General features: G+C 34.8%; 4 protein-coding genes and 1 long non-coding RNA gene across 8 annotated transcripts; 2 read left to right on the top strand and 3 right to left on the bottom strand.

The window, feature by feature from the left end:
- Nucleotides 1-230: 230 nt before the first annotated feature.
- Nucleotides 231-7,573, bottom strand: LOC128224068 (protein jagged-1b-like). The gene is made up of 11 exons (XM_052933706.1): nt 7,437-7,573; nt 6,719-6,944; nt 5,990-6,083; nt 4,982-5,155; nt 4,436-4,549; nt 4,083-4,196; nt 3,505-3,681; nt 2,721-2,834; nt 1,833-2,078; nt 1,137-1,328; nt 231-654 (listed from the first exon to the last, which is right to left on the bottom strand). The coding sequence occupies exons 2-11, from the start codon at nt 6,761-6,763 to the stop codon at nt 461-463; spliced, it is 1,464 nt and encodes a 487-aa protein (XP_052789666.1). The 5' UTR covers nt 6,764-6,944; nt 7,437-7,573; the 3' UTR covers nt 231-460.
- A 102-nt stretch (nt 7,574-7,675) lies between these two features.
- On the top strand, nt 7,676-30,550 carry LOC128224067 (uncharacterized). Its single transcript, XM_052933705.1, has 25 exons — nt 7,676-7,894; nt 11,403-11,640; nt 13,389-13,490; nt 14,185-14,338; nt 14,681-14,820; nt 15,106-15,300; nt 15,680-15,865; nt 16,653-16,913; nt 17,271-17,489; nt 18,938-19,132; nt 20,409-21,131; nt 21,972-22,133; nt 23,286-23,461; nt 23,748-23,932; nt 24,150-24,331; nt 24,571-24,741; nt 25,310-25,540; nt 25,726-25,896; nt 26,151-26,348; nt 26,700-26,975; nt 27,158-27,352; nt 27,924-28,079; nt 28,664-28,759; nt 29,049-29,139; nt 29,697-30,550. Exons 1-25 carry the CDS (start codon nt 7,814-7,816, stop codon nt 29,893-29,895), a joined length of 4,983 nt encoding a protein of 1,660 aa, XP_052789665.1. The 5' UTR covers nt 7,676-7,813; the 3' UTR covers nt 29,896-30,550.
- Nucleotides 30,551-33,879: 3,329 nt separating this feature from the next.
- Nucleotides 33,880-63,497, bottom strand: LOC128223103 (uncharacterized). 3 transcript variants are annotated; one of them, XM_052932358.1, is made up of 3 exons: nt 63,383-63,497; nt 37,754-37,874; nt 33,880-37,500 (listed from the first exon to the last, which is right to left on the bottom strand). In XM_052932358.1, the coding sequence occupies exons 2-3, from the start codon at nt 37,862-37,864 to the stop codon at nt 35,563-35,565; spliced, it is 2,049 nt and encodes a 682-aa protein (XP_052788318.1). In that variant the 5' UTR covers nt 37,865-37,874; nt 63,383-63,497; the 3' UTR covers nt 33,880-35,562. The 3 variants fall into 3 exon arrangements, with proteins under 3 accessions (XP_052788318.1, XP_052788317.1, XP_052788319.1); XM_052932357.1 differs by lacking the exon at nt 63,383-63,497 and adding an exon at nt 60,674-60,745; XM_052932359.1 differs by lacking the exon at nt 63,383-63,497 and adding an exon at nt 51,729-51,766.
- Nucleotides 63,498-91,328: 27,831 nt separating this feature from the next.
- Nucleotides 91,329-108,575, bottom strand: LOC128223627 (sushi, von Willebrand factor type A, EGF and pentraxin domain-containing protein 1-like). The gene is made up of 15 exons (XM_052932901.1): nt 108,479-108,575; nt 107,001-107,186; nt 106,040-106,288; nt 105,730-105,948; nt 105,324-105,518; nt 104,655-105,134; nt 104,320-104,481; nt 97,739-97,914; nt 95,800-95,920; nt 94,493-94,723; nt 94,154-94,324; nt 93,581-93,778; nt 92,818-93,099; nt 91,843-92,037; nt 91,329-91,531 (listed from the first exon to the last, which is right to left on the bottom strand). The coding sequence occupies exons 1-15, from the start codon at nt 108,573-108,575 to the stop codon at nt 91,329-91,331; spliced, it is 3,165 nt and encodes a 1,054-aa protein (XP_052788861.1).
- Nucleotides 108,576-121,150: 12,575 nt separating this feature from the next.
- LOC128223756 (uncharacterized) lies at nt 121,151-122,888 on the top strand. 2 transcript variants are annotated; one of them, XR_008259348.1, is made up of 3 exons: nt 121,151-121,173; nt 122,397-122,473; nt 122,807-122,888. It is a non-coding gene; the product is annotated as an uncharacterized LOC128223756 (long non-coding RNA). The 2 variants fall into 2 exon arrangements; XR_008259347.1 differs by having other exon boundaries at nt 121,151-121,166.
- Nucleotides 122,889-144,179: the final 21,291 nt, after the last annotated feature.

The raw sequence follows: 144,179 nt of genomic DNA on the forward strand, positions 1-144,179 counted from the left end.
ATCCAGGGGCAACTGTTGGAATCTGCATTTTGCTTTCAAGTCTCTGAGTAAAATATTTACCAATGGTTAAACGGTAGTAAATCAGTATCTGATGTAATTAACTGATCTTATATCTTTAAGATCTTATATCTTTAAGATCAGCTAACACAATAGAATGTTCGGATTTGAATAATACCTTAACGTGTTATCGATACCTTTTCTTTTAAGATGAAAAAGCAAAACAATTAAACAATGAAATTTATTATCTTATAAAGGTATTCTTTCAAAAACATATTCAAATATAACAGGCAAAATTACAAGTACATATTTATCCCAAAGCTTGTTTCAAACTGTAAATGAAAGTCACCTGTAATTAAACGATCAATTTCAAATGCATAATAACCTTTCAAATAAATGAAACGTTTGATTTATTTTAAATGTTGAACTCAAAATATAACAAACACAAAGTTAATAAAATCCATTAACATAAAACATTCACTTGGTTGACATCGTTACAGGCTTGGTACAATTGGCAAAACTCTGATAGATCCGGGTGTGACGTCATTTCCGATATAAATATTTGTCTTAGTTTGGTTGTGTTATGGCATTCATCGAACGAAAAGTCTGTATAGGACGGATGAAACGCCAGTATGTCGCCCTCTTTCTCCATATTCACTAAAATAGACAATGCACAATATATATGATACTTTTGTTTGGAATGGTTATATAATTAAACTGTTATTTTTTGCAGTAATTCAGTGGACACTACAGAACAAATGTTTATCGTTAAGCTTGTGTTAAGTCAATCAGGTCCGATTTGTCGAAAAAAAGGCAAAAGTATCTTTATTTTTTTGGCCAAATTCAAATTGGTGTTTTCACTGTGAAATATCATTTTCGTTTACTGAAAATCTCTATAAACCGCCAGAAAGCATATAATAAATACACATATAAATGTATAAATTTTTATGTATAACGATATGTAAATATTTGTTACATGTGTTAGTTGTAACGATGTTTGTCTCTCATCAATCAACTGTCTGCTTTGTCATCGTGAGGATTTGAGGCCACTGCGCTGCCCCTGCAGTTTCTTTTGTTTTACAGGTCTTTTCTTCAATTATAAGTAAATTAAATCCTTTGAAAGTAAGTGAAATCCTTACGCGAGCAATCCGGAGCTTGGCTGGACCAGTTCCCCGATGCACCGCAGATAAGCCAATTGCCGTATCGATTTGGTGGATGTATTGTGAAATTGCTCCTACATCCAACCAGACAGAACGTTCCATACGCGTTGTCCCATCCATTGCAAAGAAGTGCTCCATTCTCAGGTTGCTTCAACGGTTCACATGGCGTTGCTTTGAAACATAAAATCCGTCTGCTAAAGGATTAAAACTTACCTAGAATCGCATGAAGGGACTGGTCATTAAAAGACTAGCCAGATCACCAAGGTTCTTACATATTTTATTTGCTATGGCATGTTCAATTGTACTGAACAATAGCTCTAGAGTGTGCATAAAGTCAGTTAAATAGCACCATTAGACTAGTATAATAATCAATACATTCGGAACTACTCGGCCATTTTTCATCTAAAACAACATCGGCTGTATGCCGGCACATCTGTAGCGCTAGTTCGTTAAAAAATGAAATAATAGTATGAATTGATTGTAGTGTTTTAACGTGTATTTGAAAACATAAGAATAAATTGATTGCTTAGTTAAACTAAAGATTTCTAACATTGTAAACTGTCCATATACATCCGAGCTTGTTTTCGATGGAAAATTGACGGGTGTTCCGAGTGGTAACTTCAGTCAGTGATGCTCATGGAACGCAAAGAAGTTGTTGTATACAATGTAACTTACGTCGAACCGAAATGTTAAATGTACATTCTGTGCACAATCCATTTTTGATTTTCGTTGCTGCATACGTTATGGTAAAGTCTCCCCAGGGAAAAACGGATTGTGGACTTTCATAGTTGCTGGAAAGTCTTAACTCTGAATTCATAGGATCGCTAAACACTGGCTCGGCCCAGACAACAAGTTTTGTCTTTTCAGTGGCGTTCACTATCAAATTGGCGGAACAATTTTCCAAAATTGGTGGTTGGACATCTGAAACAAGGATAAGCAAAAAAAAAAGATTAACATAATCGCAATATTTGGCGCGCAATATAAACGTTAATGTGTATATTATTTCAAGTAATTTCTACAGTTTTTATTGAATCAAACATTTCATTTATTTTTCATTACAGGCACTAATTGTTAAAGTACTTTTAATGACGTCAATACCATCCGATATAATTAATCATAATCTTTTATTTCTTCTCGAGCTTCCGCATTATAAATAAATAAAAAGCACATTTTCAAAGTAAGTTTTACCTTTTTTATTGAATCAAAACATTTCATTTTTTTCAATACATGCACTAATTATGTTCGTTCTTAGAAGTCATTAATAACCGATTTAATTGATCATATTCATCAATTTATTTTGAGCTTCCGTAATATGAATAATATTCAGTACAGTTTCAAAGTAGGATTAAGATTTTTTTTATTGAATCAACACATTTTATTTTCATCTTTACAGGCATTAGTTATAGTATATTTAATGACGTCATTAATAACCGATATAATTGATCATTATCTTTAATTTCTTCTTGAAGTTCCGATATATGACTGAATTGGAAAACCCATCAATTCCAAAAAATGGAACAAAGCTGAAAAAGGAAGACATAATTTCTTCATGGAATATTTTACCTTCTTCACAAGTCTTTCCGTCCCACCCGCTAGAGCAATGACATTCAAAGTCCTCGACCTTATTCACGCAACTTCCTTCATTATGACATGGTGAACTTTTGCAACTGGCAACGACTATTAAAACGGAAACATATTAATTTTAATTGGGAAATTTGACGCGCTATTTGTCAATTTAACCCACTCATTTGTAAAGTTTAATCTTATGAATATGTAAAACATCATTGCAGATAATGATTAATTGTGTTATCGACGAAGTACTGTTAGTTGAAACCTATTTTAAAACCCATTAGTTAATTTTCCAATTGCTTTATAAAATTCTTATTTCTACTTTTGTTATTCGAAACACGAAGAAAGCATCGCGCGCGATATCTCTCTGTAAAAGCAATCTGCTATGTAATAGTAACATGACATGAAGTAATATTTTAATGATTGTGAGTGGGCGAGTGTAGTTTACGAGCCCTTATTAATCACTAAATATTACTTCAGGTCATCTAACTGTCTAAGAATACAACCTCATTAGCTGACACATTGTCGACGAAAAATCTGACGTATGGATTGTGTATCGGATGAGTTGCAGTAGTCGGACCTTGAAACACCCGCGAAAGTTCGAATTCTTAATGATTAAGCCTAGTACTTCATGATTGCCTATCTGTAATTTCATTGGCTAAAAAGGTTTTAGGTTGTATTCTTGTTATTTTTTTCAACCAGACTTAAACCTTAAGAGAAAGGTTATCCTTAAATGCAATTTTACTAATTGGCTGAACGAATTTAAAAAAAAAGTAACATTGGCATGTCGGTTTTGTTCCACTCCATACTCCACTAGCCATGCATGTTCGGACTCGGTCCCCAGATGTCATGTTGAAGTCTTCGTTGCAGACATAGGTGGCAACACCATTGAGTGTCGTACCAGTGTACCACACTGTCCCATCGGTAACTCCTTGTGGACGACCGCATTCGACAGCTGTAAACACAAATACTTTAGTCAATCAGATAAAAATTCGAATAAACATCCCAAATAATGTGTGCTATGAAATGCGCACTTGTACGGAGTAGGCGCGAAAATTAATTAACATTATAGTTTCCAATTGAATGAGACCGTTCGTTGAAATAATGGTAAGTGTAACGCTGTCAATTTCTCCAAACACAGGCTTTAGTAATAATCTATTATTTAAATATATTAATCCAATATGGACTAGTATTCAATATTGGTCTTAATTGGATCTAAGAAAGATGTAGCTAATCGGATTATTTGTTATAAATAACTGACCAATATAGTGAATAAAGTCAATGATATATGACCATAAGAGAGTAACGTTAGTTGAATATTGAATACCAGCCATGATCTCGAAACAAATCACTTACGAATGTCGCAATCTTGCCCGCTCCACCCGGGCAGACAGATACAAGTATACATGTCAGCTCCATCCTCGCATTCTTCATAATTGACGCATGGATTGCGTGCACAAACATGCGCGACTGAAAAAAGTGCAGGTCGGGCAAATAAGCCTTATCTTTTCTGTAGAATTTTGTTTCGCTCAAGCACTATTCATATTGTCTCTATATATGTGCTTCGAATTTCGTTTCTTTTAAAACGATAAGTGGCATTTAAATGGGATCAAATAAAAAACAATACTTTATTTCATATATTGTTACTAGCTTTATATTTCACTAAGAAACACAATTGGTCTATTATGTTTGATGAAAAGATCTAATACCGTTTTCACACCGCGATCCTTTCCATATTTCCGGACAGTCGCACGTGTAACTTTCCGGGATATTTGAACACCGGCCCCCATTTAAGCACGGACTACTGTCACAAGATTTCATATCTAAAATGAAAGTTTATCTCTTTAACAGAAAGTTGACAATCGATGGGTTCAGGTATAGAAAGTCAACACACGAGTAGAACGAGCAATACTTTACACCAATATGTTCGGCACGATCTGAACTTAGGATATATAGTCGAACCCTGTTGGCTCGAATTCGCTTGACTCGATTTCCTCATTGGCTCGAACTGGAGGTAAAGGACCGATTTCTATCTACTGAGTGTAAGCATTTCCCGAGGCTCGGGGATTTTTCGCCTGTTCGAACTGGGGTTGACTTTTTTTAACTGGTTGCATTAGAAACCAACTCTTGGTGCGGACTGAGAAATCCCCAATGACGGCCACGACATAAAACAAATTATAAAAAGGTGATATTGTGGTAAATCAGTCTGAGATCATTTCTAAATGGGTATATTGTAAGAAACAGTATTTTCTTACATGCGCAAACAGGTTCCACGCCGCTCCATTGAGAGTTTGATTGACAGGTTCTCTTTAAGTTCCCTGACATATGCTGATGAGTCGAGTAGCAAGTGTATGTAGCGACACCACCTTGATTCGTCGTTGTCGTCGTAACCGACGAACCAACAACAGTTCCGGGAGGCCCGCAGTTGGCTAGGTTAGAGTATATTTTTGGTGTTAATATTTTAAGCGTGTTGTTTTACTTAGAATGGGAAAAAAGAAAATAGAACAACAATCCAGTGCATTAAATTTTCATTTTCGTAATATGCAAACAATATTTCTTTACATTGAAATAAAATATAAAAGGGACTGTACACCAAATTAGCACCCAAAACATTTTTTTCTGTAACGAATCTCAGGACAATTATTTAATAAAATGTTTTACTCGTTGATATCATAGTTGTAAAAAAGAAAACCAAAATCAAAAAAATAAAATGTCGAAGACCGGGTTCGAACCGGTGTCGCCAAAATTGCAGTCCAGCGTTGTATTCACTGACCTACGAAGTCTTACTTAATACATGTGATATTAATTTAATAGCTATAGACCTAACTCGGTTATATCACGTGATACCATCGACTATCCATTCACGCATAAGGAATGAATTCTACTAGGTAGACATACCCAGTAATTTTTTTCTAATGGAAAAATACGAAAACACTGCGGAAAAATAAATTAATGTGGTATTTCAGTGATAAAGTTTCAATGCATTGTACACATAAATACCAAAATTATGTCAGTTTTCGACAATTTTCTTTTTATTTCGCTATTTCATCATACGGAGTACAGTCCCCTAACCCTAACCCTAACCCCATACGAGGTATCCCAATATCATATTGGTCTATAGTTCCATATGATAAGTAGGTTATATTATGTTAACAATTTTTTTCTTTCGCTATCTTTAGGTAGTTATGTCTTAATGATGTAGCACACTTTTTTTAAACCAATCATGCTTTCTGAAAACTGCCCAAGGTTCGAATAGTACATACGTGTGGGAGGTGTATATCTGCTCCTTCTTCTTCTTCTGCCAAAAAAAACGTTTTTTCCTGTAAACCTTCTTATCCTTGTATTCAGGGACAAAACCTATGAAAAATAAAAATAGTTCTTGCGTTTGTTATATAAAGCTGCACTCTCACAGATTGACCATTTTAACAACTTTTCTATTTTTTTGTCTTGGAAAGAGCAAATTTTTGCGTAAATATCTGCACATCAATAATATAAGATCGCTGACAAAAAATCAGATCGAAGATTTTCATAGATGCGTTCGAAAAATAATGTTCTATGGCATAAACCGTTACTAACGGTTAAAGAAAAACAGATAAAAAAATAAGTTTTGAACTTAATTATAAATATCTGCGATCTAATTTTTTGTCAGCAGTCTTATATAACTAGTTTCCATGGATTTTCGCAAAAATTGGCTCGTTCCAAGACAAAAAAATAAAAAAAAGTTGTAAAAACATTCAATCTGTGAGAGTGCAGCTTTAAGCGTTACAGAAAGAGTATGCTTCAAACAATATCGTAAAGAAACGGCGATTGCCAAGTGGGGCTAACATAATCACAAGAGATGGTCAGGCTGGCGTCATCATAAGGCGTGTCGTGTCGTACATTTTAAATGATAACAATGGTAAATAAGAAATCTTAGGAAAGGTCGATCGAAAAATACAAAGTGAATACAAAACAATTTCAATACAGCTTTTTAAGTGCGTTGTGATACTTACATTCCTCGTGTGTGTATGTTTGCAGCCCATCTTTCCAAACACCATTGACACACTCTAGAATTCGCAAGATGTTGCAGCGTTTTACTGCGCAGATTGTCTGATGCGGCAGTTCATTTGTGAGATGTTCTTTTGAGGACAAAAGCTGCCCATTGCTATAGCATGTATCCACATGTTCGTTATTTTGTTGAAATAACGTCACACCGCAGCCTTGGTCAGCAAAGGTTAACTGGTGAAATAATTTTACGTATGTATACTGTTGTCTGTCAATTGTTGACGTATCGCAAGCGTATTTCAAAGTTTTAACATTCTAGTAGTATACATGTAATACAACGCCTTAAAAAATAATAGCTCAAGATACATGCATTTCACTTCTTTGAAGAAGAAGAAGAAGAAGAAGAAGAAGAAGAAGAAGAAGAAGAAGAAGAAGAAGAAGAAGAAGAAGAAGAAGAAGAAGAAGAAGAACTACCACTACCACTACCACTACCACTACCACCACCACCACCACCACCACCACCACCACTACTTCTACTTCTACTTCTACTGCTACTGCTACAACTACTACCACTACCACTACCACTACCACTACCACTACTACTACTACTACTACTACTACTAAATTATTTTAATAAAAATAATAATCGTTAAAAAATGTGTTCATTAATTTTTATTCAAACAACACTTTGTTCATTTATATTTGATAATATATTAAAACGCTTACCCTTAAAATGTATCCTGTTAGAAAAAAACAAAGAAAATGCATTTCGGTAGCATTCAAGACACCCAAGCTTGAGTCGAGATATTTCGCCGTCTGTCTTAAATAGGAAGTAAACTGCAACGTCTTTCCAAATTAGAGATCATGGAAAAGAAACTGAATTGATATTATTAATTTTCTTCCTGTGTAAAGCACATCCTGACAACAAAATATTAGGTGAATTTAGCATGCTGTTCCAAAATTATGTGAGTTCATTGGATTAGAATTTTGAACACGTAGTGGAAAAATGCTGGAATCTTATTGGCCTAGAATTTTAAATAGTGCCTAAATTTCGTATAAAAGAAGCGCTAAATTGATCAAAGCAAGTACAACATTTTACAAAGATGTTTAAGCGGGCAGTTTTATTGATATTAAGTTTTCCTTTGGTTTTAGCATTCCACTCATCGGAAAAGGAAGCACTCAAGGTAATTCATAACTTATTTAATATATTTATTTATTAAAAGAAATGCAACGTTGATACGCGGATAATTGTTGTTGTATGTCTTTTGTTCTTGATGTTAAAACAATGAACAATCAACAAAATAATAATAATAATAATCCTTACTTAAGTTATTATAAATATAGTAAAGAATTTCAGCGTTATGTTTTTAGTGTTATTGTTGACGAAGCATTGTTGTTGAAGATGTTTTTAATGTTTTTGTATTGTTCTTTAAACTTTAACAGCGTTATAACAACACTTTAATATATTAATCAGAACCCAAAACGTTACTCAACAACCAATATACATCGTTCACTTCTATTTGCTGAAAAGTATTAAATGACACCACGCATATCACGTAATGATGACCACTGCCACCATGCATATCACGTGATAATGGCAACTGCCACCACGCATATCACGTGATAATGACCACTGTCATCACGCATAACACGTGATAACGACCACTGCCACCACGCATATCACGTGATGATGATCACTGCCACCACACATAACACGCGATAATGGCCACTGCCACCACGCATTACACGCGATAATGGCAACTGCCACCACGCAAAACACGTGATAATGACCACTGTCACCACGCATAACACGCGATAATGACCACTGCCACCACGTATATCATGTGAGAATTGGCCACTGCCACCACGCATAACACGCGATAATGACCACTGCAACCACGCTTAACACGTGATAACGACCATTGCCACCACGCATATCACGTGATGATGATCACTCCCACCACACATAACACGCGATAATGGCCACTGCCACCACGCATAACACGCGATAATGGCAACTTCCACCACGCATAACACGTGATAATGGCCACTGCCACCACGCATAACACGCGATAATGGCCACTTCCACCACGTATATCACGTGATAATGACCACTGTCACCACGCATAACACGTGATAATGACCACTGTCACCACGCATAACACGCGATAATGGCCACTGCCACCACGCATAACACGTGATAATGGCCACTCCCACCACGCATATCACGCGATAATGGCCACTGCCACCACGCATAACACGCGATTATGGCAACTTCCACCACGTATATCACGTGATAATGACCACTGCCACCACGCATAACACGTGATAATGAACACTGCCACCACGCATAACACGTAATAATGACCACTATCACCACGCATATCAAGTGATGATGACCACTGCAACCACGTATATCACGTGATAATGACCACTGCCACCACGTATATCACGTGATGATGATCACTGCCACCACGCATAACACGCGATAATGACCACTGCCACCTCGCATCTCACGTGATAATGACCACTGCCACCACGCATAAAACGTGATAATGACCACTGCCACCACGCATAACACGCGATGATGATCACTGCCACCACGCATAACACACGATAATGGCCACTGCCACCACGTATATCACGTGATAATGTCCACTGCCACCACGCATAACACGTGATAATGACCACTGCCTCCACGCATATCACGTGATTATGACCACTGCCACCTCGCATAACACGCGATAATGGCAACTGCCACCACGTATATCACGTGATAATGACCACTGCCACCACGCATAACACGTGATAATGACCACTGCCACCACGCATAACACGTGATAATGGCCACTGCCACCACGCATATCACGTGATGATGATCACTGCCACCACGCATAACACACGATGATGACCACTGCCACCACGCATATCACGTGATGATGACCACTGCCACCACGCATATCAAGTGATGATGACCACTGCCACCACGCATATCACGCGATAATGACCACTGTCACCACGCATATCACGTGATGATGACCACTGCAACCACGCATATTACGCGATAATGACCACTGTCGCTACGCATATCACGCGATCATGACCACTGCCAACACGCATATCACTTGATGATGACCACTGCCACCAAACATATCACATGATGATAACCACTGCCAACACGCATATCACGTGATGATGACCACTGCCTGCATGCATATCACGCGATGATGACCACTGTCACCACGCATATCACGCGATGATGACCATTTTCACCACGCATATCACGTGATGATGACCACTGTCACCACGCATATCACGTGATGATGACCACTGTCACCACGCATATCACGCGATCATGACCACTGTCACCACGCATATCACGCGATGATGACCACTGTCGCTACGCATATCACGCGATTATGACCACTGCCAGCACGCATATCACGTGATGATGACCACTGCCACCACACATAACACGTGATGATGATCACAGCCACCAAGCATATCACGCGATGATGACCACTACCACCACGTATATCACGTGATCGATATCACTGTGACCACGTATATCACGTGATAATGTCCACTGCCACCACGCATAACACGTGATAATGACCACTGCCTCCACGCATATCACGTGATTATGACCACTGCCACCTCGCATAACACGCGATAATGGCAACTGCCACCACGTATATCACGTGATAATGACCACTGCCACCACGCATAACACGTGATAATGACCACTGCCACCACGCATAACACGTGATAATGGCCACTGCCACCACGCATATCACGTGATGATGATCACTGCCACCACGCATAACACACGATGATGACCACTGCCACCACGCATATCACGTGATGATGACCACTGCCACCACGCATATCAAGTGATGATGACCACTGCCACCACGCATATCACGCGATAATGACCACTGTCACCACGCATATCACGTGATGATGACCACTGCAACCACGCATATTACGCGATAATGACCACTGTCGCTACGCATATCACGCGATCATGACCACTTCCAACACGCATATCACTTGATGATGACCACTGCCACCAAACATATCACATGATGATAACCACTGCCAACACGCATATCACGTGATGATGACCACTGCCTGCATGCATATCACGCGATGATGACCACTGTCACCACGCATATCACGCGATGATGACCATTTTCACCACGCATATCACGTGATGATGACCACTGTCACCACGCATATCACGTGATGATGACCACTGTCACCACGCATATCACGCGATCATGACCACTGTCACCACGCATATCACGCGATGATGACCACTGTCGCTACGCATATCACGCGATCATGACCACTACCAGCACGCATATCACGTGATGATGACCACTGCCACCACACATAACACGTGATGATGATCACAGCCACCAAGCATATCACGCGATGATGACCACTACCACCACGTATATCACGTGATCGATATCACTGTGACCACGCATATCACTTGATGATGATCACTGCCACCACTCATATCATGCAATTATGATCAAAGTCACATAACGTTCAAAAACTTCAAAAGTTCTGTAATTTGAATTAAATTTGATTAAAAGTTAAAGTTAAAAAGTTAATGGACGTTTAGCAACATATAGATAACCATAGGAGGTTGACTTCTTTCACCAAGCCTCCATTTTGCAGGTATTCGCAAAGCAACCAAAGCTTCTATATAATGGTGTGTGTGAGACAAAATCGTTGATAGACAACGTGGACCTGACAGAGAATGACACGGCTACCATCTCCTGTGAAACAAGTCGAGGAACATCTGTACACCAAGGGGACATATGTTTGGTTAAAGTACTCCGAAATGCGGAAGAAAAGGTGCTGAACTACCGTTGCCTCAATGGACACTGGTATCGAAACAAGTCGAATAAAAATGGTACAACCTTTATTTCTGTCTCAAAAGATATCAGTGATTGGTAATTCCTATGATTCTTTTCTTACATTAAGTAATTAGTTAATACATATGTAAGCCATCTTTTCTAAAACAGCAGCTGCACTAAAGCAAATATTAAGTGGAAACCGGAAAAGTAAACCGTATTACACAGTGCGTTTTGATTCCGTATCACTCACAAATGTTTTTAGAAATTTGCAGTCTTATTTATATGCTTTTGTAAAGAAAAAATATCTTTCCTTTCTTTAAATATTTTAAAGGTATGAAAACAGAAATACTATGTTAGTCGGATAAGGTGTGGCTAAGCGGTGGGATTGTATTACTTCTCGTTGCTTGCGTAACCATCGGTCCCGTGCGATATGGACATGAGGCAAGCAACTCGAAGTGTTACATGCCAACAGATCAACCGACTTATAAACTGTACCTTACGTTACAGTTCCTTACGTTACAGTTACAGTGTTCTGGGATAGTATTCAATATTCAACTTAAGTTAACTTTATGGTCCATTTATTACCAGTCATCCGATTAGCTACATCGTTGTTAGATCCAATTGAGACCAATTTTGAATACGAGCCCTGTATACAGCACTGGAAATAATGATTTGATCGACTTACGATATTACTCCAGTCAGATAATTGAATGTGAGTGTGTATTTCATGAACAAATTAACATCTTCCTCAATTAAGTCGGTTAAAGATTGGGAATATATATTATACACCACATATACTTTAAGGTACTTTTATTGAGAAGAATCATACCAAATAAAGTTTTGAAATAAACGATGCATATCAACTCCGAGTGTGCAAATGTTAGAGAAATCTTGTACAAAATTTGTCAAGATATTCAAGATATTAAAAAGTCTACATGTGTAAGCTTATGCATGTATATGTGTTCCTGACAGCTGTATTAAACCTGTTTTCTGTAATTTACTGTTTTTTACAATACAATCTTTGCTCAGTTTTTAACAAAGAGACTCGCTTATTATGTGTGTGAACGGATGGAATGTTTTGGTCGTTCAATTGAACCAAGATAAGCCTCCGAAATATGACTCTTAGATTTTCTAGCACAAGCTCTACTCTTTAACTATCAGTAAGGCCCGTGAATTCTGAGTTCCACTACACCTAAACTATAAATCTTAAAAATAAACATCAAATTTCCTGGGCTTAAATGTCTTAATTTTCGATTTTCTTTAAAACAACCTTGCCATTGGCTGTAATATGGAGCTGTGGCTCGTTACGATATTGCAGTATAATATGTCATATGTTAGTTTGAATTTGAATTGGTACCGTCTCTAAAATTTCTTTATTAACTACAACCTATTAATATCATTGTATGTTGACAGTACTATTATCACTTTTGAATTATGTCATTTGTATATGCACATTTGCATATTGCAACAATCCATACTGTTGTAATTAACATTCTGTATATGTATATATATTTTGCTCTCCAGCTTGGAGGAATAAAAGATCCTATCTATACAAAGAACGTACGAAATGAGAATTGTATAACATATATTCTCTTCATAAAACAATGATGAGTTTAAGGCTTGATGGTTCGTTATTGACAAACATATTTCAATGAAATGCATTTTGTTGTCAAAGAGGAAAATCTGACACATTAATGAACACTTATACTGTCATATATATATATTTGTCTCAATCTAAACACGCAAGAAAACGAAGCTATATGCAAGTTTAGAGTAACTGCTATAAAACGAAATATTTCTTTAGCACTTGGAAGTCGTCGAAAGAAACGTTTCTTTGGATGGATCAAAAAAACAGTAAAAAAAGTGGCTACCATAGTGTATTGCAGCCTGGCTAGATGTGTTAAAGGTAAGGGCAACACTAAGGAAAAATAGGGGACGGGAGAGTAGGGGGAGGTGGGTAAGCCCCAGTTAAAATACCGTTTAACCGATGTTTGCGGCGACTCACAATTGCTGCACATCCTTAGCTTTATCTCATTTATTTTACAAAGATTGTGAAACAGTCGTTGGCAAGATGTTGACCGAGAGTGTGGTCTAGTGTTGTTGGGGGAAACCGGTGTTCTGGAGAAAACCAACTTGTCCGGCTTGTACAAACCAAACTCACATGTGCCAAGGCCGCGAAGCGGACCAGGGTCGCATTGGTGAGAAGCGAGTGCGCTAACCACTGCGCTTACCGGCCAGCCTAAGCAAACCTAGCCAAGTTAATACTGATGTGTGTATGTGTGTGTGTGTGTGTGTGTGTGTGCGTGCGTGCGTGCGTGCGTGTGCGCGTGCGTGCGTGCGTGCGTGCGCGTGCGTGCGTGCGTGCGTGTGTGTGTGTGCACGCGCGCGCAGTTCCAAAGGGGTATCAATAGCTTTTGAGCTCATTAAAAAGAAAATATCTTTCTTATTTAACATTTCAAATATTTCCATAACTTGCACTTATCTTTATAGAGAAAATGATTTCTAAAAGTATCAGCACCTAAAAGAAAATACATCTATGCACTTTATACATACTAACATAATAATGTTTCCTTAAAATTGATAGCTTTCTCTCTAAACAGAGAGAGTGAATGTTGTAAACGCGAAAGCCCCACCAAAATACACGAGCTGTCCTACTTTGAACATTCAATTACTGTATATGGCACAGCCGGGGGAAAGGGGAGCACGTGTTCAGTGGGTCGAACCGTCCTTTACCGGAGAAGCCAGCCCGACAAGGTTTGTTAGTGCGGTGTATCATAGGAATAATTAAAACGAGTAAACAAGTATATTGATTCATTTAAATTTAAAAATACTCATTTTATATAGCAGAATCTTCATTCGATCTATTCGGGGAAATATAATGTGGTGACCTGTACAGCATCTGAACAATTAATATTTGAAAACATGCTTCAATATGTCAATTACACAACAGCAATGAAGGCAAGTCTTTCAAAATTTGAAATATTCTTCCACATTAGATCAACATAAATATCTAAACATATACCATAGGAATAATCACACCTCGGATAACTATCAAACATTTACATTGTTACTATAATATGAACTACTCATCAACAGCTCGCAAACCTGCTGTGGACCATATACAAATGGGGACATGTTTCCGGGCTCTATCGACGGAATCAGGCACTACATCACGTACACGGCAAAAGATAACTACGGCAGAACAGATTCATGCTCATTTACCTTTATAGTCTTCTGTAGGTCTATCACTAAAGTGTTCATTTAACCGCATTATTATTTGTTTTTGTAATTTTGCAAGATATAATAATTAAATAAATTAATATATTGCAAATTACATATTGTTTAGTTTAAGTTATGTATTGTTTACACTTTTAAAGATATTTTGGACTTTAATAATCGTTTGATACTCACGATCAATAAGTTTTATCTAAAATAAATTGGAAGAAATTTGTCTTATGAACTAAGCTACTAAAGGTTGCTACGCTTAAACACTTTCCTGAAATTAGGGCCTTACCTTTAAGACTTATCCTGCTCCGAACCGTACGTTGACGACTACACCAAGAAGACTACATGCTCCGATGGAAACAACGAAGGAAGCGTTTGCCAGTTTAGATGTGTTGATGGGTATAAATTCGCTTCCAATGGACCTTTTACATCATCATGCGCACGAGCATCAGATTCCGGTGCTAGCTGGTCACCTTTTCCAACATGCGAAAGTATGATCAGTTCGACTTTTTATTTTTGACATTTGATTTAAAACATCTTTTTGTTGTACTGCTTAGGCATGGCAACCATTCAGAAACCGACTGTTTGTCATGGCAACCATTCAGAAACCGACTGTTTGTCATGCGAGTTAAAACATCCTATTGTGAGACAAGTAAAGCGTTTCATTACATTTGCTAATCATATGTATTTTGTCAAACAATCCTCCATAAAAGGGTCCCTTAGTAAATACGTCATACTATTGTGTATTATTATGTGTAGCTTAACAAAGCTCAGCGATTTGGATTAGTACTATCTAAGACATTTTCATGACTATGTTAGGTATGCCATTTGAATTACTTATCAATCAATTTTTTTGTGATCGATTTACAGAGATAAGTTGTCCGTCACCGTTCAAACCGGTCAACGGTAACGTTTCATGCACGAGCCCACAGTACTTGTACGATGAAACGTGTGTATTTTCCTGTAACGATGGATACAAATTACAAGGATCTCCAATTATGATCTGCATGGAAAATGAACAGTGGTCAAAGTCAGCGACTGAAATCAGCTGTGAAGGTATTTAAATATTGAAATAAATTGTTATACTCAATTAAATGCATAACACACATGAATCGAGCATAGGCGTACTGGACCGCCGTAGAAGCACTGTAGTGCACGTCCCTTACCACACAGGATTTACCGTTCTTACTTTGTATGCAGGCAACCTTGTATAGTCTTTCGGGATCTGTAAATTCAGTCGAACTACAGGGACCGCCAAAAATACCTCGATCCTCAAAAAATTCGAGCTAAGCATGATTGTTTACCCTATTTAGAAAGAAATCGGTCCTTTACATATAGTTCGAGCTAACCAGTAATTCGAACCAAAAAAAGTTCGAGCCAACGGGGTTCGACAGTATTTCATTTTATGCCTTTTGAAAACAGAAGATTGTTTAAGACATTCTTTCCATTGCAGTCAATGATTTATGCGCTGCTCTTACTACTATTTAGATGTTTATTATGCACCAGTCAATTGTAACCATGGCCCCAACAGATCCGGAGAATAGTGAGGACTTCGACTTTCGGTCTAGCCAATCACAGTAAAAAATCCCGTCCTTCGGGGACAAACTGTTGGTAAAATCCCCGCCAAATGCCGCCGCGTCCCGGGATACCAACGCGGAAACAAAACAACCGCATTCACTCGGCACCGCGGGGCCACCTGGAATGTAAAAACACGGCCCATCCCCCCCCCCCCTATCCCCGCTTCAGCACCGGACAAGGGGGGGGGGCGTGGTTGCGATTGACTGGTGCATTATGATTCCGAAAAAGTGCTCAAAACATAATTCACCAATTTACCTCATTGCAGACAACGATCCGCCGGTGATAACTTGTCTGCCGCATGTATTTTATGCAGACACAGGAACTCTTTCTACTCATGTGTATTGGGAAGAACCGACAGTAACGGACAACGTCGATATTGATATCGTCGCAACTAAACTCAGTACTGATATCAACCAAGGAGATTTGTTAAGCCAGGGGACGTATGAAGTTAGTTACCGTGCAACCGATAGTACTGGAAACACATATTCGGCAATATCTGAATGCAGTGTTATTCTTGAAGTCAAAGGTGAAGATTTGTGTCTGTTACCATATTGTTTATTGAATATAAATAGCTATCGTATGTATTAACAATATTTTCTTGTTCAAAAGTAAACATGTCCTCCTTTCTATTTTGTACAATTCGTCTTCGTTTTATTTGATATCTATTTATCTTATATACTTTATATATATGAAGTGTGTTGTTTGTGAAGTTGTTTGCTGTTGTTGCATGTATCTGGTTTATGATTGTTTGTTTCTGTGTTGTACGTCTTTGGCGTTGACCCTGTGCCACTAAACGGGGTCCATGGTTCAACCATCGACTACTGTTCTTGTTTCTGTAGTTTTTCATACCTGTATAAATCCCATTCAATCCCATTTATTTCAGTGATTCGTTGCGATGGCAGCCCGGTAGATGCTCTGTCCGATTCGAGCTTCCTGAGATACAACTGTTCGGACGAGTCTTACTATGATGGCGTTCAGTGTGATATCGGGTGCGAGTTGAACCTTGACCTGAATGGATCGTCCGTAATGACGTGTGGAAGGAAAGCCGATGAAACTGTTGGTGTGTGGGCATGGGAATCGGACACTGAGCCACACTGTATAGGTAAGCATAACGTTTTAAACGAGTAATGTAATGTAACAAATTGAACAGCAAACGAATTTATAAAATAAAACAGAATCACAACGCACTCATTTGCAAGTTCGATTCCGGTGTTATTACGTACTTTGATTATTTTCTCTATATGGGTGGTTGCAATTGTTCTTCTTTCATTACTGAAGTGTGTATACCACGTCAAAAATAACGTAAAATCCTACATTTTCCTTCGATGATGACTTAAAAACAAGGATAACTTTTCTTTTTCTTCACCTTTTTGAATGAAACAAAAGGCAGTTTAAAGACCACCGCCTTCTTTTCATAACTAGAGTTTGATTAGTGATTTGTTCCCTCGAACACTTTGACAAACCTGTTTCAAAAATTATGTATTGGCAGTGCTCCATCAGGTGGTGGTTTTGTGAAAAGGATTGTCGAAGTGTTTGAGGGAACTAAGAAACGAAACTCTCAATCAAACTCTAGTAAAAAACCGAAGGCGAGGGTTTGTATGTTGCGTGGCTTGCGCCTTGTTTCAATTGAAATGTGAATAAATAGTTAAGTTTAATATGATTTAATATCTTTGTTCAAGTCGTCATTTGAAGCAAAACATTGCCTACCGACGTAGCATTTATGACGTAATTTATCATGTGGTATACGCACACTGTGTTCAAACACTGTTCTGCTTAACAACTCAACAAACGTATACACTTACAGAGCACTGGTGCCAAATTTTCATTAAGATTGCATGGAAGGATTTTATGTCAAATTTGTCTGGAATAGAGATGTTTTTTATGAACTTTTCTTTGGTGGGGATGCACATTACAATCATTTTGTAAAAGTTTTATCAACTCAATGTTTTGATAAACTTTTAGTAACATATCTGTAGATTTATTCGAATAACTTATAAAATAGTGTCAGTCCATGACGTAATAGTTTCGGTTCTCCCAAATTATTATTTTGTTAACTAATATAATATGTGTTAGTGTTGATCTAAATTGGTTCTTTTGATAGCTTATATAATAGGTTGATGGCATTCATATAAGTCGTCATGAATAATAATAAACCATGCAATCTTTTGAAACCCAGGAATGGTAAGTGTGGCACGAAGTATTGTAAACATTTCAGCTAATTTACAAAGCAGCATGTATTGATAATCCCTTTAAGATGACATCGTCTGTGCCATTTTTCTCACAATAAGGAACAAAATAAAAGTGAACTTTCATCATTTCGAGGCCAGAATAATTACATTCTGTAGCATTGAAAACGTAAAATTGGATAATTGCCACTGCTACTTTTGGTTTCATTAGCTTAAACCACATAAATCTTGTACAGAGTGGTGCTAATGAAGATCAGCGTAAGCCTAATTTATTTTATTACGATATAACTGCAATGCCATGTCAAACATTTCGGACATCTACCAGTTTAATCATATTCATTAAACTGCTGTTGTTCGTTCTCAGTTGTTGAGTGTCCTCCACTCTTTCCACCGGCGAATGGAGCAATAACGGTCGATTCTATAAACGCCAGACCATTGAACGTGATGACATGTGAAGCAGGATTAGCAGTGCCCAACGTGGGCAATGCATTTACCGGTCGATTATCATGTCAGGACAGCGGCGAGTGGTTCCCCTTGGACCAGTTTCCGGATTGTGTTGGTAAGTAGAACTTTTAACCCGATGATGATGATGATTATTAGATATACAGTAGCTAACTACAGAAACAAGTCTTTTAGACACATTCACTCTCAACAGTGGTGTTGAATAGTATACGGTTCCAAGACAATTAAATATTTACATCCGTACTTGATTTTCTGAACGATAAAAATTGAGTTCATTTTGCATGAACCGGTCGACCTTTCGTGACCTTTGTAGGTGGAGTTTGGCAAGAAAGCAACACACTGATTGGGCGCTGGTGAATCACTTTATTGCTAAATATAGCAGGGCACATGTTCTGTGACATTATTTTCTAAAAATATCTTTGGAAAATGCTTGATTTTGCATTTAATAACAAAAGAACACGCATTGAACAAATAATAAAAACAAATTAAAATTGACGCGGTTTTTACTACGGTTCGTCTGCAACAACTGTCAACACAAACATGGCTGATGATTCTGAGTTCGGTGATTTCTTTCTAGGACAAATGTATGATCCTTTATCGGATTCAGACAATGAATATCTTTCTACGATATAATTAGGCGATATCTTCGTCTACATTTAAATACATGCAATGATTGGAGACTGTCAAAGTGTCATGTATTTTCGCGAGTTCAAACAAACGTCTTAATATTGACAATTCGTGAAAACTAGCACATCACAACACTTCATTATCTTTGCAAAAAATAAAAGACAACAGAAAAAAAAATGAAATCATGGCGTTATAATTACCTTGAACTGGAAGTTATCCATTAAATCACCATGACCATATGTTTATGCCCACTCACATGGATCATGCATATGCAAAACAGGAGATAAAATGTATCGGAAGTTCTCTTGATTAAAATGAACATATTACAGCAAAAATCATTATTACCTCCACATATTTTACAGAAACTTCCAAATGATTAAAAATATCTTTGATTATTTCTTTCTTTCCGCAAATTACTTATTACTTTAATAAAACTAGGAGCGCACAAGAAAACTCCCAAATAAACAACCGCATGCATATTTATTGGCAAGATATTTGAGGTCACCGCTAAAAAACTGCCACCGACCGCTACGTTTAACTGTTGAATACCATTCGAAAGGTATAACAATGTTAAGGATTAAAAAACAGCCAACCTATGTAAAAACGAGTTACATGGATCTTTATTTATATATAATACTGTGTCTATTTATCTTCTTTTGGGGTTAATAAATGTCAAAGTTAAGAAAAAAAGGTATCGAAAATCGCAAAATAAGATATCTACGAGTATATATTTTTCTTCGTTGTAGAACCTGGTTTCTTTACGATAGCATTACCTGCAGAACTGTACTACGATGGTGACTGCAATGATGATGTTACAAAAGAAATGATCAAAGCCACAGTCCTCGCCTATCTCGGATCCATTCAAGCAGATATTGACAATTCAATATGTCCTGGCGAGAGCTGCACCGTAGACAACCTTGAAGTTATTTGTGGTGCAACACGGAAACGCAAGGAGATACGGAAACGCAAGGAGATACGGAAACGCAGGAAAAGCTATCATCTGCGTAGAAAACGACAGTCTAGTTATGCGTTAGTACGTCGTAACATAGGTGCTATATTTAATACCTCCAACAGAAATGCACAGGAGGCTTTTGCCGATCTATTTCCAAAGCTGATCGCGATCGGAGCTGGTGCAACACGGAAACGCAAGGAGATACGGAAACGCAAGGAGATACGGAAACGCAGGAAAAGCTATCATCTGCGTAGAAAACGACAGTCTAGTTATGCGTTAGTACGTTGGAACATAGGTGCTATATTTAATACCTCCAACAGAAATGCACAGGAGGCTTTTGCCGATTTATTTCCAAAGCTGATCGCGATCGGAGAAAGAATTGCATCCGATGTGGCAAATGGTAGCGTTAATGTATCCGGATTTTCACTGTCTGACGACGCGTTTGTTGTGGATAGTTCATCTAGTTCAGCTAAAAAGATTTGCCCAGAAGGAACTATTCTTGATGGCTTTATCTGTAGTAAGTATATATATGCGATTTCATATTGTCCACAGTATATCTATAGTTGGTAAACCTAACTTTAATTTTTATTATGATTATATTTAGTGTGGGAACAGTGTCTGTTTGGTGGCATCTTTTTGTAAGCACCCATGATAGGTGCAAGTCTGGCAAACCGCTAAACACAAGGCTAAGTCCAGATCGACCAGAAAATAAATAACTGCAGTGTAACGGGTCGATGTAACTTAACCGAAACAAAACATTTAACAAGCGCCATTCAATATAATTTACATTTAACCAAAAAAACAACAAAGTCACACACCATGTCACCAATATCATATGATCATAACGAAAGAGAGATAAACCTTAGCAATTGTGCAACGCATAGTTCATTGCGGGCAATAACACATTGACTCACACAAATACAACGGCACATTAATATACTGCTTAAAGATACACTTTACTCCCAAATAAGATTTACAACAATTATAAATATTGTTTTTACATTCATTTAAGGATGAATAAATGTCGAAAACAATGGTTCTTATGAAGGATACCGTGTTTAATTTAAAAGAAATGTCGATAAAACACGGTATTTCTACCTTAGGAAACTATAGTAGATCACATTAAATCTTTAAGCATTCACCAATCATTTAATATTTTTGCGCTTTCTACTATTAAAAACACAGTTACAATCTTTTTTTTGTAATTAATATTTTCCATAAATGCATTTTTAGTAAGTAGTAGAGGTTTATCAGTAAAAAAAATATATGTTTGTTATACATGAGCATGTATTGATTTTGAATAAGAGTGTCACTTTAAGACAGCTTTTAAGAAAACGATTGATTTTGTTTATTTTAGAGCCCTGTCCAACCGGAACTTTCCACAATGCAACCTCACAATATTGTGAACCATGCCCGATCGGACAATACATCGGGGAACCCGGTAGAGCTCAATGTGAGCAATGTCCTGTAGATCATAGTACGATGAAGACAGGTTCAAAGTCCATTTCCAACTGTACAAGTAAGTGAACATACAATTTGTCCTTTAAGTAATTTAATAAAACCTAAATGAAAGGTAGTCCGAAAAGCTTAATCATGGTGAATCATGTTCTTATGTTACTTTGTTTGGGATAAGGGTTTGGCAAAACGATATCTTTCACTCTTGTGTTACAAAGGTTGTCATCTTTCACCATAAGCTTTTGGTTAGAATAAGACCTTTTCATACTCTCATTTAAAGTTAAACACACGAAATATGATTACCATTTTTTATCACTTTAATGATGTGATTTGTTTGCTAGATAAAAGAGTATAATTTTAAACTATGATAATATAACACGTAATTTGACGACGGCATTATAGAAAATACATTGAGAATACATGGATGGTATTTCCGGAAGAAGTTAAAAACAGTATAAATATAAAACATTACGTTGACAATACATAACACAGAAAATAGCTAAGGCATCATTACTAGGTCTTACATTGTCCAAAAACATCTACAGAGATACATTCAAAATCAACTCTATGTATTTTTCTTTAAAATGGTTTCACTACACACAACAACGTATGTAGGGCGGATAGAGTTTTCCAATAAGAGCCACGTGTACACACGATAGTAAGTCTGAAGCATTCAGATTATTGACAAACATGGCGTCAACATGTTCATAAGTGGTCATTTTGAGTGTGTACATATGTATTGCGTTATGTCTGAAGTTAAATACTATCATTGACCCTTTGGTAACTGCTTTCTCGATATGTTAAACCAGTTTAAAAACAACAAAAAACAATGCCATATATAATAACATTGAGTACTTCTTCGTAATAAAAATGAATAAAAAAGGATGGACCATCAGATTATTTTTAAATCATAATACCTAAGACATAATTACAACAAAGTATAGTGTCCTAATCATATTGAAACCACACCGTTTCTTTTTTTACATAGTTTTTCTACAAACATGTAAAACAACATAATATTGACAACATGATGTGGTTATTTCGAAGCCCACTAAATGAATATGCCACTCAATCATGTCCATTTCAATAAGGACTGTGCAAACCATTTCTTTTATCAGGATTAACGATGTTTGTTTTGGAATATTATTCAACTGTATTAAGAAACAGGCTAACGTCTAACATCTTTAATATTTGCCAAGCACAACTCTGTTTTCAGGACTATGCAATCCTGGTTTTGTATCTGGAACAACGATGGTACCTTGTAAAGCATGCCCGCAGGGTACATTTCAGCCGTACAAAGGGCAGACAACTTGCCATAAATGTCCGCCCGGACTAACGACACCTAGTGGAAACAGCACATCCCAGGCAATGTGTCAGCCCTTTGATACACAGGTATATATATATCCAATACAATGCTTTAATTCAAAGCCGGAAAAATGGATTTTATAATGTAATTTATATGGAACTTCGAAAAGGAACGTCATAGTTTCATGCAAACATGCTATTAGCATTGGACTTTGTAAAATCATTATGATGTATTCTGGTTCATGCTCTTTAACAAAAACTGCTAATATATCTTTTTATTTCGTTCTTGGACTTTTATTCCTAATAAATATATCTAACATTAATGCACATGAACTATGAAGTGTGTTAACTCTTTCTTTTTATCATTGAACAGTTTACATCATTTCCAAGAAGACAAGTTTCACAGTGGTCGTCACAAACACAGATGTCAGTCCTGTCATTGTCCTTCTGGGCGAAACTTGTGCACGGATTTAGCCCAGATGCTTCCATTATAATATCGGACGGGGATACTGATATTATCACGGTTAATATTCAGCAAAGTGTGACCGCACATGCGCAGTAAGTATTATCTACCTTTGGTGTGTTGTAGTACGCACTGTTTTCGACTAGTTGCCCTTGCACATGAATTTGAATAAGGCAATTATAAACATAGCCCAACAGCAAAATATTTAAAAAGGTCAGAATTCTGTGTAATTTAATTAGAATTTTAATTTGTACTATAAGCAAGACCAAATTAAACCAACAGAGCTCTATTTCAATGGCATCATCTTTTCAGGTCAAGTGAAATAGACATCTCATCAATGTTGTCAAGTCAGAACTGGACACACTTTATAGTTGAATTCGATTTCTCTTCCTACGAGGTCAGAGCATATGTGAACAATGTCAACGTTATTAAAACAACAGTTTTAGCAGCCGCATCGTTGAGTGACGCACAAATATATCTGGAATCTTCCGGCAGTATGTTTTTATCACAATTTGAAATGGTTTGTAATGTAAAGGTAACTTTTATCCCCCGATTGTAAACCGACCTACACGGTTTAGAATTAAGGTTTATATGTTTTTTGTTTAAAAAATGATTAAAACAGAACATTTCTGATATTAGTGAATAATTTCCTTTATCTTAGTCATTTTACTCTGTGACAGAACACTCTTTTATTGTTTCCACTTTTATTTGTAACGTAATTGTTTTAATTCAGAACTTCAACTTGCGGGTATGAAACTATTAAGCAGAACCATATCAGAGGATGAAAGAGAGGAACTGAGTAGATCATGCTATGTTACCTTTGGGGATGAACTCTTTACTTTGGACACAATAGTGGGAAACCTGTTAGATGGCCTAATTGTTTTATTACCATCCACGTGTGACCGTAAGTTTCGCCCGGTTGCCATATTAATTTCAATTATTGATTAAAAACTTGCACATGCATATATCATCACCATATTCAAAGCTATATGCAACTATATTTATTATTATTATTATTATTATTATTATTATTATTATTATTATTATTATTTATGGCAAAATTCACGTAGCATTTTACATAACTTGGGATATTTAATGGCTTTCGTACAGTTTTAAACCAAATGTCATGTAATTGGATTATAAGACTTTACACCAACATTTCAACCTATTCATTTACATGTTAAAACTAAACTTTGCTAACGTTTTTTTGATTAAATAATTACGAATACAAATGAGTTGTATTACACAAACTACTCCAGAAATTGTCATTAAGATGATTTCAAAATCACAACAATCTCAATTTTGGCGAAAAAAGAATAGTACACTATACCGGTTAGTGCAAGTACATGGTTGTTTGTATAAACTTACTTAACGTAACTTTGCACACAACTAGCGAAAATCAACTAAACACTGAACACACTGGATTTTAACCGTCTGTGAAAAGTCAAGCTTATTCATGGCGCTTATTTTAGCTGTCGACGAGTGCAGCTCTTCACCATGTGGAAACCACATATGTATCAATGGAATCGGTGAATTTGAATGTATTTGCAACGACGATTGGTCAGGAGACACGTGTGAGATTCCGCCGGACTTTTGTCTTCAGAATGAGTGCGGTGAACATAGCATTTGTGTAAGCACAAACAGCACGTACCAATGCAACTGTACTGACAAATTCTCGGGCACAAGCTGCGTCATACCGCCAGGTAAGCATATAATCATTGTTGTTGTTTTCACTGCTCTAAATAATTGAAACATTCACTGAATTCTAAACAATCATGCCAAAAATGAAACCATTCAAAGTATTGTGAAAAGCAATTGCATTAATTTAGTTTAGCCGAATTCGTGTACGTATTAATAAGAAATATAAAATTCATATGTGTCTTCAAAGGTGATGGAGCTTGGTCACCGTGGAGTGACTGGTCAAGCTGTGGCGCCACATGTGGTGGTAGTACCAAACATAGAGCACGTAAGTGTGTGTACCCTGAAGATGGATTGCAGGGGCAAGTGTGTACCGGACCATCCAATGAAACTGTTGAGTGTAACACCCAGGAATGTCCAGGTGAATAAATTTAAAGCCCTCATACACACACAAAAAAGAAGAAGAAAGAAGAAACAAATACAAACAAAAATTGCAATAGACAACAATTAATGAACTATAAAAACCTTTTGACATTACCATATTTTTTATGTATTACAGTATTTATTGTTCTGCTTAATTAATTATAAAAATAATCATTTATAAATTTATTTATTTACATATTCACTTTTTAAATCACGCAATAAATGAACGCGTTGATTAATTTAATGTTTCAGATTGCCCGTCACTAAAACGTGGACGGGGAACCAGGAAGCACTGCGAGACAGATCAAGATACAGGAGACACACACTGCAATCTTACCTGTATTGTTGGGGAGGCGTGGCCATCCGGACAAAGACCGTATGAATCATACTCTTGCGGAAGGACAACAGGCTACATTTGGAAACCATTTGATGTACTTCCTGATTGTGAAGGTCAATATTTACCAACTTTTCCAGATCTTTTTTTCTAAGACAAGCGATTTTAAAATATTCTGTTTGAGAACCATTCTGGGTCATATTTTTTTTATCTATACGCCTATTTCCTTCAATGACAGATTGTTTAAAGCCGTACACAATCTTGTTGATTGTTAACGTCTAAACACTAGAGAAAACGCCACGTCTTTTCACTTCGGCTTGTATTGTTTCAAAACAAATGATGGGTTATTCTATATTCTTTATTCTAAGTGATTAGTTTTATATCAATAAAGACAAGGCATCTAAAAAAGAACCGTTAAACTTTCAACAAGTGTATCAAGCTATTGACAGTTTAATTACATCTTTCAGGATATACTTCACCAACGGATTTGGGATTTACCTTCGAAGCCAATTTCAACAGTGATTTACCCACCACTGGAAAAGAAACAGTCGAAACAAACATTAAAACAGAAGCAAACCAAGTCAACTGTATTCAAACAAGTAAATGTCAGATGACTGTCGACTGGGACCAGAACACCAGGCGGAAAAGAGCATCAACTGGAACAACAATAAGGCTTTTGATTTCAATCACTTTTGCAGGATTAGAGGACCTGAATATTGCACAATATCTAACTGATGGAACTGGTACGTAACAAAAACGGTGTTTAAATTCTGAAAATTGAAATATTGATTCAATGTTTTTATCTTTCGCGTAAAGTGTAAAACACGTTGATGAAATTTTAGTTTATAAAATAATATAAAAACATATTACGCAAAAGGCTAAAAAGTCAGATGTTTGGATATTGACTGATACATATCATTTCCAGTAAGCGCTGATCTTGACGAACTCCAGTCTGCATTCTCTGATCTACATCAACTACATGAAGTATTCCAAAACAACATAGCCAACATCTTTGCTGTCGATATAGATGGAACAGTTTATACCCTGGATGATAGTTCTGTTCTTTCCTACTTGTCAGTAACTTGCTCAACTGGGTATGCTGGAACAGACGGCATGTGTGGTTAGTTGTTTTACTAGCTTTTATTACTGCATCTGTTTTAATTTGTCCAACAGCAAACTCACTCCAGCCGAGAAGCCGTGACTCAATTCCATTTTATGCTGTTAATTATTTTTATTTTGGAATCTTGACTCAAGTTTTTAATCAAAATACTTTATGACAGAATGCACTTTCAAAAGGTGTCATAAAATATCAAATTTCCAATAGTGTTATGTGGTATAGTGAGTCTGAGATTGACATTTGACTTTTAGTTTCGCGATATTGTGAGATTTTCGCATTAATAAAAAAACACAATTATATAGAATCAAGAAGTACATTTGTAATATCATAATCTGAATGACAAATCACCATTGTCCTAGCGTCGTCCAATATTCGTTTTAAAACACTGTTTTTTAACTTTAAACTGGCAGCGCTAAAGGGACGTCATTACTTCTTGAATGCATGTGATTGGTCAATTTGTTGTTTCCGTTAATTATTATCCAAATAGTCCTATTTAGAAATTGAAAATGTACAATTATTGTCATGCTTGAATATGCATATTTATCCAACCGTCATCTTCTCAAACCACACACAGTCCAATGTCCCGAAGGCACTTACGAATCCCAGTCAGTGTGTCGCAGCTGTGACCTTGGGACGTATCAGTCACAGAAAGGTCAAACAAATTGCGCTACGTGTCCAGATGGATTCACAACCGCAACAGACCGATCTACTGATGCGTCAGATTGTTCAGGTAATTCATTTTAAGGTGCCCTCAGGTTCTACCCAATCAATCAAGGATATTCATGAAATGAATAATTTGTGTATTTACAATACACTTGGTAAAAGGTTCAAGTTTTATTATATACACATCATAAATACACACGCACTTCATATCGCAAAGAAAAGTAGTCCGTATTCCACTAAAGAGCAATACGGACATATTGTACTCTTCTGTTGTAACAAGTATCTTTGTGCGATATTAAGATGTCGATTAAACCAAAAACGTGCGTCATTAAAATGACATTAATTATGAAATGAGGTGTCTTTTAAGTGATTTCTAAACCAGTAATTATGTAATAACAGGGTTTTAAGTACTGCCTTTTGATACAAATAGTCGTATTACCCTGTAAAAGGGTTTATGTTTAAACTTTTAGCTACTGGGCTTGTTTCTGTAGTTTTTCATATAAATATTATTAGACTCTCCTGGCGTTTTGCAGGTTTGCAAAAAATCACTCGAGTCGAATGCAACTTCCCTTATGTAAGCGCAGTAATAATAACCCTATTGTAGTCATTAGTTAACACATTTAGCAGAACAATGTGTTGTACCTATTACAGTAACGGTGGACAAGTCAACGGATGATGAGGACGGCAAAGACGAGGATGAGGAAGGGGACCACACCATTATTCCAAGCCACCCCGGGTCTATCCAACGTACGTCTATCTTTGATTTTTTAATGGTTAGATTTATTTTTATGTGTATAATCAATTTGGTGCTAACTTAGAGTTTCACGAGTTGTATACAAAAGTACCTTATAGTGAAAGTCGAGCTGCTTTTGTGAAAGAAATCGATGTAATTTATTTACATGTATCAATAGACTTTTGTCAGAAAGTAGTAATATATTCAAATGATGGCAATAACCCGAACGTACATTCTATAACGGAATATATATTTGATATTGATTTTGGAGATAACAACCCTATGTTTCAATTTCCATCATAGGAGGCGTGATAGTAGCAATTGCATTGAGCTGCGTCGCCCTGGTGTTTGCAGTTGCTGCTGTTAGCTGCATTGTTTACAAAAAGAATGCGAGGTAATTGCATACTCTTTCCCCCGTCCTCTCCCCCCTCTCTCTTTCTCTGTGCTATGTGTCAAACATAATGTCAAGTCGTTCGATGATTACATGTTGTTTGCCTCATTTTTTGATACATTAATGTAACTGTTACACAGGTACTTCCTTACATATTTAATCCTTTAGGTATAACGATATAAAGGGTTATTTAAGAACAGTTTTTTGCAAGCACCGTTTCCATACTCCACTAGCAAATTATACTCGTTTTGACAAACTAGTTTAAAGGTGTGTTTTTTTATACGATTTGCTTGATAATTTAATTCATAAAGTATAATCATACAGGGATTTTTGTAACTTAAACGAAACGAGCGATGCATAGACAACCTAACAAGCGTCCTCTCAATTATATCGAAATTATTTTGTTTTGTGCATACATCAATTGTTTTTCCTAGCATGCATTATTACCTCAGAACATCCTGTATTATAGATTATGCTTTAACTTTGTGTATCCTTACAAGGTTATTTTGAAGCAAACACAAAAGGACATATAAATGGTATTTTTACATATTCAATTACAGGCGGAAGCACAGAACGGACCAACACGGAAGTATGGCTAGTTTAAGCCAGGTCAGACCAGACTCAGACACTCCATATGTCGTGGATGTCAGTAAGAAAGGATATGAAAGAGCGCGATCCGATGTATCTGGAATTTCTTTGGTGGATTTAGATCTTCCGCCTCCTTACGACTGTGTATCACCAAAGAAAGTCCATTGGTGAAGAGTATCAGGGGGAGGAGAAATGGATGTTTTCATATTTTGCGAGATTTCTTGCTTTTTTAACAGGCAATCATAGCAGTTTTTATTTATTTGGGAAAAAAAGTTCTTGAAAGTGTCATTCTTATTCAAAATCAATACATACGCATGTAAAACAAACATATATTTGAGTGATAAACCTTTAACTCCTTACTAAATGATGCATTTATTCTGCACCTTTCTTTCAAATTAAACATGGTATCGTTCATAAGAACCACTGTTTTATACATTTATTCAGCCTTTTTGGTATATTAAAACAATTGTCTTATTTGAAGTTAATCTTATTTCGGAGTAAGAGTGCATCTTTAATTGAAGTATGAATATTGTTATACTTGTAATAATACATAATAAATCGGTTGAAAAATGTTTCCATCGTTAATGTGAATGCATCAACCATAACAGTGGACTAATGTTGCTCATGGTGATCATGGACGGCAAGAGTTCACATTGCTTGTATTGATGAATAATGTTGAAATTGCTTTATGTTAATCACATCACATATTAATATTTAATAGGTCAAACAAGTACTATACACAAACATCATGTAAATGCATTATATATGTATATCAGTTGTAAATATGTTTTGCTCTTAATTCATAATTGGATGAAATAAATATATACATATATGGGTTGATAATTGTTCCATAATTCCTCATGGATAGCATTTGTGACGTCTGCGAAAAGTAGTTTTGCAGATTGTAAAAGTGGGTTATTTGCAGCAATCAGTGCTTTTTTTGTTTTGTTTTCAAAAATTAGCTGTAATTCAAAGCAAACTTATTGTTCATGTTTCATTTGATTGCTGATGATGATGTCTATCTTTAATACATTTAAACAACAAGCAGAAGTTATAAACCACAAAATCGCAAGTCCAACCGATATTTTGGCGTAAGAGGTGGTACAGTTTAGGCGCACAACTTTGGAAGTGATGGCCCTTCCCTTGCGCTGAACTATGTTTATGGATCAGAGGGGTTGAGTTTTATGTCATTACAATTTCGGCAATCTTAAGCTTGAAATGGTGCATTTTGATGTATTTGGTTTATGCTATACTCCGCTTTTGACATAAGAAACTTTACATGGACGATTTTAAAGGCTACCACCCCCATTTAAATCGCAATTCAACGCAGTCATATCTAATACAAATGTATGTCTGTTTTGCGTCAGAAATGTTTCAATTCTCGTCCAGTAAAAGTGTCAGTTTTCAAATATGTTCAGTTTTTAATAGCGAGTAATATTTTAATGAAAAGTGAAGTTCAAAACCTGTCAAAGAGAACGTGTATTGGGCTGTCTCGTTGGTAATGGGAAAACAAATATATATTTTTATCTTTCTCATAATATGGTTTAGAGCAGCGTCCCTTTCCATAACGAAATGACAATTACCTTACCTTAGAATTTTTCACTGAGAGTAGTACACGAAAATATGGATAGATAAAAACTATCTGTCCTACTTTTGCCATATTTGTCCAGTTTTGATCAGCTGTCTGTGTAAACTGCGGCGCCGATTTTTCATTATCGATATTCTGGTCCCGATGTCATTTTCAAGAGTCTTTTTCGTGTCGTATACTACATTATACTCGACAGGTTCAACTGTTTATTTGCTCAAATGCTTGTATAAAATTTAAATTGTGACAAAACAACTTATCTGTACAGTTAAATCAATTAAAATGTACCCCAAAAAACATAACTTGCCGGTCCGCTTGAGGCTGGGGGCACGGGCCCTCTGTGTCCCCCCGGTAGAACCGCCACTGAATATTTAAGTTATTTCTTAGTATAGTTTAGATAAGAACTAGTTGTATGCTTATGCAAGACTCGAATTTTATGTTGTTAAAATTCATATGTACATTGACCATATATTAGCTCGACTGTTTTACAAAGTAAGACCAATCTGATCATTCTGGCGTCCTTCGTCTTTAATCTTGGCTATAATTAAACAATTGTTTAAGATATTCCGTTAAAAACTAGTATACATGTTAGCGTTCACAATTCTTCAAAGGTTCACATATTTTATTGCAAGTCGTCAATGCAGTATGATCGGAAATATGGGGTTATTGATTTATGTTTTTATCTTCTCGGTTTTTCGAAAACAGAAGTCGCGGTATTGTATCTATAGCGTTGGTGAACCGTTGGCGTCGTACAAAAACTAAAACCTTGACCATAACTAAAAAATCAAACTAATAAGAGTATATATTTTATATGAGTTTAATAATTGTAGAGTTAAACCCTCTTTTGAAATGTCTTGTATGCAAAAATTATTGGCAAAAACTCAAAATCATATGCAATGTATTCAAAATAATGAAACCTGGAAAACATGTTGCCATACAATGCGCTAATATATATCATGGCCAATATCTCTGAGTTTAATTGGCGCTCAATCTGTGGCGTTCTTGTTTATATTATATCCTCAATGATAGCGCAAAGCAGTTTCGTTATCATGGCGGTTTAGAAATGAATAACTATTCTTCGCTCTTTGGCGTCGATGCAGATTTCTTGTAGTCTATGCTAATTGTTTCACCTCATGTACACACGTTATACAACTAAAAACAACAGATAACGCCTGGGGACTTCGCATCAGGTCGTTGTTTAATGTACATATATATATACATTATGCCGATAGGTCAACTTTAAGACATACACTGATTGGATAAACAGTTAAAACAGTTGTGATTTATATTGTTCCATGAGCTTATTTTGAATAATAATTGCAAGTATGGAAGCCTTCCTTTTTAGCATATAACGGACTGAAGTCAGCGGGTGATTCTGACAAGAGGACAACTTATCAGTCTCGCTGAGACCGCAACAGGGGAATAAGACATGGTTGAATTCCAAAGATGTCTTTGGCGTTTGCCCAGAGCCACTAAACCGGGTTTATGTTTAAAGTTTTTGCTACTGAGATTGTTTCTGTAGCTTGTTGCATAAATATTGATGTCTAGAACACGTCACTGCTCGAATAATGGGATTTAGACAGCAGACTTTTTTATTTTGTCTTAAACCACGGGTAGGGTGTGACCGCCAAGGGTAAAACATTGATTGGTACGTTACTATCCTACTATCAGATTGTACACCTATTCGACATTAGGAAATAAAAAAAGTCCAATTATTTCGCTGCAAGTGTAGAAAACGAGAATCTCACTCACTCACATCTTGGGTCGGATAGTGCCGACGCCTTCATGGAAGACTATGTCAACCTGGGATCACTGTATAAAAATTAATGCACGGGTTATGAATGTTAAGGTAAACATGGTAAACATGCTGCCAGTGACACAAGGTACATGTACAGGTACAGGAAGGTCCATAACTCAAGCTTTGATAATTTAACTTGCACTGTTAGGCATTTTGGATCTGTTTTGGGGCAAATGTGTCGCTTAAATCTTTGAATTTGAAATCATGGCCAAATCGGGTGAATTCTGCATGATTACAATCATTATTTCACTGGAAATGGGTGAGAACATCCGACCCGACCGGGATGGTTGGAGTTTCCATAAAAATCGATTTTAGATGTGTATTGAAATTAACTTAGTCGAATAGTCCCTTTTGAACTGCATATGTGTATGTATTGAACTTAAGCCAGCATTGAAAATAAACACGAAGTTGATGATTTTTTTATGTATTGCCCATTGTGAAGTTCATGCAGATTTAAGATATTAATTGAAATAACATCTAAAATCTTTTATTGAGACGCACCCCCCCCCCCCCCCCCCCGCTGTCACCATGTTCTCTTATATGTCAAATTTTCTCGAAACATCTTACGGTATCGAATGAACAATAATGTTGATGACCCCATCGTATTTTCGTTTCAATGGGAAGGTATATAAGAATAAAATTATGCGCAGGAGTGGCCATTTATTAACGAAACTCCGTGTTCAGATCGATACTTTATTGAGAATAAAATTAACAGTTTCTTACAGATTTAAATAAACATTTTCCTAGAAAACTGCATCATTTATTTCTAGCTTATTAATCTAATCTGTAGAATACTATTTTATACAAAGAACACAATTTGCAGATTCGAAAAAAAAAATCATCTGATCTGATCGTTAATAAGACAGACACACCCAGTGTTTATATTATATTAAGCAATTTCGATACAGAAGAAAGCATGAAAACGCAAAATTATACAAAAATACGCTACAAATGTATATGTAAAACATGCAAATGTACAAATACAACATTTAAAACTGATTTAAAATATGATATATTTGTTATAAAATTAGGATTAGAAGTGTTACTCTTGAAATTCTGTAGTACACCTCCATATATTCACTTTTTACAAATTGTTTATTATGTTGCCAAAGCTACAACATTTTACCACATACTGAGCACTTTGATTTCCACCGAATTATTTTGAAATATAATTTGAAAACAACAACATCAACAGCAGCAGCAGCGGAAGCAACAACAACAACAACAACATTAGTCTAATTTGTCGTAAACACATGCAAAGTATAACGTAAAAATGACTTCAATCAGCCTTATTATTTGTATATACAAGAAGAAAGATCACGGAATGCGTTGATCAGAAAAATGTGTTGTATAAATTTGTTCTCACGGCTATCTGATGATTTTCACATGAATGAGATTATTTGTACAATATCCTTAAATACTTTTTTGTCAGAATTTAAACAAATCTTGTATGGCGCATGATTGATTGTTTTATCACAAAGTGATATCGAAAAATATAGAATGTTATAACAAATATTTTATTTTTTTACATATTTTTTCTGACTTGTTATGTACGAGTCGCTTAATATATAGAAGTATTTATCAACTAAATACTACCATAGTAACGTTCACAATATCTATGCTATTCATAAGTAACTGCAGAAAAAGAAAATATCAATTTTGTGCATAAAATTTTAGTGCAATCCTCGTATGCATACCAATGAACACATTATATCACATGTATACTAGTTTAGCAAAACAAACGCCATCTTTCATAACACAAATTGAAACTAAACTTTAATGTCATTTAGTACAATACAACATTAATTAGGCAAAGTAACCATATTTTTGAAAATGTCAAGCACGTAGCTATAAAACAATAGGAATAATGTTTATGTACTTAAAAATACACACATGGAATGAGTAGCATTGAGTTATCTTGAATAGTCTTATTTTGTTTCGAAACATTATACTCAAACATGACCAATGTACAAGTAAATACAAGTTAAATCAATAATGATAACTACTACAAATCAACAATTGACGTCGTATTTGAAATAAATCGTGTTTTACACACGGACATACACATATTACACCAGGAGAATATTTTACGCGGAATACACGGGCAAGCATAGACCATAAGCGATCACGATCATGATAATGTAGTACAATATTTTTGTTTAAACTGATTTTCACACACACACACACACACACACACACACACGCACACACACACACACGCGCGTGCGCACACGCAGACACACACATACACACACACACAATTTGTTTTATCCACTCTGATGACCCTTTTTCTTGGGTTCCTCGTTTTATAAAACAAACAGTGTAATTTATCGTTTGGGTAGTTCACACAAAAATGTCGACATCTCGATAGTAGTAAAACACAGTGTAAGATCTGAACAAACAAAATAGTGGATGCATCAATGCGCTTGTTTCAAGGAAATCATCCGTCTTAATGTCAATCTGTTCTGCTTAGCGAGGTCAGGTACATGTTCATAGCAAGAATGTTCCCGGCTTCGCTGCAGGGAAACTCACCATAACATCTCGGGCACTTTGCATTGGAAAGGGTTCCCGTGTATTCAGTCACCAGGGGACTCCGAGCACAGAGTGGACAGGTGTATGTTTGAACCTGAAGACCCTTTAGCATTGACATGAGTTTCCTAGCAACTTCAGGACCATGGTAACGGTAACTGGCCTTTTCGTTTTCGGTCAGATCAGCCTCAATCCAATACACGTCCATGAATTCAAGACCAAGCACGTCGGCACTTTCGACTCTGAAGAAGCCCATATCTCCCCAGTGATCTCCCCATGAGTTCATCAGGATGAGACAACGGCTATTATAGCTGATCAAGACCACAGCATGGCCGCTGGGAATTTCGGACGGTGACCGATGACGTACATCAATAATTGCTCTTGTTAGAATGCCGGTAGGTTGGCGTTCGTAGAAATCGTCAAAAATGTCCCGTTCTCTATCTGTCAGGCGAAACTTAGCAACGACAATTCGCTTGGCAACAACTGCTTCGAGTGCGCCCTGTGAACTTATTTCATGACATCTGAGCCGGTATCTTGGGCACATAGTCTGTAACACCCTGAAGGTATTTGCACCCATATTACCATGGGCAGTTATCATCTCTTGCCGTAGCGTGGTGAATTCCGGGTAGCCACCTTCTCGGCCGTGGATTCTCTTCGTTGCCATATGGATAGCAGCAGCAGACGCGTTTGCGTAGCAAGTACCGCCAACCTGTTCCTTTGCAGATAAGGCTGTTGTACTTTGGTTGATATAGATGTCCACAGCAATGGTAACAAGTAAGTCTGACAAGTACTCCTGGCAGCAGATAGTATTTTTAGCTACTCTGCAGAAATCTTCGATGTGGTCTGGATGGTTAACATGTACAAACAGCTTGGTTTCGTTTTTCTCTAGTTCAAGGTCCCAGCCATTTTTAAGAAGAATAGCGCGAGGCATGAGGTTACTTGGGACGTGCAAACTGAGCTCGAATAGGAATCTTGCTCCCCCTTCCCAGCTGTTCTCAGTGGAACAAAACAATCGCTTTGGGCTGATGCGCGATCCCCTGTGAATAAAACAGCATACAACGTCCACTTGAAGAGAACGAAGGTTACGGGAAACATCGTAGAGATCTCCACGTTCAGTTGGTTCACCATCTGACAATATAACCAAAACTTTTTTCGAATCGACCTTGTTTTCAAATAAGGTTAACGCCGAATTTAAGGCGCTGAACATCGGGGTTCGTCCATAAATGAATGGTTTGACTTTTTTGAGAATTTCTTTTCTTCTCTTCGATGTAAGTTCTTTTTCCATTGTTGTTGCTCGTAAAATGGAAGCAGCTGCCTGAACGTCGAAGATGGATTTCTTATCAACACCTATCAACATAATCATTTTTATTCCATTTTGCACAGTGTTTTCAATACTGCTGTCTGTAGCCGTTATTCCAACTCCTGTGACTGCTGATGTAGCTACCGTTTGGCTCACATTCAATATGTCGCTGAAAAACCTTCCAACTAAAGGTACATCTTTAATGGTGTCATTGCCCAAATCTCTACAAACCAAAGGCAGACATTCATAGACAAATGTTTTTGCGAAATCACGATCGTTTTTCAAATGACGATATATGTGGTCAGCCTTCTTATATGTAAGGAATGGCTTAACCCTTTCAGGATCAGCCCAACGTCTCACATTTATTGCTCCACTTTGCTCCAGAATTCTATAAATTTGCTCTATCTGGTCACTTGTTGCTGGTGAAGTGTCATCCTGTAGTTCGTTTGTAAGTTGGATTGCGCGTAACATGTCAAAAACACCACTCTGACTTGTCCCACCAACACCAATTGCGAACACATGATTGTCGCTCGAAACGTCATGTTTTATGACATCATCTATGACCTAAAGTGATAAAGTGAGTCTGCATTTAATCTACATTCATAACTTGCAGAAACATAAAGCTTTAAAAAAAGATTTCATGACAATATTCAAACATTCAAACGTTGTCCTGACGAAGCTTAAGTGATTGACTTTAGATAAATACGTAAACATCGATCACATCTATTCATGGCTTTTTATCTCATCTGTACGGTATATTTACTGATGGCGGACGGCTCAGCGAAATAAAGTTGTGATACCAGGAAAATAAAAATACCTGGAAAGTGGATCGTACATATTCCCCTTCCTCTTCTCTACTGCCAACAGCGTTTTCTTCCATGGATCCAGAGACATCGACAATAACACCCGTGAGCGTCTTTGTAGCCATTATATTTTACCTAAAGCATATAAAGCCCGGAATATAAAAAACGGCATAAATCGAAATGTTCTCGATTAGTGTACAAGTACAAAATCAGAATTCGACAAATAATAGTATACAAGAGAACAGCCCACACTGTCAATGATGGTTTCATTTTAACCAAACTGTTATTGTAGCAATAATAGTCAGAATCAGGAGTATCAAAAAGGTGTGTTAGAGAAATTTGCAGTACATTGATGAGACAACGATGGAAAGTATTTATCATTGACCTGCTATCACTCCTATCAGATAATGTGTTTTATCGATTTAGATAATTCGTATGACTGTTCAGATTATCCGAAGAATTACAGCATTGAAAAAACCTTTGAGCTCTAGGCATGTTAATTGTTTTATATCTACCAGTTTCAACACGAAGTTGATGTACATATACAGGTAAATAACTAAAATAAAATCTTAAAATACCTAGTAAAATATCTGAGTAACTTTTATATTCCAAATAGTACTTGACTGTTTTATATTAATCTGATACGGTACTATTTTTATACTGGTCTGAACAAATCTTGTTTAGAAGTATTGTATTATCTATACTTTAAAGATTCAATCGATACATGTACATCAATATTTGAGAACATTATCAAAGACATGGTTCAAACCAAAATCATCTAATATCTGTTGACCATAAACCCAGTTTCGTCAACCTTTAATCCAATTAAACACAGCTTGGGTATAAATTGTTTCAAAATAATATTGTCAGCGCTATAACACTCTTAAACCAATATATTATTATATGTATGTATCTATGCAAAAAAGGGTATTAGTTTTAACACCCAATAATCTTTTATGAAAAAATGATTTCTCTTTATTTCTTGAGATTTGGTAAACGCCTACAAGTTTGCTGGGTAATTTAAAATGGAACCAACAAAAGCGTCAAAAAGTTGACAAATAATCTTGGGTTTGAAATCAAAGTATTGCCATTCAAAACGTACAACAGTCATTGCCTTAAGGGCTTTTCCAATCAAATGTTCCTGGTTCAGACTAATATTACTAGTACAATTAAACACAACAACTAAATAATTAAGATTGTTAACCACTTGTACGTCCTCCCATTAAAGGTCCATCTTTTGTAAGGCAAAACCAAATCTTTGTTATATCAGTATTTACCTTTAATCCCAATGCATTACAAGAACTTGATGAGATATTTAAATGAATTTGAATTTCTTCAGGGGATTTGCCTAACACTCGGTTACTATGACTGGAATTCGTTTGGCCGATATAAATTATAAGTCTGGTCCGGGGAACCGATTGACCCTTTATTTAAGGAACCGACTCTAATTTTGATTTTTGGATATTTGATTTGTTTGGAATAAATAATTAGATGATGTGACAAAAAGCATAAGAGTACATAAAAGCTGACAGTTTTAATCGTTACTTAGTACAAGAAGAATCAATTGTTTATAATAATTACATCACGGTTTAATATCGCAAATAATAGCCCGACATAGTAGACTCCTCCCCCTTCCTTCAAAATCACGATTCAATGTCGGTAATAATAGCCTTACATGGTGGACACCGTCCTCTTCCTTCTACATCACGTTTCAATGTCGCTTGTAAAAGCCCGACATAGTGGATACACTTCCCACTTCAAAGTTCAATGTCGCTAAAATGGCCCAACTTTGTATGGGAAATGTGATAGCAAAGCTTCACTACAACGAGTTGTCTGTCATTCGGGCAAAAAAATACGTCAATTGAGGATGTTTTTAACAAAGTTGTTAGTCAACTTCATCTTCCTAAGAGCACCGCTAAAGTTACGAAAAAAACATAACCCTGCAAGTTGTACTGGAGTTCTTGTTGAAATGAAAATTGATTGTATGACCATCATGTCTGAATTTAAATGTAGATATATTGACTTTTTAATAATAATAATAACATATTTTTATCTCAAACTGTTTCATTTGTCTCTTACTGATACATACTGGTATACACAGGATTCAGTTCTTGTCATATTTAGGAGTTTAAATGCAAAGAAGCATGAATGCTGTTAATTTCTTTAAAAATGTAGTCCTTTAATGCCATATTGTTTGTTATACATTTAGTTTTTGAAAGAAACTATGTGGAAACAAATGCATCCGTTTTCTTTTCCATTGTGAAACTGTTCTTTTTTTATGATTAAACATGTCTTTTTGTTTACTATGTTATTGTCCCATATGACTTCATCATCTCCATCTTTGCCCTGTTGTAGCTTCAGGTCTGTATGCTAGAAATAAATACTAAAATTGGCGGATTAGTTAATCTAGAGTGAATTTATTTGTATCTCGAGGTTAAGGAAATATATAAATTGTAATGTTTCACATTGTATTTAAATAATATCGCTGAATGTTATTTGATGAAAATGATAAATCGGTGTTAGACATTGTTGTGTATATGGAAAAGTGTTTAATCTTTTCAAAAGAGCTATACCATATTGTTTATAAACTGACAGGCTCATCGCTCACTCAGAAAATTTCAAAATTTAAAAAAAAGTATATATGTAGCTTTACACACGCTTAACTAGATTTAAAACGACTCAAAATCGGCCCACATTAAATGTTTCTTTTAAAAGAAAAGACGATGAAATATCTGTATATGTTCAGAATACAACCTAGATTTGGTGCCAATGAAATTGAAGATAAACAATCATTAAGTACTAGGCTTTATCAAGAAGAATTTCAACTTTTGCGAGGGTTTAAATCATCCGATAGACACTCCATGTGTCAGACGTTGCGTTGAAAATGTCTTATCAATTAGGTTGTATTCTTCGTCAATTAGACGACTTGAAGTCTTAATGATTTAGTTGGGCTCGCTCGCTACGCTCAATCCGCAGATTTTTAATTATACTTTACATGTATTAGATATATAGGCTATAGACAAAAGTATTATAAAAAGATATTTTTACCCTTTCCAGATGAATAAACAATTAATAATTCTACACTAGAATAAAAGCATATCTCGAGAATAAACCCCCGCTCCCACTTAACTGCGAATATTCTTCTTCTGCTGTATATTTTTTGCGTTATCTCTTTATTCAGATTTTCAGAAAATCACGTAATCGGTCTTAACATTGACATGCGGTTACTGCGCCATGGTATGTGCTGATATCATGATACTCAAATGTCCTTAAATGCATTGAAAACCCTTAAGATTATTTGAACAAGCAGGGGAATGGCCATGAACTAGATACTACGGATACTGTTTTGATTTAAAAGATTGCCGCTATATACTTCGTTTAGCAAACGTTCCAGCCCATAAAAATGATTTTAGATGATACATTTCAGTAAATAATCCTCTAGTACAAATCCAAGGTAACAATCGCTCTTATTAGCAGTCTGGCAGCGTGAAGTTGGTAGTCTGGCAATCTAGCAGAGTAAATTGGCAGTCTGGCAGCGTGAGGTTGACAGTCTGGTAATCTAGCACCGTAAATTGGCAGTCTGGCAGCGTGAGGTTGGCAGTCTGGCAATCTTGCAGAGTAAATTGGCAGTCTGGCAGCGTGAAGTTGGCAGTCTGGCAATCTAGCAGCGTATATTGGCAGTCTGGCAGCGTGAAGTTGGCAATCTGGCAAACTAGCAGCGTAAATTAGCAGTCTGGCAGCGTGAAGTTGGCAGTCGGGAAATGAAGCGTAAATTAGCAGTCTGGCAGCGTGAAGTTGGCAGTCGGGAAATGTAGCAGCGTAAATTAGCAGTCTGGCAGCGTGAGGTTGGCAGTCGGGAAATGTAGCAGCGTAAATTAGCAGTCTGACAGCGTGAGGTTGGCAGTCGGGAAAGGTAGCAGCGTAAATTAGCAGTCTGGTGCGTGAGGTTGGCATTCTTGCAATCTAGCCGCGTAAATTAGCAGTCTGGCAGCGTGAGTTTATCAGTTTGGCAATCTAGCAGCGTGAGGTTGGCAGTCTGGCAGCGTGAGGTTGGCAGTCTGGCAATCTAGCAGCGTAAATAAGCAGTCTGGCAGCGTGAGGTTGGCAGTCTGGCAATCTAGCAGCGTAAATAAGCAGTCTGGCAGCGTGAGGTTGGCAGTCTGGCAATCTAGCAGCGTAAATAAGCAGTCTGGCAGCGTGAAGTTGGCAGTCTGGCAATCTGGCAGCGTAAATTAGCAGTCTGGCAGCGTGAGGTTGGCAGTCTGGCAATCTTGCAGCGTAAATTAGCAGTCTGGCAGCGTGAGGTTGGCAGTCTGGCAATCTAGCAGCGTAAATTAGCAGCCTGGCAGCGTGAGGTTGGCAGTCTGGCAATCTAGCAGCGTAAATTAGCAGTCTGGCAGCGTGAGGTTGGCAGAGTGGCAATCTAGCAGCGTAAATTAGCAGTCTGGCAGCGTGAGGGTGGCAGAGTGGCAATCTAGCAGCGTAAATTAGCAGTCTGGCAGCGTGAGGTTGGCAGTCTGGCAATCTAGCAGCGTATATTGGCAGTCTGGCAGCGTGAAGTTGGCAATCTGGCAAACTAGCAGCGTAAATTAGCAGTCTGGCAGCGTGAAGTTGGCAGTCTGGCAATCTAGCAGCGTAAATTAGCAGTCTGGCAGCGTAAAGTTGGCAGTCTGGCAATCTTGCAGCGTAAATTAGCAGTCTGGCAGCGTGAGGTTGGCAGACTGGCAATCTAGCAGCGTAAATCAGCAGTCTGGCAGCGTGAGGTTGGCAGTCTGGCAATCTAGCAGCGTAAATTAGCAGTCTGGCAGCGTGAGGTTGGCAGTCTGGCAATCTAGCAGCGTAAATTAGCAGTCTGGCAGCGTGAAGTTGGCAGTCTGTTAATCATGCAGCGTAAATTAACAGTGTGGCAGTCTAATAGCGTTGCAGCCTGGTAGCGGGAACAGAACAGCCTAGAAGCGTGTCAGTCTTGCAAATGGCAGTCTTAAAACGTTTAATTTGCCATTTTAGCCGTATTCTAGTTTTACCTTACCATACAAGCTCTTTAATGTATCTAACGTTTCAATAACTTGTCTTTTAATGAGTTTAAGCAAAAGATGAGATGTGAAATCTTTCGTTTCATCATTTTTGCGCGTTTGTTATAAAATCGCCCTCTTTTTCTATCGCTCTCGAAAGCAGTGTTTTCGGTCATGATGTAGTGAGAGAAGCGCGTCTTCACATGTCTTGGCAATCAGAAAACGCTTTATAAAGCTATTTTAGCCATATTTTTTTTTTCTTACCATTCCCCGTAACAGAGCATTACATGAAAATAGTTCAATCTTTCTAAACGGAAATCCGGATATTCATGTTTTCAAACCCGAAATAAATAAAAATGTGCAACATTAATAATCTATAAGAAAAACACGCCTATGAGTGTCGAATAAGACATTTAAGAATTTATACTTTTTCAAATTTTATACCAGACTTTTCATGTAAACTAAGCCATATCCCTTTAGGTATTATTTTTTAAATTTTACAGCGCCATCAAACTGGAGCAGTCTGGACAAGTCTGAAACACACTATGCCTCTGCCATAACGCCTGGATATATGATCTGTTACGTTTGGATCATTTGTCTTTCACTGGGTTTAAGCAAAGATAAGATATAAAAAAATATATTGTTTTTTCGTAATCTTGCAAACATTAATCTCTATCTCTATCGCTCTCGAAGCCGAAACCGCGCAGTCAGGATATTTTGAAAAGCAAGGGAAATTCCGTGACAGTAAATTATTGATAAAACGTGCCTTAGTGTCAATTTGTTGTAAGAAAAGTATCGAGTATTTACTTGTTTTTGGTTTCATCAATCTCTTTTTGGTTTATCGTGAATTTTGAAGAAAGGAAAGCTTTCAGAAACATGTTTATGCAAAAAGGTGCTTTGATAAATAGTTGTTGATTAACTCGTAGAACTGTTTATATATAAGATTCAGGTTTTATTTTCAGAAAAGCGCATTTGATTGTTTAAAACTTATCAAACTGCGTAATCTATCGTAGGTCAAGGTTACAACGCCCTTGGCGTTTTGTCTGCTTTCAAGCTTATGTCATAAATGTAATACACTTGTTACTATTCATATAAAGGACGACCGGAAAATATATGAGGAAGACTTGTCATCTAGTTTTTAGAGCAATAACATCAAATAATGTTGTTCTACGGTTTTATCCCATGCAATAACGTACAAACAGGAGTATTGAAATATTTTTTTAGAACTTTGTTAACGATAACAATGCTGTTAACGGAATCTATCGACCTCCTAACTCAAACAACACACAGTGGCTTAACATGGAACATTCACTCGACCAAGCATTCAACCAGCATGTTGACAACATACTTGTAGCAGGTGATTTTAACATCAACATTAGCTTGAATTCGTCAAATAAAATGTGTAGATTGATAGACTCCCTAAATTCTGAACAGCTCATTAACTCACCAACTCACTTCACCGAGCACTCTAGTTCACTTATTGACCTCATGTTCATTAAACACACTAATCAAGTTATTTCAAGTTTCGTCGCAGATCCTTTTGTTCCAAATCTTGTCCGGTTTCACTGTCCGACTGTTGCTGTCTTAAAATTCACAAAACCTAAGCAGACTCACTTTCAGCGCCAAATATGGTTATATGACAAAGGCGATTATGTAAAATATAACGATAAACTCAGATCCACCGACTGGTCGTTCATCGAAAACAATCAAAATCTAGATGCTACGGCAGACACAATCGCTAGCTCAATCTTAAAATCAGCCTCTGAGAGTATTCCAAATAAAAACGTAACTATTCGTCCAGGCGACGTTCCTTGGATAAACAAAGAGGTAAAACAACAAATCAGAAAACGTAACAAATTACACCGAAAAGCTAAACTTTCAAATAATGCACTGGCTTGGGAACAATTCAGAAACTATCGCAACGAAACAACAAATATAATTCGAAAAATTAAAAAGGAATACGAACATAAAATAATAAACAAAATTAACTCTGATAACATAACAACTAAAGTATGGTTCAAACTAGCTAAACAACTAACTCAAAAACAAACATCTTCACCAATTCCAACTCTTATTGATGGAACAATTAAGGCAGAGTCCGATGAAGAAAAGGCAGACCTTCTAAACTCATACTTTAGCAAACAATCAACCATAGAACCCCAGCAACATCCCCCTTTTACAGTTGAGAACGTTCCATCCACTTTCCTCTCACAAATATTGTTGACAAGCCAGGACGTTAGAGATGCAATTTCCTGTATTGATCCTAGTAAAGCCAGTGGTCCTGACTCGATTAGTCCTAAACTTATTAAAGAGGGCAAAGACGAACTTGCTGTGCCTCTCTCGAAATATTTTAACAGATTGTTGGCAAACTCTACCTTCCCTTCTCCATGGAAGTTGGCGAACGTCTGCCCCATTTTCAAAAAATCTGATCCATCTAGTCCCTGCAATTATAGACCAATATCACTTCTAAGTTGTATTGGCAAACTCATGGAGCGCTGTATCCACAAACACCTCTACAACTACGTCATCTCGAATAAAATACTTACATCCTTCCAATCTGGTTTCATCAAAGACGATTCTAGCGTCAACCAGTTAGCTTTCTTTTACAACGACGTCAGCAAAGCCTTAGATGAAGGGAAAGAAGTAAGGGCTGTCTTTTGTGACGTTTCAAAGGCGTTCGACCGAGTCTGGCATCATGGCCTTATTCATAAGCTGTCATCCATTGGTATAAGTGGTTCACTTCTCCATTGGTTTTCCTCTTATCTTTCTGACCGCAAACAACGGGTAGTCCTATCCAACTCTGCTTCAGGAATCCTCACTATCAACGCTGGTGTTCCTCAAGGATCTATCCTTGGTCCATTGCTCTTCCTTATTTTCATTAATGACATTGTCAATGACATTAAGGCAAACATACGCTTATTCGCAGATGACACCAGTCTTTACATTATTGTCGAAGATCCCGTATCTTCTGCAGCCGACCTTAACCATGATCTATCTCAAATATCATCTTGGTCGAAGAAATGGCTAGTAACTTTAAATCCATCCAAGACAGAATCTGTTCTCTTTTCTCGTAAACGTCAACAACAAAATCAACCCCCACTTTATCTCGACAATGTACCCATATCTCAAATCAGCACTCATAAACATCTTGGGGTAACCTTCTCTTCAGATGGCAAATGGCAATCCCACATATCTTCAAACGTCAACAAGGCATGGCAGAGAATTGGTATTCTTAGGACGTTAAAGTTTGTAATTTCCCGTGCAGCCTTGGACAAAATGTATGTCACTTTTATTAGACCTTTACTCGAGTATGCCGATGTTGTCTGGGACAATTGTAGTAATGAATTAAAAAATGATATCGAAGCTGTCCAACACGAGGCGGCTAGAATTGTAACCGGTGCTACCAAACTTTGTAGTATTGAGCGGCTTATAGCTGACGTTAACTGGGATACACTTGCGGAAAGGAGACGCAAACATCGCCTCATTCTGTTCTTTAAAATGAAAAATGGTCTTTCTCCAGAGTATCTTACAAATCTAATTCCTCAGCCGAGAGCTCAGCCATATGCCCTACGAAATCGCTCAGAAGTTCCAGTCATCCCTTGTAAAACTCAAGCCTATGCTACTTCATTTCTACCCCTGACTATTCGCCAGTGGAACTCACTTCCTGAAGATATCAGACATGCACCTACTCTCAGCGAGTTTAAATCACAATTTAACACGAAACCAAAGAAATCACAACTCCTGTATAATGTAGGAAACAGACAACACCAAGTTAATCATGCTCGTCTGCGATTAGGATGTAGCTCATTAAATTATGACCTTCACAGAAGAAATATTATTTCTTCTCCCCTTTGTGCTTGTGGCGCCGTTGAAACTGTGTCACATTATCTCACTCAGTGTCCTAGATATCAATTAATGCGTAACCGTTTTATCCATGATTTACCTTGTGCTGCTACTGTAGAAAATCTTCTTTTCGGTAATGATCGCCTTACCCTTGATGCCAATTCAAGCTTGTTTTTAAAAGTCCAGAGATTCATTACAGCATCAAAGCGTTTTGATGCCTAACAGTCGACCCCATTGGTGTATCGATCGCTTTTCATCGGGACAGTGTGTGTGACAGAATATTTTTGCGTTTTTTTTTTCTTTTTGTTTGTTTGTCTTTTTAATAGTTATCTTATTATTCCAAAACATTCAAATTAAATGTAAATAATAGTTTGAACAGTTATTAAACTAATATATTTCGTCAAACTGTTCACTTCACATCATACACTGACTTTTCTATGCAATTCGTTACTGTACACTGCTACATGGAAAGGAATTAATATAAGCAATTACATTGCTTGTTTTCCGATCCATTTCATCCATTTCATCATACTATTGCTGTACTGTTATTTTTGTATATACGAACTGAATAAAATATGTTTAAACTAATGCTGTTAACGTCATCGATGTAAACTTTCAAATCTTTACTGCTCTTGATCTGTTGTATTTCTATCACGATTCGAAACAACGAGTGTGGTGTACTTATTCGAATTTAAATACATGCGCTCATCATTTTCATGTTTAAAAAGTTACGAACTGTGTCCTTTATCACGTTGCTAACTTTAAAACAAAGTTCTGTACAATCGGTCCATTAACGAATAACTTGTTTCACAATCGTTGTAAAATAAAATAGATTAAACCAATTAAGGGAATCGGAATCCATCCCACAAGTAAGCTAGCTCTCTGATAGCTCGTTTAATTTTCCTAAAATCTGATATTTATGAAATATTTTACCACTTTAAGGTTACAAAACTGTTTATCATATCATATTGGAGGGAACTTTTTTTCACACAAACCCTTTCAAATGATACAATAATAGCTAAGGGTCTCGAGGCATCAAAATTTCATATACTTTTTGGTTTGATACATTAAGGGGCAAACGAAAAAAAAACATCAAGAAAAAGTATTCGCGACTATTTGCAGATTGATATCAATGTTTAGAATGGAAATGTTATGAAAATTACAGAAACAAGCTCAGTAGCCAAAAGTTAAACATACGATTATGTAAAAAAGCCATATTAATTTTGAATTTTATTTTTTGCCAGTACATGTATATAGAGGATAATTGTTGATTGCAGTGTCAGATTAAGTTTATTTCACTAGTGTCAGAGAAAAAAAGCTTCACGAGTGGCGAAATATAATTTTTCTATAATTTTCTTTTATATTTATCTTCGGAGCACGTTTAGATTTAACAGGACATGAATACATGACAAAATTACTACGCCGCCATTTATTGGATGGACATTTGAAAAGTCAAAGGTTTTGGTAAAAGAAATGCGGATACTCACTGGATAGAAAATATTTTCTTAGTTTGTTAGAATTTGTTTCATGGCACATGTGAACTCACATCGTATTTATGTTCCAGCAGTTGTTTTCGTCTGTATTTTGTTTTGTATGAAAGGGAATGTTCGAACAATTAACTTCAAAAATCAAGAAAAGGTTTGAAAAAAGTATTTAACATTTTTTTTCTAATACACATTATTTCTTTTATCCACTTTATCTTTAATTAAACTTATGTAACCTTTTCTTTTTCAAAACGGACGTGTTTAGTTTTAATGAAGGGAAAGTAGCTACAATTGGTGCTAAAACTAGTTGGTATTTTCACTCCTTAGTTTGCAGTGTTATTTCCCTGATAAAAGTCCATAATGCACTGAAAAGCATGAAATAAAACCCCTTATTATATCATCGCAAAGTGCGTTGAATTTATTATTATTATTATTTATTTTTTTCTTTTGGAGACATCAATGAAGTCCCCTTTATTTTTCCCGAAAATTTTCCGGTTAAATTTACATGTGCTTCGAATTTACACATTGTTCTTTTTGTCAAGTTCTAGATGTTATTTTCGTTTGTCATGCAAAGAGTCAATTTGAATACGTAGGAAGAATACTAGAATCTACTTCATCCATTAAAATCTACTGAATATCTTTGTGAGTAATGACTTTAATTATAATATGAAATGTATCAACATTTAACAGTTTAACATTGTCATAGAGAATGTACATTGTATTATTAAGACATTGATATTTTTCAAGCTGTAATAAAATATTTACAGAGTATCATAAATATGTAAGCTAAGATCATATTTTGTGGCTTTGCATCATTTTAAGTGTTAAATTTTATTTTAATTCATTTTTTCTCTCTTTCAGGTGAGTCCCAGGGATGTTAATCTTTGATTCTTTTCGCCATTTTAGTTATCAAAAACAAAAGCAATGGTGAAACCATCAAATTTACTTCATGGAGTATTGACACTTGTCGCTGCCTTCAGGTATGGAACGAAAATAAAAAATTGAAGGCGTTGATGTGTGACTCTTACCCTAAATTAAATTGTGAGTATTTAGAAAATCATTTCATTAAAGAAAGAACGTTTACAATCTTTTTAGAATTTATTTTTTTAGCTAATACTTTTATCTTTTTTATGAGTGTACATCAATGAATTGTTTAATCTTTGATATTTCGTACGACTTATTATGCATGTACAATATTCTAATATTCCACCTTATTTTTTTTAACACAGCTTCTTCTGATAGTCCTGTTGCCCCATTAAATTTACATTCATTTCTCTGTTTCCATATTTGCCATTTTGTTTCAAATATAATTGTATTTATAATGCCTATTTTAGATTGTTCAACAGTACAATACAGTCATAGTTTAATTGAATACTGTTTTTATTGTTATATTTGAGTTTCTGATTCACTAAGTTGTTAATTCCAAATTAGTTTAGCAGCTGAACAATCCCAAAAGAAATGAAATAATGTCTCTCTATTCTTGAGACATATATTACATTATCCATATCTTAATACTTTCATAAGAGGTACTTCCATTGAAATTGCCGAGCACCTAAAGATGCATTTGAGCTATAAATATGGTTTCAATTTTTTAAAATTGCTTTGTTTAAACTCGCTTCCCATTTTATTTCGCTTGAGATTTTCTTACTTTGCCGTTGGAGGTTAAATTGTTTAATTATAGTTTTAACTCTAAGTTCACTACCTTTAATGTCCTTGTCTTGGTCGTCAGATTTAACGCACTATATTATGAAATTTCCAAAACAAAAATGGTAAATATGTTTGCGCGCGCACCAGGAAAAAAGAATATTTAAATATAATATTTCTTTTTCCGGAACGCACAAATTTTCATAACGAATCATACCAATCGTATTTCAATGTGTAGAGTGGCCTTTTTAACGGATCATTCGTAAAATCAAGAGTAATTTTGACAAAATAGCGACAGGCATGCGAGGTGTGATAGTGAATCTTTAAACAAAACGAGTTGTCATAAGGGCAAAAGAAAAAAAACCCATATCAATTAAGGACATATTTTAATAAGGTTGTTGGCCAACTTCATTTTCCTACGTACACCGCTTAGTTCACAACAAACAACAACATAACCCTGCAGGTTGTACTGGAGTTCTTGTTGAAATAAAGATGAAAGAATGACTATCATGTCCGTTTTTAAATGTAGATTTTTTATTTTTTAATAATTATGAAATACTTTAATCTCAAATTGTTTCATTTGTCTGTTACTGATACATACAGGTATACACATGATTCAGTTAGTTTTAATTTTTGTCATAAATTTAAAAGTTTTAGTTGATGGCAAATTATCATAAATGCTGTTAATTTCTTTAAAAAGACAATCCTTTCCTTTAATGCCATATTGTTTATTATACATTCAATTTTTGATAGAAAATCTGTGCTTTTTAACAGCAGTGCGTTCAGTCAGGCGAGCGTTTACAAAACGCTCGCAAACGTTTTGTTTTGTATCCCTGTTGCAACGCAGCGCATACACCATAAGCGGGAAACGAAACAGCAAACGTTCGCCGCAAACATCTTTACTGAACGCACTGCTGGTTACAGGTTACACATGCATTCGTTTATTCCATTGTGGAAACGATCTTCTTTGTTAAGAATAAAACATGCCAATTTTGTTTAATATGTTACTGCCACTATTATATCATCATCTGCATCTGTGTCCAATTGTAGCTACAGGTCTTCATGCAAGAAATAAATACTAAATTTTGCGGATAAGTTAATATAAAATGAATTTATTTGTATCTTAAAGTTAACAGTCGGGCTATTATTAGCGACATTTAACGGTGATTAAAGTGAAAACATTCCCTTTTACGCTACCGAAAGGTTCAACGTTTTTGTACTCATTCAGCAATTAATTACTTTACATATAATCAAGCCAAATATATTTAAAAAATATAACTTATGATTATGAAAAAAACAAAACGAAATCACTGACTATTTTTTGAATACAACCTACATTTGTAGCTTATGAAATTGCAGATAGGCAGTTTCTAAGTACTTTACATAATCATAAAGAATATCAATCATCGCGGGTGTTTAAAGCTCCACACTCACAGATATACCATTTTTACATTTTTTTTTTATTTTTTGCCTTGGAAAGAGCAAATTTTTGCGTAAATATCTGTAAACTAATGATATAAGTTGCTGACAAAAAATCAGATCATAGATTTTCATATTTCCGTTCAAAAATTAATGTTTTAGGGCTTTAACCGTTACTTACGGTTTAAGAAAAATGCATAAAATATCAATTTTTGAACTGAAATATAAAAATCTGCGGTCTATGTTTTTGGTCAGCAGTCATATGTAACTGGTTTCCTGGATTTTCGCAAAAATTTGCTCGTTCCAAGACAAAAAATAAATAAAGTTGTCGAAACGTTCAATCCTGCTTTAAAGGTCTCCATCCATCCGATGTCAGATTTGATGTTGAAAAAATTCTTATCCAATGAGTTTATATTTAAAGTCAGTTAGATGACTTAAAGTAAAATATTCATGATAAAGTAGGGCTCGCTCGCTATACTCACTCCGCCGATTCTTAATATTCAAGCTTTTTACTTCATATATCATCTAAATACATTTATTGGAGTAAAAAAGGCTGTAGACAAAAGCAAGACAACATGCATATTTACCATTTCCTGAAGAATAAAAACATATTTATTCATTCCAGTGAAACACCAATACTACATGTTCACCCAAAATAAAAGCAAGTCCCTGGAGTATACCGACATCCCTCCTACCTGCGAATAGTATTCCTCCGCTATATATATGGCGGTATCTTTCTTTTTATATTTTCAGAAAATTCGTATTCGTCATTAAAATTGACATGTGGTTACTGCGAAAATTATTTGCTGACACCATCATATTTGCTGATAACATGAAGCACTATTATCCATTGGAAAACCTTAAGAATATTTGAACAAGGATGGAATTATCATGAACAAGATAAGAGATTTTTATGTTTTATCTAAGGTCAAGGTTACACGTGTGCAGGCATAGTCGAAGTAGTATGGATTGAAGGAAAACAAACACAGGTTGAACTACAAACAGGCATTTATTTAAAATGACATAAATTTTGTTATGTTACAAAGAAGGTATTTTTGAAAAGTTTTCCGAACTTTCTAACTTTTATATTGAATTGTATCATTATTCTATAGGCAGTTTGAAAGTAGAAACTCATTTTTATTAAAGTCAAGTTTGTTGAAATGCATTCTTCTGAAGCTGATAAAAAATTAACGTAGTTTCTGTAGATTTCTTCGATTTTCGGTTGCATCATTAGTTGTTTTGGTTTATCATGAAGAAATTAAAGCTTTCTGAAATATGTAAATGCAAAAAAGTGCATAAACAAATAATTCCTTTAATTAATTCCTAGAACTCTTTATAAAAAACTTTCGGTTTTTAATTTTCAGAAAAGTGCATTCGATTTTTTGAAACTGAGCAATCTGTGTAAAATATCTTAGGTCAAGATTACTTCTCCTTATAGTGCTTCAATGTCGGTCAAAAGCTATTCATAGCTTATGTTAAACTGTTGATGATAGTACCCGACAATAAATAAATATTGACTTGACTTGACTTGACTTCTCCTGTAGCGTTTTGTCTGCGATCTAGCTCATGGCAAAAAAAGAATGCACTTGATATTACTCAGTGCAAGGACGAAGGTTTATGAAGAATGTTTGTTATCAAGTGTTTTTACCAATAACATTAAATTAAGTTTTTTTTTTCTTTTTTACACTAAACCAAATTTAACAACGTAGCAACAAGAAACACTTCAATTTTGGTTGTAACATAAATAAGATTAAACAAATTTAAAGAACCCGACCCAGAAATAAGATATCATTAAGATTACTGTTAAAAGACCTCATACAATGTTATCGTTGACAAGATATTTGTTTAGCTGATTAAGAAATCATATAAATGACCGAAAAAAAGCAGAAGGCAAAAAGTTTGATATTATCTCTTTATTTTAACTGAAATCGGACAAATTTTGCAATCATTGACAGCCAAAACATCTGTTTATAATATCGTATTGGGGGATGGGGGTATTTTTCATTCACACTAAATCCTTTACAATGATACCAAAATAGTATTAGGTCACCAGGCATCAGAACTTCTTTGTGGGCCGGAAACTGAAAAGAACAATACTTCGCGCCCACTACCAGTATATAACAATGTTCTAAACTTATCATCATCATCATCATCATCATCATCATCATCATCATAATAATAATAATAATAATAATAATAATAATAATAATAATATTTATTATTATTATTATTATTATTATTATTATTATTATTATTATCATTCTTCTTCTTCTTATTATTATTATTTATATTATTATCATTATAATTATTATTATTTAGTAGCAGTAGTAGTGGTAGTGGTAGTGGTGGTGGTGGTGGTGGTGGTGGTGGTGGTAGTAGTGGTGATAGTGGTGGTGGTGGTGGTAGTGATGGTGGTGGTGGTAGTGGTGGTAGTGGTGGTGGTGGTGGTGGTGGTGGTGGTAGTGATGGTGGTCTAGGTGGTCGTGGTGGTGGTGGTAGTGATGGTGATGGTGGTAGTAGTGGTGGTGGTGGTGGTGGTGGTGGTGGTGGTGGTGGAAGTGATGGTGGTGGTGGTGGTGGTGGTAGTAGTTGTAGTTGTAGCTGTAGTTGTTGTATTAATAGTTGTAGTTTTAATGATGTTAAAAGTAGGTCGATAGGAATCAGTTATTGCAACCTATCGAAACGATCGTATATTCCACTGAAACGCCAGCACCAAAAGGTTTAACGTGAACAGTCAGTTTGAAATAGAATCGACCTGCACCAGCATTATATGCACCTCTAACGTGTACCAATGTTAAAGGATATTTTCAAATTTGCGATTGGTAAATCAATCATGTTAATTGTTTCAAAACTAATATTATTATTTAACCTTGTTCTGTACAATACGGGGATATTATTTATTCTAATCCTCCATCATGCCATATAATTTAATTATGTAAAATTTTATTAAAGGCTTTTATATAACATCTTGATGTTTTGTTTGCAATCAAATGAGTATTTAAAAGGATTAATGTCACTCTTACGTCAGAGCCTCTGTCGATCACGCGTGGTTTCGATCTTTATCATATTTATGTTTAACATTGGACAGGTGAAACGTACAATATGGAAAATACAAGATTAGAAATATAGACAATACCGATACAGAAATATATTGTACGGTCATGTGTTGAGAATGAGGGTCTTCGATCGGACGTATACATAGGTATAGAATAAAAAAATCAGAATTACTGTTAATCAAACGTTTAAAACAAAGTAGTTACCTGACGAGTGTTCCTACCTTTTTTGTCCGAGCGTTTTAACCATTAGACAATTATAAACAATGAGTGTTATGGTATTGCCAGTTTCCGTAGTGCGCAAACCGCCCCCTCTAACGTTCTAACTTCACTATCACACCAACAATGCAAAAGTGGGATACAACCTTAATTGCTTTATAGCTATGTTTATCTATTTATTTCAATGGATTCGGTTCTAAATACTTTAACAATGTATAAGAAATTATGATTTTTAATTATCGTTACAGGAAACTTAATAAAGCTGTCACTGTTTTATATAAACACCAAAGATCAACATTAATGAACATGTGACTCAATGTATCTACATAAAATATCATGTTAAACCTATGATGCGCTTTAATAAAATAATACGGGAAAGTACTGTAATGAAATGCAATAGCTTATGCGTTATTAGTTTGCCCTGCGACATGTATAGAAAATGCACGAAGTGATTTAGTTAAGTAATATGAAGTAAAATATAGATGATTAAGATTGGGCGGAGTAAGCGTGGCCACGAGTCCCAAGTTTGCCTGAAACTGTTATACACATGTATGTGTATAGTGAACTTCTTTTATCGCAACCACTTTGCATTTTGTAACCAGTGTGTGATAAAATGGACACATGCTATATATTAGAAACTTTTTGTTTCCATCAACTCTTATTGGCATGGATATTTGTACCATCATTAAAATCAATTGACATTGCATCGGTGGGCCAGGTATTTTGTTGATATTGAGCCATAAGTTTTAATTTTGAGCTTGATTTGAGCACTTGTTAACATCCTCAATTCTACGGAGTTTCATCATTTTACATATGGTTTGTCAATGTTTATACATTTTTTGTTCTGACTTATGTGTCAAAGTATATAAAATAGGATTCAGGGTATATCCAATAGATAGATTAAGGCCTAAATCGCTCAACTAACCTCAATCCGTACTGGATGAAAACACCATTTTAGGCATACATCTTGTATTATGTGGCTTGGAAATACCAAAAAATTCTTTTTCGGTTAGTCAGGTTTTAAGACTTTTAAGCTTCAAGCTGATGCAAAGAAGTGCATATGTACCTTTTCTTATTATGTTAATGTGTGTCAAAGCTGAAAAACATTTTTGCTAAGAACACTTATACAGTTCATTAAAAAACGTTTCAGACGTGCAAGTAGATTTAGACAGAGGCCTCGAATACTCGAAACAATCCAAACTTATGCGGCGTTTATATGCCCAACTTTTGCCCATGAGGTATGTTTTGGACGCGTTTATATTGCAATTGAGAAAAAATGATATTTTTAATAAAATGCAACTAGTTTGCAATGGTACATTTAAAATTAAAAACTATTTTACTAGCATATGATACACGTATACGTATTTAATACCAATTTTATTTATTAAGAATTATAATGTTGCAGTTACTTACTTCGGGAAAATAATACAGAAATGTGTGTGCCATTCAAAAATATATTGTTAAACTCTTAGTAAACATGCAACTGTTCTTGGCCTAAGTTTTTATTCTTAAATAAAATAAGACTCAAGTAAGTGTTTCAAGTTGAAAGCGTCAATTTTAAAAGCATACATACGTGTGCACGTGCGACAAAGTAAGACCAAATAGCCAAACAAAATATAATCATTTCAGTCCTTTGTAGAAACATCCAAGAAGAAAGTTTGTTAGAATTAATTAATTTAGTTATGTCACTGGGTGAGAAAAATGTGCAGGCAGATCAGTGCCCGAACCCGGACGCCCACGCTTACTGGGCAATTGCTGACTGAGCTGCCGGGCCGTTAACATATCAAAGACCTGGCCCCAAATTTCGCGAAACTTTGTAAGGTTAATAGGCCTAAGTAGCTTATTTCAATAAGCCAACATAAATACTTGAGTTTGATTTTGATAAAAGTTAATTGGTGCAGTGTTATTATCATAAAGAAAATTCCTGTGTAAATTCTGAAAAATCTAAAAAAGGTAAACGTAACACAAATTAAAGAAAGACAAACATAGTGAGCTTAGCTTCATTCTTTCATAAGAGAATTAAGAAGTTTCGAGAAATTGGGGCCCTGAAAGTTAATGTATAACTATTCTAAATGAAGCTGCATATGTCTATACGAGGAGTGTCCTGAAAGTTTATGTACAACTATCCTAAATGAAGCTGCCTTTGTATATATGAGGGGTGTCCTAAAAGCCCATGTTTAACTATTCCAAATAAAGCTGCATATGTCTATACGACGGGTGTCCGGGAAGTTCATGTACAACTATTCTAAATGAAGCTGCAAATTACTATACGGCGGGTGTCCGGGAAGTTTTTGTGCAACTATTCTAAATGAAGCTACATTTGTCTATACGACGGGTGTCCGGGAAGTTTTTGTGCAACTATTCTAAATGAAGCTACATTTGTCTATACGACGGGTGTCCGGGAAGTTTATGTACAACTTTTCTTAATGAAGCTACAAAGGTCTATACGAGGGGTGTTCATGAAGGTCGTGTACAACTATTCTAAATGAAGCTGCATTTGTCTATACGAGGGGTGTCCGAGAAGTTCGTGTACAACTATCCTAAATGAAGCTGCATTTGTCTATACGACGTGTGTTCTGGGAATTTATGTACAACTATTCTTAATAATGTGCATACGTCTATACGGCGGGTGTCCGAGAAGTTCGTGAACAACTATTCTAAATGAAGCTGCATTTGTCTATACGACGGGTGTCCGGGAAGTTTATGTACAACTATTCTTAATGATGCTACAAATGTCTATACGACGGGTGTCTGGGAAGTTCGTGTACAACTATTCTAAAGAAGCTACAAACGTCTAAACGAGGGGTGTCCAGGAAGTTCGTGTACAACTATTCTAAATGAAGCTGCATTTGTCTATACGACGGGTGTCCGGGAAGTTTATGTACAACTTTTCTTAATGAAGCTACAAAGGTCTATACGAGGGGTGTTCATGAAGGTCGTGTACAACTATTCTAAATGAAGCTGCATTTGTCTATACGAGGGGTGTCCGGGAAGTTCATGTACAACTATTCTAAATGAAGCTGCATTTGTCTATACGACGGGTGTCCGGGAAGTTCGTGTACAACTATTCTAAATGAAGCTGCATTTGTCTACACGAGTGGTGTTTGGGAAGTTCGTGTACAAGTATTCTAAATAAAGCTGCATACATCTATTCGAGGGGTGTCCGGGAAGTTCGTGTACAACTATTATAAATGAAGCTGCATTTGTATATACGAGGGGTGTCCGGAAAGTTCGTGAACAACGATTCTAAATGAAGCTGCATTTGTCTATACGAGGGGTGTCCGGGAAGACCGTTAACAACTAATCTAAATGAAGCTGCAAACATCTATACGAGGGGTGTCCGGGAAGTTCATATACAAGTATTCTAAATGAAGCTGCATACATCTACTCTTGGGGTGTCTCGGAAGTTCATGTACAACTATCTAAATGAAGCTGCATTTGTCTATACGAGAAGTGTGCAGGAAGTTCATGTTAAACTATTCTAAAAAAAAGCTGGGTATGTATATATACGAGGTAAGTCCTGGAAGGTCGTGTACCACTATTCTAAATGTAGTTGCTTATGTCTATTCGAGGGGTGTCCGGGAAGGTCATGTAGAACGCAAAAAATGGACTTAAAATGTTTGTTATTAAACTATTCTAGAACTCCTCCATATTTTCACCATTTTACCATCAGTTGTACTCCGAGTGTTACAATAGCTAGACTTCTTACCACATACGGAACCCTTTAGATTTCATCATTTGAAACAAAATTTAAACAAAAAACGTTTTATTGACACTTGCAAAATTAGTTTGATTTGTTGAAAACAGACGACGTTTGCTAGTAATGAGTAAAAGGATGACTGGTCATCCCAATTATATGTGTAAACAAGAGGAATGTTTACAGACTGGTTATCAAAACAAGTATGTTCACATGATTAGACGTGTAATGTACATGTTGTTTAATAAACGTCAATTCATCATGCACTCGTACCGAACTTTCAGTTTTCGGAGCATTAACAATATTCACCCGATATTTAGGTAATCGAAGTTTGTGCATACACAGTCCGTACAATCCTTGAACGCATACAAATGAATACAATATATGACATTATATATATTGTTTATATTAAACAACACAAATAAAAAAAACAAGGTAGGCCAAAAAAACATTGATAATTACGCCCATGTAACTATTGACGTCGTATTTGAAAATTAGTCGAGTTCTACACATAGACCTAAAATAAAACACCGGGATAACATATTAATGCACCAGTCAATTGTAACCACGGCCCCCCAGGTCCGGGGAATAGATGGGACTTTGACTTTCGGTCCAGCCAACCCCGGCTAAAATCCCCGCCCTGCGGGAACGAACAGATGGTAAAATCCCCGCCAAATGCCCCCGCACCCAAGGGACCCTAGGTAAGGCCCATTCCCCGCTATATTTAAAGCGAAGACAAAACCACCGCATTCACCCGGACCCGGCACTGCGATGCCACCTGAAAGGTAACAACACGGCCCATTTCCCCGGCTATCCCCGGTATACCCCCGGACCTGGGGGGGGCCGTGGTTGCAATTGACTGGTGCATAAGCGTTTGTGATACACGGGCAAGCATACCCAATAAGCGACCAAACGTATGTTAATGAAGCACACTACTTATGTTAGAAATGATTTTTCACACAGCAATCCATTTTTCTTCATCCATTCTGATGACACGTATTATTGGGTTCCTCATTATATAAATTAAACCGTGTAATTTTGTTGTTTGGCGAGGTCAATGTAAATGTTCAAATACTCTAGTATGTTTTTCGCATATTTATCTTCCGTCTTAATGTCAACGTATTCTGCTAAGCGATGTCAGGTACATGTTCATAGCAAGAATGTTTCCGGCTTCATTGCAGCGGAACTCACGATGACATCTCGGGCATTTTGCATTGGAAAGGGTACCCGTGTATTCACGGCAAAAAGCTCGCATCTTTAATGAAGTCCATAATTTTACCTTTTACCCCAATGAATTGCAAGAACTTTTTAAATTATTTAATTGAATTTGAATTTCTTCAGGGGATTTGCCTAACACCCGGTTACTGTCAACTGGAATTTGTACGGCCGACCCTTTAATTAAGGAACCGACTCTAAAAAAATTATGAAAAAAATATACTGGAACAGTTTTAATCGTTACTAAGTACATGAAGAGTCAACTGTTAATCGCCTTCCCCTTCCTCCAACATCACGATTGATGCCCTGGTCATCGGATTTAGTGCACCGATTTTGGAGAATTTCCAAACAAATAATAAAGAATTGGAAAATACGTATGTTCAGTCACCGAGAAAAAATAAGTCGAAATATTTCTTTTCGAAGCTCACCGTTTTTCAGAACAAATCAGGAAACTGTCGTGTTTAGTAATGTAGAGTAGCCTTTTAACAGATTATTCAGAAAAAAGAATCAAGCGTACTATTGACAAAATGGCGACCTGCATGCGAGATATATATATATATATATATATATATATATATATAACATCTTCATCATTTGGTCAGAAAATCTCAAAACAAAAAAAGGATTATTTTTCTTTTTCGATCGCTCGCTCTATTTTATTTCTGAACTGGAAGACCAAGACATCAAGTTGATGTAGCCTTACACACTCTAAACTAGGTTTACAAAGACACAAAATCTCCCCATATTAAATGTTATCACATATCACTAGGATCTCAACGACAAACTGAACGAGAAACACTAACAAAAAAGCATATAATCACAACACACAGGAAAGTAAAAGCGTACACTAAGTCGGGCTATTATTAGCAACATTGAGCTCATCCTCGAGGAGCCACTGAACCGTGATGATAGTGAAAGATTCTCTCATAATGCACCAGTCAATTGTAAACACGCCCCCCCCCCCTCAGGTCCGGGGGTATCCGGGGAAATGGGCCGTGTTTTTACCTACCAGGCGGCCCCGAAGTGCCGGTGAATGCGGTGGTTTTATCTTCGCGCCAATAATAGCGGGGAATGGGCCTTATCTAGGGTCCCTGGGTTGCGGGGGCATTTGACTGGATTTTACCAGCAGTTTGTCCCCAGCAATGAACTACATTATATAAAATTCAATCAAATATATTTGAAAAAGTATAGTTTTTATTAATAAAATGAAATATATATATATATATATATATATATATATATATATATATATATATATATATATATATATATATATATATATATATATATATATATATATATATGTGGAAGACACAAGCTAGACAACAGTAATATTTGTAATATTTACCTTTTACCAGATAAATAAACAATTGTTTATTCAAGTGAAACACCAAAACTACATATTTATCCAGATTAAAAGCATGTCCCCAGAATAAACTCGCCGCTCCCGCTAAAACTGCGAATAGAATTCGTCTGCTGTATATATGGCGGTTTCTCAATTTTCAGAAAATTCCTATTTTTTCTTACGTTTACTGCGCAAATTATTTGTTTAATAATTCACGGAAAACCCGGAAGAATCTTTGAACTAGGAGGTAATGACCATGAACTAAATATTTATGGAAACTGTTTCGATTTAGAACATTGCCGCTATGAATTTCGTTAAGCAAAGGTTCCGGTCAACTACAGCTGATTTTAGATAAATGTATTTTTTGTCGTTTAAGTTTAAGAATTAGACAAAATTTTATTTCCCTTGTGTGTATGCCTCTGATTGCTGTCGCTAGTTTTGTACAGGAAAAGCAGAAGGATTTCGTGCATTTGTAGCGTGTTATCTCCATTCAGCCTTTGGGTACAGCCGTATACAGACGTTACTTTTTATTTCTTAAATTTTAAATTAAAAGACGAGTGGTTTCACCTTTATTGTGTATTTTCACATTATAAATGTAAACTCTTATACTGAAGATGTTTCTTGAAGTAAAAAAAATGTTGGTACCTTTATAAGTTTAGTAGATATTGGTCATTAGTAGTCCTGTAGTTGCTTATGACGAGTGAAAGATTTGAGAATATGATTTGCATTTTAATATATGTAATTTGGCATACTACATTCTCTTCTTTTTGTTGTACAAAGTTATTTTTCATATATGTTCAACATACTGGTATTCATGTTTGTATAACATGTATATATCAAGTTTATTAAACATGTTGTGTCATGTTTGCTTAAGATAAGCTGTTATTCATGCATAATAAATATAGTTAGTTCATTTTATGTGTTTGCAATGTTCATGAACTTGACAGAATACACATGTATGTGATTGTTAATAAATAAATAGCCGGTCTTTTGGCACCAACCAGGCTAATACCAAAAAATATATACTTTTTCGTTTTGTTTTTGGTTTGAGGACATTGGACGGTGGCGGTAAATGGTGCAATGGTTTACACTTATAGTGTTGTGACATTTACCGCAACTGGTTTGTGCTTGGGCTATCAGAGGTGTGGTCCATAAGGGAATATCAGTTAAGGGTCCTCTACCGCGTCTCCGAAGTAACCAAGGCTTGTCCCTATAGGAGTATGTTTTAAGTCATCACGGATCTTTAAAGGGATTCGCTCATGTTTTTGGACCAAAACATATTTTTCCAATAATGCATATGAAAACACTTATTTTATAATTATTTTACTCTTTGATGCCGAAATTGCATAAGAAAATACAATTAAAGCATTTTTCTATTCTGGTTGAAGTGGGGAGCGAATCCACGCCGAAACAGTCGCGAATTCTTTTTAGAAAACTTATGGCCTCACCACTCGGCCACAAGGCCTTACACAAAAGGTGATGTACGAGTATAGTTTAACTTCTATCGAATACATTGAAAACACCATGTGATATTATCCATCAACCAATCACGCAACAATAATTTGTTGAATTTCGATACTAACGGTATGCATAATTGTAATATTCAAAGACAATATTTAAGCAGATGTCATTATTTGTTGTAGGTCTCCAGCTGTCAGTATTTTAGTTTTGACACTCCTAACGATTTGCCAAACTTTTTTTTTCGTTTTCGTTCTCATTAAAAGTGCATTTTACAAAGCATGATCGAGTTCCTTTAAACCTGTATTAGATACTGCCCTATATCGGTTAAATAACGGTTTATATAAATCCGTTGTATCACTAATTAGAAAACTATTTTTGGTCCAAAAACATGAACGAGTCCCTTTAAAGTCTAGTTTAATGAAATGCATCCACCTGAAGCTAATTGCCAATTTGTTGTAAGAAATTTACCTAGTTTCTGTAGATTTCTTCGAATTTTGGTATTTAATTGTATCATTATTTTATTTGGTTTATCATGATATTGGAAAAAAGTAAAGCTTTCAGAAACATGCAAAAAATATGAATTGACAAAGAGTGGCTCCAACTAATTCCTAGAACTATTAATATAGAAGTTTCGTTTTCAATTTTCAGAAAAGTGCATTCGATTCTTTGAAACCGAGCAAACTGCGTAAAATATCTTTGTCAAGGTTAATTCTCCTATAGCGTTTTGTCTGCTATCTAGCTCATGACAAAAATAGAAAGCACTTGTTACTACTCAGTGCAAGGACGTCCTGAAGATGTTGAACGGATAATTGTCATCATGTTTCCACAGCATTTTTTTTAAATATAACAACGCAGTAGAAGCAGCAGTGGAAGTAGCATTAGTAGTAGTAGTAGTAGTAGTAGCAGTAGCAGTAGCAGTAGCAGCAGCAGCAGCAGCAGCAGCACCACCTGCAGCAGCACCACCACCACCAGCAGCAGCAGCAGTAGAAGTGGTAGTAGTAATGGATGAAATTAACCTTTTTTTTACATCGAGCCGATCGTATGTCCAAAAGAAAAGCCAGGCCGAAACGTTGACTGTCAGTTTGAATCAAATCGACTTGCACCAGTATTATATGTTACAGAAGTTGCACCTCTAATAATACCAATATTAAACGGTATATTAAAATTTGCGATTTGTTAGTCAATCGTGTTAGTTGTTTGAATACAAATCAGTATTACTATTAATTCAATGTTTAAAACAAAGTATGTTACCTCTATGAGTACTCCTTCGTTTTCTGTCAGAGCGAACCAACCATAAGAAAAGTTTAAACAAGTAGTTTGATGGTATTGCCAGTTTTTTTACTACGCAAACCGTCCCCTCTAACGTTCCAACTTCACTAACACACCAACAAGGCAAAAGTGGGTTACAACCTCTCAACCGATAAGTTATTTTGAAACAAAATGAATGGCTTTATAGGTAATGTCAATCTGTATATTGCATCGAATTCGGTACTAAATACTTCCATTAGCAATTATGTATTAATTTTATAACCGGAAAGGTAATAAAGGTGTCATATTTTTTTTGTAAAGTCTATTAATTTCAAAGATCAACAGTATTAAATGAGCATACTTAACTCCATGTATTTACATAAATAATGTATGTTTAAGATGAAGTTACATTTTCGTTGATAAATCACTGATGCGCTTCAATAAAATAATAAGGGAGAGTACTGCAATGGAATGCTACAGTTTATGCAACATTAGTTTGCCCTGCGACACTATTTAATGTTTATGTACAGGAAAATACACTTAGATGGCCTGAAGAAAAAATCTTAATGATTAAGAATGGGCGGAGTGAGCGTAGTTGTTTCCAACAACTTACATCGATAAGGATAGTTGTACCAGTATGGGGATCAATTGACATTGCATCTGTGAGCCAGGTATTTTGTTTATATTTTGCAAACAAGTTACAATTTTGAGCTTGAATCGGTCATTGTTTACATCATCCATTCCACGCAGTTTCATCACTTTACACATTATGCAGTTTTAGAAGCTTTTGGTGTTGGGGTGCGTCAGGGTATATTAAATTGGGTTATATGGGTTTTAAAGAGTAAGAATAAGGTCCTAATCGCTTACCTAGCCTCAAACCGATGTGGGTGAAAACAATATCTTATATACATACACTGCAACTTTGAGAGACCAAACAATATTTTCTGGTAAGTCAGGTTTTTAGCCTTTAAGGTTCAAGCTGATTCAAAGTAGTTTACAAGTACCTTTTCTAGTATGTTTAGTACGTGTTTCAGAGCAGAAAACTTTTGCTGAGAACACTAAACCAGTTTATTAACACATGTTGCAGTTATCTCGAGAAAATACAGATGAAATGTGTGTGCCTTTCAAAACTATATTGTAAGACATCGTGGGATAACCCCGATACACTACTGTGTTATGCTTTGTGTATTGCCGGCGATTTGTCTAAAAAATATCGTAATCATAAATAATGAATTAGGCAGTTTCATTGGTTCTGCAAGGAAAAAATGCGGAAACATTTACAGACACTCATATTAACGTTTTCCCGTATGAAAAGTATTCTGGCGAAATCTCGAATTAAATCCGACCCGCAAGATTACTACAAATATAATAACAGCCACTAAGATCACTTGCCTCTGGAGACAGCTTATAATACAGGGCTATTAAATAGTATATAATTGTAACATCCGATTTCATTGGAAGGAGAGTTGTCTCTCAGGAGAGGTCTCCCCTGCCTTATGCAAATTCTTATAAACAAGATTTTGCCAGTCAATCGTCCCACGGGATGTATAAAGGGTAACGGAATAAAGTACATAACCGTGGTTGCCTACGGTGATTGTAAGACTGTCAGAACGTGTTCATGTTTTACGATTTCATTCTAAAAAAGAAGAATCTAATGTGTTTAAAGTTGATAACTTCAAGTATCAGCTAAATTAGGGGTGCGATAACTATTAATTAAATGTATTTTGAAAGTTTAAACTCCATTTTACCACATACTATACCTTGTTTCGGCACATGAGTAATATAACATTGTTCTATTTCTATTGTGCTGAATATATATCACTCCACATGCTAATATTTGCATAAACAATTGCTTAATTGGTAATATTCGAGCAAAATAAACGTTTACTTCTCACTTTGTATTTATAATGAAGATTTATTTGATTACAGCAGTACATGTTCCATCTAAATCTGAAGAGTAGAGCACGCCGTGGTATTTCGTCTTCATTTCGTGAAAAACATTTTTTAAGACGGTCGGTACTTAGTATTTTGAAACTGGAAACTACGTCATCAAGTTATCACTAATTATGACGTCACAATTTTAATGAAAGCATATTTCGTTAAAAGTATAGTGATTTTAAAGTAATTTTTATTGGATATCATCTAAGTATGAATTCACTTATAGACAGAATTAAATCGATCGGATGTATTTGTGATTTTTAATTATTCCGTGTATTACGTTTCTGCAATGCAATTAGTGCTGGAAATTGCAATTCCCTGAGAATAATCTCCAAGAAACCAAAACGACCTTTGAGGAAGGCACAAAGAAAACTATTCGAAGTCAATGTCGGCGAAGACTTTCCAAAATAATTGTTGAGCATTCTTCAAACTGTTCTGAATAAGTTAAACAGATCAGGAATTTTCTACTATTTTACGTTTTCTTCCATTTAATATAAATATCGTTATTAAAATTAATATTAAAGAAAAAGCCCACAAAGATTTTACTTTATACATTTTCTTTTCGAACGATACCACTGCTTAGTGTTCATGCTTATGCCCCCGCCAACAGGCTCACATTTAATCATTTAGTAGATTATTGATATCCAATTGGTAGTTACAATGTGGCAACCATTAAAACGAAGCTCCATACGGGCATTTTATCTTCGCCCGTGGGCAAGATAAGAACTTCTAGCATGGTTAAATCATTGTATCTACTTATCTGAGGTGGGAGAAAGGTTCATTATAGGTAAACCTCGTTTCCGCAAAACACCCTACGCTCGGTCGTATGGAAGGGATTATCCACCAGTTAATGCATGCTGCTTTCTGACATTTCTCTTTTGAAATTGCTAATGCATTCGTTTAAATCGTAAGTGCCTTCATGCAATTGCTTCGTTCGTGTTTGTATGGTCTACCGCATGTGTCTATGTGTACAACTTTCAGTTTCCTTCATTTTATTGCTTAATGTCTACGTCTAACCGATAAATGACAGATGTCAAGTTTTTTTTTACATTTAATTGACTATTGTGTATTAATTAAAATACAAGAGTACAATTAATCTTCTAATATCATTACTTATTATATGAATATAATGTAAAAAGACCATTAAAGGATAACTTAATTATTATACATCAATCAAACATAGCAGTATGCATTTGCAAATAAGCATATAGACGAATGCATCTTGACGAACGCAACTTAACGAATGAAATTAAAAGAGAACCACACAATTTTGGTATCCTGCGACAGCAATATAAAATGGGAACGGAAACCAAATGCTGGTACCCTTTTAATCCACGGGAAAGCACTCTCGCGACTTTTGCTACGGTAGCAGTCAACAGTTTTCTTGCGAGAGCTGTCAAAATTATATCCAGAAGAGGTGATGTATGACATTATCTGACCCTAAAGATTTAATACTGGAAGATGCTATTTTCTGCTGATTGTTTTTTTCCTGGATGTTTTTATTTTTGAAAAAGCTATCATGGGTTTCACTGTCTTAAAGCTGCATAGATTGACCGTTTTGACATTGTTTTTGTCTTGGAATTAGCCAATTCTTGGATATATACCTGGAAAAAAGTGATATAAGACTGCTGACATAAGATCAGATCGCAGATTTTCAATTTTATGTTAGAAAATTATATTTTATGTATAAAAGTGTGATGGTTCTATTGCAAGTTTTCTAATATGACTGATTTGAAGGCATTGCCGCCAAAATCAGCTTAAGTTTGGACAAAAATATTAATAAATGGCATAACTGTCAATATTTGAGAGTGCAGCTTTAACATGACTGTATTTACTTACTATCACGGCCATCAACCTTATTTGATTTTGGTGTTTTTTAATTATTACTAATTACTAATTGTTACAAAACCCCAGTGTGTATAAAGATATTGAGATGTCCAAAATATAATCAAGACTGGCAAAAAATGCACTTTCCATGTCAGAATATAATCGAGTTTTATACTCAAGAGGTGATTTGGTTATTCAGTTTGGAAACTCATAATCTTACCATGACATTGTTTCTATGTTACATGTTGATCTTTTGTTGCTAGGGTTATAAATGGTTGTTTGACAGGGAGGGCAGTCAAAAGTTTGGTGAATATCTTAAGGCGTGGAGAGCTTCAATTTAACTGCAATTAAGAAAGTCACACTTAAAATGTCCAGGCAATATCCTCTGGGGCGGATCCAGAATCTGACTTTAGGGGGCATTACTTATGGGCGCAACTTTTTTTTTTTACTGCGCCCCTCCCTCAGAACCAATTTTTTTCTGGTTTAAGGTGTTGGCAGGGGTGTTTTGGGGGTACTCCCCAAGATAATTTTAACAATTTCTAGTCCGAAATGGTGCATTTTTGGCGCATTTTATTACTTTTTGTCTCCGCTATTGAAATAAAAAGTTAACTTGGATTATTAGGACGGTTGGGGGATTCACCCGGATTCACTAGTGATGCTGTTAACAGATTTCTAGCATACATACTTTGGTTCTCCTGAAGCCAGTGAAGGCAAAGAAATTGAAAATTTGAGTGTATGAAACACATGATTGATTTCTATACATGGCAGCAAGGCGTACATATTTTCTTGCATATGATAGCACTATGCTCATACTTAGATTTTGTTTGATGACCTCAGAAATTTTAAAACATGCATGTTATCCATCGAAAATATAAGTCAAAATCTCACCGCCTAGCAGACAACACATTTCAAATTCAGGCCGAAACGCAGATTAGGATATGTGTCTAACTAAGTACCGAAAAAGAACATCCAGGAAAAAATAATCAGCAGAAAATAGCATCTAGCAATATTAAATTTTTAGGGTCAGATAATTTCAAACTTTTTCCGTGGATAAGAAGAATACCAGCATTTTGTTTCCATTCCCATTTAATGTTGCTGTCGCAGGATACCAATATTTACTGGTTCCCTTTTAATTCCATTCGTTTAGTTTCGTTCGTCTAGATGCATTCGTCTATCGTCTATATGCTTATTGACAATAGCTTTCAATGGTCTTATTACAGTATATAAGCACTATTAGCTATTTAGTATTTATAGTTAAGTTGTAGTTTGTACTTAAATTTAGTTATTAAGATATTTAAATGTAAGAATTTGACACATGTCATTTGTCGTTAAGACGTAAACACTAGGCAATAACGTGAAGGCAACTTTATGTTGTAAACATATATAAATGCGTTTGTCAATAACAAATAGGCTCGAATTAATTGCACGAAGGCTCCTGCCATTTAGAAGAATACACTTGTAATTTAAAATGAGAAATGTCATAAAGCAGCATGTATTAACTTGCGGATTTTCCCTTCCATACTGTCGGGGTGAACCTATCTTACACTCTCGGCCATGGAAGATACCTATAATCTTACGCGAGCGGCCATGGTAGATGCTTTTTCTCTAACCTCAGTTATAATAAACACAATATAGTAAAAATGTTTTTAAATCGTTTTTGCATATGTTTTTTTTATCTTTGCCCTCAGCAAAAAACAGCAAAATAAACAATTATGAAAGGGGCTAGACACCAGATGGTCCAAAAATCGGCAAATACAGTATTTCCTTAAAACAAGCCCAGAATTGTTGATACGAGCAAGTAGGAGGTCGATAATACATCACTTTACATAGTTAAAATAAAAACTCAACAATCATGTTGCTTGTCTCAACTGTGTTTCCCCGTTAAAAATAGTGGGTAATGGTTTCCCAGTTTAAATCATATCTGTTTATGAAAACCGATAAATAAACCGATGCTGTTTTAAAACTTACTAAGATTGACATGGAAGACAAACCCAGAAAGATATAAGATGCATGTGTCGTAAGCGATGTGATACACGAGTAAGTAAGATTTAATTTATTGTACACAACGATGCCAGTTTTCTGAAAGGTTTTGAAAATGTTCTTTTTTTCTTCGACTGTATCATATTATGTCTAGCCCCCCTTTAAATATCAGATCACAAACAAATAACAAACATAAACGTTACTTGTTAATTCCTCGTTGGGTGGGAGTGAGATATAGAAAGACACAAGGTTCTGGTTACATGTTTACTGTTTGAAGTCCGATTAACAAGTGCTATGAAAGCGTACAACATCAGTTTATAAAACATAATACATGCAATAGAGTTCATGATTAAAGGGAAGTAATGCAATCTAACTCATTGTCTATTGTAGTGTTTGAGTAGTGTATACAATACAACGGTACTTATTTCACGAGTAAAAACAAATCGTCACTTCCTGTAGACGTAACGCGGCCATTTTAACAAAAGTGAATGTTCGAGGGTTTGACGATCATTATATGCAGAACTAAGTGAAGTTCGTGGGTCAATCGCGCTATTATTATCGATGACGCCAATTCGCCTTCTTTTTTGTATTGACGAACTGATCATGTTTATGATAATGTTACAATCTATGATCTTCGAATTGGCTGGGACCACTAACAAATCCTACTCCAAGGAAATGGCAAACAACTAGTTATCTAGATAGATCGGAAGTGTTCTCTGCTTCGTGCGTATCCTCATGTTTCTTTGCATACAAAGTTTCCGAATATTTACATGCAACTGGTGGCGTGAGTAAAATTAAGTAATATAATTTAATATTATTTATCTAAAATTCGACAGGTTTACCAGTTATTTTGTCACGCTATTTTTAGAGACGCGAAAGTAGTTCCTATTAACTACACACCGTACTAGCATGATACGGAATCAGAAAACGACAGTATGGTAATACGGATTTTTCAATACGGCGTGCTGTTTTTTCACTGTTGGATATGGAAAAGAATTGATAGGCATATAATAAATCTTAACACAATAACCTGATAATACATTATACATTTGTGACACCGTCAGCTTAAATGTGTTCTGTCCAGGCATTCATTTTATCATCAAAAAACAAATTTTAACAAGCGATTGGATAAAACGACTAACCCTTAAATAATGTGTTCAACAAAAAAATATTCTTCACTAAGGCATTTTCTATGGCGATACATATACGTAACCAGAAGTAGAATCTGAATCCGTTGAAGAAATTACAGATGGAACGAATCTAGCTCGTCCATATCCGTTCGTAATGGCATCCATGACATAAGGATAGTCTAGGTCTGGTCTGACCTGGCTTAAACTAGCCACACTGCCGTGATGGTCCGTTTTGTGATTCCGCCTGTAATTGAATATGTAACAATACCGACTATACGTCCTTATTAATATATGAAAATGTCACTTTGAATATGTTGTTTATTACTCAAATTCTTCAGCAAATTAAAAAAAAATCTCAAAAACTAGTTGTCCAAATGAGTTTAATATACTAGCGGTTTAGAGAAACAGTACAGGCAAAAATATAACGGTTCTTAAAGCTGCACTCTCACAGATTGTACGTTTTGACAACTTTTTTATTTTTTGTCTTGGAACGAGCCAATTTGCGGAAACCCATGGAAACCAGTTATATAAGACTGCTGACAAAAAATTAGATAGCAGATTTTTATATTTAAGTTCAAAAATTGATGTTTTATGCTTTTTTCTTAAACCGTTAGCCATAAAACATTAATTTTCGAACGGAATTATGAAAATCTACGATCTGATTTTTTGTCAGGAATCATATATCAATGGTTTGCAGATATTTACGCTAACATTTGCTCTTTCCAAGACAAACAAAATTTTTTTTTTGTAAAAACGGTAAATCTGTGAGAGTGCAGCTTTAAATAAACCTAAAATAGCAAGTTTTAAAGATGACTTACTCATGCTTTAGTACCTCTCTGTATCACAGTTACATTTATGTCTCAAATTAATGAGGTAAACCACGTGTTATCATCGATTGACTCGACATTATATTTGACAAATTGTGTGTACACTGTTTCTTTTTCCACTACTGTTAATACTTATTAGCACAATTAAAAGATTTTTTCATTTCTTAAATTCGAATGGTCTTAATGTCAGTTGTGGTTTTTGACTGTCCTCATTGTAGAAATATATTTCTTATAAGAATAATATACGCACTCAATTCAAATACGCCAGCATATCGTCAAATGCATACGAGAATACAGTTGATATCAAATAAAATCTTAATCGAGTAATCATATTTAGTAACGAGAGAGAGAGAGAGAGAGAGAGAGAGAGAGAGAGAGAGAGAGAGAGAGAGAGAGAGAGAGAGAGAGAGAGAGAGAGCGAGAGAGAGAGAGAGAGGGGAGAGAGAGAGGGGGGGGGGGGGGGGAGAGAGAGAGGGAGAACAAGTGTACTCAATTACCTCGCACTCTTTTTACAGACAACGCAGATAATAGCAACCACTGCGAAGACCAAGGCCACGCAGCTAACAGCAATTGCTACTATCATGCTTCCTGTTGTTTTAGAAATTGAAACATCTACATCTATCCCTGGTATCACTATCAAAGAAATAAAGACTTTAAATGTGATTTTAGTTTAATGTCATATTTGGAATAAATAATTAATCAAAAGTCTATTGATACACTAGAAGCTTTTTCTACATAGAACTTATGAGACAGTAAGCTAGCACCATACATGTCATACATGTTAAGATATTTTAAACTGTTATAAAATCAAAGACTTGAGAAATCAAAAAGCAACTTAACGTACGTTTGATAGATTCATCCTCCTGCTCCTCGTCTGTGCCCGCCTTATCAACAGTGGACTGGTCCATCTTAACTGTAGTATGTACAACACATTTTTCTAAATACTGCGGCTAAGCCCAAATAAACAACTTGCTGAATAAGAAATCTGATATTTTCATGAAAAGGAAATATATCAAGAATACGTAAAATGTTTCATTGAATAGATATAATAGGGCTAGTATTAGTAATACTGCGTTTTGATCAGGGCTATATCGTTTATTTATAAGGACATCCTTGTACGACTCTAAATTCGCCGTTATAGAAAAAATAAATGGTTTTGATTTAATAACGATTTGTAAAATGTGCCAATATTATGAAATTGAACAGCATTTAACAAATTAACATTCATTTTGCGCGCGAAATACTACGATTATGTTCATCATTGCCTATTACAAATCTTGTTGCAGATGTCCAACCCCCAATTGTGCAAAATTGCTCTGCCAGTTTTAAAATGAACGCCACTGAAAAGACAAAACTTGTTTCCTGGACAGAACCAGTGTTTTTTGACCCTATGAATTCAAAATTGAGGCTTTCTAGAATCTACGAAAGTTCACACTCCGTTTTTTCATGGGGAGACTTTATCATCACGTATGCAGCAACGAAAATTTAGAATGGATTGCGCACAGAATGTTCATTTAACATTTCGGTTCGACGTAAGTTATAACTGAATATTAATTCCATTCTCGTGTTCTAAAAATAGACGTGTATTTCATAGTGATTTAGACATGAAGACTTTGAATTCAACACCTACCTAACGGTATATGAACATCATTCATTATTATACTAGACTAGATGGCTATGTGTTGCTTTAAAGTTTTAAACTAAACATAGGCTAATATTATTAAATATGTTGGAATCTTTTGAATGTCGGTCAGTCCCGAAAGCGCGATTCAGTGTTATTATCCGAACATGAATTGTCATCCTTTAGCAGACCGATTTAATGTTTCAAAGCAACGCCGTGTGAACCGTTGAAGCAACCTCAGAATGGAGCACTTCTTTGCCATAGATGGGACAACGCATATGGAATGTTCTGTCTGGTTGGATGAAGGAGCAATTTTATGATACATCAACCAAATCGATACGGCAATTGGCTTATCTGCGGTGCATCGGGAAACTGGTCCGGCCAAGGTCCAGATTACTTGCGTAATGATTGCGCTTAAGTTTCAATAAACTTAATAGAACAATAGAAACTGCAAAGACAAGCCCAATAGCTTTAACTTCACCAACGTTCCTGATAAAGGCACACTGATTAGGACCAAGCAGAAGAGTCGTCACTAGACGAAAACACATTTCACAAATATCAAATCTTCAGAAGAAATACGATTCCGATAGGCTAGACAAGAATACAGTTAAACATTTGACAGATAAGCTCGTTTCTAAAAGGTACATTGTATAATTACAAAAAGAAATAAGATAGTACGATCATTGTTATTTAAACAATTTCTAAGGGAATTGCCGTATCATTAATTTCTCTTTTTTCAGTTAATATGGATAGCGAGAACGATATACTGGCGTTTCATCATTCATATAGCGATTTTGACTTCGCTGAATGCCAGGATGCAATTAATTTAAGACAAACATTTCACTCCAAAATGACATCACATTATATATCTGCAAAATATATCAGCCGTGTAACGACGCCAATAACGTGACTTATTTTTATGCTAATACGTTTGTAAGTACTTAAAATTATGATTTTGACATAACGAGTTCGACATTTTTATGATTTTTTTACAACGGTTTGTTTTATTATGCAATAACAATATTTCAATTACATTTGACCTCAATGAGAGACTGAAACAACATCTTAAATAAATATGTTTTTGTTTATTGTCTGTTATGTTTTCATCTGTTTCTGAAAGAAGTTCCATTTTAAGAGTTACAAAACGTTCAGGTCTTATAACGTGTCAGTATAATAGCGATAACATATTGGTATCCGTCTGTTAAAGGGACTCGCTCATATTTTGTAAAATGCACTTGTTATGACGAAAATAAGTGTAGCAAATCACAAGGAGTGTTAAAACAAAGATACTGACAACTATAACCCTTCAACAAATGTTGATATATGATCAAATATTGCTTTTGAAGTCCAGGGTTTTGAGGAATAGAGTTAGTAACGCTTTTCAACAGAGCTTTAAGGTTAAATCATCCACCAGCTTATAAAAGAGTCCTTGTTGGCGAGCGATTTCGTTGGCAGTTTTTTAATTTTAACTTAACTGTTCCGACGCCAAGTATTATTATCATTTGGGCCATTAACATTTACAAGAATCACATCTTTGTTATTTACTTTTATATCGAGTGTTATTAAACGACCTACTATTAACTCATTAAAATTTGAACATTCAATACCTATATAATCACACATACATACACGTGTACACACATTTACACAGTCATACATAATTTTTTAATACAGACTCAATTTAGGAACAACATATCAAACATGCTCAATTTATGTTTATATGTAGAAAAAACTGCATATTTGTTTTATAAACGTCATGTATGGAGCGATCATTAAACAGAATTGCATATAATGATACATTGATCAGAAACACATCGGTCAACGTATGCTTTTTTATCGTGCTCTAATATACATATTTTCTCATAAAATTGTAACAAAGGCGAAAGTATTGCCTTATCCCTGCTCTTGGTAAAATTATGAGTTGTGTTTCATTATATAACCAGTGATATATTTCGCATAAATGCGGGCAATAATGCAGATTAGATTGCTTTAGATTCGCATGCATAAGTTGTGATTAAAAAGGTAAATAATTTTATTTTTTAACTTAAACCTTTTTGTTTCCTTAGTAATTGTAGATTTAAAGTATATTAAGAAAGCATAAAAAACTTGCATTTAAACAAGTTTTATTTATAAGGAAACAACAAAAAAAAAAAATAATAAAAAAAATATAAATAAAAAAAAAAAATCCAACTACTATTAAGGTTTTCCGATACGAAAACGAAATGAAAACCGAAAACGTTGGACAAATTAAGGCAGCATTAATTATAAGTGTTTTTATGTATTGTGTATATACATTATCTTTTATTATGCTAAATAATCAATATTTATGTTTATAATTACCATTTTAATATCCATAAAAAATATCTAAAATATTGGATGCAAAAAAACGCAAGGAAACAATTCTGCAACCAAAAACCACCAAAAACAACAACAACAACAAGAACAACAACACATTTGTAGCAAGGCTGTTTCAGTGTTACTTTAAATTAGAAAACGAACACTAGACATGTTTCATTTTATGCTGTTTAGATATGATATTATATGCTTAATCAATATATAACATAGGTTAGTTTTGAATTCAATACATGAAGCAAAATACTTTTGTATAAAATATTTTTTACAATGAAACTATATGCATGTTTGGTGTGCAATCTGGTATATCCCAAAAAACAACATCATACTAGTAGTTCAGTTAAGCTACAAGATATGGAAAAAAGGTTACACATTATTTCTATTGAGATATGATATTAAATGTTTAAAATAACATGTTATACTACCCTAGTATAAGTGAGCTGCAAAGCATGAGGAAAGCCTTATAACAAAAATGTTTCATTGCCTCTATATGCTTTAAATGGTGCGCAGCATACGATTCAGCTTCGATCAATTGAGCAGCAAAATCGGGAAAATGTTATTATATACAGTAGAAAAACGAGCAAGTAGTGTTGATCGGTAAAGTTATAATTGTATAATTTGTAGTACACGTTTTGTAAAATGACATGTTTTGCCTATATCATATGAAATGTATTAAAAACTTGTAATGGCCCCTTTACCATAACGAGCTATTCAAACAGTAAAAAGTGACAATATGATCTTTTCGGTCTAATGATCTGTGTTTTTATACTACTGTCAACGATGCAGCTATACTGTTTCACAAAAGTTAGTATGCTAGTGTAGGCGATTCTGCTGAGGCCAAGGTAATTCTAGCCAGTGTTCATAGTCTTCAAATTCAACGTGTGTAACTGTTTCGTCGTGGCGTCTGAATGAAATGCGGCCATTTCTGGTCCACACCGACTTGATCTCGTCTTGCATTTTAAGACGTATTGAAATAAATACTTGCTTTTTAATGCGAGTGAGATCATCATTGACAAAACAAATCCTTTGTCCGAGTGTCTTTTTGTCTCGCATCATACTATCTTTGATCAATCTCGACATAAACCTGATGATAATAGGTCTGGGCTTGTGTATATGAAATTTCCCAAGGCGATGCCCTGTGTCTATATCTGTCTCATTTATGTTGAGCTGCAAGTTCTTAATTTCTTTTAAGAACGTTGCTATTGTGTTGGATGGAGTTTCGTGCTCGTCTAAGTCTGGTAGTCCGTACACACGGATGTTGTTAATTCGTGTGTATTGTTCAAGATCGTTCATTCTTTTCTTTGTCTGCGTTGCCTCGTGTTTTGACATTGTATTTGTATCAATTGTTTCTTCTTGTTTTTCAATTATTGTTTTGTTTAAGTTATCTATTTGTTGTTTTAGTTTGTCATTTTCTTCGGATTTTTCAAAAAGCTGCAATTCAAGTACTTCAACGCGTTTTTCAAAACTTGTCTTTATTTTGTTTATCTTTTTCTCGACTAATTTGTCAACAATTTCCTGAATGGCCTCCTCATCTTTTGCAGTTATTTTTTGCACATTTGTTGTTTTTTTCAACAACTTTTTCCACTATATCATTTACGTATCTGTCATCCTTCGTGATCACGTTGGATAGTTTTTTGTTAATAGAGTCTAGTTGTTTCATGATTGATCTGATTGCACTTGTGTTGTCCGTTAGCTCAAATGGTTCTTCATTAGTTTCTGACTATTCTTGTGTTTTTTTGCTTTTCTTTTTCTTTGGTTTATTTTGTTTTGTTGTTTCATTTTGATTTGATATACCTAATTCATATTCACTTATGCTGCTCAATTCCTCTCGTGTTCGTTTTCGAGGGTCGCTTTCAGTTGTATTTTCCACATCTCGATTTGCACACCCGTTTGCTTGGCCTTTTTTATTCATTTTCATCTATTTAATGTTTGATGAACGCTTTCTTTTTTGTTAAGTTTACTTCGGTTTTTGGTCAGTACCCGTCCACAGATGATTGAGAAATGGTCACGCACGAGATTTCATGAGATTTCATGTTCATGATTCAATGTACATTGTAATATACATGTATCGTATCGTAGAATATATATTATTAAGTCTACTTTTACTACAAACAGTTTGTTTTTTGTCAGAAACCAATGAAGAATTGTTATTATAACTAACTCAGCTTCACAAAACCATAAATAAGTCCTTTATTCCATTTAAAAATCACTTTCACAGAGAGAGGAAAAAAAACACGCCCACGCGATAAGGGAGGTAACCAACACTTTTCATACACATCATACACATGTTTACATAAGACCGCATTTGATATGATGCTTAAACTGTCATCGATAATTAACTTGCTTTTAACAAAATAATGTGTTGAATTCAACTCTTAGTCCAGGGTTAACATGTGACTAGTAAATATTTCAATTGGATTGAACAGGAGAAATAGCATGGTTATTCGGTGAATATGTATTGACCGAGTATCAGTATAAAGTATAGGTTGGAAAACGAGTGGACGTATCTATGACGTCGCTACGCTCGGGTATATATGTCATAGATACGTCCACGAGGTGTCTATTAGACTTAGACCACGTGAGCTAAAGCGATGAGGTTTGGTTGTTGTCTTTCAATCTAAAGACTCATAAAATCAAAATATCATTTAACTTTGTATACCGCAAATAATGCGTATTTTGTTTGCCTCAACCACGAATTTTCTATGGTTAGAGGATTAATGTTTACCGTACACATTGCAAGGACGGGATTTTAACCTATTTGTTATTACCGAAATTGCCATATCGGAATTCTGTTAAGAGTCCAAGAACGGAATGGTTTTGAAAAAGGTGGTCGAAATACTTAAATGAATATTATTTTCTGCATTAATATAATTGATATTAAGATCGGAATTAAAAGTATCTGTATTTTTTCTTTTACATCAAAAAGGGGTCATGTTTTGGATGTATTTTGTGGATTTATTTTATTTACACTTTCAAAGTTTTTCAGATTTTGGACTATAGCTAACCGAAAAAGTGATTAGGTATGGCCTTACTTATAAATGCACTTTTTAGAAGTTTTTAGACACTTAAATAGTGGAAAGACCATATAAAATAATGTGAAGCTACTCAGGTACCACTATATGCGTTTATTTACATCCCATATTAGTTTGTTCCAGTATGAAATAGTGTTACCAGTTTGTATAACGTTCGTTCAATCAAAACATGCTTTTAAAATATATCCAAAGGTAATTATTAGACCTTGAAAGAAGTTTCGCTAAACCAATTTTGTTCGAGGCAAAACCGAGGACAAAATTGGTGTTCGTCCTAGCGAAACGGTTTCTTACGTCTGTAAAAGGACACTTTTGAAGAAAAGAACGAGTAATTGTATCTGACTTATGCGACGATAAGTGTAAATGAGCAAATAAATTCCTTAATAAATAAATACAGATTTAAAACTAGAGAAATAAAATATTGTTTCGAAAGCTAAACACTAGATTATCATGGCCTTTCAAAATACAATGTATCGGCTAGTGGGATTTCTCGAAATTCAGTCGTAAGAAGCCTTTTTATAACCCCCCCCCCCCCCCATTAAGAAGAAGGTGAGCAGGTCGGTTGGTCGGTCGGTCCGTCGGTAGACCAAAGCTTGTCCGAGTGATATCTAGACAATTCATGGACGTATGGTCAGCAAACTTGACATGCTGGTTGGGCCTGACCAGTAGATGACTCCTTTGATTTTAGGGGTCATCGGGTTAAAGGTCAAGGTCACAGAGACCTTTAATGGTAAATGGTTGTCAAAGCTTGTCCAAGTGTTAACTCGACAATGCCTACACCTATGGCCATCAAACTTGACAATTGGGTTGGGTGACCAGTTGAAGACCCCTATGTATTTTGAGGTTATAGAGTCAAAGGTCAAGGTCATGACTCATATTTATCAGTAAAATTTCGTCATATTATCTTATTTCCTGCTGCTTAGAAGATACATTTTTTACTAATAATATCAGTCATCATCTGAACATGATTAAAAACTGCACCTACTATCCTCACACTTTAAATGGTCATAAAATGCATCAAAGGCATCACATGTAAATGGCAAATCAGCTTCCATTTCGGTCCTTGCATATTGCATCCAATTGGCCAAATATTTCTGACAGCATGGCGCTCAGGGAGGGCATACATCTGTTTGACAAACATCTCTTGTTTCAATAGCTCTATTGGGGGTATAGTCGTATAACGAATATATCGTGAGTGTGTTACGTATATGTTTTAATGGAGGTATAAATGGACATAGACACATCATACGTCAAAAGAAACTCGTCCTTATCTTATAAGCTGGCAAACTAAAGAACGCGGGTTCGATTCCTCAGACGAGCTAGAATTGTCTTTTTCTTCTATACATTTAGTAATTAATACTTCATATCTTACTTATTAAGTAGTTATCAACAACAGTGTTAATGATAGAAGATATATTGATCCTTTATGCACCAGTCAATTGTAACCACGCCCCCGTCCCCCAGGTCCGGGGAATAGCGGGGACTTTGACTTTCGCTCCAGCCAAGCCCGGGTAAAACGGGGACGAACTGTTGGTCAAATCCCCGCCAAATGCCCCCGAAAACCCAGGGACCCTAGTTAAGGCCCATTCCCCGCTATTTATGGCATAAAGACAAAACCACCGCATTCACTCGGCACTGCGGGGCCACCTGGAAGGTAAAAACATTGCCCATTTTCCTGGCTATTCCCGGTATACCCCCCGAATTGGGAGTATTGTGTTTCAATTGACTGGTGCACTACATGTAATATGATACCAAGTTCTGTCCATATAATTTCGAAATTTTGAATGGATGAATAACAAAACTCGCAAATGAAATGTTGAATACTTTTTTGTTGCATCAGATACAAAATTAATAAATATATTATAAATACACATCCATTAAATATGTTTGTTCTTCCTCTTGCAAAGTTTGTCTAGTCAGAATTGTTTTGGTATTGAAAGAATCACGAGTACGCATTCTGATCGGGTTGATACCTTTTCAATTGTTTGTAATTTTGAAATGCATTATTGAGTATTGTCTGTGAAGTAGTTCGTATTTTTTAATTATATCATTGACTAAGTGTACCGTTTTAGCTCGTATTTATTGATCTCAGTATAAATTGATTGCCAGTGAAGTGCATTATTGCAATCATTATTTGGATTCCCAATACGGACTTCTGAGTATGTAAACCGCGCGAAAACATCCGAGGTTGTTGTTTTTTAAAATGGCCGAGGAGTTCCGAATGAGCAAAAGGAAATGGTAATGAAGGCCAATTTGTATTTAACTGATATCAGACTTCTGTCAAAACTTCCATAAATGCTTAATTACACACTGTTTTTCAAACGACGTGCATTTAGGATTATTATATAAAAAGGACGAAAGACAAGGGCCAGTAACATTTTTCCTCTCGCATCAAGTTCTAAAATATTTTTATTGAAATATACGTTTTCAATAAAGAAATTGATGTAATAAGATATTGTGAAACAAAGCCAAATAAACTCCATAAATAACTGCGATGAATGACTTGTTGGTTGTATATAGGGGAATACCCGTTCTTTCAGGTTAATGTATGACTTGTATTCAAAACATGTAAAAATATTTCTTTAAAGCTGCACTCTCACAGATTGAACGTTTTGACAAATTTTTATTTTTTGTCTTGGAACATGCCATTTTTTTGCGAAAATCCATGACAACCAGTTATGTAAGACTGCTGCCAAAAATTAGATCCAATATTTTTATATCTAGGTTCAAAAAATGATGTTTTATGCATTTTTCTTCAATCGTTAGCCATAAAACATTATTTTTTTGAACGGAAATATGAAAATCTAGGATCTGATTTTTTGCCTGCAATCTTATATCTTTGGTTTGCAGATATTTATGCAACAATTTGCTCTTTCCAAGACAAAGGTTGTAAAAATGGTATATCTGTGAGAGTGCAGCTTTAAAGGGACACAATATATATTTACATTGGATGGATGCACAGAAGTAACGTATTAATTTTAAATGATTTATCATGTTTAACTCATTTGACTTTAATGATCAAAACGAAAAAAAAAAAAACAATTTGTGTACAGATATTTATTTTATAAAAACAGTGCCAAAGTAACGCTTATATATATTCATCTGTACACAAAACGTATGTTTAAAAAAAAAAGTCAAATGAGTTATGCCTCAAAATTAGTACATTGCCTTTGTGCATCTATCAATACTTTTAGTGTCTATATCGTCTGTACCTTTAAAAAATTAATGTCATTGGGAAAACCCCACAAATTATTACAAAAGGAGCAAAATATAAATGTATTGTTAGTTTGAATAGAAGCAATGAGATTGTAATTTTAAGCCTGTTTAATGGTATTTTGAAAAGCATGAGTAATACCTATAAAACATTGACAATGCAGTGTAATTTGCTTTGTGAAATGACGTCACATCTTACCAGCATGAGCTGTTTGAAGAATAAAAAGCAGAAATATCAGATGTCAGCAAATTGTAGTTGGTATTTCCATTTAAAGATCCAGCCCTTTGCCCTAGCTAGCCCTACATCATTGCTTTTACAAAAAATATTGGGCTGCTTTTAAACAATTGAGACTGCAAAATGCAAGTGAACAATGTGTTCAGATGAATTATTCGAATTGCTCTTATGGATGGCATTGTTCTAAAAAGAGATATTTTGAATCACTGGTAAATGAGTGTTATTTTGTTGGTTCGAACTATCTGGATGTAGAGTTGAGGTTTTGATATCAGGAGTCATTGAAGATTTTATGCAAGGATTGCAGTTGAAAGGCTGAACAGCAACTGTCAATTTGTATTGTTTATATAAACTTTCTGATAAGTTTGAACATTTTTATGTGTCCATTGTTTACATAAACCACAGAGTAAAACCTGGTGGTTTTTATACAAGTCTGTCACACACACTGTTACTGTTACTGTTACTGAATGCTACAAGTACGTACTCTTAAAGCGTTTATATATATATATATATATATATATATATATATATATATATATATATATATATATATATCAAACATTTAAACAAAATAATTAAGATAATTTCTGTACTGTAAGAATGTGTTGATGTTTGTTACCTTGTGCTTAAAATGCAAAAATGATTTGACTTGAAGATAGCTTACGAAAAGCCAAACGGCCGCAAACTCGACTTTTGTCTGTTCAGTCATATTTTTCTTTACATTATATTATGTCGTTCAATATTTAACAGTAGAGTTCATAAAATGTTTGTTACCAGATCAAAATCTTCAAACATCATCTATTTATTCTTTTTTCTCCATACACACATTCGAGAAACCAATTGTTACATAGCTGTCACTAACACGCATATTTGGCAGTTAGACAATGCGACGAATTACAAATGATATCGAACGGTTGGTATACTTGCGAAGAAACACTCCGCATGTACGTTGGAACTCGCTGCACGTTCGATTGCCATGCAAGGTTTCAACTGAACACTGGTGAATGTAGAAGAGGGACGTTTCACAGACCTGAAAGTAACCGATGTGAAATTTGTCCTCGCGGCATGTTTCAGCCAATGCCAGGGCAAACTAAGTGTGATTATTGTCCTCTTAACAAAACAACAAAACGGACAGGAGCTGTGCACTTTGAAGAGTGCATCGGTATGATAATTATTATAGCCTAAATTTTATTAACAAAAACAGTATTACGAAGTGCCACTTATCAATTTTCTACAGACTTAGAGTATATATGTTTCAAAATATAATGGTAAAATAAGTCATTATATGAAATGTAAATAGCCAGCCACAACAAAGCTTACTTACCTTATTCAAATGATATTGTCGAAAGGAAAACAGGGTTATGTCTCGATGTTTGATAAGAGTGAGGTTTGTGCACTTAAACTGGTTAAAGTTAGTAAAGTTACATTTTACTGACCGTTCCAAAACCATTTGCTACTGATCTTGTTTCTGTAGCTTTTCGCAGAAATATTTGTATCAATAAAATGATTGTGTTAAGCAGTGGACGATTGTCATGTATTTCATAAAACTTATTTGTGAAGATTCTTCTCTTAGCCATATGACAAACGCTTTAGACGAACGTCAAACGTACAACAGAAAAAAGTATCACACTCTGATTGACTCCTTCCAGATGCGTGTCCGCCTGGATATTTCTCAGCCAACGGGGTTCTTCCATGTTCTCCATGCGACACAGGCAACTTTGCATCCACCTTTGGTTCTGTAGAATGTTCAGTCTGTCCTGAGCCCAAAACGTCCAAACCTGGTGTAATAGCAAAGTCCGCTGATGATTGTTATGGTACTGATTTTAGTATCATTTTTGTAATGTATATATGTTAGATATGTCTGTTAAACGATGGAAATGCTTTTCTGCCTTCGAAAGTGATAGTAACAAATGAATTGACATGTATGAGATAGAAGTGATATAAATGTTTCTGCTTAGTAAACTAAATACAAATCATGGCATAATTTCCTTATTTTCATAAGATTTCGACCTTCACTTTCCATCGGATTCCGTACAGAGTGCTTTCGCTACGACCAAGCAAGATATGGTTGGAACAAATATTTTCCTCAGATTCTGGTTCAAGTATTCAGCCTGCTACACTATTTTTAAAATGTATGCAGAAAATGGTAAAACGATAGCCTTTCTGGGACTTGCAAATAACACAGTGGAACTGTATATGAGAGGGTTCAAGTTACTGCTGACTTCAAAAAATGTGCTATGCCATATATTCATACGGTAAAATCATACGAAAATATCTGAAAGGATCTTCTAATATTGAGTTATATTTATACATAAACTTTTTTTTAATTTATTATGTTTAATCAGAAGACATGATGTATGGCCTGTCTTATAATAGTGTTATCATAAACAAAATGAGAAATACCCATAAAGCCAAGAAATATGTTTTGGACCCATGTCTTTATGATATGATAATTACATAACTAAATTAATATTCATTTATTTAGCTGTGTATTCACGGAACATATAAAATAATTTGAATTTACTAAACAGTGGCAAAACATCGTTCTTGAAGTAAACGAAGATGCTCTGAGACTTACCATGAACGAGCAGACGATAATATCAAGGCAGAAGTGCTCTACCTCACACATGTCAGCTACGAATTTGACTCTTCACGTTGGAGGTAAAATTGATTGAATAAACAATAGAATAGTAATTCAACTCATTCAAAAGACATCTTTAATTTATCCTAATTTAATGAATAAACCATACTAGAATGTGTTTTCGTACTGTAAATATACATAGACCAATACACTTTTCAATATTTATGCGAAAACGCTACAAAAACAAGCTCAGTAGCAAAAAGTATAAACATAAACCCTTAAGCCTAAAGTTTATTCGATGTATCAAAGCTTTCAACCGAATCGGAAAACTGTCCCGTTTCCCACGGCATTGCCAGAGAAAAACCATCACTATTTTGATAAAGAAATAACATAATCTCATTTAGTTTCTTTTCTAGTTCATCATGCGCTTTGATTGTCGAAGTTAATTGCTGTAGATTTTCGGTTGTATTGCATCTGGTAATATTGATTATTGGTGTACGTTGGTATAAGCATTAAATGATTGCATATTTTTCTTTTTCAAAGTAACTTAAGGTCTGTTTTGTTAATTTCCTCTGATCAAACTGATGTAATTACAGTTCTATGTTTTTCCTCTGCGTTCTTGTTACTGTTCTGTATACGGACCAATATTGGATAAGACAGCCAGAACCGTTTACATCATTTGTTGTAGATATGTACATGTGTGTGTAAGAATGCTGATTTTAACAAAAAAACAAATTGTAAATAACAGATATACTAAGATACAAAATATGGCAATGGAAGTAAAGTTGTTTATCAGATTTAAACACGTGGGGAAAAATTGGGTTGAAGTTGATTAACAATATTTTACTTGGATATTATTTAAACCTTGGATATAAAGGCAATATTTTGAAGAGCACTTGCCTTCTTGTATTTGAAGATGAATACCTGAAACAAAATATTGGGTTGAATATAGCATCCTTTCATAACGAAACTTTCAGTGCTTTGATTTTTATGAAGAATTTGTTAATTCATGTTATCTTTAAAACCGTTTTTGGCGGACACGTGTTGACTGACTCCGAGTGTTTTGGCTGTGACTTAAATTTCTTCATATATTTTACGTTTTCAAATCATTTGGAAGGAGCAAATAGCATATACTAGTCGCTTTTATTTTTAATAATTTTTTTCTTTATTTGTTCCCAGTTTTAGTACAATGATGCTTTTTATTGTGAAACTCTTATGATCACACAGTTTTAAACCTTTTAAGGCAGACTGTGTGTGAAGTTTTGGTTTCTAACGATGACTGCATCGTATCTTTGAAAAGTATTTGCATTAGGTGCTCTGAATTGTTTCTGCAGATAGAGTTGGGATCTCTAATCATTGAAGTACTTGGGGTTTACCTTTTCGTTTTTTATGATTATTTGTTTTATTGATAAGTTTCCTCAAGTTAATGCATACTTTGATAAGATTTATCTTTTGTGTTTTATCTATTAAGAATTGTTGGGATAAGAGTGAGGTTTGTGCACATAAACTGGTTTAAACCCCCAGTAAATTTACATTTTACTGACCATTCTAAGGCGGTACCTAACAATTCTTGATAAACATACCAATTATTTATATAAATATATTTAGTATTTATGCACTGTGCTGTTTGTAGAGTTGTGTGCTGTTCTATGTTTCTTGTTTGTGAATTTGTGTTCTATGTCTTTGGCGTTGCCCACTGCCACTAAACCGTACTATATATTGTAAAGAATGACAGCAAACGATTTGACATCAATATTTGCTTAATACATTTAGCATTAACCGTATTTATTTTCTAATGTCTTCGAAGTGACTTCAAAATGGTGGAGTACCACAAGGACTCTTAACCAATAATACAAAATAAGCAACATTAAGACAAAACGTATCCAGGCAAAACGGTTAACCACACAAGTTTAATAAAAAATATACTTAACAATATACGTAAATATTTCAAGAAATAAAAAAAAAACATTTGTGCATCAGAGCTGTTTATGAAAAAGGACTGCTCAATGACTGTTTAATTTGAAATAGTGTGCATATCTAGAGACTGTTAACCTTTGATGTTAACAGTTTACGTCACATTATCACGTTGACTTCATAGTTTATTACTACTTTTAAATTTGCATTCATTATACGCGATACATGTAAGAATACATGTATTCTAAAAAGAGAAAGGTTATGCATTGCATTTTTGATCATGGAACTTGTTTTGTATTCAGTTGTTAAGTTGTTTTTGCTTATTTTTTTAAAACTAATCGACTTAAAAGTTTATCAATACAATACGTGTTAGGGAGGGGAATGAAAGGAAGGGGAGAATATTAACCACATACCTAACTAGTAAACCTCAGTTTTACTAAATTGTGTCTTTTTTCAGTGTTATAACTCTTAATGAAGACCTTATTTTGCTTATATTGTATTCGTTTGATTCAGCATCTATTTTAGAGTTTAAATGTATTTTCTTTTTATTAAATATTGATAAAGAAGTATTCCTATTATTTCACATATTTGCATTGTTTGTAGTTAGAATGAATTGGTGATTTAAACTTTAGTTAGATTTCTCTATAAGGATAGCTAGTTTGGTTATACAGAAGTTACTTTTATACTGCTGATTAATTGTGTTCATAAGCAATCATACTTTTGTGATTGGCCTAGTTTATCATCCTTTGGTAGAAATCCAGCTTTTTTTGTTGATTGGACCCTGTGTACATTAACCGTTTTACTCATAGAGGTTAAGTTTATTTTCCTTGGAATGATGTATTGATTGAACTATTCATTTTGATGTCAATATAGGTTCAAATAATAAAACATGAGTTAAGTTGGATTACTTTATTTTGAAATTGAGAAAAAGAAAATAAATTGATCAAAATGCACATGCACATGAACTATTTGAATAATAATTAATACTATTCATTATTTGAATTGGAAACATACAACATTTGTTTGCTTTAATAGCTGAACATGTATGCTTACAGTGAGTGATCTTTGTCTGGTATAGTGGTAACTATGAAGTCTCTGACATTCATTTGTGATGACTTTTTGCTTTCATTTAAGCCACGAGTCAGTTTGTTTTCCGAAATAAAGTAATGGATTTGTATAGACACTTTTTTATGTTCATGTGACATTTGTGCCAGGTACAAACATATGTTGTGTTTTTACCAGATCGCTTGTCGCTTGCTCCAATTCAGTAGGAAAACGAAACAATTTTCTTTTGTTTTCGTTCGGTTGCCACATGTCTTTTCCGAAAAAAAATCCGATGTCATAGAAATCCATTTGGTGTGGCTTTAGCTAGAAATGTTATGCTAGGTGGACTTGAATGTCCAAGTCAAAACCGAGCTTTGACATTCCAATAGTATTCAACTGAATTTTCCGATCTTACGATATTTGGTTTTAAGCTCGTTGATAACATGACTCCACTATCAGTATGGTAAGATTCAGTAAGCTGCCTAAGTTTCCGATGTAGGGAGTTACAGATATATATTATGGCCTCGATTTCCGTATGGTAAGATTTACTAAGTTCCCTAAGTTTCCGATGTAGGGTGTTACAGATTAATGTTACTTTAACTTCCATTTAAAAACAATTGTTGTAGCTATCATGTAACTATATATCCACAGAATAAACAAATAGAGACAGCACAGACGTACATTACTTTGTGTATTATACATTTACTTTGTCAGGTTTCAAATAACCAAACTAAACACATTTTCGAGTTTTAGTATCAACGACATGGACGTTGACACAAACAACTTCGAATGCAATCCCAAAGTTTGTCTTCTCATGTCTTTTGTCATGCCAAGTCTCATTACTATACTTTACTCTTAACTAAAGGTATTCAGCGTAAACATTGTTTTCTATTTTAAGTAACAACGTCGTTGACCCCACATACACAAAAGGAGTTCCAAAGGTAAAATGTAATCTGAGCTTTTTACATTCGAAGCTTTATCATTAAAACGTTTTGGAAATTGTAATCACACATTCGGGTCAATGTTAATATGATTCATGGTCGAGTAGACAACATTTCGATTTTCAATTTATTTTCTTTGTTTTCTTAATTGAACTAAATTTATATATATGATATTCGTCGGTGTCGAGGATGACATTCTAAAATGGCCTCGGCCTGTCGCCCTCGGGTAAATGTTTAAATGTATTCCCCCATCATCTCGGGATAACAGTATTGACTGTTACAAAATAACAATGATATACGTGTAACTGTATACTGTTACTATCACTTACCACTATCAACATCACACACGACTCTTACCTTCATGTACTATTTTAACTTCCACTTTTGACCATTTCAATAGTATATACATGTTTTACATCGTTCAATATATCTACTTTTTATAAGATTTCAACACTTACACCAGCATAAGTTTAAAAGTATACCAGAAGCAAAATACAGGATAAGCTTCTACACTTTTTATCTCAATTCTGTGGTCATACATTTTTTTTGCACATATGTGCATAAATCATCTCGTTGTTGTCCATGTTTAACTGCAATGGCATATCATTTGATTATGATCAAAATTGTATGTAAGCTTATTTTGAGAAAAAGTAAAATTTAAAACAAACGTTTACAACATTATTGTAAAATATTTTCTCTTAAAGTTTGCTGCTCGGGCCGATTATCGTTTTGCGGCTGCCTGTAAAACATGTGAGCCTTCATGGATTTTTAAATTTAAACCAATAATAATGGCGAGCGATGAAATCATGTAGTGCAAAATTAACTTGATAGGTAAATTAGCAACACATCGTTGTTTGCGTTTTTTCCGACTCGGCTTACTCTCAAACTACTATATTTATTTTAAGAGTATATTACTCATTATCGTCAAACTTAAAGGTGATAGGAATATAACAGACTGGAGTGGAGATAGGCTTTAAAATGTAAGTGGTACACTTACTAAAGATGAAAACGTATATGTATTAATTCGAGTTTAATGCATGGCGAAGCTGGGCCGTAGCGTGATAAATGACACAAGGCGAAGTCGAGGGCCGTTGCTAGAGTCGGAATTTTTATGGTAAAAATTTCCAGATATCATTATAACACTTATTTCCGTCGGCATTTTGTCTGGGTCAATGTTAACCAGTGCAATCTACTCGATGTACACGAATATTTAATTGAACTTCTTGAATTCAATATAAAGTACGACGTCACTTGACAATGACAACAACACAACACATAACAACTTAAATAAAAAATAAATTTTAATAATAAGGTTTCCGTTTACAAATACAACACTCTTTAAATATAAGCAGCTCGAAATTTTCCCTTATTATCGTCCATTAGTCTTCATAATATATCCAATAAAATCATTGAGCTTTGGGAACAAGCTTAATCAATTTGTAACATTATTCTATCAACTGCCGGTGCCTGTACGTTTCTGTTAGCATACATCTACCTAATTAATCAATGTTGAAACTTCACACTGCATAGCAAACATAATAGTGAGTTTTTTATTATTACATATTACTTTCATTCAAGCAGTTCTCTTCATTGGACAGGTTCATAAGCTGGAGGCGGAACCTTGGCTTTAAGAGAAATCCCAGATATATCGGATCTTATCCTATTTCCCACAACATAAGTAGTTTGTATCTCTGGGCTGACTTGGTTGAAACTAGCCATACTTCCCTTTTGTTGTTCCGCCCTGTTTTTCCGCCTGTAAAAACGACTGAGTATTGGGTTTTGTATGAAACTTTCTATGAATATAGTGTTTAAAAAGGCGAGCACAGACATAAAGATTCAATTCTATTGAGTGGCACATGCCTAGAATTTATTATAACATGAATTACTGTATCCTTATTTATATGCGACGAAACCAGGTTTTCAATGATTGACTGAAAAACTTCAGCCTTCGTTGTGAGATTCAGATTCAACTGTGTTTCTTTTTTTAGCAACAGTGACCTTGACCTTGCAATCCCATGAAAGGTCTACATAAACTATATACCAAGTTTTCAATATTTTGCAGCACTGACATTGACCTCGGCCCTAAGGGCCCCAAAGGCAATTCCATAAACTCTTCCTATATACCAAGTACGTCGTGAAAACCTGGTTTATTAACAAACTAGAGTTAAATATAAAAGAGGCATAACTCTTGTTTTATGCAGATTATTTATCAGACGACTGACGAACTGGATTCGGACACTATGCCCAAAGACACTGTCACTTAGTATCTTGGATATTTGATAATAACTTCTAAATTTAGTGTGTAGCTGAAACCGCCGCCGCAAGATACCACCTTAAGTCAGATTACACTCACCGCACACTATTCTTGTAGATAACGCAGCTAGCAGCGACCACTGCGATAACCAGGGCAAAACAGCTCATCACAATTCCTAATATTGCACCCCCTGTAATGGTGAACAAGAGTTAACACAGTTTTACGGTTAGTTCAAACAAAAATAAAGTAATCCATATTTAACGAGTCGGTGTATGTTTAAACTATTTTGTTATCTTATTTTTGATATTGGTTCAACAGATGTGTGTCTGTAAACCTAATGCATACCTTAACACATATGTTTGCAAAAAATACTAAACATGCTATATAACTTACACTGCCGTTATTTTGTGTATGAAGTTAAAACACCATTTTGTTTAATACATATAAATTGTTTATCTCATCATCGATACCAAATACGCATGTAAGATATGTTTATAAATTTGAATCATACAAGATTTTGCGAAAAACAAACCAAAGTTATTTATACTTATGCAAACAATCATGTAAAAAGCAATTACTCCTAAGACTTGCTGACATGTTGAGGATGGTACTTCAGAGCCTCAAAACAAGGACTTTTAAATGAGGTTTTTACATGATCAAAGAAAACAATGATGATGATGATGATGATGATGATGATGATGATTAATCATTCATTTGTATAATAAGACAAAATCATTGTAGCGAATTTAACAAGAACAAACACAACAAAGAACAATTATATACGCACATTTGACATTTTTCGGCCCACTGTGAAAATTGCTGTGTTCATCTTCTATGTCAATATTCTGGTTCACCTTTACTGTAAAATGATAAAATAAAATGAAACGCTTGTGTCTGTAATAATTATGTAGAAAATATGGGCATTATTAGAGATTTGTTTTGTGTATTTTTTACCGAGACACCAAATAAATATATATTTAATAACTTAATAGTCATACGTATTTGCGATAGCAGGTTCATTTTATTACATATTATGTTATGCCATTAAGAACCTTCCAAAAGTATATTATTGACGCGTTATTTGCCACCCTGAAGCCAAGTGATCATTAAAACCTGAACAATCTGACACATCCGTAGATAAGTCTGTTGCGGTTGTGTATCCATCTGGACACACAGAGCAATTTGTTTGACCTTTCAGCGACTGATATGTTCCAAGATCACAGCTGCGACAAACTGACTGGATTTCGTTCGTGCCCGCTGGACATTGGACTGGGTATACGAAGAAAGTAACGGATGTATATTTTTATATTGAAATTCCAATATCACAAAGCAAACAAATGGAACATTTCGTTAACCTTTCTGTTACGGATACGTTCCAAGGTCATAAGTGGGGTGAACTGTATATCGTAGATGCATTAGAAACATTGAACTGACGGAATTCGAACATATTTGAAAGCAAACAAGTGAGAAAAGATTCCATATGAAGTTATGACTGGAACAGAAATGAAATCTTACACAAAGATTTATATCAAAATTTAGAATGTAACTTTTATATTGCGAAGTGATGTTTAAAAACTTACCACACAGTCCGTCAGTTCCAGCATATCCTGACTGACACGTAACTGACAGGTGGGATTGAACAGAGCTCTCATCCAGTGAATAAACTGTTCCGTCTACGTTAACAGTGAAAATGGTGGCGCTGTTGTTTCCGAGGAGTTCAAACATCTCTTGTAGGTCAGAAAATGCGGTCTGGAGTTCGTTAAGATCGGCGCTTACTGAAAAATTTAAGCATTTCATTAAACCTTAATTTGCATAAACTTGTAACAACTAATTAGTTCGTTCATGTATTTGATGATCAAGAGAAAGCTTTAAACACTTGTCACTGATTAAAGCAAACATAAATTGAAAACCAAAAGTCGCTAGTCAAATTGAAGTGTGTCAATATGGTGATATGTGTTCTGAATATGTTCAAAAAGGTTAAAACGTTTTTTTTTAATGCCATACTGTATACATGACGTATTTAAATGAAATACACAACATCCAGTATATATTGGACACAGACAGACCTTCCATACCTCGTACTTGATTTACATTTTAAAACAATATGAAGGTGTCGAAATGAATTTAAAAATTGGTAGATTATATAGTGTAGCATCATTTTGTAACGGTTGTTATAGACAAAAAGGGGTTGAAATGAGACTTATAGCAACCACCGATTCATAATTACTAAAATCAAGCATGACCAGTGATGTAATCAATATTAAGTACTAGCTATATTTGAATGCTAAAACAAATCGATTGATGTCATTAACTCAATGATCGAGTTATTTGCATGTTTTAACAACATGTTTAGTTGATACCAATTTATGAAAGCTGAGCTTATAGAGTCTCTCTCGAGTCCGTTTGCTGAGTGTCAATATGAGAAGTCACAAGAAAGTCCCCTGGCGGGGATCGAACTCGTGACCTCTTGGTCGGGAGGCGAAGACTCTACCTCTGAGCCAGCCCGACCTCAAACAACATGTTTGAGCTCTTCGATAAAGTGTGTATACGTATACCTGTTCCGTCTGTCAGATACTGTGCAATATTCAGGTCATCTAATCCTTCAAAGGAGTTTGAAAACACAAGCCTAATTGATGTCCCGGTTGCTGCTCTTTTCTGCTTTTCCGAAGTATTCGTATCCCAATGAACTGTCATCTGACATTTGCTTGTCGTAATGCAATTAATTATATTTGTTTCAGACTCAATGTTTGATACGACTGCATCTTTTCCTGTGGTAGGTAAGTCACTATTGAACTCGCCTTCGAACGTTAATCCCAAAGTCGTAGGTGGATCAAAAACTGAAAAAGGTGTGAAATTGAACTCAATACTTATTTATGATAATGGACATAAACAAGATACGACTTGCCTTGTGTATGTTTTGTTAGTATGTGTTTCGTTTATTTTAATAGTAAATAATGTTTTTATCATGACCAACGTTAAATTTGTAATCTATTTCTAAGCAGTTTTTAGTATTCTTCAACTATGTGCATCGCACAATGTGCATACGTCGTTTATTCTAAAACACAAATCGCTTCGGGAGCTCCACACATTGGCTATATTATATTATCGTAAGTATTGCACAGCATTACTTAACTACCGAATTTTTATATGTATAGTTTTGTTGAAGTGTCTTTGGGATTTCATCTGGATTATTTGAGCATCTCTGCATATAATGAAAAGTAGGATACGCCATGCTTAAATAAAAAAGGTACATGTGTAAGGCAAAATATTTATGATTACATCTTTCTATGAATAATTGACGAGATCAAATATATTGACCTTCACAATCAGGAAGTACATCAAATGGTTCCCAAATGTAGCCTGTTGTCATCCCACAAGAGTATGACTCATAGGGCTTCTGTCCGGATGGAAATGTGGTCCCAATAATGCAAGTAAGATTGCAGACTTTCTGTCCAGTAACATGATTTGTCTCGCAGTGTTTCTTAGTCCCAATGCCACGTTTGAGTGATGGGCATTCTGCAAAAAGAAATGCTTTTTTATTAAAGGCGCAGAATATATATAATTTTTTAATATATATAATATATTTTTTTTATTTTAATGCATTTTCATGTTAAACTCTTTTGATATGCATAATAAAAGCATATGCATACACGACTCAGCTCAATTCTTAAAATCAGGCTTAATCTAGAAGAAAAAGGAAAACGATCATTTATAATTCGTGCTGTAAAAATATGATTATGGTATTTGCAGAAAACGCAAGCAGCGAGTAAAGCATGAAAGATCAATAACAAGATAATCCACTTAAAGAGCATTCTAACTTAGATTTACGGTTTTTTCTTAAAGAATGAAGTGGCCTTTCACGTTGAAAAAACAAATGCCAATAGTTTTTACCCGGACATTTCTCAGGAAAACATGGCCTAGATTCATGAGCTCTCCCAGGACACACTGATCCAGGTATTCCGTCTCCTGGGTAAATACACTGCCGCTGTCTTCGCTTCGTTCCACCACCGCATGTAGCGTCACAGCTTGACCAATCATTCCACGTTGACCATATCCCGGCCCCTAACGGGATAATGTTAAATATAACCAATACGTTAACATAAGTTTTATTAATTTTAATTCATAATACAACTGGTTAAAAGCGACAGCACAATGGTAAATGGTAATATTTTTTTGTTGTGCTGCATCAATTGTTTTAGTAACAGATTCAAGGCTTTACACAATTTTTACCTGGTGGTGTCTGGCAAAATGTGCCTGAGTAATTGCCAGAACAATTGCATTGGTATGAATCTTGTATATTAACACAAATGCTGTGATTTCCACATTCATTTTGTTGACAAAAGTCTGGAGGAATCTCACAAGTGTCACCAGACCAGCCATCTTGGCAATTACATTCAAAATCATCCATTTTGTTGATACAAGTGTGGTTTCCACACGGCAATTCACTGCATTCATCTATAGCTATATTAACCATTTAAAAATAAAGACACGATAGATAAGTGCATGCATACACAAACATGTACAAATTTACGAAATGGTGAATGCAATTTAGGCTTGGTGGTAGAACCCAATCCGAGGAAATGTCGTTGTTTGTATATAACAGGGTAAGTAGAACACCCGATATGAGGCATGAGCACATACTTTAAATGCTAAACGTTTATCCAACTTTCCGTATTCCTAACCCCATAATGATATTGTAAAGCCAACATTTTGAAAATCGTTACTACAACTCAAACTTAATATACGTTCATGGTGACCTGTGATTAAATATTTAGACCAACGTATCAAAAACGTTTATGCGTCCAAAAGTTCAAATTAAACATTTCTTTTGGTGCATGTTACGTAAACATTAGTATGAGATGTATTCAATTACCTTTTACTCTGAAATATCTTCGGGACACATTCTTGTCTACACAAATCAATTAAATGGCTGGTTTTCAAATTAATTTACTTACATCACATATTCACAGAAACAAATCATAACCAAAATGGTCCGTATTAGGTTATCTGAAGTTACAGGTTACTGTTTATAAGGAAAAAGAAACATCTTTTTATTTTAGGAAGCTTGAATTGATATTACGTTTGGAAAAACTAAAATAGTCACCATTCTTTTCAGTTGCCCGATGTACTTAAAGCTGTCCTTTATGGTCGAACATGGGCAAAAAAATGTCCAACTAATTGATATTTGTTGAAAGCTTAATATATGCGAGGACAATACTATTGTATTGGAGGATGTGACTTGTTTGTACCAAAATCAATCTGCGATATGTGTCACCATTGTAGAGTATTCATTCCAGGAAATATGGGGAGATATTTAACTAACTGGATATATCTAACTATGGTATATGAGCGTTTTGACAACCACATTTTTAATTCATTCAGTGACCATACCTGCAGGTATATAATTCAACGTTTTTGTAAATTCTTATACCAAATCATTTACAAATATTTTCTCTAAACATGTAGCAAACACCTATGTCCCAAACTAGTAAAACTAATGAAGCACAATGCCCAAAACGGACATAGTTTCAACTTACGATCACATGTAGATGGTACTACAACGATTATACCATCAAAGGAATGATCTAACAGTGTATCAAAAGAAGACAGCTGGTCTTCAATCTGGACGTTGCATGCTCCTGCAAGTTCCTCTCTCTCCTGAACAGATAATGTCCTGTTAAAAACTTTCCAATTTACTAGTTGTACTTCTGAAATAAGCAAAATACAAGCAATCATTACAGTAGAAGAACAAACTTATTAAACACATAAGTAGATGTATCATGTCAAATACTAGTATTTAGGAAACAATGTTAACGTACAATTAGTTTTAGCAACACCGCCGACTATTTTAGTTATTAATATCGATAACACCACAGTGCCACCGAGTTAAGAATGAAGTGATAACCAAATAGCCAGGGAACCATTGCCCAGTGTATAGCAACCGGAATGTCCGGAATGTTATTCTTCTAATTTCCGTTTTAAAAAAAAACATTGACTCCCTTAAAAGAATAATTTCAAACAACTGAATTAAGTTTTATTGGTCACATTAGCATACCTCTTGTTTACTTATGAATAAAACAATTAGGTAAATTTTCAAATTTTTGGAAAAGGTGAATATTCATTTTAAGATTGAGTATTACGGTCGCATTTATTGCCATGGTTTCGGGCATTGCGTGATCACATAAAAAACGTTTTTATACTACAAGGTATACTATTGATTAGTTTAATTCAAATTTTCAAAGGTTGACTTTCTGACTACATTTTAACCATTAACACACGCAAACATTTCACGTTCATCGCTAATAGCAGTTTTAGTGATACAACTCTAAGTTATAAAATCATGCAAGTCTTTGTGAGAATGTATTGTTTTATTACTTAAAAATAATTGTGTATACACTAACCTCCAGATGATTTCAGAAACAGTTTTGCATCACTTAACGACATGGTTGCTAAATCTGTTCTTTGTACAACGTTGACATTATTCACATATGCTCTCATTTCGTTGGAGGTAGAATCGAACGAAATCAAATAGTGTGTCCAATACCTACTTGACAATGTTGAGGGTATTTCTGTTATACTCGACCTTATCAGTAACAAAAAGAAACAATAATTCACTGTATTTTTAAAACTCTACATTCAGTAATACATAAGACTTTGCCTATCTGACACACAAGTTTGTATACAAAATGTTAACACTTGGCATTATATTGTATAATTTGCAAGAAGTAATGGAATTATTGTTATATCATAGCAATCAATTTGACAAGAGGGACGTCATTTAACCAGTTGTGTATGTCATCACAATATCGGCTTTCCTTACTGTGCTTAGCATGCTCAATGCGAACACTATTTTAAATGTTTACAAGGTTATGTTTTCAAAGTATACGTTTCAAACATAATACGTCATATTACGACGAGCGGGATTATGACATAAAAATCACAAGGAAACATCGTGTGTGTTTTTTACTTTCAGATCAGATCGTCCTCGAGTTTTTGACGGGTCACATGAATTATCATATTGTACTTCTGATATATTTTAATGTATTCAGAAGGTCTTTAAATAATATAATTTGAATGGCTACCTGTTGTAGCATTTAATGTTAAATTACTGTCAAATATTGTATTTTACAGCACGGAAAATTGTTGAAATCTGTCTTACTGGGTTTGCACAATAACGGTTTCCGTGATATTCACATAAATTAAGTCTTTCCCCCCATCCGATATTGCAAATGACGCATTTGGGGTAAAACCGTATACCAGTTGTCCCCAAAACGACAAAACCAACACCGCCGTCTCATTCTGAGATGACCACTGTGAAATCTCGTGTCGTCCAATAAAAGGCGTTAACTGTGAAATTTGCATTATGATAGTTAGCATGTATATTTATGTATTTGATTTATTGCGATATCTTGTACATATTTCCATATTGAAACGTCAATGTTTATATAACAAAACATCATCAACAAAAAGCCAAACCTGTATATCATAGGGCTGACACATTGACAAAGATATAGCGTTTCCACTAGATGTCGTTGTTCCGGGCGGACATTGAGCACATGTCGTTTGCCCTTTTTCAGGCTGAAAGGTTCCCTTGGGGCAAGCAGTACAAGGTACCATCGTTGTTCCTGATACAAAACCAGGTTCGCATAATCCTGAAAACAAATGTATGCTAGGCTTAAATAAAGATAAGTATAGATATTTTTCGAGACTTTGCATCGGTTATATTATGGATCGAAAACGGAATGGGGACGGACTAACAAAGCAGTTAATACCTTCTTGGAACATAACATTTGAATACACTCGTTTACAATTTAAAAATCGAGGGAGGTAGAAAAGTTCGTATTTATTTATATTAACTTCTTAATAATTTAGATAAATGTTGGGTAGGATAAACATCGATTTTCACCTAACAGAAGCAAAATGTTACAATTACAATTCAATTTTGAATGACATTATAAATGAAGACATTTAACACAAAGGCTTATGTTTATACGCACGTTATAAAGAACTTTGCTGTTGCAACCTTATATCTTTATAGTATAGTAATAACCTGTGATACCTGGTGAAAAACTTTCAATACCAAATACGATTGGAAAGTAAGAATAAAAGTAATGGCGTAAAAAAGTCCATTTGATTTTCCTCAAATAATTTTATTTTCTGGTTAGAACTAATTTAAAATATGTCCAACTATCTGTTCCAGCTAGTGTAATTGCTTATATGTATGAATTAATAAATATATAAATGGTTGCATTATGCCTCCTGAGCGCTTCAAATCAATCTTCTGCCTGAATCACATCAACGCGACGGCTGTCCAATAGTGGACAATCGCTTTTATAAATCGAGTGACGGCCAAAGAGTATTAAAACTAGATGCTTTTATACATACATAATATCTGCAATCTTTGGCAAAAAATAACATCCCTGAAACTGACAAAGATATGCATGTTTAAAATACATCAGTCCATGAGACCCAGAGCATGCGAATATAAAAAACGACGTCAACGCGACACATACCATTACTTTGAAATAGTTCATCGCGGTGGTTTTTGTGCATGTGCATTTAGAAAATTCCATTTTACCACACATATCATACGGACATTTGATGAATTGCGCACTGAAGTAAGGGTTATGGCTCCCTAACGTTTTAGCTATATTTGTAACTTTCAAACTGCGGATGCTTTCAATAATAATATTTGGAATTTCGTTGTCTTTTTTATTTGTCCTTATATTTTCTCATAATTTCGTTTTTTTATGTTTCCGTCTTCCCCAAAGCCGCCGATTGAATTGTAAGGAAGTGAAAATGATACAATAAAACTGCGATCGTCAGAACAGGCGGTCGTTCGAAAACTGGCGATAATTCGAGGTCGAGCTTAGTCCTGACCATTATTCCTTCTATTTGCATATAGAATATACTATACCGAAGGGATCGAGACCGAAATAAGTCAAGGACTCATGTTCATACCCATTTGATTACCTTAAATTTACCTCGAGGTCATAATTTCAAACATTTTCCCGAAAACGTTTTCCAAAAAAATAAAATAATTGCTAGGTGTTGAAAATGTTTTAAGTTGTAATAATTGCAATCACAGATAAAAGGAAAATTGATAAGGTGTGACAAACGATTTAACCCGTACACCATTTGTTTTCCTCCCCCCACCCCAATAAATCCCTGCCATAACGGTCCAACACGGGAAACTCTGAAATATATTTATATGTAATTCAACAGTTCAGCGAGACAGACATGATGCGTCAATTATCCATCCTTTATTTTGCGAAACTTAAATCTAGCTTATGCCATAAAATGCACTGTTATATTCTAAAGTTGATTGTTTAGTAAACGTTGTTGTTGTTTTTGTAAAAATAAACTTTGGTATTTATAAACTGTTTTTTTTTAATTTATTTATTTATTTTTTACATTTAGTATGAGACAGGCTTTGAACATATAAGCGATTTCCACAACGCAATACATAATCGGTAAAAGTAAACAAATCGGTATGACTACTTCAACTTTTGAAGATAAATTTTAGAACAACATTTCATAACGGACTAAAGTGGAAACTTGAGTCGTTCGAAACATCGAATCGGTTTTAGCTCGGGACCCGAAATCCTCAAGAGATCGCAGTACATGAGCTGGAGTCCATACTGTGATTCCCGCAATCATTCAATGCTACATTTATGTTGCATATTTAGATTGGAATTAGATTTTTCACTGAGCCGCTCAATCGTCCGACGTCAGACTTTTGACGTTTTCAATATTAGCCTATGTAATTGCAAGCACTGCAGAATGTTTCCATTTCATGTCAGATGAAACGATTTGTTGGGTAATAACTATTTAGATAACGACGTAAGGGTCTATCACATTATTTGAAAAAATATCAATCATGTTCCGAACAGAAAAATAATAATCCAAATTTGAATTAATATTTTATACAAAACACAACTACTTGGTGTGCGCTGGACAAACATGATCTGACATTAATGTTTTGTCCATAAATTATAAAATCTAGGTTTATCAGCTCCAAATATGTTTATTTACAAATTATAACTTCATATATCATTTAAGTTTTATTAAAATCGCATGTCATCAATATTCAAAATTTTCAGATAATTCTTTAAATTTGATTATATCAAAACTGCAGTTAATACCGCTTAAATATGAATGTATTATACATTGCCCTTACTCCAATAAATATCATACTAAATGAGAATGACCATTGATGCAAAGCATCAACAGGCGCCGTAAACTAGTTTGTAAAATTAACAAATTCATTTGAAATGAATGACAAACGATTTATCAAAATACACTCATGTCCAAAAGTCTTGTCCGGTCTACAAAAACTACAATATCTGCTTTTATATCGCACACTCATGAATTCGGTATCGATGGAAAGAGGACATTAATATGCGTTCAATGAAAAAAGAATTTGGAATTGGAGCCAGTACTGCCGGTACAGTAATGTGTTGAAAATTGGCATTGAGGATTTGCAAGGCACAAATAAATGCGTTGAGTGTGTCGTAAATTATAGTGTGTATGAACCCATTAACCCGAATAAGTTCAGTGCACCTTTTACGCATTGACGCTACAAGTCTGTGCAGGAATCTAGCCGGAAGTTGACCCCATTCCTGAGCAATGGCGTCACGTAATTGATGGACGTTGAACACGTTCCGTGCCCTTATCTTCCGTTTCATGTAGTGCCAAACGTGTTCGATTGGGTTTATGTCCGGCGATAACGCCGGTCATGGCAACGTTTGCATTGTTGGCCGTCAGGAAGCTTTGAGCCAGCCTTGCAGCATGGGGCAGGGCGTTATCTTGCTGTAGGACAGTACCTAGATGGGCAGTAAGGAATGGGAGAACAATTGGCTGCAACACCTGGTCTACCAAACGTTGTGCAGTTAAGCCACGACCGCGTCCTCGACAATATTCGAAAGATACAAGTTGGGTTTTATGATGGTGTGTAAGCCCTGCCCAAACCGTCATGCTCAATGACACAGGTGTCCGTACACCTCTCACCAGAGCGCCCATAGACATGTTGACGTCGGTCGCTTGAATCAACGTTAAATTTACACTCATCTGTAAACAGAACGGTTTGCCATTGATTCGACGACGTAACGCCCATGCTATCCGTAAACGCCTGTGACTGGGAGTTAATCTTGCTCCACGATATGGCCGTCGGCAACGTAACCTGACTGCCTTGAGACGTCGCCTTACCGTTCTGGCACTTATGCGAGGCACGAGCAGGTGTGTTTCGTGCCGTGTCATTAGGAGCCGCAAAACGATTACGTAAGTTTGTAAGCTGAAAAAGCCTATCCTGACGTGACGTTGTTTTACGCGGTCTTCCGGAACGTTGGAGATCTGCAACGGTGCCGTGCGTTGCGAATTTTGTACGTAATCGACATAGGTTTTCTCATTAACCCCGAAATGACGGGCTACATGTGCGGCCGTTGCACCAGCCTCAAAGTGGCCTTTAGCGCGCACACTGCTCATTCGAAAGCGTCATTTTATGATCAAAATCAATATTTTCTTCAAATATTCTGATATCTTCCGATTGGGATATCGTAAGACAAGAGGATTAGGTAAATCATTTTATCCAATTGGTCACAATACTGTACAAATGAGGGGGCACATGAAAAACGTCGCCGGTAGTGTATCTCCATTGTTAGAGCGCAGACGACTATCAAAACTTAGAAACCGGTTTGAAATACACGCGGTGTAAAGTAGGCAAAATTTCAAGGTCGTAACTTCACGCGTTTAAAAGATATTATGGAAGCCCATACCGGACACGACTTTGGCCATTAGTACGTACAGTTAAATATTCGGTTTTAATTAAACACCACGTGACGGCTCTCGTCCAATCAATGTGTACAAATAAGGTAGGAACGATACGCAAAGAAACGGATCGCGATATCCGTATCACGATATATTGCAATACGTTTCTTTTTAAAAAAATAATATTTTACCGGTTTCAATAACAAACACCACGTGACTTCTGTCGTTCAGCCGAAGTGTATTTTGTGAAACGTTTTTTTTTTTTTTATTTTACGCAAAATTCAAGTAATTACAGAGACGGAGGTCAAGAATTTATCAAGTCTCCCTTTTAACAAATTTTATTTGATCATATCTTTTATCGCTTGCTGTTTGCTGTTTGCACAACTATAAAAAAACAAATAGTTAATCTTTAATACATATGCTCAAAGGGAAGCTACTGAGTAACGTTACGTTAGAGGTAACAACAGACATCAAAATTGTTGTCTGCTACGATTTTATGAACTAAAAATAAATACAAAAAAATGTTATTCTAAATACTAATTAACACCAAGGGGACAAGCTGTTCAAGATGTATATTCACTTGAGCTTTTCTGTGTGTTATCTTTAAGCGTAATTAGTAGTGATGGGCAATCGGCTTGGATTTTTATAATCGATTAATCGGAGACCCTGATCGATTGATTATCCGATTAATCGGCTGTGATCGGACAGTATCACAAAAGCATCATTTTCTGATGTATATATCAATAAGGACCTTAGTTTCCATGTGTATTTCATTTCTAATGCTTTAGTCGGAAAACAGGTATTATTTCTGGCATATTGAATAATTCTAAAAATAATTAAAATATAAATATTCCAAGGTTTATGAAGTAATGGAACATTTCATGGTGAGGTTTACTAAAGTTGACGATTAAATTAATATTATTAAAATATTATATCATTACATTATTATGTTATTTATAAAATAATACATGGTTGACCATGGCTTTTGGTTGATAATTGCCCAAGTGCGAAGAATATTTGCCTGAAGGTAATTATTTTTCACTGGGTTAATTATCAACCATGTATTATCCTGTATGGTACATTTGTTTTGTCATTTTGACAAATTTGTCAATGACTTGAACCGGTTTTGAAAATTAAATTGAAAAAAAAATGAGACTTAACAAATTTGTTATGGATTAGCATCAGCTATTAGAAATAACGAGTAATTGGTAATTAAAATAGCAAAACCTTTCTCACGTGTTTTCGGAGTTGGACGGAAAAAATTTCCATTCTAAGAATGTTGTTACATCGACTGATCTTGACGTTCATGTCAATATGTGAGCACAGCTGGGGTCGATCTAGCCTAGTTTCATAAAAATCTGGGCTTGAATGACCCTAACCATTTCGCTGGAATATTTTGCACTTTTCCAGCACCTGGACGACCGATTACCAGGGAAATCAAATAGATCGATGTTTCCCTAACCGTCTGCCATCATGGTCGCCATCATAAGTGATTTGAACACAAACAAAAACTAAAAAAACTAGAAAGTACTGATAAAACTAAAGTAGCGGTTACTTCCCTTAGCTCTAAGTTACTGCGCTATATAAATTTGGAAATTTACTAGTTTTTTCGATTATTCGATTATGTAACGATGAGGTCGCCGATCGCCGAGTTACGAATGTCTGCCGATATAATCGATTATCGGCGATTATCGGCCCATCACTAGTAATTAGGAATTACAAAACAATAATAACCTTCTTTACAAAGTTTTAACTGTGTTGGAAAACACGTCATCATTATTTTCGAAGAACACGATGTACTTGTAACTACTTTAAGTAATAACTCAGCATTCCTACCGCAGCTGAAACCCGGGAGTTCATACAGAGCACCTCGTTCACACGAGGCGCCCTAATGCAATTGTATGCACAAATTCAAATATATAAATGGTAAGCAGAACTAAAGGCCCGGAAGTAAAAATCGAAGGTTTGCTTTTGAGTCACAAAGTGTATACAGTTTGACGTCAGTAGATGTAGATTAACGCCATGGACTAAAATGAATAATTGCAAATGAATAATAGACGATTACTCTAATATGATTCGTTAAATGTAACTCCATTGCATAAGACATACATGTACATGTAAGATTTTACGACCTTCTCGAACAGTTTTCTTTAAATGTATACTGTTATTATTTTGCTTCTTAAACCGTTATTGAACACCATGATCGCAACCGTATACACGTATTTTCCTTAGATTGTGTTTATACAATGTAGATTTTAATTTTGCAGTAATTAATAAATTATTTTACTTACTTGTACAGTTGGAAAGCATTTTTGACCCTGTCTTCATCGTGCTGTGATCAGATGGACATGTATCACATTCCGACATCCCAGACATTTCAATATACTGTCCGATCGGACAAAGCTCACAAGTCTCTGATGATGCATTAAAATAAGTGCCGGCAGGACAAGCCTCTAAAACATGCGTATCAAGCAATTAATCAATTATACTCATTATAGCGGCAATACTATTGTTTTCTTAGCCTAATACAATATTAACGCACTATAAATTAGAAGTAAATTTAAATATAATTAATATTTGCAAAACCGATAGATATGCTTTACGGAATTGAACCTTGTAAACTTACTGCAAATAAATCCATCTATGATATAACCTTTGGGGCAAACCTTTTCAACCGCAGTAGACACAACAAAGGCATCGACAGCCAGTACAAATCCTGTTATATCAAGACTTCCAGCAGCCACATCAATTGTTATTCTGTTTTCGATCATTTGCAACATTGGCAATAAACGGTTATACGCCTCGTTAACATCTCTGTTTGTTGTATTGAAGACAGCTCCAATATTAAAGCGAACTAGTGCAAACCCAACCTGTCTTTTGTTACGTTGATGAAAGGTCTCCCTCCGCTTTCGTGATTCACCACAAATCACTTCAAGATTGTCGACTGAGCAGCTCTCGCCGGGACATAACGAACTTTCAATATCTGCTTGAATCGAAGCTAAGTATCCAAGGATTGTGTTCTTTATCAATTCTTTCGTAGCATCATCATTGCAGTTGCCTTCGTAATACAGTTCTGCTGGTAAGGCCATGGTGAGGAAACTAGGTTCTACAATCAATCAACGAACAAATAAATGTTATTATAATACATGCTCAACGTTTCATTTACTTTTCATCGGTCAATTAAAAGGAAATCAGTGTTTAGAATAGCATTTATTCCATTTAGGATCCATCTATTCTTTATACACAGGTATGATACTAATAAAACATATTGCACACGAGACTTGCTATAGCATACCGATACAATCCGGAAATTCGTCCAAAGGAAACCAATCTCCATCGTCTTGGCACGAAAGACGACCGGTAAACTCATTGCCAACGTTGGGCACCTCCAAGCCCATTTCACATGCCATTACATACATAGGTCTGGCATTTATCGTATCGAATGTCATTGCCCCGTTTGCCGGTGGAGAAAGTGGTGGACAGCTAACAACTAAAACAACTGACTTGCTTAATTGGTTTCCTATATCCAACATTACCACAATAAACTGATAAACCTTTGTGTACAAATACTTTTTAATAACAGTCACATCATGTTAAAATCGTTCATTGTCGATATTAGATATCATATCATATAACCTTTGCGAATTCCGAAGGTTTGTTTTCTTGTACATGTAGTAGTATAGTTTGCTTTAAATTATTACCTATACAGTGTGGCTCAAAGTCAGATTCCCATTTCCAAGCGCCAACGTTTATATTTTCTTCTTTTTCACAAGTCATAAAAGACGATCCATTTCTGTCAAGGTTCAACTCGCATCTAATATCACATTGAACGCCATAATAATATGACAAATCAGTGCAGTTGTACGTCAAAAATTTTGGATCGGATAGAGCATCGGCTGGACTATGATCACACCGAATCACTGCGATAGAAGTAATACAAAAAACTTTTAACAGTGAAACTTACAAATGTTGTTTCTGCAAGCAATTTTGACAAGAAACATGGTTTGTTACCTTTGACTTCAAGAACAACACTGCATTTCTTCCAGTTCCCTTGTTTATCGGTTGCACGGTAACTAACTTCATACGTCCCCTGACTTAGGGCATCTCCTTGATTGATATCAGTACTGAGTTTAGTTGCGACGATATCAATATCGACGTTGTCCGTTACTGTCGGTTCTTCCCAATAAACATGTGTGGAAAGCATTCCTCTTTCGGCATAAAATACTTGTCGGAGACAAGTTACCAACGGTGGATCGTTGTCTGAAAAATAAAAACATTGAAATAATGTACATAAATTGTAGGTTTTATTCACATAACAGTGTCTGGCAATTCATGCGTATTATAAGGAGTGTAGTTCGTCAAACAGTATTATCCTTGATTGCCGCTTTGTCGGAAAGGTGTGGAAGATTAAATAAATGTATTTTAAATGTGCTGCTTGTGGAGCTTGGTGCTGTTCTTCCATGTTTCTTGTTTTTGATTTTATGTTCTATGTCTTTGGCGTTTACCCAGTGTCATTAAACCGGGTTTATTAAATTGTTTCTGTAGCTTTTTGTAAAAATATTAAGAATAAATGCATGGTTTAGTTATGATTTCACAACATTTTAAGGAATTGTGCGGGCAGTGTATACGAGTCTTGTCCATGAACTTGACATTTGAAAGTTTGTCCTCAAAGTCAAATAAGGTAATCTACTGATTAAAAGCAACCTACCACTGATGTTAAGTTATTGTGCAGACACGTTTTACTACGACTGACCTAGAACTTTGACCTACTTATCTCGAAATAATTAAGGGTTATGTACTGGTCCAAAACAATCTTCCACTGCCATTTTATAGACATCATGGCCATCACATTTTCTTAGTTATTTTTCGGACGGTTTTACGACCGACACACTTATAGTCCGACAAACCAACCGGTATTTGCAAACCTAAATGATTTTATTTATTTCAAAAGAATGCAAAACAAGAAAAATACCTTTACAACTAATATCTATTGTTGACTTCGACCAATTTTCGTTTTCCATGCAGTACATAGATGAAGCTCCTTCTAGTTTGAATCCTTTGTTACAAGTGAATACACACGATTCATCGTAAAAGTACTGTGTACTTCTGCAGGAAATTTCGCCGTTGGCAAGTTTGAATGGCAGCGGACATCTCTTTTCTGTTTTAGAATTTATATATAAGTATCGTTCGTATATTTCAAATATAATAATATAATGGTACACGCATAATTAATAAATGCATTAAATACACTGAACCATTTCATTTCAAACTTCTATATGAAACCTAGTATACTCGAACTCCTTCCTTATTCGGAGAATAATTATGCCATTGTAAATTCCTCACTCATGAATGTATGTACATGTCATTGCATGAGAATGAGTGTCTCTTTTCCGTGACTATGTGTAAAAGCCACCTTTATGTTATCATATATATTTACTTTGATAAGGTTCCCTCCCTTATATGTATAAGGGAGGTACCCTTATCAAAGTAAATAGCAGCAATTCTACGTTTTATGTTATTCTATTACTAGTTAAAAAAATGCAAAACGCTTTAACTGAGAAAGAACGATGTAGTTTCCTTACAGATGAACAAAATATTCAATACCAAAACGTACGTGCTCATTTATGATTAAAAGATGCACTCTTACTCCCAAATAACATTTAACACAATTAATATTATTGTTTTAATATTCCAGAAAGATGAATAAATGTTAAAAACTATGGTTCTTATGAAGGATACCGAGTTGAATTTGAAAGAAATGAGCATAAAACACGGTATTTCTACCTTTTGCGAATATTTTTCGCGTTCTGCTACTAACTACATGGTTACAATCTTGTTATCAGTAATTAATATTTTCCTTAAATGCATTATTTAGTAACAAGTTAAAGATTTATCAGTCAAAATTGATGTTTGTTATAAATGTGAACGCATTGATTTTGAATAAGAGTGTCACTTTAAAACATACGGATTTGAAATTGCATCAAGTGAATAGTATCAATTGATTAAAAACAAGGTCCCACTAGTGACCGGATTTAACCTAGTCGTATAGCTACACTACTCAATTTTTCTTTGTTTCATATACCGTGGAAAATGTATCGAAATTCCTTTTCTCCGCTGGCATATTGTTGCGGATATTTTTCTTTAAAAGATAAGGTCAAATTGGATAATCCTCGATAGCTCTTTCGGACGCGTTCTTGGCTATCGGTTCTATCTAAACGTTTGCGTGGAAACATGTTCAGCCTTTTTCAAACAATAAATGATCATTTTAAGTGGATTGAATATGCCATTCGCAGAATTCTGTAAAGGTATCTAAAATAGACACATTTAAACACAACCTGTCATTTTGGGGTATATGTCTACACGTGAGGCACGTCATTAAACTTGTACATAGCTATGTAACCATTTTTACTAACTACGCCTTACGTAACTATATTAAGTTAAAACCATTACTTTCGCATTTCGGAAAGGTTGTCCAGCTAGTGTCCAAATCAGATGAACGTGAGCAAGTCGAGTTAGTAGGTCCATTGAAAGTGAATTTATACCCCATGACACATCTAAACTGGCAAACGCTTTCTTCGTTGTTTCCGTCAGAGCATGTGGACTTCTTGGTATGGTCGTCGACGTACGGTTCGGAGCAGAATAAATCTTTTACAAACAATCACATAAGTTATTTACAAACACAACCAACCAACGCATTTTTATCAATGTATTTTTGCAAAGGAAAAGTTTATAAATGCGTTTCATCGTAAAGTGGTCATTTTACACTTTTTGAACCTATTTTAGTACTTTTTAAAGGATTTTAACATAAGAGAGAATATCAAACCACATTAAACAAAATAACATTATAGGTATTTCACAACCGAATTTGGTTGAAATAAACGGCAAGTAGTCCAAACTTAAATGAATGCGATGAACGCGTTGAAAGGCTGTGGGCGCGTCAAGCCTGAATATCATTTTCTTTACAATTCTATTCACTGGTAATAAAAAATCGAATTGAAAAAGGTATTTTGAGTTGCCCCACAATGTAACAAAGACATTTCCTGATGTGCCTGTCATAACCTAAGAATATGAAATGTAAATTGATGAATTTTTAATTAAATGAACAAGTGAATAAATAATATCCAATGTTGTTCCACAATTTAAATTTCTAAACATTGACAAATGGCAAAATATATGTTTGTACATAATAAGACATTGTTGAACATGGTTTTCGCTTGATAATTGCCCCAGTGAAAATTTATTACCAAATTATTCTTCCAATTAAGGCAATTATCAATCGAAAGCCGTGGTCAACCATGTATTATTCCATGAACAATTCGCTAGTTTCATAAACAATAATTGATAAACCTATATACACTAAGATATGTGAACATTACTCTCATCTCGCAAGATTATTGCAAGTGTAATGTTTATTAAACGAAACCCGATATTGGACGCGTTGTTTTTTTATTGTAGGTAGGGTCTTTTAGTCAACACATTTCTTAAATTAGCTCTTCCCATTGGTTCCTTACCAAGATATATTTAATAGTCTTCAGCTTGCTTTCAAATTCACATAAACGTTGCAATTTTTTGAACGTATTTAAATAAAGTTGTCTTTTAATTCACATTATTCTAAACCGCATAAAACTTACATCTTATTTTGTAAACCTGGTGCTTCAATTATTTTAACAGGTCATGTTAAAGAAGTAGATCTGACAGATCTGGCAATAAATGATTCGCGGTACTTAAGTCTGCAGGATACTACGCATGCGTTTATTCTCACTGGTAATATGTATACAAAGTTATATAGTTATTAATATTTTTCAAACTATGAACTGTTTGAGCCTAAGCTACGGGCATGTCTGTACATATGCTTTTTGTCATTAGTATGAATGGTTATGGTCCAATCAAAGAGTATGCATGATAGTTTTTAATATTTTGATGCATGTAGCATGGATTTATCGGCTTGCTATACATGTGTGTATTGCCTCCTGCAACATGTGTTCCAATTTTTATTTGAATCTATCTTGAATTAGATTTGACCTAGCTTAAATGATTTGCACAACGAAGCCGACGCCAATACCACTAAGACTATGACATCGGTATCGTTTTTCCTCAACAGACGAACTAAAAATAACAGTGGTGCGATGGAATGACAAGCGTATTTTTGCATATAATAACTGAACAAAAACGTCCTGTAACAACTATATGCAATGGATTGGTATTTGCGTATAAGTAGGAAGTTGAATTAAAAAAAATAAAAATATTGAAAACAAGAAAACAAACAAGATAATGTCCTTACAGAAAACTTTAAAGCTAAACGAGCATGAATCTGTTCTGCCGTAGCTATCTTTCGCCGTGTACGTGATGAAGTGCGTCATTCCGTCGATAGATCCAGAATACATGCCCCCATTTGTATATGGTCCACAGCAGGTTATGGAACTGCGAAAAATTCCATATACAGTAACAATGTACAATCAAGAATTGGTACGGTGTATGGAAATCGTACCTTAAAGGAGGTGAGAGTAGTCTTGGGATTAAGGTGTCCGCCTCTTACCCATAAGGTTTTGAGTTCGATCCCCACCAGTGTGTACCCCCTCATGGCCTCTCAAAAGAAAGCGCTGAAAGCGTTGAAAGGCTGAAGGTGCGACGAGCGTGATTTTACTTTTTAACAATTCAATAAAATCGAATCAATTTTAGCGGGCCCAAACTGTACTCGATTACTGCCTGTCAATACAAGTTGGTTATGGTAATTAACTAGTTTCTTATCAGTTACGTCAACAGCTCAAAAATGACACAATTCTGGTGTATGTCCAGGAAAGTGACTTGATAGTGATTTATATCAGCTTACATCTTTCTTTACAATCGAGCTGAAATTAATTAATATTAACAAAATTGTACCTTATACTTATAAAACCTTATGACATTTAAACACCCGTTTGTGGTTGTTTTGATGTAGATAGGACATATAAAAAATAAACAGAAAAAATCTAAAAATGGAACGGAAAGAGTCAATATTTAAATGTTTATTGGAACTGTTCACTAAAACGTTTTCAAGCGGCTTGATTAAGCATGCAATTCATTTTTTGTTCGTAAACGAATATTAAAATTGTGTATAATGTAGGTATAAGTTATTATCATAACTTTACGGTGCTAGTTTTTACAGTTATTGTCCGGTTTTGCAAGGTTACTGCATGTAATGAATTAAGGAAAATTTTATTTTTAGATGAGATTGAAAAAAGGGCGACTTTATGTAAATCCTACCGCATTCAGTTGAAAAAAGTGTTATATAAAAAGTAAAAGTTCATAAGTTGTTGATTCCTTCATGTTTATGAAATATGTGGGCATTTAGGAGTTAACAGCTTATTTTCATCATATTTTCGAGGTCAGGAATAATAAAAGCCAAAAAGGCCACATCACTTAATCAATATCATGGCCTTAAGCTTTCCGGGACAAACACATAATTTGCATTATTTATATTGTAAAACCCTTTTTAGATTGACTTCGCAATAAACCTGCAATACATATACAATTGAAGAGGCATACTCATTGACTTGTTACTTCGAAGAAGACTATATATTCATTTTAAAAAAAAAACTATCTGCAGTAGAAGGAATTGCAATATCTATAACCAGCCTTTTCGGATTGGCGTCTCCCGAATATGACGGTTTGGTCCACTGAACTCGTGCTTGCTTTTGTCCTTTAGGTGCTGTATATCTACTTTTAAGGTCCGAAGGGGGGCAGGTTATGTATTTTGGAGGAGCTTTCTTTTCGAGTTCACTTGGATCCTCTGTTAAAAGAAGAATATGCCATTATTAAGTTACGTATAAAAAAAGTAAAAGTAAGTAGGATAGTTTGTCAACCTTACCAAAGTCGTTAAAACAGTGAATTATTTGAATCTAGAAAAAAATATTAAATCTAGAATGCTTAGTCCAAGTTGAGATTGAGATCTTAGATGTCAACGCAGTGCATCGACTCTATACAATATATGGATATGCACGATATACCGTGACAGTACATACACTGGTGTTATATTCTATACCGGTATATACTTTGCACAGTATATATTCTATTCATTCTCAGAGGTGTTGAAGCCGTGCTTCAACACCCCTGTTCTCTATACAGTGTATACAGCCAGAGATTTTGAAGATTTACTTCAACTCCTCTGTTATAGTCTATATACATTGTGGAAGCGTGCACTATACTCTATCCATTCTCAGAGGTGTTGAAGCAGTGCTTCAACACCTCTGTTCTCTATGCAATGTATACAGCCAGAGATTTTGAAGATTTACTTCAACTCCTCTGTTATACTCTATATACATTGTGGAAGCGTGCACTATACTCTATTCATTCTCAGAGGTGTTGAAGCAGTGCTTCAACACCTCTGTTCTCTATGCAATGTATACAGCCAGAGATTTTGAAGATTTACTTCAACTCCTCTGTTATAGTCTATATACATTGTGGTAGCGTGCGCTATACTCTATTCAATCTCAGAGGTGTTGAAGCAGTGCTTCAACACCTCTGTTCTCTATGCATTGCAGATTTTGAAACTTTACTTCAACTCCACTGTTATAGTCTATATACATTGTGGTAGCGTGGACTATTCTCTATCTGTAGATTTGAACATCTGTTATAGTCTATATACATTGTGGTGACATGCACTATTCTCTATTTGAATAGAGAGATGTTGAAGCAGAGTTTCAACACCTCATCACCTCTATTTATTCTTTGTCCAGTGAAAATGAAAAATGGGAGAAAAATGCTTAGATTTTTTTTGTTGGTTTTGTGTTATATCAGACACCACATTTAATATACTATAAGTATAATACAATCAAATTGTACAAAATATATTTTTTTGGGCAAAATGTTTTAAAAGTTAAATGAAAATGAGAATTTCTGGACTTAGCATCAAATTTTGCAATAAAATTACCAAAATAACTATTTAAAACAGATATTATATAACATTATAAGATACTTGAAATATACCAACTATGTATTTTGTAAAATATGATTTTTAGGTGATTTTTTTTTGAAAATTTCTGCATTTTGCCAATTACTTTGTCAAATTTCCCAATAAAATTACCAGAATTACTGTTTTTAAATGGATTTTATATTACAGTATAATAGACCTTAAGTAAAGAAACTACATACTTATGTGAAATGTGCTTTTGGGGCACAATGTTTGACAAATGAAATGAAAAAAAAAATGAAATTTGGTCACCTAGGTGTCAATGAATTTTAAGTTTTTATATTGCAGATATTTACCAGTCGCGCAAAATGCACAATTGCAAACAACATGCAGCACTTTGTAACCAATATAATGAGACAGACACTTTGGTTTGCCAAGCCTTGCCTTGCAAACGTCTACATAAGCCTAAAAATGTCTGTCTGAGCTACCAGGCGTGTAGCTGCATATAACACTATTACGCGGATGAATTCACATGATGTTGACAAAAACATAAAAAAAATCAGCCAAAGTTGCAGTATGCATACTTGACTACATAATCCTTTAACTGTCATTTTTATTTACCAGTACAAAATAAAGCACCTCAGAACGCCCAGAATGCACCATGTTTTTCAAAATATTCTGAGGGGGCATGCCCCGAGACCCACCTAGCAATTATGAATCCATATATAAAGGGCTAGCTAAGCCCCTAACTTCTGTATGCAAAACAAGACTACATGCTCATTTATTTCTTTATCTATTCTGCCTGCTGATTTGCTTGTAAGCTTATGTTAACCAACAATATAATAACATCAGCTGGGCCAAAATACAAAAGTCTCTTCTTATGTTGAGTAAAAATTCGAAAAATTCCGTCATTGTTAAATTTCCGTGAATGTTTATTATTCTTTTGCAAAGAGGTATGCAATTATGATTGCCGGGTTTATATAAAAATACGACATCAGGAATGGTCTGAAACAGCCCTAAAACACACAAAAGCCTTAAATGAAACAAACATATTATATACTAAATAGAACTGGAGTACTGTCTATAAAACATACACACATGTAGTAATTTTCCTTAAAACACAATCTATAAACAGTTTTTGCCAATGTCTCTCATAAAAAAGCTACAACAAAAATATCGCTGGAAGTGATGGTACTTCCCATACGCCCGTTTTCTTTGAAAAAGCAGAACTTGTAATTCAATGTGCTAGTAGAAGGTAAATTGTTGTTGCATTATTATACACAGTTGGAAATACCATTTTCAATAATTGTTTTCATTGTTAATGCTGCACTCTCACAGATATATGAATTTTTATTATTTTTAACTTGGAATGAAAAAGTTTTGTGCACATGTCTGATAACAGTTATATGAGACTGCATACAAAATCGCAGTTTTTCCTATTACCATTTAAAACTCTATGTTTAATGGTTAGTAATGCTTGAGAAGAAATGAAAATTTTGGCAGTTTTTCAGACAATTGAGTTCTGTTTCAATGAGAGTTATCTTATATGACTGGATTGAAGGCATTCATGCAATAGTCAGACTATTTTAATTATTTTTTTCAAAGCAAATGCGAAAACTCTTAATCAGTGACAGTGCAGCTTTAACATCCTTTTAGATTTAATCACTATGATTTCAAAATTATCAGACAAACATGATACTAGATGTATATACTGTCTTGTTTGGAATTCTTGCCCTATTGGTATAATCATAGCAGTATTTATTTGAACTGCCTCTATGTTGAAGTGTGATAAAATTCATAAGATGTCAAATACATAATTATATAAGATTCACAATTCTTTGAAGGCATGAACTCCTAATTACATGTCATATGACAAATTATGGACAAATACAGAATGTAATCCTAATAGTTTTTCTCCAGAATTATCAAAGTGGTCACTCTTAACAAAGATCTAGTATAAACTTAATAATAATTTCTTTAGTTTAACAATGTTATAAAATCTTGAAAGGCCATAGGCAGGCAGTTCTGACGTTCATACCCTTCAAACCCTTTGACAAGAGGCATGTCTATCAAATATAAATATGAATTACTGGTGTAAATGGGTAGTGGGTAATGCACATGTCAATTGTAACCACCACCACCCCCGTCCGGGGGTATACTGGGTGTGAATGCGATGGTTTTGTCTTACCTAGGGTATGATGGATGCGGGGGAATTTGGCAGGGATTTTACCATCAATTCAGGGAATTTAACCTGGGGTAGCCTGGACCGAAAGTCAAAAGTCCCCGTTATTCCCCGGACCTGGGGGCGGGAGTGTGGTTACAATTGACTGGTGCATTATGCAATTCATTTTGTTGACCACTCTTTTGTTTTTCTTTGATAATCCATTGCACACAACTATAGATCAGGATCTCAAATACCACATATGACATCAATGTTTTAGTTATAGTTATGAATAATGAGCGTTCATTCATTGCTTTTTTATCAAATCACAATCATAAGTGTTAGCAAAGCACACCACTTTGGGCAGTAATGTTTAATGATGTGGCTCCTCTTATCAACCAAGCACTTGGGCTGTTGGTGGATAACCATTTCCCTAGTTTCCTCCCTGTCTGGTCACCTGTTTGAAAATTAAAACATTGATAATATATAATATTGACAAAACTTGAAAGTATCCAGAATTTTACACTATGTTTATACATTTGCTGAATTAAATGAATAAGCTAAGGAAATGTACATTCAAAACAAAAGGGCCAGCATGGCCCTTAATTGATCACCTGATTAAAATGACCATGAACAAGTCAGTCAGGTAACAACTGGTTATGAAAGGTGTTGCTATTTGCTTAGCAGGTTAGTGGTTGCTGTGTTATTTGATGGTTGATAAGGACTCCTCAAAGAAGGCTGCTCTTTGTTAACAGAAATGAGAAGTATGGTAAGCTGGTTGTTCCCATGGTCAATGGATGCTATGGTAATGAACCTGAAAGTTGCTATGGAAGTCAATGATTACTAAGGAAGTAATTGGTTGCTATGGATGTTGGCTGTTGGTCAGGAAAAAAGTGGTTGCTAAATAAGGCATTGGTGCCTATAAAGGTAGTTAATGGATGTGTTGGAAGGAATTGGATGCTAAGGAAGTCATTGGTTGAATGGGAATTAATTTGTTGCTATGGATGAAGGTAGTTGCTAAGGCAATCATTGGTTGATAAAGAAGCCAAGGATTGTTTAGGAAGTCATCATTTTTTATGGAAGTCATTGGCTGCTGTAAATTAAGTATTTGATAAGGATGTCCTTGGTTGCTTATAAAGTGGTTGTTAAGGAAGACATTGTGAGTTTGGATTGTAGTCACTAAGTCAGACAAGTGGGTTCCTTAAGGGTACTACGAGGTCTACGATTTCCTCAACAAGGCAAAACCTTGCTTAACATCGTGCCAAAAGGTGATTATTATATTGTTATAACAACTTGTTTCATAATCTTTGAAACTAAAAAACTTTTAGTTTAGACATCAGTTTCTAAGGAATTCATACATTACTGCAGAAGTCATTGCCTGATTTGAATGTGTATCAATTTTTGTTCTAGAAGTCTATCAGTAACAGAGGAACTCTGGTTGGGACAACTTTGACCCCAAGGACGAAACTTGAACAACATTCATAAAAAAACACTTAACAACAATCAGTGATTTTTTTATGAATTCTTTTTACTGCCTGTACAATGTACCTTGCAAATTCGGTAAAGAGTCAACTTTGGGAAAAATACAAAATCAGGCCAAAATAGCTTATATAATGGCAAATATACATTTTTTAACTTTTTTATGCATACCTTATGCTGTGAAAGAGAAAGACTTGTCAAGATTTTGTTTATATTTCAAGAAATTCATTGCTATTTTAATCCGGAATGTAATGTAATTTTTTTTTAATTTTGGGGAAAATGGAGTTTTTCAAAATAAAAAAATCACTGACAATGAACTACAAACTCCAACATATAAACACCACATACACAAAAACAAATTGATTACATATATAAATTACTGAATATTCACATATGATATTATTGATGAATATTATAATGTTATTTTTAGATACCGGTTACGGGTAGTAGTAATGAAGAATACCAGATTACAAATTCAAAGTGGAAATTGGAACTATTAGAGAATCACTTTATTTGTGGGTAGGTCACTTAAATATTCATTGAGGTGAAAAGAAATTACCATATGATTTATTGCATATGTTTAACCGCTGTTGCACAATCATCATTTCCAAGTGACTGTCTTCATGTCCAGTACTAGCTTACAAAATCCCTTTCTAGATAGTCAAAGACTTCATCTGATGCATCTTAAAAACGAAGAATACAACACAATCATGAACACAATAAATGCAAATAATGTTGGGTATGCTTTAAACATGATTCAAATGCAAAACATCTTGGCAATTATTTCTAGAGCAATCTAAATGTCCTACATGAGATTTATTCTCTTATGAAAAAGTGATGTTTATGTACAAGCCAAATAAACTAGAAATGTGTCAAGTGGACATTAAGTCTTGTGTTGCTTGGTGAATTGCATATACTGTGAATGAACATAAATAACAAAAAAAACAGGAATTTCTCATAATATGACAAAGTTTTTTTACCAAGTTTGGTAAAGATTATTGAGCCATACAATGTTTTTATCTGAACTGCATCGTCTTTTATTCTGGGCAGCATAATATGGAAATCCAGGCCACGTATACATCTGGGTTTTATCTGTAATGGACCACATTTTCCAAAATGCAAATGAGTTACATGGAAATAAAAACTATCTATACATAATAATAAGTGATTTGTATACATGTGTTTACCTTGGTATTATATACTCATAGATATATTATATGACATCATATTGGGTTAATACCAAAAGAAATGAAATAATATATAATTAGGTTAATGATAAATCAAGCAAATTTAAACTAACACAAACAATTATATGTATATATTTACATTATTTCACAGTAAAATAAAATAGAAATTTATAAACATTGGCATTATGCTTAAATCAGGTATCTATTTCAAGGCAGTTGTCATTAAATCATTAAATTTAAAGCTGCACTCTCACAGATATACCATTTTTACAACTTTTTTTATTTTTTGTCTTGGAAAGAGCAAATTTTTGCATATATCTGCAAACCAATGATATATGATTGCTGCCAAAAAATCAGATCGTAGATTTCCATATTTCCGTTCGAAAATTAATGTTTTATGGCTTAAACCGTTACTAATGGTTTAAGAAAAATGCATAAAACATTACTTTTTAAACTTAAATATAAAAATCTGCTATCTATTTTTTGTCAGCTGTCTTAAATAAGTGGTTTCCATGGATTTTCGCAAAAATTGCCTCATTCCAAGACAAAAAAATTGTCAAAACGTTCAATCTGTGAGAGTGCACCTTTAAGGTCAAAACAACTAGAAAATGGAACTTTAAACAATAAACTTAAAAACCATGACTTATGGTACAAGTATTTCCACAATCTCAACAACCATTAACTTGATGATCAGACTGTAACCGAGCGGCTTGTTCTTACACACTGACAGTGACACACTATACACTCCACTCCTCTCCATTAATTAACCCTTTATATATATAACAGTCGAAATTCGTTGGCTCGATATCTCATGGCTCGATATCCTCGTTGGCTTGAACCAGATTAAAAGAACCAATTTTGTTTAACTCTTTGTTCATATAAAATTTGATCGGATGGCTCGATATTTTGAGGGTCGATATTTCTCCAAGCTCGAAGTCATTTTCGCGGTTCCAAGTAAGAATTTCACAATTTTGTTTGCTTGGGTCGATGTCATTTTCGCGGGTTCAGGTAAGAACCTCACATCTTGATTTGTTTGGTTGGCTTCATTTAGCACACGGCGCTAATCGATAAAAATTACTTGAATTTATTATAATTATTATCAAATTTGAATGACTTAACAGTTTGAATAAACATGCCATCACTTTATCTAAGTTCTTTCTCTAATTGTTATACATTTATAAATTCCAATGCATTCTGATATAACTAATAAGCTATGTTTTTGTTACCCACTGTTTAAAATTACTTGTTTGTTGTTTTCGCATAATTTTTATAATTAATAAAAACAATCAAATAATATTTTCTAAGTATCGAATAAGTGATGTTACGAACTTTACGACGTGTAACTATGTCCAATTAATACTCTTCTCTTGCGGAGATAGCATAGCCAATAACAAACGAGGTAAACAAGACTTTTTGTAACGAATAATAAAAAAATAACATTCTGTAAGCAATCCCGCTTGGCTCGATATTCTCGAGGCTCGAAGTATTTTGGCTAGTCCCTAGAATATCGAGCCATCGAGTTTCGACTGTAGTTTAAAGCTGACAGAGGCACTCCTGCTATGTACCGCTGCCACCATTTAAGTAAACCTGGGAGGAGAAGTGCCTCAATGTGGAGCTTGAACCAACAACAACTGCTGGAACACTATCATGGCGCTGTAACCAACTGAGCTAACTGAACGGCTGGTTCTCATCGACACGATCTACATCTACAATAACTTTACAATGTACATTAATACATAAATAACTAAAGTATGAATGTAATGTATTCATGTACATTGTAAAGTTGATGTCTACTGTTCTACTTTAAAAGACACATGCATGTACCCCAAAATTAGTTTTGACAGGCATGACTCACTAATGCCAGTTGTGAGCTTGTTCCTAGCTTCGATCAAGATATTTCTGTCTGAAAATGACATTGAATACACTCTAAAGCCTAAAAGGCTGTAAAATATGCATTCAACATCTTGATTTTAGCAACTATCTTAAATAAATTAAAATATTAGGATACAGAATGATGTGAAAGAGACTTTAAAAATATCGCTGCATTGTTGGATGTTGGTGCTGTCATCTGATGATCTGTCAGCGGCAATGATTGAGGCAAGCATCAAGTATATTTAAATAAACATTGCACTTTAACAGATTAAATGTTTTGACAACTGTTTTATTTTTTGTCTTTATACAAGCCAATTAATGCATAAGTGCAAGAAAACCAGTGACACAAGACTGCTTAAAAAAACATCGGATTGCATATATATTTAAGTTAAAGCTTCACTCTCACAGATACACAGGGGCAGGTTGCGTTGTTTTGACACACCACGCCCCCGTCCGTTTTCTTTTTTTTTAAGAATTTTTTTTTATCAAAATTTAGTAATATTACAGTTACCACATCATATTCTTACTAATATTTGATAAAAAAAAAATTGATTAAAAAAACAAAAACGGACGGGGGCGTGGTGTGTCAAAACAACGCAACCTGCCCCTGTGCACAGATATACCATTTTTACAACTTTTTTTTATTTTTTGTCTTGGAAAGAGCAAATTTTTGTATAATTATCTGCAAACCGATGATATAGGATTGCTTACAAAAAATCAGATCATAGATTTTCATATTTCCGTTTGAAAATTAATGTTTTATGGCTAAAACCGTTAATAAACGTTTTAGAAAAATGAACAAAACAGCAATTTTTGAACTGGTATAATATAAAAATCTGCGATCTAATTTTTGTCAGCAGTCTTATATAACTGGTTTCCATGGATTTTCGCCAAAATTAGTACATTCCAAGACAAAACATTAAAAAGTTGCCAAAATGTTCAATCTGTGAGAGTGCAGCTTTAAGAAAATGATGTTTTATGCATTTTTCTTCCAACTGTTAGTAGCACTTTTAGCCATAAAACAATTTTTTAACGGAATATGTAAATCTGCGATCTGATCTTTTGTCAGCAGGCTTATATCACTTATTTGCATATATTTACACAGAAACTGGCTCATTCAAACTCCAAGACAAAAATAAAAAATAACAAAGTTGTCAAAATATGCGAGAGTGCAGCTTTAAGGAGTACTTCGTTATATCAATAAAATATACTCGTTAAACTGTCAATTGTTTACGTATCTACATAATTCAATTACCTTTTGAACTAGAAAGTGTTATATTTTCAAAGAAAATAGCCATTTACCTCTGTTCAGTGTCGGTCAAATTCGATGTTTTGAATCACTCTCGCGCGTGCTAAATACTAAATGACGCAATGTTTTGGACTGGTCTTCATTTTCTTCGATACAGGCACAACCGAGCGTAAATATTAAGCGAGAAAGTCTAGTGGAACGATGGGGTTTGTTTACAAAAAATCAAGCATCCGGTTAAGAAGACGACAAATAAGAATAGTATTAAGTTGGTAGAATGGAACTCCTGCCTGATTCCTGCACATGTAAGTTGTAAGTATTGACTATATCGGGATACCATACAGGACACTCAAGTGTTATTTTATATTTTCTTAGTTATCATGCAAATGAAAATAATCACTATCATTTAGAAGTTATTCAGGGATAGTTGCAAATGGTTTGTTTACATTAATTAGTAATATGAATTTAATTGAATACACCAATTTTTATTAGAGCTTTGCACCAAATTAAATGGAGTTCATTTTACGGGAGTAACCCACACTAGCGGATCCAGAAAGGGGTGGGACCCCCCCAGAAAAAAAAAATAAAAAAATAAATAAATAAATAAATAAAATCGCCTGAAAATTTCTACAACCTGCCAAATTAAATTGAGTTCATTTCATGTGAGTAACCCACACTAACGGATCCAGAAAGGGGGTGGGACACCCCCCCCCCCCAAAAAAAAAAAATCTGTAAAGAATCTCAGGACAATTATTCAAAAAAATCTTTTAATCTTTGATATCATAATGGTAAAAAAAATAATACCAAAATGCAAAATGTAAAAAAAAAATCAAGTCGGAGAATGGGTTGGAACCGGTGTCGCCAAAATTGCAGTCCAGTGTTGTATCCACTGTGCTATGAAGGCTTATCCTAAACAGTTGGAATATTTAATCTTTATACCTAACTTGTAATATATTGGCATTTATTTTTTTTATTGTAAATTATGTGGTACTTCAGTTAGTAAGTTTTAATGCATTGTACACATAGATACCAAGTTTATTTCAGTTTTCGTCAATTTTCTTTTTTTCCGCTATTTCATTAAACAGAGTACAGCCCCTTTTAAACAAGTCTTTGGGAGGAACTGTTGGGGATTGTTATTAAAGCTGCATTTTCACAGATCTACCATTCTGACAACTTTTTTTTTTCATCATGGAATGAATCATGCAATGTTAGTGCATAAATTATGTCTGCGAACCATGATTTAAAACTGCTGAAAAAATATCAGATAGCTGTTTTCCATATGTTCGTTCATAATTGTTGTTCTGTGACTTAAATTTGAACACTTTCAGAAAAATGAAATAATAAGCAGATTTCTCAATACATGACATCTGTTTTATTGTTAGAAATTTAAGGCATTGATTCTCTGAGATAATAATAATGATAAAACGGTCAATCTGTGAGAGTGCAGCTTTAAGACTCATTTTTCCTAAGATCAGCCAAGTTAGTATTATAGCTAATTTTAGCTTAAAAGTAGGTGAATTTTATATTTATTTCAGACCAGATACTCTTGAGGGACCAATTTAAGGGCAAACAGACAAACGTTTTGATGCAAAGAAAGCATTGGATTTGAAAGGTAGATTTTTAACACATATTTACATGTACTCAATGTCATTTACTAGTATAACATAATGTATTCAAGTATAAGATATTTCAAGTATTTGGTCAGGTTGTTAGGTTTAATTCAAACTGTTATGCAAATAAATGAAAGTCCATGCAATTTTGCATGCACATGTTTGTTGCATGCAGATTTTACTCAGATGGCATAGGGTACAGTTACTCTTGTAACTTGCTTAAAATAAATGCAAATAATTCTGCATGTGTCTGAAGTCATGTTGTATTTTTCTCTACAAATTGTTTTGAAAAATGCAATTGTTTGATTTCCTTTCTTATGTGTTCTGCATTGCAGTTCCCATGGAGAAGAAAAATGGAGAGATTCTAAAAGTATGAAGATACTCCTGTGTATAATGAGGAAATCTTGTCAGTGAATGGTAAGTTCTCTTTGGATTAATTCTATGTATAACAATATAAATATGTGGTAAGCCAAGAAATGAGAATTGACATAATTATTCTGTTCAAACATACATTGACATATTAAATATAAAGACATATGATTTGTCTCTGCTATTATACTCCTACCACTTGATGGTTAGGGTTCATTTGGACAAGTCTTCTTTTATCCATAATTCCAAATGCTTCTGAGATTTCTAACACATATTAAATATGTTGAGGAGAAGTGCTGTGCAAAAAACATTTTTGTTTATGGTATTTTAGAGTTATTCGTCTTTGATTATTTTTCTTTCACTTTTCTATGTTTTTGAGGTATTAACTTCAAACTTTATGCACATATTGGACGTGATAAGAAAAATAGCTGTGCATATGAATCATTAAATTGTGTATGGTAGTCAAAGAGTTGTAAACCTGATTATTATTTTTATATATTTTTTATTTTTTTCTTCTCTTCATAACTTTTTTCATTTTTTACTTTAATTTAACAAAACACTATTCTGTTTTTGGTATATTAAGGATTATTTTCTTATGTTTATTTTGTGCTTGGCAGTTTTAAAATTATTGCCTAATTGGTTACTGTATGCTTTAAAGCAAACATCACTCTCAGTGAAACCTCTTACAATAGGTGATAGCTGTAGTTTTTCATGGAAACAAAAGTGTTTGACAGTATGAGTCATTTTTTAGCAGCAGTATATTTTGTACATTAGGTATAAGTTCTCTTTTGCTAATTGTTCAGTTGTTTTTCAGTTATTGCAATTGTGGACCAGGCCAGAGTTGTACTAAACCAACAAAGACACAATGAGATACAGGAATGACACAATGAGAAACAGGAAACAGGAAAGTGATGACTGATCGCCACCTGTTACAAATTCATCTAGGTACAGTTTTTATTCCAGATTTGATACAACTGTAAACTGTTTTATGCATGCTATGATTATGTTCATCATGTTTGTTTAAGACCGTGATGATGAGGACTAATCTATTGATTATCCCTTGCCAAAAGGCAAAGTGGATACAGTAATTGTGTAATTGTGCACGTGTGTGTGCGTGTGCACGGAATGTAATCTTGAGCATAAATCCCCCAGGTATTAACTTCAAACTTTATATACAGATAGATCCCTATTGAGGAGAAGTGCAGTGTTAAGGCACCATTACTATGTTCACAGTTCTTTTTGTAATAACCCTTTGTTATATTTCATACTGAGTTTTGTCTGCAGCAGAACTTGAAAAGTCTTTGAGGTGTTGATTTCAAACTTCAAATATGTACAGATAGATCTCATTTAGCAGAAGTGCAGTGCACAGAAACCATAACTCAAGATTTTTTTTGTAGTAGTTGCCCTTTGTTAGTTTTCAATGTTATCCTTTGTTGTAATGCACAGTTGTGATCATGCTCAAATATGCCCATTCAAATTAAAAGTAATTGTCCAGCTTCAAATCCTGTAATAGAAACAATTATTTTCTTTCTGTGTTTAGCAAAGTTTATATGAACTATCTATCAATGTAAAATAAACTAAGATTTGTGTGTTTTTATCATTTCTTATTTATTTGTTTATTTTTTGTTACATATTTTTATGTGCATATATATAAAATCTATATCACAAAAAGTGTGGCTAATTTTTAATATTAAGATATAATATGTATAAGAACTATCATATTTCAAAATCAACCATAGAGCTTTTGCAGGATGGATAATAACTTAATGTATCTGATGAACAATAATGTGATTTTGGGATGCCAGCAATAACTTTTCAAGGTGAAAATATGTTCTTGTCATTGATTTTACATATAAGTAATCAGTATGCAAAGCCCTTTCAAATGATACTTATATTATATGGGGTAACTATCAAATTTTAACATTGAAGCCAATGGCACAAATGAATGAAAAGCTCCTTAATAGTTCAATATATGAAGCCAACAATGGAACTGTGTTTATGTATTGCTTAATGTTCCTTTTTCTTTCAGAAAACTCCCCACATCCAACAAGAGACAGTCTGACTTCAAAATCTTCATTGAAGGCAACTTAATGGACAAGACATCTGTCACATAAAGATTCACTAAAATTGGAATTATATACCAATTTTAACTTTTAACAGCCAAATACATTATAGATTTGAAAATAGATTACCCTTAAATTGGATGATTAACATTTACCTCAACACAGTACAAAGTGCTCATGTTAAACTATTGTGATTGATCATAGTCTGTCCTTCATTTTTATTAACAGTTTCATACAGCGTTAACACTTTAGTATGGGGACTCATTTTTAGCTCGACTATTCGAAGAATATGGAGAGCTATACTACTCACCCAAGCGTCGGCGTCGGCGTCACCCCTTGGTTAAGGTTTTGCGTGCAAGCACACATAGGTTAATATCTCAGCAACTACTTGAGGTATTGCATTGAGACTTTATACAATGGTACTCAACCATCCAACCTACTTAATTAACCAAGTTTGATAACACTACTTTGCATTTCATGCCAATAATAGGCCTTTAGTATTTGACTTAGAAATTCTGGTTAAGGTTTTGCGTGCAAGCACACATAGGTTAATATCTCAGCAACTACTTGAGGTATTGCATTGAGACTTGATACAATGGTACTCAACCATCTAACCTACTCAATTAACCAAATTAGACAACTATAGTTTGCATTTAATGCAAATAATAGGCCTTTATTATTTGACTTAGAAATTCTGGTTAAGGTTTTGCGTGCAAGCACACATAGGTTAATATCTCAGCAACTACTTGAGGTATTGCATTGAGACTTGATACAATGGTACCCAACCATCCAACCTACTTATTTAAACAAGTAAGATAACTCTAGTTTGCATTTAATGCAAATAATAGGCCTTTATTATTTGACTTAGAAATTCTGGTTAAGGTTTTGCGTGCAAGCACACATAGGTTAATATCTCAGCAACTGCTTGAGGTATTGCATTGAGACTTGATACAATGGTACTCAACCATCCAACCTACTTAATTTTCCAAGTTAGATAACTATAGTTTGCATTTAATGCAAATACTTGCCTTTATTATTTCACTCAGAAATTCTGGTTAAGGTTTTGCATGTAAGCACAAATAGGTTAATATCTCAGCAACTACTGGATGAATTGCATTGAGACTTAATACAACCACCCAACCTAATTGAATAATCAAGTTAGATAACTGTGTTTTGCAAATAATGGCCCTTTATTATTACACTTAAAAATTCTGGTTAAAATTTTGCATGTAACCACATTTATGTTAATATCTACGCACATCATGTAATGCATTGAAATCTTATCTAACAGTGATCCATGCATGTTTCGCCAAAACTTTTCAATCCTTACACTGAAAAGCGGCGGAATAGTCGAGAGCGCTGTCTCTGTGACAGCTCTTGTCTCTTTGGTCTTTATTCATACTGGCCAGAATATGTTTACCAAAGAAATCTTAGTAGAGATTGATAACTGTTCAGGTTGGACAAAAAGCATGTAGGTTGTTTGTTCTAATAATATAAACTGTAAATGCTTCAGAAACTATATATATAATTTTCATGATATTTGTCAGTATTTATTCTCGTCAACATTTAAATAATATTAGGTGAAACTTGTTTATTGGTCAAAATGTGTTTGATTAGAGTGGCCTCAAGTTCCACTTTATATGAATGAAATTTGGTCAAGTTTTAGAAAAAAATTATGTTCTAGTTTTATAGGCCATATTCTCTTCCCAAGCTTTCCTTAAAGAAAGAATGTAGGTAATATGAAAAAGGAGTCACTCAGTCAAGTATTAAAAACCTTAAAAATTGCTATTCATAGAGGTATCGTTTCCTCACCATAAATCACAACTTAGCCAGCATGACTTTTCAACAAATAAGGCATAACAGGTAAAAAGTTAATAATTAGGCACATATTTTAGTGAATAAAATCTTGTGAACATATTATTGAAACAAATAATGTGTCTGGTTCTGAGGTGAGCAATAAAGCACCTTGCTTAGTAACAATGGAGCTAGCTCATTATTAAAAGTTTGTTATAAACTTGAATGAAATGAATGCAAATCATATATTATTATCCCCCGCCTATGAAATAGGGAAGGGGATATTGAAATGGCGTTGTCCGTCCGTCCTTCCGTCCGTCCGTCCGTCTTTCCTTCCGTCCGTCCTTCCTTCCGTCCGTCCGTCCGTCCGTCACCTGCGTTTTCTCAGTAACTAGCCGGTATAATTTCATGAAACTTAAAATAAATATGAACCACTATACTGGAATGATGCCCGTCCAAAAGAAATTTGATTGGTCAATTGTCCTTGGAGTTATTGCCCTTGATTTTTTGAAAAATGCACATTCACAGCCATTTCTCAGTCACTAGCTGGCAGAATTTCATGAAACTTAAAATAAATATGAATTACTATACTGGGATGATGCCTGTTCATTTTTTTTTTTTTGGATTGGTCAATTGTACTTGGAGTTATTGCCCTTGATTTTTTGAAAAACTCTCATTTACAGCCATTTCTCAGTAACTAGTTGGTAGAAATTTTTGAAACTTGAAATTAATATGAACCAACATACTGCGATGATGCCTGTTTATTTATATTTTGGATTGTGTAATTTTTATATGAGTTATTTGCCCTTGATTTATTAAAAGATCCATGTTTGCAGCCTTTTCTATGCAACTAGCTGGTAGAATTTCATGACACTTGGAATAAATAAGAACCAACATACTGTGATGATGCCTGTATATTTTTCTTTTGGATTGGTCAATTTTCCTTAGAGTTATTGCCCTTGATTTATTAAAAAATCATTGTTTGCAGCCGTTTCTCAGTAACTATCTGCTAGAATTTAATGAAACTTGAATGTTATATGAACCAACATCCTGCAATGAACTTCTTCGGTGAATTTCTACGGCTTATTCTTTCTGAGATGTTTTTAACCTTCAAGCACAAACAAGCCATCAAGCACAAACAAGCCATCGTTGGCGGGGGATATCTTTTCACTGAAAATGCTTGTTATTTTTAATATTTATTTATATTTTTTTTAGTTACCTTGTTCTGTTGTTAATTTCCATACTGACTTGGTCAATTATGGCTACTTTGTCTAATTATATTTTAACTTCTAACCTAAATGTTTCATTGTACTTTTGAGTGTTCTGTTAAATATATTGCACAATTACCCTATATGACAGTATAAATTCAATGAAACCATGGTCATTAACTTCCATACATATTGGAATAATCAATGGCTCAACCATTTCGGAATACTTTGGACAAAATCGGCGGTAAAAGCCGGCAGCTCCCAAGACTGACCTAACATCTCTTACACATTTAGGAGTTGGAATTTGTCTAATTGCTTCTACTTTCTTAGGGTCTGGTCTGATTCCTAATTTGTCAATAACAAAACCTAAGTACTGTGTTTCTTCTTGCATGAATTGACATTTTTTCATTTTTAATTTGAGTTTATGTTTTTCAAGTTGTTTGAATACTTTTTGGAGATGAACCAAATGTTCTTCCTTTGTTTTTGAAAATATTAAGATATCGTCTAAATTCGCAATGGCAAAACTTTCACAGCCTTCTAATACTTGGTTAAGTATTCTTGGAACCGTCCAGGAGTTCCACAGAGGCCGAACGGAGAAGTATTAAACTCATAAAGACCTCGGAATCCGGTCGTAAAAGCAGTCTTTTCTTTATCTTGTTCTGCAAGTTTCATTTGGAAATATCCTGATTTAAGATCAAGAACTAAACCATGAACTTTTACCTAAAATAGCCAATATGTCATCTATGAGAGGTAAAGGATAAGATGTGGATTTTGTAATTTTGTTTAATTGTCTGAAATCTACGCAAAATCGTTTAGTGCCATCTTTTTTATCTACTATTACAATGGGAAAACTCCAAGGACTATGTGACTTCCTAATTACATTTGCCTCAAGCATTTCGTCAATTGCATTGTCAATAATTTTCCTATTATTCAAAGGTGTGCGGTATGGTCGTAATTTAATTGGGGGTGATCTCCTGTCTCGATTGTCATGGTAACGGTGTCAGTTTGAGTAAGATCGGAGTCATTTTTAGCGAAAAGTTTTCGATTTTGCATTATAATTGGTAAGATCGTTTCAGCATGATCTATGGGTACTCGTAAGTCTGTCAAAATTTCATCATCAGTCATTGGATTACCTTTAACCGAAGTATTTTGAACAGAAGCAATCTCTTGAGCCTCTAATTTTTCAATTTTGCCTATAGCACTGCCTTTCCTTAACTTAATTGTTTTATGAGTGTTATTTATAATTGCAATTGGAAATGTACGTTTGCTTTGAAATTTAACCACGGAATTAACAATTACAAGGCCTGGTTCAGAATCTAAAAATGAATTGTTTATGTTTTTGAGCTCATAACATTTTTTTTGTATCTATATTGGGATTTGATTTTACCTTACCATTTAATAAGTACTTTGTTTGTGGTTTCAAGACAGTACATTTTTGAAGTCTCACAATTGATGCAATATGTAAATCTTCTTCCAAAGGTACATAACTATCATCGATGCGCATACATTCTAAATCAAAATAGAGTCTTACCCCATTTTTTGATAAAAAATCCCTGCCTAAAATGATATTTCTATTTATATTTGGGACAACATAGAATTCGTGCACTTTGTGAACTCGGCCGATTTTAAATTTTAATGGTACTGAGCCATCAACTTGTAGCGAATTACCGTTAACTGATTGTAAATGAGCGCGTTTATTTGAGAGTTTAGGTTTGTTTTGTAATAACCTAAGGGCCTTTCGACTAATTAAACTAACTTCAGCACCTGTGTCTACTAAACTTCTAAAAGAAATGTTTCCTATTTTTATCAGACATGAATTTGGATTCCCACAAATTGCTATGGTGAATGTTGACATATGTTTTCTCCTATCAACGACTTCTTTATGATAAGAGACACCTAGTTTTTTTGATTACGTGAGGGGTAATATGGTCTCCTGCCATTTCGACATTCCCTTTGAAAATGACCCATTTTCCCACAATTCCAACATTCAATCTTTGATTTCCAATCGTTATTTGGCCTATCACTAATTTGGTTATTTTGAACTTGAAATTCTTTACCTATGGCATTTTTTCGCGTTTTCTTGATTTACAATCTTTTATGTTATGACCGGGCCGTCTACAGTATATGCAGTATTTATTTGGTCTCAAATGATCAATTTCCATAGGTTCATGCCTATCATTGATGCTAATATCATGCCTGCTATTTTGACTCGGCGCATTACCTATTCGAAGATTAAATCTAGTTCTAAGATTTTGTTCATTTGTTGCACTACGCACCGCGGCTTGAAGAGTATCTGGATTTTCTCGCATTACTTTCATTTTTAGGAAATCATGTGCCAAACCATCAATAAAGAACCCTATTAGTTGCCTTTCAATAACTACTAGGTCGCCGTTATGACCTACGAAAGCTTCTTCCGCCATCGTTAAAAGTCGTTCTGCATATATTTGAACATTTTCCCCTGGTTTCTGTTTTATTGCCCTTAATAGACAGAAAGCATGTTGTGGATCTTGTACTTCCGAAAATCTTGATATTAATTCCCCTTTTAGTGTATCCCAGTTATCATCAGGATTACTTTTTAGATACCTTTGTATAAAATCACTAACAGCATTTTTGCTAGACTGATATGCTACCATTTTTAATCTTTCACTATTGAGACCCGTAAGAACGCCGTATTTTTCAATATTTTTTTATCCAATATTTAAATTGTTTGGTATCCCCATCAAAATATGGTACTACTTGTGATATACTCTGAGTGCCTACTACAGCCGATACATTATGTAATTGTTCCCCTAAATTTTGAAAAATTCTACTAATATCTGGTTCTGCCATTTCTCTATGTTATCCAATATAACCGAAATTGTCACTCACCCCTTTTTCGTTTCAGGTGGTCGTTAGTACTTCGCCGTTGTGTTCCACGCCAACCCTGTTCTTATCCTTGGTCAGCAGGCGCCAAACCTTTACGTGTCGCGTAATGCCAACGCTCACTTAACTTTCGTGATAGTTCGTTCAGTAAACAACCAACAACTGTTCAAGTGTTCTAAGTCTTTATTTTGTTATGTACCTTCTTAAGTATCATACGGGCTATATGTCTAGTTCATGCCGAAAACCTAACCTAAGCTAACTGAGTAACATGCTTTCATATATACTGCTGATTTCATCTAGTTTGTGACAGGTGTGCATATCTAATTTCTTGTTATATACAAAAAGATGTATTCTACAGTCATGAACTGTCACGCTAATTGGTCTAATAGCCAGCGGCTATCACGAACTGTCAGCATCTAAGTGAATCTACATTTGATCACCATGATGAAGTATTTACTTTTTGATACAAATAAACTTTGAATTATATTATTGATTTTTGTTGTTACTTTAAAGTGTTTCATACGTAACTTTTATGTTACGTGATACTTTAAAGTGTTTATACGTAACTACGTTACGTGACAATAGGTAACTGTCAAATATTATTTACCATTTAGTAACTGTCTAAAGGCAAAATTTCCATTCATTTGATTTGGGCCCCTAGTGTCATGGTCACTGTAACTAAAAATAGAAAAATGCTTGGTACTGAATAATTTCAGTTTTAATACATTTAAAACTGAATTTCACAATAAAGGCTGAAGTTCTTGTTGCATTGCAGCATTTCTAGTTAACTTTTTAATTTGACTCTTTTTATTGCTTTCGACAGGCACATATTACATCATTATTGTATTCATTTTCAAGACAAAGCCTCATTTAATTGAGCGTGCTGTCCAAAGACAGCTCTTGTTGACATAATTATAAGACACCTTATGTTATGGTTTATATGAACAATAGCTGTTTCTGTGCATGTTTTAGAAGAAACTTCCATTTCTTATCATATTGATGGACATAGATATACATACATGTACGGGATTATTGACATCAGATTCTTAAATTCAGATTAAATTTACTAATGTTCTGTTCATGTTCAAAATAGATACAGTTATGGTAAATGCATAGTCTTGTTTGTTTATAACATAGACAACCATGTCTTTTGGTTGTCCTGGTCTCCTGTCCTGTTATGTGAATTGGGTTTTATGGACATCTTCGATATTGTAGGTCCAATTCTAGTGTCTAGCTGGAAAAGTATTTAGCCTAGGGAGACCTTAGTTTGGGTTATCATGTTGGATATGTCTAAATGTTGGCATGTCGGGAAATGACAATTTTAGGCTATGACAATTTAAAAATGTAGACGTTGCTGGGCAAGGCTCCTCACTCAAGTGACTGTCGCATTATATTCGTGAAAAAGTGCCTTGGGCTTTTGGTTTGTTATGAATTTTGCGAGTCTGGCCAATATCTGCATTATAAAATTCATCGACATACAGGTGACAGAGAAAAAGGTCAATTTTAATGATTTCAAAAGATTTATTAACTAAAAGGGGATCATCATAAATGAATACAGAGAACAAGGTTAATTGATTTGACAGAGGAGTTGATGCAGAGCTTCAAAAATTAAGGAGACAATTTCAGAAAAATGCACATAAATGATTTTTGTTTAATTGTGTTGTTTGATAACTGCTGTGTGTCGATTTTTATTTAATTTCATTTTACCCCCCAAATCACACTTCACACAATACATGGTTTCTACACTTTAGGTTTGTTATACTGTATTATAGTATCTATTGAATACAGTAAAATTTCTGGTCATTGTATTGCAAAATTTGTGCTAATAATTTGCAATTTCAGAAATTCTCATTTCTATTTAATTTTTCAAACATTTTCCCCAAAATTCACATTTCACAAAATTACATAGTTTCTTTACTTTTGATATATTAAACTGTAATATTTATGAAATACAGTAATTCTGGTCATTCTATTGCAATATTTGAAAAAGTTATTGGCAAATTCCAGAAATTCTCATTTTTATTTAATTTTTCAAACATTTTCCCCAAAATTCACATTTCACAAAATTACATAGTTTCTTTACTTTTGATATATTAAGCTGTAATATTTATGAAATACAGTAATTCTGGTCATTCTATTGCAATATTTGAAAAAGTTATTGGCAAATTCCAGAAATTCTCATTTCCATTTAATTTTTCATACATTTTACCCCGAAAATCATATTTTAAAAAAAACTGTGTTTCTATATTTTTTATATATAATACTGTTAAATGATATATATATATATATATATATTAGCTACAGTAGTTCTGGGTATTTTATTGCAAAATAAGGCAGAGTTATTGGCAAAATCCATAAATTGTCATTTTCATTTAATTTTTCCAACATTTTAACCCAAAAATCATTTTTTGCGCCATGTAATTGTTCTATGATTTAAGTATATTAAATATGTTGCCTGATATGACATAAATTCATCAAAATTATTTTTGTGCAGTTTTCTCCATTTTTTGTTCAAAAATCTCCGTTTGTATACATTGAATAGAGAACAGAGGTGTTGAAGCAACACCTCTGAGAATGAGTCTAGTATAGTGCACGCTACTACAATGTATATAGACTATAACATAGGTTCAAATTTACAGATAGAGAATAGTGCACGTCACCACAATGTATATAGACTATAACAGAGGAATTGATGTAAAGTTTCAAAATCTCTGGTTGATACACTGCATAGAGAACAGAGGTGTTGAAGCACTGCTTCAACACCTCTGAGAATGAATAAAGTATAGCGCACGCTACCACAATGTATAAAGACTATAACAGAGAAGTTGAAGTAAATCTTCAAAATCTCTGGCTGTATACATTGCATAGAGAACAGAGGTGTTGAAGCACTGCTTCAACACCTCTGAGAATGGATAGAGTATAGTGCACGCTTCCACAATGTATATAGACTATAACAGAGGAGTTGAAGTAAATCTTCAAAATCTCTGGCTGTATACATTGTATAGAGAACAGAGGTGTTGAAGCACTGCTTCAACACCTCTGAGAATGGATAGAGTATAGTGCACGCTTCCACAATGTATATAGACTATAACAGAGGAGTTGAAGTAAATCTTCAAAATCTCTGGCTGTATACATTGTATAGAGAACAGGGGTGTTCAAGCACTGCTTCAACACCTCTGTTAATGAATAGAATATATACCGTGCACAGTATATACTGGTATAGAATATAACACCAGTGTATGTACTGTCACGGTGTATCGTGCATATCCATATAGTGTATAGAGTCGATGCACTGCGTTGACTTCGAAGATCTCAATCTCAACTTGGTCTAAGCATTCTAGATTTAATATTTTTTTCTAGATTCAAATAATTCACTGTTTTAAAGAGAATCGCTCATGTTTTTAAAAACCACCTTTTGGACGAAATAAAGTGTGACTTTCATTCAACAAATGTTGATATATGCTCTAATACTGTGTTTGAAGTCCAAGATTGAATAGTTTTAGTAATGCTTTTCAACAAAAGCCTAAAGGTTAAAATTATCCCTCTGTTTATGTAAGAGTCCTGTGGGAGAGCGGTTTTGCCGTCAGCTTTTTAAACAGTACAGGCATGGGTTTGCTCCCCATTATACGTCACTTGTATATTTTCTGCACTTTTGGTATTAGAAAATAAAATAATGATAATATTAATGTTTTCAGATGCTTTATATTTGGAAAATATTTTACATTGAAGTTTTTGTTTGTTTGCAACACAGAAAAAACAACCATATGCTCAATACTTTGTGGGGGATATATTTCAGTGCACCACTCGTAAACATATCAATTATAAACTTTTTTTCTAATTTCTTAACTAATGGCGCTGTCTTATTTTTTACCCGCTTGAGACATTATTTATTCCCTGTTGGAAGTAACCGCTGCGAGGAGCCTGGTTTTAAACGCGCGAGCAATAGGTACATATTTATTAACATAAAATATGCCTACGCTAATTGAATTTTTATTTTTTCTAATTACTTTTATGTCACACAATATTTAATGAAATCCGAAAAATTCTCAACGAGTTCGCACCTTTCCCGGCAGTAAACATACGTAATTGTATACAAATATATGGCATCGTGGATGGCGTATATTACATTTGACATTGAACATACTTACTCAACAACATTATATTCACTTTTCATTCTGTTAAAAAGTAGTACTTCTTAACCGTGTTCTGGATAACAGACACTCATGCAGCTGAATTATGGTTGTTTCTGTCCTTAACGTTTTTTTTAAAAGAAAGGTTACTTCCCTTGTCATATAAGCCACTAACGATTTCACGGTAGTTTTCTTTTACAAACGAGTTTTATCGAATGAACATGGATTTATATTAACCTAAAGCTAATATTCAGGATTACAACAAGAACAGCTTATATTTTTTCAGCACTTTATAATTCTTTAATCTCGCTGCAAAAATCAAACGTAAATGATGTACGCACCTTCAAAACACCCATTTGTGTTACAATACCAAACGACAGCTATAACGGCCCAGACAAACCAGCGTTTTTTCCGTCGGGGTACTGGTACTGAAATCAACGGTTAAGGTGAATAATAATGAAAAAATAAAGTATAGCGTATAGAACGCCAAATCTTCCTTCATAAACACAAATATTTGAAAAGCTCTTCAAATGTCAGAGAGCTTTTCAAATTTGTAGAGAGCTCGTCAATGATTTGTAGACCTCTTCAAATCAATTGAAGATATTTAAATGTAATGAAAGAGCTATTTGTTGCTTTCATTATATAGTTTAATATGCTAGCAATAATCAAATTGTTTCTATCACTAATTGAATTACAGAGTTTTAATTCAATTCATGAAGACCATGAATTGTATATAGAAGGCTGCATTACTATCAAATCCGTACTTATCAATAATTGGTTTGACCATAGCTTTTTCATATAAATGAGCTCTTTAATTACGTTAGGTTAAATTGAAAATACACGATTAAGTTGAGTTCGAGATATCTTCTATAGAAGGGCTTTTCAATAAAGTTGATTTGGAAATACAATGAATTCTAGAGATCTCCAAACGATTTTGAGAGATCTTTTATTCAATCGATCCTATCGTTGATTTAATTCGAGCTCTCTTTAATTCAGTTGAAGAGGTCTATAATTATTTAAAGAGTTCTTTAAATATTTGAGTTGATGTAGATTTGAAGTTCCATTAACTTGAAATACGAATGTTATATGACAATTCACCAACAATTTACTATGCTTACATCGACAATTAAGGAAGACAACCAAATACAGATTACATACATCAATATATTTGCTAGTTTTCGATAAACAGCCGTCGTTAAGATATAATAAGTTCAAAATTTTGTGTTTGTATTATTTTATATATAATTTATAATTCATTGTTCTGAGAATAAAATAATAAACTGCACCATTTTTGTTCCACTCATATCGATACCAGTGTGAATTGTAACAACGATAGTCCGCAGTTGATACGACCCCATTTTTGGCAATCTTGATAGAGCATATATCTCCTTCCAGTGTAGTTGTCCCTTTGTTAACACCTCTTGCACAGTAGATAGTGGCCGAGTCATCATTCACCAGTTTCAAATTGTCGACTAAAGCTTTTTTGTTACAACGACCATTTTGTAGAAGTTTGGGCTGATTTTCAAATACCTGTAAGAATAATTATATCTTGTTTGTTTCTTATATAACTACTACTACTACTACTACTATACTACTACTACTACTACTAATACTACTACTACTACTACTACTACAACTACTACTACTACTACTACTACTACTACTACTACTACTACTACTACTACTACTACTACTACTACTACTTCTACTACTACTACTACTAATACTGCTGCTGCTGCTGCTGCTGCTGCTGCTACTACTACTACTACTTCTACTACTACTACTACTACTACTACTACTACTACTACTACTACTACTACTACTACTACTACTACTACTACTACTACTACTACTACTACTACTACTACTACTACTAGTACTACTACTACTAGTACTACTACCACTACTACTACTACTACTACTACTACTACTACTACTACTACTACTACTACTACCGCCGCCGCCGCCGCCGCCGCCGCCGCCGCCGCCGCCGCCGCCGCCGCCGCCGCCACCACTACTACTACTACTACTACTACAGCCACCTCACAACTTCAACCACCACCATCATTCCACCACCACCACTGCCGCCGCCATTGAAGATATAAAAGTCATAGCACAATTCCGATCTCTAATACTTTACCAAATAACAGCGTACTAACATGATTTAAAGTCATTTATAGTTTTATTATTTTTAAAACGGCACCTTCGACAGATTATATAACTAAAATAAATTATGAACACTTAAAAGAAATTTCTAGTAAAGATACGGAACATTTGATTATGTATTATCATATAGTATAAGTTTTGTCATGATATTGAGCCAGACGTTAACTGGCTGATAGAACAGTACAGAACAGAACATATTTTATTACACGTAAACTTAACAGTCTGTTTACATAAACACATATAAATATATCACCAATACAACTATACTATACAGTGTGCAACTTATAGTATTGGCATATAAGGGATCATCCTCAGCACCCCAGCGTATCATGACCTATATGATACCCTGGGCAAATCAGCTGTAAAACTACCGTACTCATGAATAATTAATAAGGTGAAATCCAGTCGCTTGATTGGTCGCATGCGGTGCGGAAATGGCCGGGAAGTTACGGATGTAATCTCGGTTCGAAATAATCCAAAATTTTGAGATCACGGCTAACAAATCGTTTTCGGCAGGATATTGTTAAATATGCCGATAGCTTTTCACAAGGGAGTTTTTTTCATTTTTGTAATCGTCTATATCATTCGTCGGAAAATGCTATTAATATTCAACATTTACGAAGTTTTCCTAGCCAATTTACCCAGAGTATCATATAGGTTATGATACGCTGGGGTGCCGAGGATGATAAAGGATGAACTCAATATATTATTTTTGCAAATCTTATTTGATTATCGTAAACATAAACATGTTGAAACACTCATGTTTAATATTTGACTTACTAACATGACACATATAGTATTAAATATCTAAATATTAGGGTAAAACATGACTTAAATATCCGTTAAGTATAAAGTTCATAAAAAAAAAAAAATTACGACGCACCAATTAATAATCTGGCTTATACGAGTATATTCATCAAATATAAAGAATAGCGAATCTAAAATGCTCCCGATATGTATTTTATTTACCTGACATCAATGCTTCAGATTTAGTTTGTGTATTAAAATACTGTACAAGCTTAAACATACTAGGTCTAACTCTATGATCACGTTTAAGGGCCGTCCATATCCAAAAGTGTATGGGGAAGGTCAAAATTTAAATGAAAACATTTAAAAAGTTCATGTAAAATTTAGTTTTGAGGAACGATGTTTTTGGGGGAGTGAAACATACATTCTTGGTGACATGTTTTAGGGTAGTAAGGAGTTAAACAGATTTTACAAAAGAAGAATTTATCTGATTTTGGATCAAAAAGCATCCTCATTATTTCGGAAAAGTCTGTCGACATTATTATTTATGTCAGAATGCCCTAGACTACATATTCAACGATGTCTTGAGAGTACTTGATGATATTTTGTCAAAAACGAGTTATTCAGAAAAATAATGAAAAATAGTGGATCGAATTTATTTCCGGCTTACAAAAATGCATATGGTTTTTTTTTTGTAAGCTGCAATGAACACAAAACTCCAATGCATTGTTGATTTGTTAGTTCCGATAAATTTGATTCATAAACATATTCTTTTTGTATTAAGACATTCCTGGGAAAACGTAAATGCTTTTTGATTGGAAATATTCTTTCGTAAAAAATTGCTCATCTCCTAATTACAGCTTTATATGTTGCAACGGATATATTGACAATGCTTGTTAAATATTGAACCTCAAAACTAAATAAAAATCGATTAGTTTACTTCTGAAATTTTGGACCTTCAATCGACTATTGCATTGCTGCCGGCACTTAATAAGTGTGTCTTAACAGAACATTTGGTGTTCAATTTAAACATAAAGTTATTCTCGACCTCTAATTCATTAGAATCACATATTTGACAATGAAGCAAGTGTCTTTCTTGTCTACCAGTATGTATTCTTAAATTAGAGAACAAATACGTAAGTTTGTAATTTAGCAATTTTTAGATTTCTTGACGCGATATTGTTTAAATTCAAATTCAAATGAGATTTTAGTTCTCTATATACAGTTTAGACACCATTTTATTGACAATTCTTTGCCTTTGTTGTCAAACTCGTCAAAGACGTTGTAAAAAAATACAAAAAAAATGTTTTTCGTTAATTTTGAATCACCACATCATACATAACAAAAATGATATCGTATGAGAAGGTTCTTAACATTACTAAACCAGTCTGATTTATCGTTATCAATATTTAATATAGCATTCTAAATGACCGATTGAATAACTATTTTATCACTTTCTTAAGATTAGACCAGTATTTTATAATTCGTACCTATCAATTTATATTTATATACCAAAAACGATGTAAAAACATAGAAAAAATGGTTCTTATGAAGGATACCGTTTTTAATTTGAAAGAAAGGTGCTGAAAACAAACTATTCTTACCTTATGAGACGATATTTGATCACTGTTAATATTTTCGGACCCATCAGTAATTTAATATTTGTGCATTCAGCTATTGAATACACGGTTACAATATTGTTATCAGTAATTAATATTTGCCATAAATGGTTTATTTAGTAATAAGTTGAAGGTGTATCACTCTTTTTTGATATACATGGGTATGTATTGATTTTAAATAAGAGTGCCACTTTAAAAGACACAATATTTGCTTAAACCTGATAAAAGAGCGCATCGAAGCGAAAAGTTTATTACTTATTTCATTCATGCAATGTTAATTCGTGAAAAATGTTGCATATGGCGCGATCCTCGTCGATAAGGACGCCAACAACGACACACAGGTTAAAACAAAAACTCGCAACATTTTATACAAAATAGTTTAACAAAAGTAACATGCAAGCTTATGAAGACAGGCAAATGCTACTGTTTTTGGCTATCAACACAACTCAATTCAACTAAAAACGCGATTGATTTGAGAAACAATGACACATGCTTAACAGAACAGAATGCTTCTTATCTTATGCATATACAGCATATCGATGATTCAATATAAAGTTTAGGCACAACGTCAAAAATTTACAAATAAATATACACGATAATGAATGCATGTACAAAGTTAACGAAAATATTCAAGTCAGTGCATGATAGTAAACATACATAAAATAAGCTGAGAGCGATATGTTAACAAATACAATCGACAGGACTGTGATTTGCGTTATTAAGTTATACTATTTATCAAATTAAGACGTTTAATAAAACATTTACACCAGATATTAGATAAACTGTTTAGAATCGTCTTATTTTTAGTTGACAGTAATTCCACAAATTTAAACATGCTTGGTCGAATCCTATATCTTGGGGGAATAAACCTTAGTCTAAGTTCATTGTAAGCTTCACACTCGATAACGAAATGGTATTCATCCTCGATCACACCTTTGTCACACAAAGTACACAGTCTATTTCTTCTTTCAGTTCCTCTATGGCGCCCATGTTCAATTTCTAAACAGTGGGATGATAGTCTTAATTTTGTGAATGCATGTCTATGCTTCTTGTTTTCTATAACTGATAAATATGGAGAGAACTCAAAACAAGTTTTACTTCCTTATATAATGCGAGAGTTGGTGAGTTATTTACAGCTAAGAAGTAATGTATTGACACAACAGGCTTTGCTTTAACAAAACCATAAATACGTTTACATTCACAGATTGCGGATAATAGCAAACATCATTAAAGCCGTTATAACATAGTAAATGTTTCACTTTAAAAACCCAATTTTCAACGCCATGTTCACACTGCCTACGGGCTTCATTATACAAAGAGTGTAACGTTTCTTCCCTAGCTAGCTCGGACACGCTACCTTAAATTAAACTATAAACCTATTCTCGGACTGCATTGTCCCAAAAATTAAGTATGAAATTAATATTATATACACGTGATTGACAATGATTGCTTACAAAACCGAATGATTAGAAATAATTGGTATGGTTCAAGAATAAACGTTCAATTATCCCAAAAGCAAGAAACAGAAACACTACAACAACTATGCTATAACTTCAAACAGGACCAGCATACAAAACGCTTATAAACCAATCACAATATATCAGCGGAACCCACAGTCCTAAATGTATAGCTTTTACGGGGAATCAAACCATTGACCCTGTTCCGTCTGTATCGCAATGATCCAGGCTTACTAAGAGGCCAAAAAGAAACCCCACGGATGTCCGAACCTGGAAACTAGAAGCTGTAGCGCAATGCTTTACTTTAATTCTCCTAGCCTCCAATAGTTCAGAACCCGCCCTAAACAGTACAAAAAGATACTTCAAAGCTTCCCTATATATTATTAACTTGATGTTCTTACATCGGCGTCGAGACACGAACTAAATATTTCTATGATTTTCGCTTCTTATATACCCTAACATCACGTGACCAAAATGGAATGGTCCATTTTAACAAACACGATGGGCGAAACCATTATATATAACTAACGTTACAGAGTAGGGGTGTCAAGTTTATCAAACTTACGAAAAAGTAGAAAACTATTAAGAATACAGCTTAGTTCGTATTAATTAATTATTTACTAGCTAAATTTAGACATTTAATACTAAAACCATAACATTAGTATTAAATACACGAAATCATCATAAAGAAGTCATAGCGATAAAGCGAAAATCAAATACTCTATACAATTTACTAAAACAGAAATGATTATTTTCCGGGCTCCGGACTACATGAATCCATGAACATTACATTACCCACGCCTCCGGGTACATGCGTCCGCGCATGAAAAAGTATGTCAAATGAAAAATAAAATAAAAATATTATAAAAAAAAATATGTTCGGGTGCTTTGGTTTCTCTAGTTTGGTATTTGCCTCTGCATATTCCGAACCAATGTCTCAAGCCTTGAGACATACTTTGTCAGATTCTCAATAGCCATAGCCAGTGAATCAGCCTCAGTGGATGCCGTCCTTATCTGCTCATGCTGTCTTTTCTCAGCCCGATAAAAAGCTTCTAGCTCCACTGCATGCCACACAGCATCATTCAGGTTGGTTGGTCTTGACTGCTTGATTTTTAATCTCATGTCTGAATTAACCAACGCATCCATAAACTGCTCTTTTGCTAAGGTTCCTCTTACATCTATAGGTGCACTAGGGTACGCAAGGTTCGTAAGGCGTCTAATATCCTGACCTAGCTCTCCCATGGACTCCATTGCTTTCTGTCGCCTATCCCGAAGTTGAACCCTATATAGTTCAGTCTGGTTAGCAGGTGAAAATCGGTCTTCTAATGCCCTGGCTAACTCCTTGTAGTCAGTTGTGTTTGAGCTCAGGTTACCATAGACACCTTGGGCATGGCCCCTCAATGATACCGAAAGGTACAGACCTTTTTGTTCTTCGGACCATCCGTTAAACTGAGCGCATGCCTCAAAATGTGCCTTGTAGTCCGTCCATGCTCCAGTGGCATCATATGTAGCCGGCTTAGCATGACACTTATTCTGGCCTGTACTACTATCAGGTTTAGTACCCGGCCGTTTCCTAAACTGAGTTACGTGTCTGTCCATACTCTGGTCCTGGGCGTCATCACCTATTGGAGACGAAAACATTTTACATCCAGTTTCATAGTTTCATCATCCGATAGTCCTCTCTGTATATCAAACCTCATGCGTGGTTTGAGCTGATGTTTTGGTGTAGACGTCATGCTTGGTGCTGCAGTTCTATCGAGCTCCTTTTGCAACGACGAAATTTCCTGCTCCAACTTAAGCCTTGTAATTGCTTTCAAGATAGCATTTTCGTCTAACAGTCTCGAAACCTCGTTCTGGTTTGGGCTGTCCATGCTTCTTTTGTATTCAGGGTAAGCTATATTGCTATGAATCTATATTGTCCCTCGATGGGCGCCAAATTTTGTAACGTTTCTTCCCTAGCTAGCTCGGACACGCTACCTTAAATTAAACTATAAACCTATTCTCGGACTGCATTGTCCCAAAAATTAAGTATGAAATTAATATTATATACACGTGATTGACAATGATTGCTTACAAAACCGAATGATTAGAAATAATTGGTATGGTTCAAGAATAAACGTTCAATTATCCCAAAAGCAAGAACGAACAAACAGAAACACTACAACAACTATGCTATAACTTCAAACAGGACCAGCATACAAAACGCTTATAAACCAATCACAATATATCAGCGGAACCCACAGTCCTAAATGTATAGCTTTTACGGGGAATCAAACCATTGACCCTGTTCCGTCTGTATCGCAATGATCCAGGCTTACTAAGAGGCCAAAAAGAAACCCCACGGATGTCCGAACCTGGAAACTAGAAGCTGTAGCGCAATGCTTCACTTTAATTCTCCTAGCCTCCAATAGTTCAGAACCCGCCCTAAACAGTACAAAAAGATACTTCAAAGCTTCCCTATATATTATTAACTTGATGTTCTTACATCGGCGTCGAGACACGAACTAAATATTTCTATGATTTTCGCTTCTTATATACCCTAACATCACGTGACCAAAATGGAATGGTCCATTTTAACAAACACGATGGGCGAAACCATTATATATAACTAACGTTACAGAGTAGGGGTGTCAAGTTTATCAAACTTACGAAAAAGTAGAAAACTATTAAGAATACAGCTTAGTTCGTATTAATTAATTATTTACTAGCTAAATTTAGACATTTAATACTAAAACCATAACATTAGTATTAAATACACGAAATCATCATAAAGAAGTCATAGCGATAAAGCGAAAATCAAATACTCTATACAATTTACTAAAACAGAAATGATTATTTTCCGGGCTCCGGACTACATGAATCCATGAACATTACAAGAGCTAAGAATGCAATTCCCGTTATGATTTGTAACAAGCTTAAACCAGTACTTAATAATTATGCATTGCCTAGTAATGATTAGCGGGTAGCGTCCGGTCTCACCATAGACCGCTGCGTTCACTGTTGACATCTTGACACCAAGAACTCGTTTGAGGAACTTCCTGTGTACCATTTCCGCCTTTTCGGCTGCTGAGAACCCCCATACTTCGCCACAGTAGCACAAAATTGATGTCACATATGAATCAAACAGATTTATCATAATGTTTAACGGCACTTCAATCCCCTTTGTTATGTCAAACAACGAGTGCAAAGATTTTTCCGCTTTAGACGCTAACAAGTATGCTGAATAAACGAGCTTAATAAAGATTGCCTGTGAAAATAACGCCACCAGAGCGGTCTAGTTATTATGGCGATTT

This window comes from Mya arenaria, chromosome 17 (assembly GCF_026914265.1).
Source record: "Mya arenaria isolate MELC-2E11 chromosome 17, ASM2691426v1".
Classification (NCBI taxonomy): domain Eukaryota; kingdom Metazoa; phylum Mollusca; class Bivalvia; order Myida; family Myidae; genus Mya; species Mya arenaria.

Coding starts and splice junctions, on each gene's coding strand:
- LOC128223103 (XM_052932358.1), bottom strand. CDS start 37,864: ATGGCTACAAAGACGCTCACGGGTGTTATTGTCGATGTCTCTGGATCC. Junction 37,501..37,753: donor ATGTACGATCCACTTTCCAG/GTATTTTTATTT, acceptor TTATCACTTTAG/GTCATAGATGATGTCATAAA.
- LOC128224067 (XM_052933705.1), top strand. CDS start 7,814: ATGTTTAAGCGGGCAGTTTTATTGATATTAAGTTTTCCTTTGGTTTTA. Junction 14,339..14,680: donor GGAGAAGCCAGCCCGACAAG/GTTTGTTAGTGC, acceptor ACTCATCAACAG/CTCGCAAACCTGCTGTGGAC. Junction 23,462..23,747: donor GTCAGCCCTTTGATACACAG/GTATATATATAT, acceptor ATCATTGAACAG/TTTACATCATTTCCAAGAAG.
- LOC128223627 (XM_052932901.1), bottom strand. CDS start 108,575: ATGGGGTATAAATTCACTTTCAATGGACCTACTAACTCGACTTGCTCA. Junction 105,949..106,039: donor TGTTGTTCTTGAAGTCAAAG/GTAACAAACCAT, acceptor CTTCTATCGCAG/TGATTCGGTGTGATCATAGT. Junction 105,135..105,323: donor CGAATTTCCGGATTGTATCG/GTATGCTATAGC, acceptor GATTGATTGTAG/AACCTAGTTTCCTCACCATG.
- LOC128224068 (XM_052933706.1), bottom strand. CDS start 6,763: ATGGTGTTTGGAAAGATGGGCTGCAAACATACACACACGAGGAAT. Junction 5,156..5,989: donor CAGATATACACCTCCCACAC/GTATGTACTATT, acceptor ACTCTAACCTAG/CCAACTGCGGGCCTCCCGGA. Junction 3,682..4,082: donor CGGGCAAGATTGCGACATTC/GTAAGTGATTTG, acceptor TTGTGTTTACAG/CTGTCGAATGCGGTCGTCCA.